This window comes from Chenopodium quinoa, unplaced genomic scaffold (genome assembly GCF_001683475.1).
Source record: "Chenopodium quinoa cultivar QQ74 unplaced genomic scaffold, ASM168347v1, whole genome shotgun sequence".
Lineage (NCBI taxonomy): Eukaryota > Viridiplantae > Streptophyta > Magnoliopsida > Caryophyllales > Amaranthaceae > Chenopodium > Chenopodium quinoa.
This window is the reverse complement of record NW_018745240.1, coordinates 946,139-1,090,317: the sequence shown is the minus strand read 5'-3', so window position 1 is coordinate 1,090,317 and position 144,179 is coordinate 946,139. Positions and strand designations below refer to the sequence as shown.

General features: G+C 38.5%; 11 protein-coding genes across 14 annotated transcripts; 5 read left to right on the top strand and 6 right to left on the bottom strand.

Annotated features, from left to right (window-relative positions):
* The first annotated feature begins 35,597 nt into the window (after window positions 1-35,597).
* On the top strand, window positions 35,598-36,236 carry LOC110711192. Its single transcript, XM_021889571.1, has one exon. It carries the CDS (start codon window positions 35,598-35,600, stop codon window positions 36,234-36,236), a length of 639 nt encoding a protein of 212 aa, XP_021745263.1.
* A 7,054-nt stretch (window positions 36,237-43,290) lies between these two features.
* Window positions 43,291-45,777, bottom strand: LOC110711157 (putative pentatricopeptide repeat-containing protein At5g40405). The gene has a single exon (XM_021889538.1). It carries the CDS (start codon window positions 45,447-45,449, stop codon window positions 43,845-43,847), a length of 1,605 nt encoding a protein of 534 aa, XP_021745230.1. The 5' UTR covers window positions 45,450-45,777; the 3' UTR covers window positions 43,291-43,844.
* A 911-nt stretch (window positions 45,778-46,688) lies between these two features.
* Window positions 46,689-48,579, top strand: LOC110711126 (2-(3-amino-3-carboxypropyl)histidine synthase subunit 1-like). Its single transcript, XM_021889504.1, has one exon. The coding sequence runs from the start codon at window positions 47,001-47,003 to the stop codon at window positions 48,462-48,464; it is 1,464 nt and encodes a 487-aa protein (XP_021745196.1). The 5' UTR covers window positions 46,689-47,000; the 3' UTR covers window positions 48,465-48,579.
* A 17,644-nt stretch (window positions 48,580-66,223) lies between these two features.
* Window positions 66,224-76,803, top strand: LOC110711152 (auxin response factor 8-like). 2 transcript variants are annotated; one of them, XM_021889534.1, is made up of 14 exons: window positions 66,224-66,977; window positions 67,181-67,296; window positions 67,377-67,475; window positions 67,631-67,687; window positions 67,794-67,949; window positions 68,038-68,122; window positions 71,215-71,305; window positions 71,388-71,552; window positions 71,670-71,792; window positions 72,465-72,540; window positions 73,158-73,305; window positions 74,660-75,657; window positions 75,744-75,934; window positions 76,312-76,803. In XM_021889534.1, the coding sequence occupies exons 1-14, from the start codon at window positions 66,935-66,937 to the stop codon at window positions 76,400-76,402; spliced, it is 2,439 nt and encodes an 812-aa protein (XP_021745226.1). In that variant the 5' UTR covers window positions 66,224-66,934; the 3' UTR covers window positions 76,403-76,803. The 2 variants fall into 2 exon arrangements, with proteins under 2 accessions (XP_021745226.1, XP_021745224.1); XM_021889532.1 differs by having other exon boundaries at window positions 73,158-73,308.
* Window positions 76,804-78,007: 1,204 nt separating this feature from the next.
* On the top strand, window positions 78,008-79,380 carry LOC110711173 (psbQ-like protein 3, chloroplastic). Its single transcript, XM_021889555.1, has 3 exons — window positions 78,008-78,122; window positions 78,547-79,067; window positions 79,155-79,380. The coding sequence occupies exons 2-3, from the start codon at window positions 78,612-78,614 to the stop codon at window positions 79,248-79,250; spliced, it is 552 nt and encodes a 183-aa protein (XP_021745247.1). The 5' UTR covers window positions 78,008-78,122; window positions 78,547-78,611; the 3' UTR covers window positions 79,251-79,380.
* A 120-nt stretch (window positions 79,381-79,500) lies between these two features.
* Window positions 79,501-83,861, bottom strand: LOC110711174 (microsomal glutathione S-transferase 3-like). Its single transcript, XM_021889556.1, has 4 exons — window positions 83,438-83,861; window positions 82,881-82,956; window positions 82,603-82,775; window positions 79,501-79,834 (listed from the first exon to the last, which is right to left on the bottom strand). Exons 1-4 carry the CDS (start codon window positions 83,566-83,568, stop codon window positions 79,759-79,761), a joined length of 456 nt encoding a protein of 151 aa, XP_021745248.1. The 5' UTR covers window positions 83,569-83,861; the 3' UTR covers window positions 79,501-79,758.
* Window positions 83,862-84,512: 651 nt separating this feature from the next.
* On the bottom strand, window positions 84,513-95,124 carry LOC110711172 (uncharacterized protein At1g04910-like). Its single transcript, XM_021889554.1, has 10 exons — window positions 94,554-95,124; window positions 94,328-94,412; window positions 93,749-93,816; window positions 93,538-93,626; window positions 93,177-93,420; window positions 92,284-92,396; window positions 91,764-91,854; window positions 91,007-91,135; window positions 85,828-86,381; window positions 84,513-85,415 (listed from the first exon to the last, which is right to left on the bottom strand). The coding sequence occupies exons 1-10, from the start codon at window positions 94,716-94,718 to the stop codon at window positions 85,007-85,009; spliced, it is 1,947 nt and encodes a 648-aa protein (XP_021745246.1). The 5' UTR covers window positions 94,719-95,124; the 3' UTR covers window positions 84,513-85,006.
* A 1,042-nt stretch (window positions 95,125-96,166) lies between these two features.
* On the bottom strand, window positions 96,167-99,501 carry LOC110711129 (zinc finger CCHC domain-containing protein 10-like). 3 transcript variants are annotated; one of them, XM_021889509.1, is made up of 2 exons: window positions 99,331-99,501; window positions 96,167-97,366 (listed from the first exon to the last, which is right to left on the bottom strand). In XM_021889509.1, exon 2 carries the CDS (start codon window positions 97,280-97,282, stop codon window positions 96,491-96,493), a length of 792 nt encoding a protein of 263 aa, XP_021745201.1. In that variant the 5' UTR covers window positions 97,283-97,366; window positions 99,331-99,501; the 3' UTR covers window positions 96,167-96,490. The 3 variants fall into 3 exon arrangements, with proteins under 3 accessions (XP_021745201.1, XP_021745202.1, XP_021745200.1); XM_021889510.1 differs by having other exon boundaries at window positions 96,167-97,297; window positions 99,336-99,501; XM_021889508.1 differs by having other exon boundaries at window positions 99,336-99,500.
* Window positions 99,502-101,304: 1,803 nt separating this feature from the next.
* Window positions 101,305-101,847, bottom strand: LOC110711191. Its single transcript, XM_021889570.1, has one exon. It carries the CDS (start codon window positions 101,845-101,847, stop codon window positions 101,305-101,307), a length of 543 nt encoding a protein of 180 aa, XP_021745262.1.
* Window positions 101,848-103,803: 1,956 nt separating this feature from the next.
* LOC110711190 lies at window positions 103,804-105,087 on the top strand. Its single transcript, XM_021889569.1, has one exon. It carries the CDS (start codon window positions 103,804-103,806, stop codon window positions 105,085-105,087), a length of 1,284 nt encoding a protein of 427 aa, XP_021745261.1.
* Window positions 105,088-112,145: 7,058 nt separating this feature from the next.
* On the bottom strand, window positions 112,146-124,446 carry LOC110711212 (beta-catenin-like protein 1). The gene is made up of 8 exons (XM_021889591.1): window positions 123,160-124,446; window positions 120,959-121,043; window positions 116,981-117,077; window positions 116,809-116,872; window positions 116,676-116,732; window positions 113,277-113,314; window positions 113,102-113,183; window positions 112,146-112,641 (listed from the first exon to the last, which is right to left on the bottom strand). Exons 1-8 carry the CDS (start codon window positions 124,249-124,251, stop codon window positions 112,552-112,554), a joined length of 1,605 nt encoding a protein of 534 aa, XP_021745283.1. The 5' UTR covers window positions 124,252-124,446; the 3' UTR covers window positions 112,146-112,551.
* Window positions 124,447-144,179: the final 19,733 nt, after the last annotated feature.

The window sequence follows — 144,179 nt, the reverse complement described above, 5'->3', positions numbered from 1 at the left end:
GTCCGGCCAAGAGTCCTGGGGGCTAAGAAAGGAAAGTACGAGTATCCCCAGGCCTAAAAAAGGCAAGCGAAACGTGATCAGCTCAAGAGAACAGTAAAAGAAAGACAAAAAAATATATAAAAGTAATGAACACGTACCTCAAGAATACGGTCGTGCCGTGAAATGGAGATTCCGGGCACCTCAGTAGCTGTCGCAAAATCCATCACCTAGCTTGCCTTGCCCATAGCAGTAAGAATACAGGCATACAAAACCTCCGCCCAACTTAGCTTTCCTACTTGCCCAAGATCACTGAGGTAAATAGGTAACCCAATGGTGAAACGTTCTTCCCGATCACTCAGAATAGTGACGGAAAGAACATCAGCAATGTATATCCAAGCCAGCTGCTCGGGAGTACACTACCAGTCAACCTCATCAGCCGATAACTCATCGACAAGAACCGAGTATGGACAAGACTGCACATACACATGGAGGGTCATCGCAAGACGATCCCTTACGAGGTCACGCAATCTCTCGTCTGTCCCCTTTACGTTCTCCAAGACCACAGGCTCGCCTCCAAAAGGAAAACTCGTGATCATGGAGAAGTTGAAAGGGGTAACCGTAATCTCTCCCCACGGGAAGTGAAAAGTGTTGGTGGAAACCCTCCAAAACTCTAGCAACCCGCAAAGGAAAGCCAGTGAAACAGGCTGACTCGATAGATCCCGAAGAGCTGTTAGTTGGGGACTAATCACCGAAATCTCTATCACCTCCATCGCTACCTCGGGCAAGCTCTCAAACCGACCTCTCAAGTCACCCGAGCCATATAAACGCATGCTAGGCTCACTCTAAAGAAGGAAATTCGGTTATGACAAGTTTTGAAAAAAAAAAACAGAAAAAAGAAAATAGAAAAACAAAAACGTGAAGAAACTCACTATGTCGCGCCAACCTCGAACTGAAACATGGTGGTTCGGGTCCCATTTAAGGACCTGCGGATCCTAGTTGGGAGGAACCTCCCAAACCACCTCCTCGTGACGACGTCCCTCAGCACCGACATGCCACTCCCGACCTTCCTCGCGAGGACGTGTCACCCTCTTTCGAGGGCGAACTACCTCGCCCGGAACCGGTCCTCCTAGAACCTCCTCGGCATTAAAAAACGAGGGATTGTCCATACTACAATCGATGGAATTTTGAAAATTCAACGATTAAGTATATTTTCTAAAGTCCTAAAAAAAACGCGAGTACAAATCCTAGGCCCGTTTCAACAGCATAATGGCTACGAAAAAGGGAAAAAGATTAAGTCAAAAGCCACCCAATACTTGGGGGCTACGACACCTACAAGTGAACTCAGTAAATGGGGCCTCAAACACCTACAAAGCCAACCTATACCAGTTTAACTAGCTATTATAGAGATTATTTCTATAAATCTTGGGAATTAACAGTTCGTAGATAAATAACAATCATTCAAATGTAGTTATCATCTACAAAAAAATTATTTTGAAGCTTGAAAATGGCAAAAAATAGAAAAAGCATGCATTTCGCGCCATTTCTTGAAATCAAAAGTTTCAAAACATGATTCATGAGCATAATTGTAGACATAATACTATAATTCATCTCATAAATAACAAGTATAACCAAATGGGCAAGCAAAACAAGCAATTCGAACTCAAAATTGAAGAAAAATGCAAAGAACGAACTTGAATAAAAATATGCTCATACAAGGTTCAATACTTAACCATTTTCATGAAATTTGTTGCAAAACACTCCTTAAACATGACATAACAACATATAACAAACAATTACAAGAACCATGGACCAAATCGAAAACCCCTAAATTCAAAATTTACGGTTCTTCGACTCGATTTTTCCCAATTTTGGCCAAAAAATGAGTCAAAACAACAAATACTTACATTGGGTTTTGGCAAATATAAATAGGGAAAGAGATCTACTTCCTTTGACTTAGAAAAACAATGAAAAGCAAGCTTTGTAGAGAGAGAAAGAAACGAAAATGGCGAAGGAAGGAGAAGAAAGGGCGAAATGAAAATTGCACCGAGCGATTTCTTTTTTGCTAACTTAAATGTCGCGCGCAACTCTGTAAGTTGCGCGTGATAGGCCAGCGCAACTAAGTTACTTGCGCGCGCCTGGCCAGCGCAACCTACTAAGTTGCGCGCGAATACTGGTCGTTTAAAAGACCGGTATCTGAATTTTGATCCGTTTTGAATTTTTTCTCATGGTTTTGTGCGTTGTTAGACGTAATAACACGCGAATCATAAAAATCCTTTTAATTAATTTGCATATTGTAGTTTATTTTCTTCTTTGATAGTTTTTGCATCATCCTGCATGCACACCGTGCTTTGTGCCTGCCCCAAACATACGTTTTGGATGTTTTTCATGAAGCGTCTTAAAATGTCCCGTAGTGGTGCTTTACGCAAAAGCTCCCATAAACAGTTTGGCATTTTCTTATACTACCCTTTTAGAAATGTCATGTTTTTCGTATTTTTGGCGTCCATAATAAAAATACCGCGTTATCATACAACATAAAATTATATGGTGTATTGTACAGCGTAAAATTGTATGGCGTATGTGCTGCGTAAAATTGCACTGGCAACGTGACATGCCTCCCGTTCGAAAACGGTAGAACTTTTGTTTCTGTCATTAGGAATTAGCTTAAACAAGTCGACGAGCGTGCCGAACCATCGGGGTCAGATGCCCCCCCAGTTGGAAGCAAATACGGTTAGCTAGGAAGCACTCTAGCTTTACCGAACAGTTAGGGTGTCCATCCACCCCTTGTATAAAGAGCAGCTCCTACTGAAGCCGCACCTATTTAAACACGTGCCCCTAGAGACGCGTGTTTTCATCTTGTGGACAAAACTGCTGAGAGAGTTGCCAATTTTCTTCTCTCTCACTGGATTTGGATATGTGCCTCCAGCCTTGAGACATGTATTTCTATCTTGTGGACATCAAGTACTTGTTTGGCAGCGTATGTCAATTTTTTATTCAAGTGCTAGGCTACAAATGCCGAAACACTCCCTTTATCATATTTTAATTTGTTAAGATCATGGACTAAAGTTTCAATGACATATCGAGGGACTTTAGACCGCCAATGACATCTTGAGTGGGTGTCATCCTCTTTACTCTTTTTAAACCCGGTACCTTCTCATAACATGACATCACCCAAGACAGCCTTTACTTGTAAAAGCGTTCTACATTAGCAAAGGGTCATTCTAGATTCTTTAGCGCACTAAAACCAGAAGATACCTTTTCTGGTCTTAGCAGCTACTTGTCTTGAACATTTAGTTAATCGAGAATAGTCTCAACATTCTCTACACTATTGAAAGATTCCTTATCCCTAAGGAACTTTGCAAAATGGATCTTGGATTTATTTCCTTGGCTACTTTGGTCATCGTCTATTCTAGACTCGATTAAAGTGGGGGCCAATTGTAGACATCTACTTTTGATCCCCTGTCCCGACCGGAAGTGCTATGACGATAAATAATTCCATCTTTGTGTTGTATTGGAGTGAAGAATGCTTATGGACTACTGATTAAAGCCTAAACATAAGCTTGACCCAAAACGAAATAAACTAAAGCTTGTTAATACTAAGTCTGATCAGCAATTAGGCCTATTCCCGAGATTAAACCTAATTTTGACTGATTTAGAAGCGCTTAGGTTAAAATTTAGGGCTTCCGCAAGAAAAATCGCGCGCAACTCAAGGAGTCGCGCTGGCCTAGCGCGCGCAACTCACAAGGTTACGTATGACACCCAGCGCAACCTCCAATGATGCGCTTGCGGATGATTCAGAATTTTATAAAATCGAATCTTACAATAAATCCACGCGCAAGATCATAGGTTGCGCTGCCTAGTACAGCGCAGCTTAATCACTTGCGCGCAGCCAGTTGAGTTGCGCGCGCAGCCTGCTGCATCAGAATGTTCAAAACCCTAAACTCACCCATTCCCTATAAATAGGGGTTTAATACGAGCTTTGAAACACACAAAAATTAACCAAAAAAGTCAGCAAAAAGTTGTGAACTTATGCACTAATCATCCCCTTGTCCTAACATTCACCCCTTTAATTGTTTGTTCTTACGGTGGAGGTTCCCGAACAAGAAGGAGTCCATAAGTGTTCTAAACGAAGATCTAGCAAGGAAAAGTGGTAAATTCCCGAGCACTTAGATAAATCGCCTTTCGTTTCTTACTAAAACAACTTTTAATCGACTAATTAGTGTTGCTTGATCACCTTAAATAAACTTTAATTAACTAATTTCACATATTATCTTGCGTTAATTAAAGACTAGAATTGGAATAATTAATTGTTATTTTATCACTTAAGTCAAGGCGAATATTGTTTATTTCTTGTTCTTTTCATGAATTTGAATAACAAAGAATAACGACATTTGTTGTAATGTAATCTTTATGTGATTGACGCGTGTAAATAAAATCAACTAACTTAGTTTTAGGTATCACGTTGCATATATTGTTTGGTAATGAAATTGTGAAAAAAGAAGAGCTAGTAGAGGCCGCACTTGGGCTAGAATAGCGATTCCTCCCTAAAAGGAACATTATTTTAGTACCCTCGCTCCCAAACTCATTTCTTGTACAAGTAGACCAATTTGGGCATGGGTAAACTTATGATTCATGCTGTAGGGTTTCGTAGTGACCCGACACTACGCGGAAGGAAACCCACCAAGACCCGCCCCTTAATTAAACCAATTAACAAGCATATTAAAACTTAATCAAACAAGATTAAGAACAAGAATTATACCTTTGACGCGTGCTTCGCTCCCAAAGAGCTCTTACTTCAAAATCCCAAAAAGACGAGATCTCCGACGGATCGTACCCTCGACCCAACCCGAGCGTCCTAAGTCTTGAAGGTTAGTCAAGACCCGGACAAAATAACTATGAGTTTTACAAATCAAAGGTTTACTCTTACTTAGAGTTGTCTTTTTAATTACACTCAAGGTTATTCATTTCCCAATACACAACCATGGTATTTATAGGGAAATGAACCCTTGGACTTTCATCCTCCACCAATGTTGGAGTGTTGAAAATCAATCATTTATTTAATTTGCTAATTAAATAAGTAATCAAGTTAATCATATTGCGACAAGTGGCATGTTCTCATGCAAAGGAGTGGTGGAGAAGGTTAGGTGGGGGACCATATGCCTTGCTCCCCAAGGCCTTGGTTTGGTCCCAACAACCTTGCACAAAACCAGGTTAAGGGAGGGCTAGCTGGCTGCCAGCTAGCATGCCAGCTAGGGCTGCCAGCTAGCAGTGCCTTGCTGCCCAGCACCCTGCCAGTCAGCCAGTGCGTGCTGCTGCTGGGCTGGTGCTGGTGCTGGTGCTTGTGTGCTCGCGTTGGGCGGTGCTGGCACTGGCCCTAGCAGCCAACGCACACCTCCTTTGCGCGTCATTGCTAGCATAGCCATCATGCGTGCTGCTAGCGAGCCACGCATGCTGGCCCTTCCCACGCATCATCCTACGCACCACGCACCATGCACCACGCAACGCTCGCACACGCATCATCCAGTGCCTAGCACTGCTATGCTTGGTGCGAGGCACGCACACACATAGGTGCGTTGTGCTTGGTGCGTGGCCTGCGATGGTGCCCATACACGCAAGGCCAGCGTTGCTTGCTAGCTCGTTGTGCTTGGTGCTGCCATGCAAAGGCACGCACACAAGCTCACAACTGCGTGCTGCTAAGCAATGGTGCACATGCACATGCACACACGCATGTGCCTAGCACTGCGATGGTGATGTGCGTGGTGTTATGCTGCTGCGATAGCCTGCCATATGCACCCAGACACTCAGGCTAGCACGCTGCTAGCTGCGATGGGCTGCCTGGTGCTTGTGGCGCTTGCGATGGCTTGCCATGCGCACCCTGGCACCTAGGCTAGCACGCTGCTAGCTGTGATGGGCTGCCTGGGGCTTGTGGTGCTTTGCAATAGGCTGTCATGCGCATGCCTAGGCTGCGATGGTGCGCCTTAAGCTTGCGATGGTGCGCGTAGCCATGCTAGGTGCATGCTAGCTCAAACTAGCCTAGCATCCACATGGTTAGACCATTGTGGTGCTACGGCTACACTCGTACTTATCGCTTGTGATTTTGCGACGCTCGGTTTTGATGTCATAGGCTCGATTTCCGACGTCTGTATTCGTAAAACTCTGCTGACTCATTAAATCCTTTTGGATTAATTCGTCGTCTCGGATCGGTGGTTCAATTAAGTTCGACCCGAAGGGTTCAGTTAAGATTAAGCTGTAACATCAATTGCATATTGATATTACTGATCGGAAGCGGCCTCCACCTAGGCATTTCAATCACTTGACCTTACTGAAGAATTAGCTCTATAATAATTCTAAACCCTCTACCGGAAGAATACACTTGTTGGAAGGACACCATTCCTTTCAATCTCCCACTTGTCCTTCCGGACAAGTGTGCATATAGTGTATATCCCATTTCCTATGTCACTTAATGTTTCTTCGTGAACTATAAAATAAGATTCTTTGTCATCCTTATTACGTTCAGAAGTGTTTCTCGATCTCCGAGTTCGACTATCAATAAGCAGATGATTTCTAAAATCCATCTGAGCACGGCCATGCATTTTCACAGTCTCGCTCTTCGAGCGGCCTTGTAAACAACAAAACATTTTTCCCTATTGTTAGTAGGGGGACAATCCCAGTCTTATATTGTAAGTTCTTCTTACTAAGAGGACATAGTCTCCTGAGTGTTCCCGTTATGATCCCCAATTATGGCAGACGTTTAGAAACATCAAAGAGCCTAGTACTCAAACAAGAAAACTTCACAGTACTCATGGTCGGAGAAACAAGTTCCGATAGTCATAATGAGAAATGTACTTATGACAAAATTTAAATTTTCTTAAAGTACTCTCATAGGTCTTATCCAGTACAGTTCCAAACTGTGCCTGTGTAAATGATTTATGACCGACACGTCCTAGGAGCACAAGAAACGGTGCTGTAAATCATACTACACACTAATCTATGGCGGTCATCAATCGTCTATCTGTTAGATGACCTCGATTAGGGACGATTTTCGATTTTAATATTCAATGTTCACTTAACAGGTGTTTCTTTATCCAAGACATGGTCTTGATACCCTGTTTTGAATATTTCCGTAAATCAAATGGACTCATTATTTAATTCTAAACCACAATTAAATAGTAATGGAGTGAATGATAATTTTGCACAAAAATTAATTACTCCATTAATGAATGGTTTTAATACAGTGTCTTACATTAAATATCCTATTTAATTAAAACACATGTACAGGGAATTTCAAAGCCAGTCTCCAACATGCTTGATTCCCATCGCCTCAATGTGCTTATTCTGTTTCGCTTGAGGCAGCGGTTTAGTCAAAGGGTCGGCTACATTATCATCTGTGCCGATCTTACAAATTCTGATTTCACCTTCGGATTTCCATTCCCTTTGCACGTGTTTGACCTTCTAGTGCTCTCTCGGCTCCCTATCCTGAGCGATAGCTCCATTGTTATCATAATAGAGGTCTATCGGCCCCTTAATTGAGGGTACAACACCAAGTTCGCTAATGAACTTGCGAATCCAAACAGCTTCCTTGGCAGCTTCTGAAGCGGCCAAGTACTCGGCTTTAGTTGTAGAGTCTGCAGTAGTGCTCTGCTCGGCACTCTTCCAGCTAAACGCTCCTCCATTCAGACAGAATATGTATCCCGACTGCTACTTGAAGTCGTCTCTGTCAGTCTAGCGTCGGTGTAACCTTCAACAACCAGTTCTTTATGGCCTCCATACACCAGGAAATTATCCTTGTTCCTTTTTAGGTACTTAAGGATGTTCTTGGCCGCAGTCCAATGCGCCTCTCCTGGGTTCGATTGGTATCGACTCGTTGCACTCAGGGCATACGATACATCTGGCCTTGTACATATCATGGCATACATGATCGATCCGATTAGCGAAGCATATGGGATCTGATTCATTCTTTCTCACTCAACAGGTGTCTGTGGACACTGTTTCTTGCTGAGAGTTATGCCATGGGACATGGGTAAATGCCCTTTTTTGGCATTCTCCATGTGGAATCGAGCCAGTACCTTATCTATGTAAGTACTCTGGCTTAATCCAATCATCCTCTTAGATCTATCCCTATAGATCTTGATGCCCAATATGTATTGTGCCTCTCCTAAGTCCTTCATTGAAAAGCACTTTCCCAACCAGCCCTTTACGGACTTCAATAATTTTGTGCTGTTTCCAATGAGAAGTATGTCATCGACATACAGGACTAGAAATGCAATATCACTCCCACTGACCTTCTTGTATCCACAAGATTCATCTGGATTCTTGATAAAACCAAACTTGCTGATGGCTTCATCAAATCGCAGATTCCAACTTCTGTTGGCTTGCTTTAGTCCATAAATGGACTTCTTCAGCTTGCAAACCTTTCCAGCGTTGCCTGGATCGACAAAACCTTCTGGTTGTGTCACATACACAGTTTCTTCCAAAATTCCATTAAGGAAGGAGGTTTTGACATCCATTTTCCATATTTCATAATCGTAATATGCAACAATCGCTAGGATGATCCGGACGGATTTTAGCATTGCAACTGATGAAAAAGTTTCATCATAGTCAATCCCGTGGATTTGTCTATAGCCTTTTGCCACTAGTCTAGCTTTATATATCGATACATTTCCATCCTTGTCTGTCTTCACTTTGAAGATCCATTTGCAACCAATGGGTGTATAACCATCGGGCAAATTCACCAAGTCCCAGACTTGATTTTCAGACATGGAGTCCATCTTGGATTTCATGGCCTCTTGCCATTTGCAGAGTCGGGGCTCGTCATAGCTTGCTTGTATGTCGTCGGCTCATCACCATCCATAACTAGGATGTCCTGATCATCGGTTAAGACGATACCGAGGTATCTGTCTGGTTGAGATCTTTGTCGTTGCGACCTACGAAGGGTAATCGGTTGAGCATTTTCATTGTCTGTTTGATTCTGACCAATCTTCTTAGATGCTTCCAAAGTATCTAGATTTTCAGTTTTGTCAGTTTAACATTGTTGCTCGTCCTCTCGAACTTCGTCGAGTTCGATTTTCCTCCCACTTGTCATTGTAGAAAGGTGATCCTTCTCCAAAAAGACACCATCACGAACAACAAAAACTGTGTTCATATTTATTGTAGAATTAATACCCTTTGGTTTCTTTTGGATATCCCACAGAGAAACACTTATCCAATTTCGGGTGAAGTTTGTCCGAAATCAATCGCTTGACATATGTTTCGCATCCCCAAATCTTGAGAAAAGACAACCTAGGAGGTTTCTTAGTTCATAATTCATATGGAGTCTTTTCAACTGCTTTTGACGAAGCTCTATTCAGTGTTTGTGCTGCAGTTTGTAGTGCATGTCCCCAGAAAGAGATAGGGAGTTCACTAAGACCCATCATTGATCGAACCAAGTCTAACAAGGTTCGATTCCTCCGTTCGGACACTCCGTTCCATTGAGGAGTTCCGGGAGGTGTCAACTCTGAAAGAATGCCATTTTCTTTCAAGTGATCGTCGAATTCATGGCTCAAATATTCGCCACCTCGATCCGATCGAAGTGCTTTAATTTTCTTGCCAAGTTGATTTTCAACTTCTTTCTGAAATTCTTTGAATTTCTCAAAGGATTCAGATTTATTCGACATTAAGTAGACATAGCCATATCTACTATAATCGTCGGTGAAAGTGATGAAATATCGGTAACCTTGTCTTGCGGGTGTGCTCATTGGTCCACAAACATCCGTGTGTATTAGACCTAATAAGTCACTTGCCCTTTCTCCCAACTTGGAGAATGGTTGTTTTATCACTTTGCCTAATAAGCATCCTTCGCAATTTTCAAACGACTCTAAGCCGAATGAGTCAAGAACACCTTCTTGAAGAAGTTTCTTGATCCGTTTGATGTTAATATGGCCAAGACGACAATGCCACAAGTAGGTTTGATTCGACTCGATGGTCTTAGCTAGTAATATCAACTTTTGTCTAATCATAAGTAAAAACATGCAATTTAGTTGAACATAAATTTGTAAGACAAACTTGTAACAACTATTGTCAAAGTCTTACATCCAAGATTCATAGGTGTCCAACACCGTGGATCATTGTATGATGAAAAACTAGAATTATTTTAATTACATGTCATAGACAAAATAGTGCATGCAAGCACGACCGAAAAACCATCTTTGTCATCTTCTTGTCCATGCACCAACACTTGATAAGCTTCTCACTTGGTCCCTGAAAAGGCAACATTAAGTGAGTCATACTTGGTATCTAATACCTATGATAACCTTAATTCACAAGTGTTAAGGAAAATACCTGAGGCAGATGCTCCATTCCTCTCCTCCTCTTCCCGAAAGAGCTTACATTCTCTCTTGAAGTGGCCTTGCCCGCCACAATAGAAGCAACGCATCTTAGCCTTAACCTTGAAATCCCTCCTTCTTGACGGTCTTTTGGTTGCCCCAAATGAGTTGGCTCGGCGAAGTAGCTCCACCACATTCTTCAAGGAATGTGTCTCCTTCGATTTAGAAATATATGCCTTTAGTGCATCATATCCTGAGTGGAGTGAAGTGAGCATAATATGACCAGTCATTCCATCTTCTAGTGGAATTCCGAGGAGTTCCATGTGCTTGAAGAGCTTAGTCATTCTTGCCACATGGGGTCGGAGGGGCATACTCGGTCTCAACTTGGTGTTGCAGACTGTAGACCAAAGATGGTACCTCTCTTTCGCAAGACAACCTTGATCCGATGGCTTCACATTCATGTATGTAAGTGACCTAGTCACTTCAAACAGGAGTCCATCATTGTTGTCGTTGAAACTCTTAGAGAATCTCACACCGACAACATCCCTTAGTCCTCCAAGGAACAAGTCCGGGAAAGAGAATGGAAGTTTTTCTTTCCATTCTTCCGGGATGGAGTTAGCCATGAGTTGTGACATTAATTTGCAATCTTTTGACCATGCACAAAAAGTTTCGTCACTCAAGAGTTTCTTGGAACAGAGGGTTGGGAGGGAAGTATCCAGAACATACTCTTTGGAACAACTCCGGAGAGTTCTCCTGAGTTCTTCTTCCCATTCTTCAAGGTTTGTTAAGTTAAGCTTGATAGCTAACGTTTCGGGGAGTTCCAGGCACATTTGGTTTTTGTTTGAGTTACTTGCAGACATTGTTCTACAATTGAAAGAATTTGAAGTGAAAAACCATTCATAAATTAATAAGTTGAAATTTAAAACGTTTATGCATATATTCAATCTTATTGAGCATTTTATCCACGCATTTAAAATTGTCCTTATAGGCGAGAATAAAATGATTCTGAGATCCCTAAGATCAAGAAATGGTTAAGCATGCTTTGGCTTGTCTTAATCATTAAATATCTTAAGGTAAGCAATCCAATTGCTAATAGCTCCAAGCTACTCTCGGTTTGATAAATTGTCGCATCTAATGAATCCTTGACATTTTATCTCTTTTGCAACGACATCTAAGGACTCCTTACTGATATCATTGAGCTTAACCAAGATAACTTGTATACCTAGTATACCTTACGTTCCTAGGGAAGTAGTGATGCCTCGCTTTGGCGTAATCCATCACGTACACGCATTAGTTCGGTAAGTGTTGTTCTTGGAACGGAAAATTTTAGCTCAATATCATTAAGGGAGCTTGCTGCCTCGCTGCCCAGCAGCACGCACAAGCAATTCCAGCAGCCCTGCCATGCACCTAGCACTATGGCAGCACACCACTCCTACTACCACACAGCAGCCCCTCAAGACACACCCCTTGGCGCACCATAGGCAGCCACATGTGGGCTGCTGGGCAGCCCGGCTAGCCTTGGTGACGCTTGGGTGTTTTTGCCTTGATTTACTGCCAATTCTTGGAATTTAATTCTGATTTATGTGTGACAATAATTAATTCTAAATTACATTTTAGAATTAATTTGAGGGAAAATAAAATAAAATAAGTCTAACTTAAATAAAATTTATTTTATTGGTGCACAAGCCTAAATTATCCAAAATTTTAATTTTGAACAAAATTAGGTCTAATTTTATGCTTAAAATAAAATGAGCTATGTCCAAAATTAATCTTGTCAATATGCAAATTAATAATGGATTTGACAAATGGGAGTTGGAAAAATAAATTAACCATCCAATGATAAAAAAAAAAAAAAAAAAATTCCAACTTGCATACTTGTGTAAAATACCAAGATTACATCTTCCAATATGAAGATTAATCAATTTTTACTCACAAGAAATTGAACTTGATGGATTTTAATCAACCAAACATGAAAAATCCAAACTTTGTTCAACATGGAATTTAGGGTAAGGGTTCCAATCATTCAAACCTTTAAAGATAAGAACTTTAACATTATTTGGGAACTTAAAATTACAAAGTCACAACAAGTTTTCACACTTTATTGCAATTTATTTGCAAAATTTGTGAAAAACAAGTTTATGTGAAAAATTGGTATATCAACTTAAGCACTAATAAAAACTCCATTATTGTGTTTAAGGATATTTTAAAACCAGTATATTAGTGATTAAAACGAGTTTTAAAATTAATTAAAACGAGCATCTAATCTAATTAGAAGAACATGAACCAGAAAATTAAATTCTTTTAAAACACCTTAATTAAAAAATAATTGCAAAAATTAAAAGGAGCGTGGCTCCGATACCGCTGTAGGGTTTCGTAGTGACCCGACATTATGCGGATGGAAACCCACCAAGACCCACCCCTTAATTAAAACAATTAACAAGCATATTAAAACTTAATCAAACAAGATTAAGAACAAGAATTATACCTTTGACGCGTGCTTCGCTCCCAAAGAGCTCTTACTTCAAAATCCCGAAAAGACGAGATCTCCGACGGATCGTACCCTCGACCCGACCCGAGCGTCCTAAGTCTTGAAGGTTAGTCAAGACCCGAACAAAATAACTACGAGTTTTACGAATCAAAGGTTTACTCTTACTTAGAGTTGCCTTTTTAATTCCACTCAAGGTTGTTCATTTCCCAATACCCAAGCATGGTATTTATAGGGAAATGAACCCTTGGTTTTTCATCCTCCACCAATGTGGGAGTGTTGAAAATCAATCATTTATTTAATTTGCAAATTAAATAAATAATCAAGTTAATCATATTGGACAAGTGGCATGTTCTCATGCAAAGGAGTGGTGGCGAAGGTTAGGTGGGGGACCATATGCCTTGCTCCCCAAGGCCTTGGTTTGGTCCCCACAACCTTGCACAAAACCGGGTTAAGGGAGGGCTAACTGGCTGCCAGCTAGCGTGCCAGCTAGCAGTGCCTTGCTGCCTAGCACCCTGCCAGCCAGCCAGTGCGTGCTGCTGCTGGGCTGGTGTTGGTGCTTGTGTGCTGGCGCTGGGCGCTGCTAGCACATAGTGCTGGCACTAGCCCTAGCAGCCCACGCACACCTCCTTTGCGCGCCATTGCTAGCACAGCCAGCATGTGTGCTGCTAGCGAGCCACGCATGCTGACCCTTCCCTCGCATCATCCTACGCACCACGCACCATGCACCACGCACCGCTCGCACACGCATCAGCCAGTGCCTAGCACTGCTATGCTTGGTGCGAGGCACGCACACACATAAGTGCGCTGTGCTTGGTGCGTGGCCTGCGATGGTGCCCATGCACGCAAGGCCAGCGTTGCTTGCTAGCTCGCTGTGCTTGGTGCTGCCATGCGAAGGCACGCACACAAGCACACAGCTGTGTGCTGCAAGGCGATGGTGCACACGCACATGAACACACGCATGTGCCTAGCACTGCGATGGTGCTGTGCGTAGTGCTATGATGCTGCGATAGCCTGCCATATGCACCCAAGAACCTAGGCTAGCACGCTGCTAGCTGCGATGGGCTTCCTGGTGCTTGTGGCGCTTGCGATGGCTTGCCATGCGCACCCAGGCACCCAGGCTAGCACGCTGCTAGCTGCGATGGGCTGCCTGGGGCTTGTGATGCTTTGTGATAGGATGCCATGCGCATGCCTAGGCTACGATGGTGCGCCTTGAGTTTGCGATGGTGCGCCTAGCCATGCTAGGTGCATGCTATCTCGAACTAGCCTAGCATCCACATGGTTAGACCATTGTGGTGCTACGGCTACACTCGTACTTGTCGCTTGTGATTTTGCAACGCTCGGTTTCGACGCCATAGGCTCGATTTCCGACGTCTGTATTCGTAAAACTCTGCTGACTCATTAAATCCTTTTGGATTAATTCGTCGTCTCGGATCGGTGGTTCAATTGGGTTCGACCCGAAGGGTTCAGTTAAGATTAAGCTGTAACATTAAATGCACATTGATATTACTGATCGGAAGCGGCCTCCACCTAGGCATTCCGATCACTTGACCTTACTGAAGAATTAGCTCTGTAATAATTCTGAACCCTCTACCGGAAGAATACACTTGTTGGAAGGACACCATTCCTTTCACATGCTAAATATCCCTTGAATCCTACTTGGGAGAAAGGCATGAATGAGGTTTATGAGTTTTGCTAAAACTCATTGGCGACTCCTTATTAGTATCTTACAAAAAAAAGCGTAATGGTAAGATCAACTCTAATTCAAGGTCCCCCAAACAGTCAAGAATTCAAATTCTAACACACCCTAAAAAGTATAAAGTTCTAGGCTTTTAAAGGGCCATGGGCCTAGAGGGGAAGGATCCCCTACGATGGGCACACCCTCCTCACAAAAGGTGTTTTATATTTCAAATGATGAACATTGTTTGCATGTTTATGAAATAAATATTGTGATCTTTAGAAATGATTTCAATGTTCTAAAATGTTATTTACACACATATTTGATTTCTAATTCATTTTAAAGAGTAAATGTTATTGAAATCCCATACATGGGAATTGGAAGGTTTATTTATCAATGATTTTTATTGGATTTTTATGAGTCCCACTATGCGGAGATAAATGATAAGGCTATGAACTGGGTATGATCTAGTCTTCTCCCCAAGTATAGCACTACGTAAGGAGTCACTAGCTTGGGGGTGTGCGCACTTAGGTTGGAAAAATGATTTACAAAAAGGTTAATCTTCCATTCTATTGGAATCTATTTTCTTAAAGTCGTTGGTTTTGGAATGTTGATAATTTTTAGAATGTTCCTATACGTTTCTAAATGTGAAATTTATATTTATGGAAGGTTTGATTAATTATTAGGAAAATTTAACAGGAATAATCCAACCTTTTTTCCGTTCTCCCACATTAATCCCACCTTTTGATTATTCCTCATTAATCCAACCTTTATACCCCATCTTCCCAAAATGAACCCAAATGAGCGGTTACCTAAACAACTGGTCATCTTTTTCCCTCTCCTTCCTCTTACCATTTGCCATCATCTTCCTCCATTACCACCACCCAAAGCTCCACCTCCGTTCACCACCCTTGACCACCTTACACCTTCGGCCACCACTAGCACCAAAACAACCACCACCTTCCACCAAAGCAACCCCCACCTTCCACAAAAACATACAGCCAACACCCCTCCACCCCAAAATAAGCTCTCACCCACAAAATCCTCCTTACCCATTTTAATGGTAGCCACCCACTTAAACCACCCCATCTCCGCCACCAGTACAATACTCCGGCGCACCCTCACCCCATCCCCACCACCAAAACCCTTCCATAGGCTAATTTTATGGCTAATCCATCCTTAAAAACCTAATTACTACCTTACCCACTTCCCAATTAACCCACTCAGCACCAATCCTTTGCCACCAGCCACTCCATCTCAGCAGTCGCACCAACTACAACAACAAACAACACCCTACAAAACATCTCGGTAGCCACAATGACCATCTGCAACAACTCACCCGAAAATTGACCACCACAACTCCCTCGCAACAATCAACCACCAACACCACCTCCTAAAGGTAATCGCAGCAACTAGACCCCGGTGGGTTGGATTAATTTTTAGATTTTAGGGTTGGTTTCCAGGTTGTGGGGGTTGGTAATTGGGTGGGTTTAGATGGTTTTCAAATGGCGAGGGTGGTGTAGTGAGGTCGAGAGGGTGGATGAAGGGTTTCGTGGTGGTTGTGGTACATGGTGATGTTGGTGTTTTTGTTGGTTGGTAAGAAGGAGGGAAGTTGAGATGGTAATTGAGTAAGATGGTGGTAATGGAGGATGGCCATGGAAGGGAAATAAGAGAGAGAGAGAGAAGGATGGTGGTGAATCTGGTGATGGGATAAGAGAGAGAAAAAATAAAGAAGGGTTTTTTTTTTACTTATTAAAATTAAAAAAAAAGTAAATTAAAAAAAAACAAAAAACCAATTAGGAAGTGCCACGTAGCACTAATAACTGGTTGTAACCGGTAGATGACCTCCAAGGGTTGCTGTGAGAAAAAGGGGGGCAAAGGTTGGATTAATGAGGAATAATTAAAAGGTGGGATTAATATGGGAGAACGGACAAAAGGTTGGATTATTCCTGTTAAATTTTCCTAATTATTATTTATAAATGTTAAATCTTACGAAAGCATGTTTACATAAGTAAATGATTTTACATAATTAGCATTGGTATATACTTAGCGTTTTTGCTAACACGTATTTCTCTTTTCTTTTGGCTTGGCACTACTTAACATTATGATAAGTAGATAGGTGATGATGACTAAACGTGATCTAAATGTGGCATTGGGGATGAAGGGCGGTAATCCTGTACCAGTCTAGGTTTTATGGTTGACATTTTGTATGAAATATGGTTCAATTTTGAAAGCTAATATTACCATTATTATTTGATAAATAACAGTTAAGTATGTATTCCTTCCGTTGCAAGTCTGTTTTGAAAAGCCTTACGTAATCACGTTGCGATAATATCCCTAAGTTACTCTCTAAATCACGTTTTATAATTATTATTATTGGAGAGTAATTTGGGAGTATTACACAACAAGTAAAATCATCCTCGTCTCATCCCCACTTTACCAGTCCCACCACCCATAACATTCCATGCTACATCTGCTTTCAAAATATTTTATAAAAGGGTAAAAACAATTATAAAGATCTTCCAAACAATACTTCATATATAAGTAAAAGTTTTAATTATTCAATTACTACCTTTGTTTCTATCTTATTATGTGCAATACAAGAATATTTTATGTCTCACAAATAATACCCCTTTGTTGTACAAATTGAGGTAATATAAAAAAAATAGGCAATAATACATCCTAAACCTAAACAATATGTACAAGTATAAAATTAGTATGTCATAAATAATGTAAATAGGTTTAATAAAAAATGCAAATAAAAGTATTAAAAAAAATATACATCAATTATTACAGGACGGATGCGAGGCAGTCAGGCAAGTATGGAGCTTAGAAGGGCGAGTGCAACTTAAAATTCATCGTGTCACCATCCTTATTCCCATGATGGGTACAAAATTTATTTCCAACCTCGTCTCATTCTTGCCTACAGGATGGAACAAGTCTCTTATTTCACACGCCCTATTAACATCTAGAATATTATTTCAAGTCCACTATAACACTAGTGATCTACACGTATTTGACCATTTGGGTACAGCGAGGAAATACAAGATGATCTATTAGAATTTTGGTTTTGTATTCATTTAACATGGGGAATTTTGGTAAAATCGGCAAAGTAATATTGCAAAAGATCAGGACTCCACCATCTAAACGTCCGTTAGGGGCAAGCCCCAAATCACTTATTCTCTCTCTCAAACATGGTAGGTGCAGTAGCTTCGGAGACGGAAGGTATAGCAGCAACAACACTAAAATCAGTGCTGGACAAAAGCTAGATTTGACTCCAACAACAAGTGGTGGCGGTATCCAGAGTTTAATCAATCTCTCTCATCCACATACTCCTTAGTCCTTACTGTAGGGTTTCGTAGTGACCCGACACTATGCGAAAGGAAACCCCCCAAGACCCGCCCCTTAATTAAAGCAATTAACAAGCATAATAAACTTAATAAAACAAGACTAAGAACAAGAATTATACCTTTGTTGCGTGCTTCGCTCTCGAAGAGCTCTTACTTCAAAATCCCGAAACCACGAGATCTCCGACGGATCGTACCCTCGACCCGACTCGAGCGTCCTAAGTCTTGAAGGTTAGTCAAGACCCGGACAAAACAAAACTATGAGTTTTACAAATCAAAGGTTTACTCTAATTATAAGAGTTGCCTTTTTAATTCCACTCACGGTTGTTCATTTCCCAATACCCAAGCTTGGTATTTATAGGGAAATGAACCCTGGATTTTTCATCCTCCGCCAATGTGGGAGTGTTGAATATCAATGATTTATTTAATTTCCAAATTAAATAAATAATCAAGTAAATCACATTGCGACAAGTGGCATAATCATGTGCAAAGAAGTAGTGCCCAAGGCTAGGTGGGGGGGACCATGTGCCTTGCTCCCCAAGGGGTTGGATTTTGGTCCCCACACCCTTCCTCAATGCCGCCACATAGCTGCTGGGCTGGCATCCAACTAGCATGCCAGCTAGCACATGCCCAGCAGCCCCAGCAGCCTAGCAAGCCAATGCGTGCTGGTGCTGTGTGCTAGCGCCTAGCGCTGCTAGCACATAGTGCTGGCGCTGGCCCCCACCAGCCCACGCACAGGCTAGCACGCACACACCTTGCGCACCAGGCATCATGCTACGCACCACGCACCACGCACCACGCACTAACCTCGCACCATTGCTAGCACAGCCAGCATGCGTGCTGCTAGAGAGCCACGCATGCTGGCCCCCTTTCCTTTCCTGTCACACGCATCAGCCTCGCACCACTCGCATGCTGCTGCTGCTATGCCTTCCTCGCACACGCACACGCACACAAGGCCTACCATGGTGTTGTGCTTGTGCGAGGGGCCTACGATGGTGCCTAGCACCCAGGCACTCATGTTGCGATGCAGTGCCATGCGAAGGCACGCATGTGCGCAGCCATGCTTGCTGTGTTGATGCGATAAGATAAGGCACAAGCACACGCACACGCGCACTAGCCTAGCCATGCGATGGTGTTGTGCTTGTGTTGTGATGATGCGATGGGCTGCCTAGTGCTTGCAATGGTCAGCGATGGAGCCTAGGCATGATGCTAGGGCTTCGATGGTGCGCCTAGCACACCTAGTGTGCTTAGGCTTGCACCTAGCCATGCTAGGTGCATGCTAGCTCGAACTAGCCTAACATCCACATGGTTATACCATTGTGGTGCTACGGCTACACTCGTACTTATCGCTTGTGATTTTGCGACGCTCGGTCTCGACGCCCTAGGCTCGATATCCGACGTTTGTATTCGTAAAACTCTGTCGACTCATTAAATCCTTTCGGATTAATTCGTCGTCTCGGATCGGTGATTCGATTGGGTTTGACCCGAAGGGTTCAGTTAAGATTAAGTTGTAATATGAATTGTACCTCGATATTACTAATCGGAAGCGGCCTCCACCTAGGCATTCCGATCACTTGATCTTACTGAAGAATTAACTCTGTATAGCTCATTTCCTATGTCACTTAATGTTTCTTCGTGAACTATAAGGTAAGATTCTTTGTCATCTTTATCACGTTCAGAAGTGTTTCTCGATCTCCGAGTTCGACTGTCAATAAGCAGATGATTTCTAAATCCATCTGAGCATGGCCATGCATTTTCACAGTTTCGCTCTTCGAGCGGCCTTGTAAACAACAAAAAAAATTCCCTATTGTTAATAGGGGGACAATCCCAGTCTTTCATTGTAAGTTCATCTTACTAAGAGGACTTAGTCTCCCGAGTGTTCCCGTTATGATCCCCAGTTACGACAGACGTTAGGAAACATCAAAGAGTCTAGTACTTAAACAAGAAAACTTCACAATACTCGTGGTCGGAGGAAACAGGTTCCGATAGTCATAATGAGAAATGTACTTATGACAATTTTGAAATTTCTTAAAGTACTCTCATAGGTCTTATCCAGTACAGTTCCAAACTGTACTTGTGCAAATGATTTATGACGGTCACGTCCTCGCAGCACAAGAAACGGTGCTGTAAATCATACTACACATTAATCTATGGCGGTCATCAATCATCCATCTGTTACATGACCTCGATTAGGGACAATTTTCGATTTAAATAATCAATGTTCACTTAACAGGTGTTTCTTTATCCAAGACATGGTCTTGATACCCTGTTTTGAATATTCCCGTAAATCGAATGGACTCATTATTTAATTCTAAACCACAATTAAATAGTAATGGAACGAATGATAATTTTGAACAAAAATTAATTACTCCATAAATGAATGGTTTCAATACAGTGTCTTACATTAAAACTACCAGTTTAACTAAAACACATGTACAGGAAATTTCAAAGCCATTTTCCAACATGCTTGATTCCCATCGCCTCAATGTGCTTGTTGTGTTTCACCTGAGGCAACGGTTTAGTCAAAGGATCGGCCACATTATCATCTGTGCCAATCTTACAAATTCTGATTTCACCTTCGGATTTCCATTCCCTTATCATGTGAAATCTCCTTTGCACATGTTTGAACTTCTGGTGTTCTCTGAGCTCCCTGGCCTGAGCGATAGCTCCATTGTTATCACAATAGAGGTCTATCGGCCCCTTGATTGAGGGTACAATACCAAGTTCGCTGATGAACTTGCGAATCCAAACAGCTTCCTTGGCAGCTTCTGAAGCGGCCAAGTACTCGGCTTCAGTTGTAGATTCTGCAGTGGTGCTCTGCTTGGCACTCTTCCAGAATAAATGTGTACCCCGACTGTGATTTGAAGTCGTCTCTGTCAGTCTGGAAGCTAGCGTCGGTGTAACCTTCAACAACCGGTTCTTTGTGGCCTCCATACACCAGGAACTTATCCTTAATCCTTTTCAGGTACTTTAGGATATTCTTGGCCGCAGTCCAATGCACCTCTCCTGGGTTTGATTGGTATCGTCTCGTTGCACTCAAGGCATAGGATCATCTGCCCTTGTACATATCATGGCATACATGATCGATCCGATCAGCGAAGCATATGGGATCTGATTCATTCTTTCTCGCTCAACAGGTGTCTGTGGACACTGTTTCTTGTTGAGAGTTATGCCATAGGACATGGGTAAATTCCCTCTCTTGGCATTCTCCATGTTGAATCGAGCTAGTACCTTATCAATGTAAGTACTCTGGATTAATCCAATCATCCTTTTAGATCTATCTTTGTAGATCTTGATGCCCAATATGTACTGTGCCTCTCCTAAGTCCTTCATTGAAAAGCACTTTCCCAACCAGCCTTTTACGGACTCCAGTAATTTTGTGCTGTTTCCAATGAGAAGTATGTCATCGAAATACAGGACTAGGAATGCAATATCACTCCCACTAACCTTCTTGTATACACAAGACTCATCTAGATTCTTGATAAAACCAAACTTGCTAATGGCTTCATCAAATCGTAGATTCCAACTTCTGCTGGCTTGCTTTAGTCCATAAATGGACTTCTTCAGCTTGCAAACCTTTCCAACGTTGCCTGGATCGACAAAACCTTCTGGTTGTGTCATATGCACAGTTTCTTCCAAAATTCCATTAAGGAAGGCAGTTTTACATCCATTTTCCATATTTCATTATCGTAATATGCAGCAATCGCAAGGATGATCCGGACGGATTTTAGCATTGCAACTGGTGAAAAAGTTTCATCATAGTCAATCTCGTGGATTTGTCTATAGCCTTTTGCCACTAGTCTAGCTTTATATATCGATACGTTTCCATCCTTGTCTGTCTTCACTTTGAAGATCCATTTGCAACCAATGGGTGTATAACCCTCAGGCAAATTCACCAAGTCTCAGACTTGATTTTCAGACATGGAGTCCATCTCGGATTTCATGGCCTCTTGCTATTTTGCAGAGTCGAAGCTCGTCATAGCTTGCTTGTATGTCGCCGGCTCATCACCATCCATGACTAGGATGTCCTGATCATCGGTTAAGACGATACCGAGGTATCTGTCTGGTTCAGATCTTTGCCGTTGCGACCTACGAAGGGTAATCGGTTGAGCATTTTCATTGTCAGTTTGATTCTGACCAATCTTCTTAGATGCTTCCAAAGCATCTAGATTGTCAGTTTTGTCAGGTTGACATTGTTGCTCGTCCTCTCGAACTTCGTCGAGTTCGATTTTCCTCCCACTTGACATTTTGGAAAGGTGTTCCTTCTCCAAAAAGACACCATCACGAGCAACAAATACTTTGTTCTCAGATTTATTATAGAAGTAATACCCTTTGGTTTCTTTTGGATATCCCACAAAAAAACACTTATCCGATTTTAGGTGAAGTTTATCTGAAATTAATCGCTTAACATATGCTTCGCATCCCCAAATCTTGAGAAAAGACAAACTAGGAGGTTTCTTAGTCCATAATTCATATAGTCTTTTCAACAGCTTTTGACGGAGTTCTGTTTAATGTTAGTGTTGTAGTTTGTAGCGCATGTCCCTAGAAAGAGACAGGGAGTTCACTAAGACCCGTCATTGATCGAACCATGTCTAACAAGGTTCGATTCCTCCGTTCGGACACTCCGTTCCATTGAGGAGTTCCGAGAGGTGTCAACTCTAAAAGAATGCCATTTTCTTTCAAGTGATCGTCGAATTCATGGCTCAAATATTTGCCACCTCGATCCGATCGTAGTGCTTTAATTTTCTTGCCAAGTTGATTTTCAACTTCTTTCTGAAATTCTTTGAATTTCTCAAAGGATTCAAATTTATTCGACATTAAGTAGATATAGCCATATCTACTATAATTGTCGGTGAAAGTGATGAAATATCGGTAACCTTGTCTTCCGGGTGTACTCATTGGTCCACATACATCCATGTGTATTAGACCTAATAAGTCACTTGCCCTTTCTCCCAACTTGGAGAATGGTTGTTTTATCATCTTGCCTAATAAGCATCCTTCGCAATTTTCAAACAATTCTAAGTCGAATGAGTCAAGAACACCTTCTTGAAGAAGTTTCTTGATGCGCTTGATGTTAATATGGCCAAAACGATAATGCCACAAGTAGGTTTGATTCGACTCGATGGTGTTAGTTCATTTGGTATCAATCCTATTTTCTTTGTGTAAAGCATGCAATTTAATTTTAACATATGTTTGAAAGACAATCTTTGAAACAACTACGTTAGAAGTCTTTCATTTCAAACATCTTGGTGTCCAACACCATTGATCAAAATATTGTTCAAAAGCATGACAAAACTAGGATTAGTTTTAATTACATCTCAAAGACAAAATGGTGCATGCAAGCACGACCGAAAAACCATCTTCGTCGTCTTCTTGCTCTTGCACCAACACTTGATAAGCTTCTCACTTGGTCCCTAAAAAGGCAACATAAAGTGAGTCATACTTGGTATCCAATACCTATGATAAGCTTAATTCAAAAGTGTTTAGGAAGATACCTGAGGTAGATGCTCCTTTCCTCTCTTCCTCTTCTCGAAAGAGCTTGCATTCTCTCTTGAAGTGGCCTCGCCCGCCACAATAGAAGCAACGCATATTACCCTTAACCTTGAAGTCCCTCCTTCTTGATGGTCTTTTGGTTGCCCCAAATGAGTTGGCTCGGTGAAGTAGATCCACCACATTCTTCAAGGAATGTGTCTCCTTCGATTCAGAAATATATGCCCTTAGTGCATCATATCCTGAGTGGAGTGAAGTGAGCATAATATGACCAGCCATTCCATCTTCTAGTGGAATTCCGAGGAGTTCCATGTGCTTGAAGAGCTTAGTCATTCTTGCCACATGGGGTCGGAGGGGCATACCCGGTCTCAACTTGGTGTTGCAGACTGTAAACCAAAGATGGTACCTCTCTTTCGCAAGACAACCTTGATCCGATGGCTTCACATTCATGTCTGTAAGTGACCTAGTCACTTCAAACAAGAGTCCATCATTGTTGTCGTTGAAACTCTTAGAGAATCTCACACCGACAACATCCCTTAGTCCTCCAAGGAACAAGTCCGGAAAAGAGAATGGAAGTTTTTCTTTCCATTCTTCCGGGATGGAGTTAGCCATGAGTTGTGACACTAATTTGCAATCTTTTGACCATGTACAATAAGTTTCGTCACTCAAGTGTTTCTCGGTACAGAGGGTTGGGAGGGAAGTATCCAGAACATACTCCTTGGAACAAATCCGGAGAGTTCTCCTGAGTTCTTCTTCCCATTCTTCAAGGTTTGTTAAGTTAAGCTTGATAGCTAACTTTTCGGGGAGTTTCGGGCACACATGGTTGTTGTTTGAGTTACTTGCAAACAATGTTCTACAATTGAAAGAATTTGAAGTGAAAAACCATTCATAAATCAATAAGTTGAAATTTAAAACGTTCATGCATATTCAATCATATTGAGCATTTTATCCACGCATTCATAAAATTGTCCCTTTTAGGCGAGAATAAAATGATTCCGAGATCCCAAAGATCAAGAAATCGTTAAGCATGCTTTGGCTTGTCTTAATCATTAAATATCTTAAGGTAAGCAATCCAATTGCTAATAGCTCCAAGCTACTCTCGGTTTGATAAAATGTGGCATCTAATGCATCCTTTACATTTTATCTCTTTTGCCACGACATCTAAGGACTCCTCACTGATATCGTTGAGCTTAACCAAGACAACGTGTATATCTAGTATACCTTACGTTCCTAGGGAAGTAGTGATGTCTCGCTTTGGCGTAGTCCATCACGTACGCGCATTAGTTCAGTAAGTGTTGTTCTTGGAACGACAAATTTTAGCTCAATATTATTAAGGGACCTAGGGTTTCTATGTTGGTTTATTTAAGTAAACTTAACTAATCGTCGTAACATATAGAAATCCTAGACATGCATCTAGCAATCATATATATATAATAACAAAATTATATATAAGGCATAGAAATAGATGCATTTGTAAACTAGCATGACCCCTTGAAATCTTCAATTTTCATGGGTCTTCATCTTGGCTCGTCTTTGTCGAAACGCCGTCTTGAGACATCTTGGCCAAAATGAAATAAAAGAAGCTAGCTAGAACGACTAAGATTAATCTAATAGTACAAAAATACTTAACGGTTCGCAGACCGTATTTAGATTTACAAAAATACATGACGGAACGCAGTCCGTATGTTCTATCCTAGTCGGGCCCCACTAGTTTCCATTTTCAAAGACCTGTTTTGAAAACAATCTTCCATTCACCCATTCACTATTTGTGAATGGCCCATGCAATTTTACGAAATGCATAATTAAACACGCAAAACTAGTAATTAACTTAGGTGGTTAATCCGATTAACGCGCCTAATTAAAACTAGTCAAAGTTGTTTAATCCATTATTTCTAAACGTAAAATGCTTACGCAATTAATTAAGCTCCCACTATATTCCGCATCCATACTTAATTAATCCGATTAATTAAGTCGGCATAACTCATAATTTGTCAAAATTTTGCAAAACCGAAAATCGAGGTTTTTAGCCTCGTTAAAATAATTACATAAAATATTTTAAAGACGGGATAATGCAAAATTCATAGCCCAAATTTTAAGCAAAATGCCCCAACATAACCCTTTGAGGGTGCGCACCATGGCTGCTAGGCAGCCCATGGCATGGCGCCATGGTGTGTGGGCAAGGCCTGCTATGCCCAGCAAGCATCGCTGCTAGCCCAGCTGCCTGCTAGCATGTTGCGCATGCTTGCTAGCATGATGGTGCTTGTGAGCAACTTGCGTGCTGGGCTGGCGCCTACTGATGCTAGCCAGCATGCATAGGCAGCCCCTGCCCAGCCATTGCCCCACGCAATGCTGCGCCCAGCAAGCTCCCTGCCACATAGCCACACGCATCATCATGGCACACCCCTGTGCGCACCATAGGCAGCCCGGCTAGCCTTGGTGGCGCTTGGGTGTTCTTGCCTTGATTTGCGTGCCAATTCTCGGAATTTAATTCCGATTTGTGTGTGACAATAATTAATTCTAAATTACATTTTAGAATCAATTTGAGGAAAAATAAAATAAAATAAAAATAAGTCCAACTTAAATAAAATTAATTTTATTGGTGCACAAGCCTAAATTATCCAAAAAATATTATTTTGAACAAAATTAGGTCTTACTTTATGCTTAAAATAAAATGAGCTATGTCCATAATTAATCTTGCCTATGTGCAAATTAATAATGGGTTTGACAAATGGGAGTTGGAAAAATAAATTAACCATCCAATGATAAAATTTTCCAACTTTCATACTTGTGTAAAATACCAAGATTACATCTTCCAATATGAAGATTAATCAATTTTTACTCACAAGTAATTGAACTTGATGGATTTTAATCAACCAAACATGAAAAATCCAAACTTTGTTCAACATGGAATTTAGGGTTAGGGTTCCAATCATTTAAACCTTTAAAGATTAGAAATTTAACATTATAGAAACTTAAAATTACAAGATCACAACAAGCTTTCACATTTTATTGCAATTTATTTGCAAAATTTGTGAAAAACAAGTTTATGTGAAAAATGGTATATCAATTTAAGCACTAATAAAAACTCCATTATTATGCTTAAGGATATTTTAAAACCAGTAGATTAGTGATGCAAATGTGCATTTAATCTAACCTTGTAATGCTTGCATTAATCAAGGCTTAAAAAGAATTAAAATTTCCGTTGAAAAACGAAAAACCCCAGAAAAAACGGGTTTCTGGTTCGAATTTGGCTTCTAGACAGACCTCAAAGGTTAGTACCCCCGACCCGACCCGAGCGTCCTAAGTCTTGAAGGTTAGTCAAGACCTGGACAAAACAAAACTATGAGTTTTACGAATCAAAGGTTTACTCTAATTATAAGAGTTGCCTTTTTAATTCCACTCAAGGTTGTTCATTTCCCAATACCCAAGCTTGGTATTTATAGGGAAATGAACCCTTGATTTTTCATCCTCCACCAATGTGGGAGTGTTGAATATCAATGATTTATTTAATTTCCAAATTAAATAAATAATCAAGTAAATCACATTGCCACAAGTGGCATGATCATGTGCAAAGAAGTAGTGCCCAAGTGTTAGAATCCGCCTCTTTCTCTATGTATCCCCCTTCCTTTTTCCTTGTATTTTCCTTATGTAGTGTCTTCTACGTCTTTCTTTTTGCTTTCTAGGCTCTAGGGGAAATTATTGTGTTACTGTAGTTCCAGCATTCACTAGTATTTATCCATGTAATCAATATAAAGCTCTTTATGGGGCGAATGGTTGAATGAATGAAAGCTCCTATACGGGTTGTCTTTGCTTTAAGACTTGTGTGTTGATTTAAGCCTTTATAGATATTGTGCTTGCCTTGTTTTAAAGCCTCCCCACCAAACCAAGAGAACCTCAAAAGACGCCTTCCTTATTGTCGGTCCCGCTTGTGCCCGCTTTGAAATATCGGCCGTCACAAGTCCCGACTCAGCACTCGTTGTTGAAGAGTGCTTCGTTGAGATACCTTTGGTCCATGCTGTTGTGTTCCACGAACCCCCTTCGCTCTAGGCTTGCGTCCTTGTCGTCAATAGACAAGTGCGCGCTGCACGATCCAGTGTCAAAACTCTCGGACCGTGACAGTTGGTATCAGAGCCAAGTTGCTCGAGATATGCCGAACGAAGAGATGCCAGGATATACGTTGGAAGAAAGACTTGCTTGGCTTGAAGGCAAGTCAGAACAGTGGGCTATGCTGGAAGAAAGGATGCCCAAGCTCGAGGATATTGTAATAAAGCAAGTCGAGCAAATGGAGAGGCTCGAGTCGACGGTGGATGGGTTGATGGAGCAGCTTAACTTTGTGCAAGGCTTAGCTGATGAGGCACAAGAAAAATGTGCCACCTTGATGCGTGCCCAAAGTGGGCTCGGGGATAGTGGAGGTACTAAAATAAAACCTCCTAAACCTCAAACTTTTAATGGCACGAGAGACTCGAAGGAGGTTGACAACTTCATCTTCGACATGGAGCAATACTTCCGTATATGTCGGTTGGAGGAGGAACTGAAGGTTGATACTACAACGATGTACTTAGTGGACGATGCTAAGCTTTGGTGGCGCACCAATTACGCCGATATTCAAGCTAAGAGAACGTCGGTAGACACTTGGGAGGATCTAAAGAAAGAGCTGATGGCTCAATTTTACCCCGAGAATACTGAGTTTGTCGCTCGCACCAAACTTGCAACCCTGCAACATAAGACCTTTATTCGGGAGTATGTGAAGGAATATTCGACGTGCATGTTAGAGATTCATGACATGTCAGAGAAGGATTGCCTATTCAACTTTGTGCGAGGTCTGAAAGATTGGGCTCAAAGGGAGATATGGCGCCAGAAAATTGATACCTTATCGGGTGCTATAGCTGCAGCAGAAAGGTTGATGGATTACTTGTCAGACAAAGCACCCATCCAGAAGAAGGGAAATAGTGGGTCAACATCAAGCACCCCAAGGAGCACCAGTGGTAATTCTCAGGTTAGCTCGAACAGTGTGGGGAATAGGTTTAGGAATGGGGGAGAAGACTCGCGGAAGAATGTCTTCACCGCGTCTACAAACAGAGGTGGGTCCTCGGGCTCATCATCATCATGGAACAAACCCCTCACTTGTATACTTTGTCAAGGGCCGCACAAATGGTTTAAGTGCCAGCATAAGTCTGAAATAGACAACCTCAAGAAGAAACTCTCCTCAATGTCCTCTGACCCTCATAAAGGAGATGACAAAGAGGAGGACGTGGGAAGCAAAGAAGAACCCTCTAAGTTGGGGGCAGTGTATTGCATGTACGCTATGGGAAAAGAAACGTCGGAAGATAAGGGTCGGGCTACCAGCCTGATGTACGTAGATGTCTGGATAAACGGGAAGAAGGCTCAGGCGATGGTTGATACAGGGGCCACTCATAATTTCATCACGAAGCGCGAGGCAAACAGGTTAGGGTTGAGAGTCGTGCATAGTGGAGGTCGCATGAAAGCGGTGAACTCTGAAGCACAACCAACTTGTGGCATGGCAAAGAATGTGAATACAAGGATTGGGGAATGGAGTGGGGTCTGGACTTTACGGTGGCAACCATGGACCATTTTGAACTGGTCCTTGGGATGGATTTCCTGCACACCAGCAAGGCTGTTCCGATGCCCCACCTAGGGTCCTTACTTGTGACAAGCCACCAACCGTGCCTCCTACGGACACACGCTCAGCCTGGAAAAGGGAAAGAGTTAAAAGGCCCCCTGCTATCAGCAATACAACTCAAGAAGGGGATGAGGAGAAATGAACCCACGTTCCTCGCCACTCTCTCGATGAAAGATGAGGAAGTCGAAGGTGATATCCCGGAAGTGATAGAAGAGTTACTTGGGGAATATGCAGACATCCTTCCTAAGGAGCTCCCAAAATCTCTTCCTCCTCGAAGGGCCATAGATCACAGCATCGAACTGGTGCCAGGCGCTAGACCACCCGCGCGAAGCCCCTACCGGATGGCCCCTCCGGAACTCGCGGAACTGCGTAAGCAGCTAGACGGGTTGTTGGAAGCTGGCTTTATCCGACCCTCTAGAGCTCCCTATAGGGCACCAGTCCTCTTCCAGAAGAAACAAGATGGGAGTTTGAGATTGTGCATCGACTATAGAGCCCTAAACAAGCTGACAGTGAGAAATCACTATCCAATACCGTTGGTGGCAGACTTGTTCGATCAGCTGGGGGACGTTGTGTACTTCACAAAGCTTGATCTAAGGTCTGGCTACCATCAAGTTCGAATTGCTCAGGGAGATGAATCAAAGACGGCCTGAGTCACCAGATATGGCGCGTTTGAGTGGTTGGTCATGCCGTTTGGGCTAACCAACGCGCCTGCAACATTCTGCACCTTGATGAATCAAGTCTTCCACGACTACCTTGATAAATTTGTGGTCGTTTACTTGGACGACATTGTGATCTTCAGCAACACCCTAAAGGATCACTTAGAACACCTGAGGAAGGTGTTTGAGAAATTAAGACAACATCACCTGTTCGTGAAGTGGGAAAAATGCGCTTTTGCGAAGGAAGAAGTAAGCTTCCTTGGAAATTTTGTAGGAGGAGGCCGCATAAGGATGGATCCTAAGAAAATCCAAGCCATCAGTGATTGGCAAGCTCCGAAGAACGTCTCAGAGTTAAGGTCGTTCTTGGGGTTGGCTAACTACTATCGCCGCTTCATTCAAGGATATTCAGAGATAGCAAGTCCCCTCACGGACTTGTTGAAGAAAGATAACAAGTGCAGCTGGTTGGAGAAACAACAAGGGACTTTCCTCAAACTCAAAGAAGCAGTGATGAAAGAACCGGTTCTAGCCCTCCCTAACATCAATAAGCCATTTGAAGTTGAGACGGATGCGTCCGACTATGCATTGGGCGGGGTCTTACTCCAAGAAGGTCACCCTATTGCTTATGAGAGCCGGAAGTTGAGTGGAGCCGAGAGAAGGTATGCTGCCCAAGAAAAAGAGCTGTTAGCCATTGTTCATTGCTTGAAGGGGTGGAGACACTACTTGTTGGGAGGGAAGTTTATTGTTCGCACCGACAACACTGCGGCCAGCTACTTCCTCACCCAACCTAAGTTAACGGGGAAGCAAGCTCGTTGGCAGGAGATCCTAGCAGACTTTGATGTGGAGTTCACGTATAAGACTGGAGCCAGTAACAGGGTTGCTGATGCCTTGAGTCGTCGTGCCGATTTGGCCCCCCTACAGAGACTATCCCCCATGTCAGCCAGCAATGTCACCACTTCAGTCAAAGAGCAAGTCAAGCAACACCTCTCAGAAGACCCCATGACGAACACTATTAAGGGGCTGATAGAAAAAGGAAAGGCAAGACGCTTCTGGATAGAAGACGGGCTCATTTTCACAAAGGGTAACAAGTTATTCATACCAAAGGTGGGAAGCCTGCGGAAGATGCTCTTGAAGGAATGTCATGATACCCTATGGGTCGGACATCCAGGTTGGCAGAGGACGTTAAGCTTACTATCTTTGGGTTATTATTGGCCGAGAATGAAAGAAGATGTCATGAGTTACACCCGGACCTGCTTGGTTTGTCAACAGGACAAGGTAGACCGTCAGAAACCTGGAGGCCTCCTAGACCCTCTTCCCGTGCCGACGCGTCCGTGGGAAAGCATATCAATGGACTTCATCAGTGGTCTCCCCAAGGTGGACCAGTACTCCGTAGTGATGGTGGTGATTGATAGATTCTCCAAATATGCCACCTTTGTTCCCATGCAGAAGACTTGTGGTGCGGAGGAGACGGCGACTTTGTTCTTTAAACATGTCGTGAAGTATTGGGGGTTGCCCCAAAGCATAGTCAGCGACCGAGATACTAGATTCACGAGCATATTTTGGACAGAGTTATCTTGGGGTCAGACTTAAACATGTCTTCAAGCCACCACCCTCAATCTGATGGCCAAACAAAGAGATTTAACGGTCTTTTAGAGGAATACTTGAGACATTTCGTCAGCGCCAACAAGAAGGATTGGGTGAAGCTCCTTGATGTCGCCCAACTTTGCTTCAATTCCCAAAAGAGTACCGCATCCAACAGAAGTTCGTTTAAACTGGTGATGGGTCAACAACCTCTCCTGCCTCACACCATAGCAACATCAGAAGATGGGAGGAGCCGCGAAGCACGAGAGTTTAAGCGAGAGTGGTAGCAAAACATGGAAGTTGCTCGCGCATACTTGGAGCGGGCATCGAAAAGAATGAAGAAGTGGGCCGACCAGAATAGAAGACCGGTGGAGTTTGATGTAGGGGATATAGTTATGGTGAAGGTCCTCCCAGAACAGCTCAAGTTCCTTAGAGGAAGAGAACGCAGGCTGATCAGAAAATATGAAGGCCCCATCCGCATCACTAAACGGATTGGGAAGAGTGCGTACAAGGTTGAACCGCCTACGTGGATGAAGATACACCCTGTCTTCCACGTTAGCCTCCTCAAGCCTTATCATCCAGATCCAGAAGACAGCAACCGCAACACCAGCAACCGCGCCAACATTAGAACCAGGGCGAGAGCCACACCAACAACAGAAGAGTGAAGCTGTTATTTCTTCTTCTTTACATATATGTTTTGTTTTTTAAGTCGACGAGGTCGTCGACAGCTTAAGTGGGGGAGGATGTTAGAATCCGCCTCTTTCTCTATGTATCCCCCTTCCTTTTTCCTTGTATTTTCCTTATGTAGTGTCTTCTACGTCTTTATTTTTGCTTTCTAGGCTCTAGGGGAACTTATTGTGTTACTGTAGTTCCAGCGTTCACTAGTATTTATCCATGTAATCAATATAAAGCTCTTTATGGGGCGAATGGTTGAATGAATGAAAGCTCCTATCCGGGTTGCCTTTGCTTTAAGACTTGTGTGCTGATTTAAGCCTTTATAGATATTGTGCTTGCCTTGTTTTAAAGCCTCCCCACCAAACCAAGAGAACCTCAAAAGACGCCTTCCTTATTGTCGGACCGTGACACCAAGGCTAGGTGGGGGAACCAAGAGAACCCCCTTCGCTCTAGGCTTGCGTCCTTGTCGTCAATAGACAAGTGCGCGCCGCACGATCCAGTGTCAAAACTCTCGGACCGTGACACCAAGGCTAGGTGGGGGGACCATGTGCCTTGCTCCCCAAGGGTTTGGATTTTGGTCCCCACACCCTTCCTCAATGCCGCCACACAATTGCTGGGCTGGCAGCCAGCTAGCATGCCAGCTAGCGCTGCCAGCTAGCACATGCCCAACAGCCTCAGTAGCCTAGCAAGCCAATGCGTGCTGGCGCTGGGCGATGCTGGTGCTGGTGCTGTGTGCTAGCGCCTAGCGCAGCTAGCACATAGTGCTGGCGCTGGCCCTCACCAGCCCACGCACAGGCTAGCACGCACACACCTTGCGCACCACGCACCAGGCATCACGCTACGCACCACGCACTAACCTCGCACCATTGCTAGCACAGCCAGCATGCGTGCTGCTAGCGAGCCACGCATGCTGGCCCCCTTGCCTTGCCAGTCACACACATCAGCCTCGCACCACTCGCATGCTGCTGCTGCTATGCCTTCCTCGCACATGTACACGCACACAAGGCCTACCATGGTGATGTGCTTGTGCGAGGGGCCTGCGATGGTGCCTAGCACCCAAGCACGCATGCTGCGATGCAGTGCCATGCGAAGGCACGCATGTGGGCAGCCATGCTTGCTGTGTTGATGCGATAGGATAAGGCATAAGCACACGCACACGCGCACTGGCCTAGCCATGCGATGGTGTTGTGCTTGTGCTGTGATGATGTGATGGGCTGCCTAGTGCTTGCGATGGTTAGCGATGGTGCCTAGGCATCATGCTAGGGCTGCGATAGCGCCTAGGCATGATGCTAGGGCTGCGATGGTGCGCCTAGCACACCTAGTGTGCTTAGGCTTGCGCCTAGCCATGCTAGGTGCATGCTAGCTCGAACTAGCCTAGCATCCACATGGTTATACCATTGTGGTGCTACAGCTACACTCGTACTTGTCGCTTGTGATTTTGCGACACTCGGTCTCGACGCCCTAGGCTCGATATCCGACGTTTGTATTCGTAAAACTCTATCGACTCATTAAATCCTTTCGGATTAATTCGTCGTCTCGGATCGGTGATTCGATTGGGTTCGACCCGAAGGGTTCAGTTAAGATTAAGCTGTAATATCAATTGTACCTCGATATTAGTGATCGGAAGAGGCCTCCACCTAGGCATTCCGATCACTTGATCTTACTAAAGAATTAACTCTGTAATAATTCTGAATCCTCTATCGGAAGAATACACTTGTTGGAAGGACATCATTCCTTTCACTTACAAGCTGGCTAACGATACGTCAGCGACAATTATGTGAAAGAAATCCTTGACAAAGCTCCCCAGGTTATTAATTTCAAAGTTAAATGGTCACCCCTACCATTTGAGGCTAACCATGTCCTTAATTTCATCTTTTATTCCCATGGTTTTCATTTAATTTGGCTGAAAAGTTGCCAGGGATGGTGTTGTCGATGGACAGTTTAATGGATGAAGCTTGGATGTAATGAAGATAGTGCTGTCGGTGGAAACTTCTATGGAGGAAGCTTGGACACCATTGTTAGCAATCATTAATAAACGAAGTTAGGATTAGAGCTGTCAAAAGCTGACCCGAACCGAACCGAAAAATTTACCCGAACTTGATCATGACCTAACCTGTTTGAACCCGAGAAATTGGTGACCCGAACCTGATATGACCCGAACTAAAACTAACCCGAGACCCGAGTCAACCTTAGGATTCCTGACCCGAACCCGAACATGACCCGACCTGAGATAGCCTAACCCGGACATAACCCGTCAATTATTAACCTGAACCGAACCCGAGATTGACCCAAACCCCCTTTAACCCGTTGAAACCCGAAATTAACCCGACCTATTACTAACCCGACCCGAATTCAACCCAGCCTGGATTCAACCCGACATGTTACTAAATCGACTTGAATTCAATCCGGATCTGTTTTTAACTCGACCCAAACCTGATGTAACCCGAACCGAATAGTATTGCAATTAACTCAAATTGACCCGATCCAAGCTAACTCGACCCAAACACTCAAATTGATAAATCTACCATTAACATTGCTTACAAATGGATTCCTTAAATCAACTTTCTCACACCACACACATACTTAACTCTTATACTCTTATCTAATATAGCTAGTAATCTAGTTTAGCACATTAATGCTTTAAAATGTTTTCCTTAATAAAGCTAGTTAATTGAGAAGGATTATAATCCGAATCATAAAGCTAATAATAAAGAATGAAATATTAAATTCGCATAACCAAATTAATGTCAACACCTATTTTTGATTTATCAATGTTGTCATATTTCAACTATGTACCACAATTACTAGACTATCCAAACTCATATTTGAACTTATATGAAATTATTTATTCTAAAATAAGTGAGAAAAATGTAGTTTAAACTTATTAGTTGTTTAAACTTATTAGCTCGAATATGAACTTATCTGAAATTATTTATTTTACAATAAATGATGATGTTGATAATGATTAAACGTGAACGTCAATACATGAACTGTTAACAAACCGACCTGAAAAATGTTCTCAAACCCGATATGACCTAACTTGAAATCAACCCAAGACCCAGATTAAGTCAATATTTGAGACCTGAACATGACCCGACCTAGAAATGACCCTACCTGATTATAACCCGCAAATTATTCACTTAAACCGAACCCAAGAATGACTCTAACTCGTTTTAACCCGTTAAAACCCAAATTAAACCCGACCTATTATTCACCCGACCAAAATGTAACCCGACCTGTTATTGACTTGTCCTAAACTCGACCCAAACCCGATAAGATGTATGACCCGACATGACCCGACTCAAGCATGACCTAGCTCAAACCCGACCCGCATAGGTTACGACATTAACCCGAATTGACTCGACCCGAGTTGACCTGACTCACACTAACCCTACCCAAACCCGACCCATTTACCCGAATTGACACCTCTAGTTAGGATGTAGGCTTACGTTCTAAGATGATTAAGCAAGTGACAAAACATGTGACTAATTACTAGATTAACATGCTTTGTTGATCTAATAGATCAACTAGGGCTTGCTCGGGTTCAATTGCGTGAACAACGGGGTAAAAAATTGTGATTAGTGAGAAACCAACTTTGATCACCACCTTTAACATTCTCTCCAAAAAGTCTCAACGCGTAACCAACAAAAACTCAATAACAAACCAAACCAAACCAATACAAAATTCATTCCCAATTTCTTCATCACCTCAGAAATCCCAAATTCCCCCAAATCTTCCATTTTCTCTCTCCTCTCTTCACTTCTCCTTCAATGGCGTCATCGTCGGTGACCTCCATTTTCTCTCTCCTCCTGATCTCCACCATCCTCTCGGCCGTCTCAGCCCGGCCCGGCCTCCCTTTCCACCCCTGCAACACCCTCATCGTTTCCACCTACTCCTTCTCTTTCCTCCCTCAAAACCCTAACTCCGACCTCCCCAACAACCCCCATTTCATCGTCGTCTCCGCCGATCTCCGCCCTCTCCACCACCACCATTTCCGCCACCGTCGTTTCCTCCCTCTCATCGACCAAACCCAGAAACACGAATCCAAACCCGAACCCATCAATGAAAGACCCGAGTTCTTACCTCTTGGGTTCAGTTCTTTGAGGGAAAGAACCAAGGATATTCTAAGTGTTGTTGCGTCGCTTCTCTTTGGTGCTGCTTGTGGGGCTCTTACTGCTGGAACCATGTACTTGATTTGGTCCTTGTTCAATCACGGACATGGGTCTTACCGTTCTTTGGATGGGTTGAACAGCGATAGCGATGACGATAACGATGATGATGATGATATCTTTAATCCTAAGAAACCTGGGTATGTTGCTATTCCTGCTTCCCCTGTTAAGGGTGTTGATTCTGTCCCTGTTGTTGCTGTCGCCGCCCCGGTTCCCGGTCCTGCTAAGGAGTCTGCGTGATGTGGGTAATCAGACATTTCTTTGTTTCGTGTATTTTTTTCGGGCTATTAGTTTTAATGTAATTTGATGAATGGATGAATGTATAAGTTTAACAACCTGGTTGGATTTTTATTCACTTTCAATGATATCTTCACTGATAAGGATGATGATGATGATGGCTACGTTATTATATATATATATATATATATATAGAAGTATATTTGCTGTGAATTTATGGTTTATTAGCTTGCTTAAACGATGATTATAGGTATTTTGGTGGACAAATTGATATTATATTGAATTTTGATGATTGATTGATTGATTGTGAAGCTGTTCAAATTTTGATTTAGATAACGAATGATACTCAATTTGTGGCTTTGTCATGGATGGGGTTAGTGTGTTAGCATCCCAGGAAATAATATGGAGTAGTTGTTGATTTTTCGACCTTGCATAATGGAAGGTTAAGGATTGGTGATTTGGTTGAGCTTGATTTTTGTGAATTTTGAATGACAGGGGGAGTGCGGTGGTAGCTGAATTTATGAGATCGGTTTTTTACTTTGTTGGAGTGTTGAATACTCACAAGATTCTAGTCATTCTACTTTGGTATTTTATGTGCTTTTTAGAGTTGCTAAGTGTCTAAATAAATTGTTGTTTTGACTATCTGAATATATGTTTAAGGGTAGGATTAGTTTGTTGAAAATTTTCTAAGATGTTTGGTTTGTTGGTAGGCTGATGCTTTTAAATCTTGTGATTATCTCACGAATCACTAGTAAAATAGCATTTTATTTTTTTTTGTGTTATTATATCATTTATTTGCATCTTGATTTGTGGTTAAAGAGGACCTGGAAATCCGGGATGGTGGGATTTGTAATGTCTATAAACTGCTACCCTTGTTGCTTCACAAGATAGTTGTTTCTCTAAGTTTCATAAAATGTTTATTCACTGTTTTTTTTACTAGCCTTCTTGGTTTAGGACCTAGTCAAATCAAGACATCAAATTTTGATTGCTAAGATTGAAGTTTGTTGTATGGAGTTTTCATTTAGCCTTCGAACAATCATGTTGATACTTGATACGACTTGAGCACTTGACATGGCATATGAGAATTGATTTATGTCTGACATCTTTAACAGTGAAATGATTTCCCGGCATTGTGCCTTTTGCCCTTTTCCATGTTATAGTGTCAATTAGCACACTTGTTTCTTAATGCCTTTTCCTCACTGTATCAAACACCGTTTTTCTAGCCCCATAATCCTTTTTCCACCTATTCTATTCTTAAATACCTTGATGAACACCCACAGGAATGAATTGGTTCTATCAATGTTTCCACACACTGTGTTACCCTTCCGTCTTAGCCCTGTCCCAGCCAAACTCTTAAGTTATTACATGAGTAGTTTGCTCCATTTCTTCCTCTCATCTCTTTGGCTTCTTTTTCATTTGTGAAAATTGTGTTTTTGGGATTTAATGGGAAGGATTATGCTGGTGAGATTCAGCTAGTCGGAATGTGTGCACTGACACTGTGAGGATCATTAAGTGGCCAGAAGCAAGAGCCGTACAAAGAGTATCTGGAAAGTGGGAAGATGTATTGTGTTGTGCTACTTGTTCAGGTCTTGATTTCCAAATTTGTATGGATATGAGTATTTTAGAATACTAACCAGATCATCAAGTTATTGCTATTCATTCTGTCGGTGTTACCCATGTTGTGGACCAGCTGAGATATGTCATTGTTTCTTTAATGATAATTTTGTGATATTTGAGAATTTGTCAAATCTAGATGCACTAGAACATTGTCTGTGGGGTTCTTGGTCTACCTATGAGCTACTAAGAATTTTTTTTATGGATGCTGTGCCTTGTTAGTTTGTTAACTAGTCTTGAGAACCTCTTGGATAATAGATTTCAACTCATGCTTTTCTGTGCTGATGCTAAATCTGGAACAGTGTTGACTCTGCTGTTAATTCATAACTTTAGGTCTCAACTCTCAACATGTCATTCACAGCATTTGAAAGGTCTTTTTTTTTTAATGATTATCTATATACGGAGTACATTTTTTTGAACTATTGAACTTGATAAAGGAAAAGGTCAAGATGGGTTGCTGGTTTGGTTGGTGACCGTTTAAAGTGTAATTACTTGCACAAATATATGTGAGGACTCAGTTTGAAAATCTCACTACTCTTTGAGTGTTCTGCTACTGCAAGTTTGCCTTGTTTCAGCGTGGTTGCTAATGATATCACACTCCGAATGTCTGAATTAATCTTCAGGGATACTCGTTTGAATTTTCTCAACCTTTGGTTCACGAGATAATGGTAGATATGAGAGTGTTATTTTTGGATGCCAATGGGAATTATGACTTTTGTGGTTGGGGAAGCCTTATATGCAGGTGTATACACACTTTGCCTCTAGAATAAATTGGGGTAGTCAGTGTTTGAGAACTCATCTAAATTAACTACTTGTACTGTTCTACATCGTAACATAAAAAACATTTTGATTTGATGATTTGAGTCGTACAATGTGTTTGTATGGAAGAAAATGGAGGGAAAGGAAGAGAAGGGAAATGGAGGTATGGAGTAACAAATGAGGAGAGGGATGGCAAATGGAGGGGAGAGAAATGGAGGTATTAAGTTAACAAATTGCAAAGAAATTGATCTCTCCAACCATGGAGAGATTTGGAAGGAAAACTCATCATTCTTCCCTATCTTTTCCTTTCTCCCCTTTCCCTCTCTTCCCTTCTTTTTCCTTCCTCTTTTTAACCAAACATACTGTTAAAGTTTTAGCTTGATTTACAAACTCTAGCACATGTACGTTCATGGAAGTGCTATTCGGAAAACTTTCAATCACAACTATTAATAAGATAGGAGGCCTGAGAATTGTGTGAGAAATTTATTTTTTCGGTGAATTGTATTCTGTTATAAGAACAGCCTTATGTTTTTGTGGTTGTGATTAGCCTACCTCATGTATCACGTTGTAACGTTGCTTCTGCTCGACAAAAGTACATTAAGTCAAGACTATTTCCCTGCCTTTCTTGACAAAAGCCTTGACAAGTTAGATTGGAAAAATAAATGTAATTGAACATAATTTTTTCTCCACAGAATAATAGAATATGAAGTCACATAAATTATCTTTGGACGTGAGGGAAAAATTGTTACAGTACAATTTTAAAATTGGAATTGTCTCTGATTGGATTTCTTTAGTACGCTATTGAATTTAAGACTCTTTTCCTGCTACTTTTAAAACAATTATGTGGAATAATTGAAAACCAAAGTCCTACAAACTACATCAATTCACACAATAAAGGGCTAAGGCTACTGCTACTAGATCATTGGTTATACACACTCATTTTACCAAGTTTAACACCATGTAAATTGGAACGAGGACGACGATCAAGGAGTGGAGGGATGGTTAGTCCCTCCATCTTCTCCCGGTGTGAGTGTGTGACCAAGGTTTGATCCTCACCTCCACCCCTCTCCTGTGGTAGGAGGAGCATTCCCTATATCTTACCGTATATATTTTTTAAAAATTGGAATAAGGACAACGAGTTCTCGCTTTGGAGGTTACGAGAGTAAAAGAGGGTCAGGCCGTCAAGGGTTGCCCCTCGTGTCGAGCCAAAGCCTTAGGTTGCTAGGTCTACACCATAGCTCAATCCATTAACTATGTGCTCGTTGAATCTTTCTAAAGATTAATAAAACACGACCCATGTTGTCACTGTATTATTTGTCTACCTAAATCAAGTGTCATTTACTTTAGTATGCTTTGTCGTGTTGAGCCATGTCTATTTTTTCTTGTCAAATATTTTGAATTAAGAAACACGTAGAATAACAAGTGTCATGCCACGGGCCAATTTAAACAAGAGTAGTTGGGCTTGGACATGAAACTATCTTCATCTTTCCATTGGCACATAGCATAGAACTTCGCAATAATAACCCTAAGTATCTACTATTGAGGTCATTGTGAAGATGATCATATATGAACAATCTTCATGGCTAGATTGTCATACCAAGAATTGCAAACTTAATTGCTCTCCTTCTATTTTCAAGATTAGATGGACAAGAAACTTCTGGGGCCCAAGGATTTAAAATTGGAAATACAGCTATATGTCAAAAATCTTATGAAGCAACAAGCTTTCTCGACATCTTTGGTCCTCTTACAAGATACATACACAAGTCATTTGACACGTGTGAATGAGAGTTGGGGATAAGATGATGCAATTGAGAAATAAGAATTTATAAAATTAGGATGGATATTAATAATGTTAGTTCTATCACAAAAAAAAAAAAACGGTGTACGTTAATTTATTGTAAGATGGATTAAAGTTATGTTAAAAATATTTAAAGTTACCATTTATACTACAAAAAGTTATGATTTTTCAAATTATAAATTTTATCTTACAAAAAACTTATAATGTATTAGATTAATCATAGTAGCCTTTATAGTATGTAATCATGAATCTAAAAAATATTAGGAAAAATACACTTTGATAATCCCAACTATTGGCGATTTACTTTTAATAATCTCAATTAAGGTTTATTATCTAATAATCCTAGCTATGCCTTGTGTTTGCCTCCAATGGTCCCAATGACCGATAACTTGTTGAAGGGGTAAAAAAATAATTATTTTATATATAAAAAAAAAGCCACGTGTCAACATACGATTGGTTTAAAATTAAATAAATTTAAGAAAATTAAAAAAAAATTAAAAAAGTAACAAAAAAAATAAAATAAAACCTAACCAAAAACCCAATCCCTAAAACCAGCAGCCACGATCTACCCCCACCAAGCCACCACCTTAGCCAGCCACACAACTTCTCTCCACCACCGCAACCATAAGCTGCGAACTCACCACACCCAGACGCAACCCCTCACTCACCGCACCAACCCACGCAACCCCTCAACATCACCAACCGCAACAACCTCCACTTCCGCCACCAACAACCCAAATTTCAGCAGCAATTGAACACCAATTTGTTGTTCACCAACTATAACCCCTGCTCGCCACCTGACGCTGCAACAACCAAGGAATTCCGGCCAATAGCAGCAATTGCGATCGTCGGCAGACCCCTTAACCTTCCCTCTCACCGCCGGCGATCGCGATTTGCTCTATTCTTGCGGGTTGTTGTTAATTGTTGAGGCTGGCATTGAAGAGAATTAGGGGCTTGTTTAGTTGGTGGGTGCCGTTGCAATTGTGGCGAGAAGGTAGCTGGTGGACCAGGTTGGAATTGGTGGTGAGGGTTAAGGGGATGATGTTGGTGACGGTGTACAAGTGCGGTGTGTGGCTGGCTGGGTGATTTCGGAGGTCGGGGTAGGTTAGATGGGGTGGTCGGCCGGTTTTGGTGGTTAAGGGGGGTGGTCAGCCGCTTGCCGGTGTGTTTATGGGTGAGGGAAGGTGGCTGAATTTTGGGGTTTTTTTTTTTTATGTTTTTATGTTTTTAAATTTGTTTTTTAATTTTAGACCAATCACGTGTTGACACGTGTCATGGTAACCTGTTATAACAGGTTGTTGACTTGGTGTTGACCTGTTGGGACTATTGGAGGCAAACACTTAGCATAGTTAAAATTATTAGATAATAAACCTTACTTGGGATTATTAAAAGTAAATTGCAATAATTGGGTTTATTAAAGTGTATTTTTCCAAGATATTACACATTAAAATAAAATTCAAAGTAACGACAAATTAAAAGTTATCCTTTAAGGAGTTAAAGTTACCATAAAAATAGTTAAAGTTACTCTTAAACTGACTGTCTTACAATAAAATTAATGTACAACCCACCTTACACAAGACTTATCTTGTCCCTTTATTTTTGCCCCATTTGACTTTACGCGGTCTCCAAGACATGTGTTAAAACGTTTATATCTCAATTTTCATAAACGTAAAAATTATAAAAAGTAAATATTAATTAATGAGACGAACCAAACAAAATCTCATATGACTATATTTCCTTTGGTAGAACAGGACAGAGGGATTAGTTTCTTATTTATTCACAATATTATCCCAACATAATTAATATACTCCTTTAACATTCCTTGAGGGTTTTATTTTGGCCTAATTTTACTCCCCTTTCCCTAATATCACCTTCTCACAATTATTAAATCTAGATTTTTTTTTGTGTATTTAGAGAGCCACGAGGGCGGGTGATGAGAATCGATCCCAAGATCTTCTGAAATCGGGAAGGGAGCTCTAACCACTTGAGTTATACCTCACTCTCATACATTTTAAAAGGAATAATTATTCAAATACTATTTATAAGAGTTATCTCAAACCTTTTAAAAGAAAAAGAAAAGATAGGGATTTCTTTTGATTATTGACGTGATTTCTAACATAATACGCAGTAGTACATATGGTAAATGTTTAGTGAAATCGAATATCGCAATTTTGTCATAATTTTTTAAATTTAGTACCACTTTGAAAAAATATTTTACAAGTATCTTATACAAGTACTTATTCTTTATCTTCTTGGAAATAAACATAAATAATAAATATTTCGCACATACTAGTGAAAAAAACATGAAACCAAACTTCTTTACTCGTGGCAACATAGTGTTAAGCGCATAAACCTATGACTAAATTGCAATATTCGATTTCACTAAACATTTACTATATATTCTATAAAATTATGCTAATATTTTGGTACAAAATTGTATCAACGAAGTCCTAATGCATAATCCTATAAAAAAAGCTAAGATTCTCCCAATTTATTGTTAGATTTAGGCTTACAAGAATGACAATTTGACATAGACAAACGATATTTGTGAAATGTTGACAACCACAAATGGACGATCATATAGTTGACGTCCTATCATGGCTTATAGCAAAGAAACCATTAAATTATTAAGTGAAAGACATATTAAATTGTTCAGCCAAAAAAAGAAGAAAGATTAGACTGCTTGAATATGAGAGGAGTCAATTTCAGGATTTCTGCTGCATTATTCTCTTAGTGGCGTAAAGTGTTTGCATAGTATGTACTCCATGTGCTATTAGAGTAGATGATAATGGCGTGTGTATAATAATGGCGTATGTGTAACAAATTTTGGTGTCGAGGCCATGTTTAGGAGAAATGAGGACAGACGAGGGAGGAGGAGGATAGGTATTCTGAGGAAAATGTAACATTCATTCCTTCAACTAAGGAAGTAAACTATGGGAAGTTCTAAATTAAGTTACATGAGTTTAACACAGAAGCTTTTGTTTGTTCCAAGCAAATATAACATGGATTGTAAAGATAAGCTTGTGTCAATATGTAATACGAGTACTTTGGAAATCATATTTGTAATTTGTACCGCACATGTATAGTGCCTATGTTATTTGGAAGTAGAGGTGATCTTTGTTGGTAAGAGTCAACTCTCACAAACCAAACCTAATCTAGTAGATTGATTAGGCAATGGTACATCATCAAACCCACAGCGCATATAGACTAGCAAGCACCCTGCAGCATAACTTTGGAGTCTTAGAGACCAAATCCTAATCTTGCTCCAATTGCTCCTTAATTAGCAAGATAAAAGATGGTTATTTTATGCTTAAATGAATCAGCCAACTGTCATCCGCGGTTGCCTCTGTTAATTTGCTGAGGGTGGTGGAACTGATAGTTTTTTCTTAACACCCAACTTTGATAAATCTGACCACTACTTTCATTAGGAATATGTAATTTCAGGTGCAAGAGCCAAGAGCAATATTATGATCTAGCAAGAAGGATCGCAAGTGCTTGTCCATTTGAAGCAAAGACAACATTACATCCTCCATTTTCTTGTGATACCTGTGCCCAGCACCAAATTCAGAAACAACGCCATCTACTTCAATCAAACTGCATCCTGGCACCTTTCTCACCATCTTCTCTTGCATCTGTTCCCGTACACGCATAACTCCATCCCACTTCTTCGCTAATGCATAAATATTTGAAAGAAGTGTGTGAACCCCACTATAGTCGAGACCTTGCTCCATTAACTGTTTTACAATTTCTTCCCCCAACTCAACATTATCATATTCTCGGCAAGCATTGAGTAGTGCACCCAAAACATAAGAATCGGGTTTCACTGACATCTTTCTCACTAGCTGTGCTGCCTCTTGTAGCATCCCTGATCTTGCTAGGAGGTCAATCAAACAGCCATAGTGCTCAACTCCCGGTTCAATTCCATAACGGTGTTTCATGCTTTCGAAAATCTGCAATCCCTTGTCTACCAAACCCATTCTACTACATGCAGCTAGGACACAAATGAATGTAACCCCATTTGGATTAACCCCTTCGCGCTGCATCCTATTGAACAACTCAATTGCCCTCTCACACTGCCCATGATTTGACAATGCAGAAATCAAAGAAGTGAAAGCAAACACATCCTTAGATGGCATGTCCTCAAACACTCGATTAGCCATTTCAATGCACCCGCATTTCGAGTACATATCAACCAGCGCCGTGCCTAATTTCACATCCAATTCCATCCTATTTCTATCCACATACGCATGTATCCACTTCCCTTGATCAAAGGCTCCAAGAGCCGCACAAGCTGTAAGTGCCCCAACCAAGGAAGAATGATTAGGCCGAAATCCATTCATCTGCATATCATTAAAGACTTCCAGAGCCTCTTCAAAAAACCCCATTTGAGCATACCCAGTGATCATCGCACTCCAAGAAACCACATTTCTCTCAGGCATTTCATCAAACATCTTTCGTGCATCCCCAATTCGGCCAACTTTAACATATCCATTAATCACAGCAGTCCATGTAACAACATCCTTAATTGCACTCACATCAAACAATTTACGAGACGAATCAACAGCATTACACATAGCATACAAATGAATCAACCCATTTTGCACAAAATCATAAAACTCCCACCCCAATTTGATACTCTGAGCATGAAGCATAATTCCTAAAGGCAAATCACAAAGATCATTAGTAGCTTTAATAACAAATGAAAATGTATAATTATTGGGAAAAGAACCAGAAGAAATCATGTTCTTGTATAAAGAAATTGCTTTGATGGGTTCATGATTATCAACGAAAAATTTGATCAAAGAGTTCCACATGTAATTGGAGCGATAACGTGAGGAAATGAGGAGTTTATAAGCATGAGAGAGGTATGTAGGGTGGTTTGCGAAAGCCGACACGAGTTTTCCGACAGCATAAGTGTCGGAAAGCGCGCCGGAAGCGATGAGATGGGATTGTATTTGGTTGAGGTGAGGGATGGTAAGGCATTGGTGGTTGTCTAGGAGGGAAAGGATGAACTTGCTTGATTTTAAATGGTTGGTTAATGTCATTGGCAAAATATTCCTAGAAATGTACAAGTTTTATGAGTATGTCTATTTACATTACTTGTGAGAAGAAAGTTTATTTTGTTGTATTGGAGAAGGGGTAAAAATTGTTAATGAGTTGAAGTGTAGTTTATTCAATTGTGGAGGTGTGTATCATGGTGTGAGAAGGGCATGGAAAATGAAGCTAGTAAAGAAAGTTGATTGTCAACGATGGCATTAGTGTTTAACTAAGGTATTTTTAAATATTCACAAGTTTCAAGTTTGAATTGAACTCAATACATCAAAGTGAGTTTTGAACATGCACATGTTAGCCTCACTCATTATTATCCCTTTATCCATCTCCCCCTTCATTCATACAAAGTTGTCAAAACCGACTCGAACAAGTGAGCACAACCAATCTAATAGCTCCCCCACTGCAAACACACATACAATGATACCAATGAAAGAATGGAGAAGGAGTTGATAACTACTGTATTACCTTACTCACAATCTTAATTAAGTTTCGACATCTTAAAAAAAATGGAAAGTACTTTGAGACAAACGAAGCATATTACAATCCTTGATTACTTGCTGTTTTTGGGTGTAGACAATCCATAAAATGTCGATGATATCAAAGAGTTCTAATCCCAACTTTTGAGTATCAATTAGTGTATAGTATGGGCGATACACTTAGTTTTACTTTGAATATCGAATTAAATTATTTGAACTATAAACTATGTAATAATAAATTTGCACAATAGAATAATTTATGAAAAAAAATAAGCACTTTCAATCCAAGTTTTATTATACTTGATCATGAAACATGTACTATGTATGATTAAAAGATAATTAAGAAGGTAAGAATAACAACTCATTTCTTATTTATTTTGATTTCAAAGTTTTGAAAAAATAATTTTTACAATGAAATGAGGTACAATATTGCTTATTACAAAGTATTTTGCATCACAACAAAAAAAACATCGAATATTTAATATTTCTCTAGTCCTATCAAAGAAAAACAAAGTACATTTGTAAGACTTAATTACATTATATTTTGAAACATAAACTGATGTCATATCACAATGAGGTTAAAATCTTGCTTTTTACTTGAATAGTTAAGGGTTACACGTCCAATTCAATTTACTTAACATCCACAATTCCCAACTCTCATTTCAAATGCTACTCCCACCAGGGTTTCAAAGAATTACACTTCTATTTTTGACAAATCAATACATTTATGTGCCGATTAATCTATAGCACTAAAAATAATGAATTGAGTAGCTGACTAGAGGTGTCAATTCGAGTGTCTGGATCAAATTCGACAAATTCGAGTTGAATCTTTTTTAAATTTGAATCTTACTAAATTATTGAGTTCATAAACTTCACACGAGTAAAAATCTGAGGATTATTATTTTTTTTTTTATGAGTTGGTTTTACATCGGGTCAGTTGGTTTCTTTTTTTACACCTCTATTTATTTCTAAACTTTGTGCCCGCGGAAATGACTGCAAAGTGCACACTTATAAACAGTTCACCACCTCACTGCCAACGCCAAAACTAAACCTCAAATCACCAAAAATATGGAGAAAAACTCCGACAACCCACCACCGGAAAACCACTCTCCGCCGGTAAACCACCAATCAATACCACCTTCCGCCATAACTACAACCCAGAAAACCACCCCAAAACTCCAACCAAAACGCTTCATACGCAACCAAATCCCTTCCTCAATCCTCAACAATCCCTCCTTAAACGCCGCAATCTCTCTCCTCCCATCAAATTACAACTTCGAAATCCACAAATCCGTTCATCGAATCCTCTCTCTCTCCTCGCCTTCACCGCGCATCGCGCTCCAACTCCCCGAAGGGTTGCTCATGTACTCCCTCTCTCTCTCCGACATCTTCCGCACCTTCGCTTCTGCTTCCGACGTCTTCGTTCTTGCTGACGTTACTTACGGCGCTTGTTGCGTCGACGACCTCTCTGCTGCTGCCCTTGGCGCTGATCTTCTCATTCATTACGGACATAGTTGTCTTGTTCCGGTGGATAATACGGTCATACCTTGTTTGTATGTTTTTGTTGAAATTGGGATTGATGTTTCGAAACTTGTTAAGACTATTGAAGTGAATGAATTGGGTAGTAGGAATTTGGCTGTTGCTGGGACTATTCAGTTTGCTGGGGCAATTAGGGGGGTTAAGGTTGAGCTTGAGAGATTAGGGTTTAGGGTTTTGGTTCCCCAATCGAAACCGTTGTCTGCTGGGGAGGTTTTGGGGTGTACTGCACCTAAGGTTTCAATGAAGGATTTTGGGGGTGTTGGGGTTGGTGGGGATGATGGGGATTTGGTGATTGTGTTTGTTGCTGATGGGAGGTTTCATTTAGAGGCGTTTATGATTTCGAATCCCGGGGTTAAGGCGTTTCGATATGATCCATATTTGGGGAGGTTATTTTTGGAGGAGTATGATCATAAAGGGATGAAGGATTCGAGAATGAGGGCGGTTATGAAGGCGAAAGAGGCTAAGAACTGGGGAGTTGTGTTGGGGACGCTAGGGAGGCAGGGGAACCCGAAGAGTCTTGAGAGGTTGGAGAGGAAGATGGAGGAGAAAGGGATGTCGTGGACAGTTGTTTTAATGTCGGAGATATCACCTTCTAGGATTGAGTTGTTTGAGGATTCGATTGATGCTTGGATTCAAATTGCTTGTCCCCGATTATCGATTGATTGGGGGGAGGCTTTCCATAGGCCTTTGTTGAATCCATTTGAGGCTGAGATTGCGCTTGGCTTGATTCGTGGTTGGTGGGAGAGAGATGATAGCGTTGTTGGTGTTGATTGTGGGAGAAATGGGGGGAGTTGTGGTTGTGATAATGAAACTAACAAAGGTGGGGTTGATCATGGAGGTGATTATCCTATGGATTACTATGCTCAGGATGGAGGAGATTGGAATTCCAGTTACATGAAGGGAAAAAATCGCCCTACTAGAAGAAATCTTTCCTCTTGGAATTCAAGCAGAAGGCTAGGCAATTTTGCAGTCCAAGTGGAAGAGCCGACATGACTTGTAATACTCTTTCATCTTGTCTATGTTTGTTTATGTGGATTTTCTTGTTCTTAACTGATTGAATGTACGATATTCGTTTACAAGAAATGAAAGGGATGTCCATTTTTTCTTATTTCTTTCCTTTCTTTATTATTATTATTATTATTTTTTTTTTTTTCCTGAACGATTATATGATATTCACAGACAAAGATACTTATTAATGCTATGATTGATATGCAAAACACAACAATACTGTGAACTTCTAGGCTTTATTGTGGACAAATGGAATTACCAGTATGGATGTAGATGGACTTGGTTGTAAATGAATCTGGTAACCTAAATTATAAAAGTCAAAAAGAATTGAGGATTAGGGATGGAGGTAGGGGAAGGAAGGTAAATAGTGAAATGGAGATAGAGGATGGATGATAGAATTTGGTGAAACAAAGAGCAGGAAAAAAGATAGAGCAAAAGGAGAGAGAGAGTATGCAAAAGAAGAACAACCTATACAGAAACAACTGACTAGAACTTTTGGGTTTGTATACCATAAATTGGTCTCTATCCTTGGAAAGTTTTGATTTTCATATGAAGTCAAGGGAAGGATTGATTTGCTTGGGTAGCTTGATATGCTTTCTGATAAACTGATACCTACTGTAAAAAAGTTGTAATAGGAAGAACAGTAATGAAGGATTTATCCTAAGTAAATGGAACCGATGATTTTTGGGCTCACATGTACCATTAATAGACTAAGGAAAGATCATATGAAGAAGGCTTGCTAGAAGCATTTTGGATTTTTGGAGGTAGCATTAAATGTCTATTGAATATACCAGACAACTAAGCGTGTAATGGCACTATCTTTATAGCTGGCAAAGTGGCAAGAAATACTTTGTGTTATATTTGTGCTGCCTTGCATACATAGTAACAAGTATGCATAGTATCTTTCTTTTGTCGTGTCCTATATGAGGCAATTTTTCAAATTGAATATTTTAAAGGAATCAGTTAGCAACATTGGTTTGAGGTGATGAATTGTAGGTGTTGGGTATAAAAAGGAAGTCTTGTTAAAGGAAATTATATATTATTAAGAAGAGTAGCAAAAGCAAGGAAATAAATTGAATGATTAGAACAAAATTGAAACTTTTGTCACACTTGATAAGTTAAATAGCGTATGGAAGAGTAGCATGGATAATGGACTGGAAGAGATTGTATGAGCAATAACATGTTATAAGTAGGAATAGGTGTAACCAACTTACTAATGGCTTTAATAGGCGAAAATGTGTAATTGAATTTTGGAAAGCAGCGTAGAGCTTTTCCTCTGTTTGTATGTGGTCATGTGGCCAATGGAAATAGAGTTCATTATTGAAGACGCCTGCTGCTAGAGTAAATTGGTCGTCTAGAAATTGTTGTGGTCCATTAAGATGAATCGGCTATGGAGTTCTTTGGAATTAGAATACGTACAAAGCTGGTTTGTCAGAGGTGAAAATCATGAGACTGAAGTTGGATAAGTTGGAAAAAGCTTGGTTAGAGCTTGAAATTTTGTCATCTTGTCTATGTTACTTAAGCTCTAAAAAGCTGAACAATAGGCTTCAGGTCTTATGAGTTTGGATCAGCTTCGAAAAGTTCAAATGAGGGATACTTAGCTCACATAAGTTTAGATAAGGTTGTATGATTTTGAATAAATTCATACAGTACGAAGTAAAGGTCTTTTAAAGTAAAGTACAAATAAGGTCTGCTTTGTTAGCATTTGGGTTGGTATGTTTAGATAAGTTCAAATAAGGTCTATCAAGTTCAGCTTAAGACGTGTATGGGGTTTTCTGGGAAAGAGCATATAGCCGAGCGATGAAGTTCGTGTTCTAGTTTCAGACTCTGGTTTTTTTTATGGAAGTAATGGGGCGAAATTACTCCAAATTGAAGTGTTTGTGTCCATAATTATGTCATAATGTCAAATATCGGACACAAATTGAAGAGTTTGGTTGTTCGAGCAGCATAGTCTCAGCAGCTGCATGAGTGGATGATAGGCAATCTTGTGCTGCAGTTAGATACTGATTGGTTTGAAGTATCATGGTAAAAATCCTGTTCCATATTCTGGCTGAGGCTTGTCAAACTTTTATCTGATATTGAGCGTATGATGGCAACTTATATTCTGGCTTAGACACTTAGATGGAAACAGCTAGGGGAATATACCCTGAACAGAAGATTGCTATTGGTCAAATTTTTGTGTTGTCAAAATAGTAAAATTGATCTGTTCTTTACTACTTGTGTAGCTGTCTCTAGGCAGATACAGAATCGGGTGGATTGAATCTGAATTAGGTGGGCCATGGGCAGTCAGTTGAGCTGTCAACGAGGTGGGGCCCCATTGAAAGGCCCTGACCCGGCCGGGTATACTAAGACAGGTCCTACTCGGGCTTACCATTTATGTGAAATATAGGTCGGTTTACTCGTGAAAGTTATTATACCTTCTGTTCTGATATCTATAATGTATCAGCAGGGTTTCCGGCGAACCCTTTCTACTAGATGTCTTGCTTGGTTGTATAGACGATTAGTCATTTTCTGGATTGATTTACAAGCAAATGTATAGGTTGAGTGGCCTGTTGCTGTCATGAAGCAGAAGATTTGCTCAAAACTACTATGGAAAAAATAGTTGGATCATAAACTTGCATGTGCTTATCCACATCTTTTTCTATTTTAGGCTGAAACATAACATGATCTACTGTAGTTTCACTTTTTTCTTCCCTCGAATTTGTTGGATATAAGATCTATTGGTTTTTGTGATAGACTTACATGGGGTATGGCTGGTAAAATGGACTATACCATGAACTTTTTACTTTTTTCATCAATGAATGGTGTTCGTTTGGTCATTTGGTTCACTCATTGTGATGGTTTGCAATTCAGTACAGTTTTACACTCTGATTCATTAGGTTGTTCTTGCGTTAGGATGGTCTCCTAAAAATAAAATTTAAGTGGTACAGGCTCTACAGAGTATTCCTTAGGTACCTCTGAGTCTGACAAATCAAACGATTATAATCTATGGTTCTCTTCAGAATTCAGAAATTATGACTTTCAAAGGACAATAACTGTACTTGCCAATTTGCTAAGCACTGTGGAGGTGGCAAATGAGTGGCGTAGGTCAGGTTGAGTAAGTACGGGTCAACTTCTTGGGTCTACAGTGAAGTGGAAGTAGCTTATTATGATAAATCAATCATTATCGCTATCTTAGGTTTTAAATCAGGCCAGTTATGTTCGAGTCAAAACCATGTACTGTCAAATGGGTTAAGTTTGGGTGATGAAAATCTTGCCAGATCTAACTAGTGAAGTAGTTACAGAGTGGCTGATGAGATTGTCATGTACCAGAGTACCTAATATCCCAAATTAAAGACACCAACAAGATTTGGAGATGGCCAATTACTTATTTCTTGCTATGGAGAAAAAAGCAGATCCTCAAGATAAGCCATGAAGACATCAACTGTGGACGTGTGGTGTTCCGTACCTTATAAAATCACTGCTATTTTTATGTCCTACTGATGTCCATAATGTCAATCAACCTCCTCCTGACAGAGATGGACCTTGATCAAGGGTATTCTCGTCAATTTTATGTATGGATTGGAATTTGAAAACCTACGTCTAGTCTTGTAACAAAAGAAATACAGAGTACTAGAAATACTCATCTTATTAAAACTTACTGTGATTGTAATTATATTCCCTCCGTCCCCTAATATAGTTCCTATTTTCCTATTTTGGAGACCCAAAATGTTGTTCTTGTTTTTATTTTTGGATAGTATGTAAAGACTATTATACCCTCATGTTTTTAACTTTATTCATTGTACTTCCTATATTACCCTTGAATTTTGCACATGTTGTGTACTTTTTTCAACTTTCTCTCTAATTTTTGTGTATAATTATACTTTCCACTTTTATTAATGTACTTTTTCCACTTTTTTCTCCTATTTCTTAAATACCGTGAAAAAATATAAACAGAAACTATATTATGGAACGGAGGGGGTAATTTTTATGTTACAATTATTTTAGATGATTAGCATGTTAAACCAATGAGTCGGTTTATATTTTTATTTTATAAGGGTCATTTTGAAGGGTCAATATATAACATGGCCCCAAAATCTCTCAAAAATGGGATCAATAAGCAGTTACGTGAAGAACACAATACAATCAAGGAAATCTAGAAAATGCAAAAACTTTATATCTTGAGAAATCAGAAAGACGAAAATGGGTGCCCCTAGGACTGAGTAGGGGAAAATAATGGTGGTGTAATTGGTAGCAGTAGTTTGTCAGAGCATGTAACACATCTTTGTCATGGAATCTCCTTTTACTTGAATGAAAACGACTGTTTAGAGAGCAATTATAACTCATGCCTATTTTTCTTTTCTTTTTTTTCTTTCCTTTTTTTTTTCAATATTATTCATGACGATTGACGACCCCCCCCCCCTCTAATAATATACTCCGTACCTCTTCTGGTTTAAAACTTTAAATTAAATGCATTATTTTTTTTTTTTTTTGAAAGCAATTAAATGCATTACTTTGATTAACAAATTTACTAATATACATTTTTTTTACCTATAATATTTATAATTATTAAAATACTATCTCCATTTTTTATTATTTACAACAAATAAAAATTTAATATCTCACAAATAATATCTCTTTGATCAAATTAGACAATTAATGACTTTGATGCCTTTTTTTTTTTAACCAGTGCGTTAATATTTGAAATAGAAGAAGTATAATAATTTCAGACTGATACGAATAATTGAAAAAAAAAAGGGAGGAAAAAAGTGAAGCCGTGTGGTACTGTATTGGCAGGTACAGGTTATTCGAGTGGGCACTTGAAGAAAAGAAAGGAAAGAAACCCCAAAAGCCAATAAATATAGGGCCATGTAGGTCATTTAGTCATTAATAGTAGATATTATCAACCTTTGAGGGTCCTTCTTTCAGCACTCTTTCTTTCTCATCTCATAAATATTTTGATGGTTACAAACCCCAAAAGCCAACTAATGCAATCTCTCTCTCTCTTCTTCTTTTTATTTATTTTTTTTATGGCCTTTTTTGAATATATTTAAATATTATTATTACAACAGACTTGACTCGAAACAATCTGACACCATCTTGAATTACATGAAATTAGTTGGTTTTAAGTTCGTTGTTGAAATTGATTTGCTTGAATTGATTAAATTAAACGACCTATACAACCTGAGTTTGGCACAACTTGATTTTAGCAACCTGAAAATGACTAAAACTTGATTCAAATTACACGCTTGTCACCTCAAGGCAAAAACGAGTCATAATTGATTACAGTTAGTACCAGGCGGTATATCTTTTCAACCTGAATTAGCCGAACTAAAAAATTATTATTATTATTATTATGGAGTACAACCATGTACTAATTGACAATTCGAACTCGAAATAAACCCAAAACCAGCGCAAATCAATTTTTACATATTACTCATTAGATCATCTTAATATGACTCAAGACCGAACTTAATTCCGATTCATTGTAAATAATACTATAAACTATGTCCTTAATTGTAGAGCAAGAGTAATCTCTTTATCTTGTTATCCAATGGCTCTTTCATCATCTTTTTAATTTCTCTCTCTATCTTTCTATTTATGTGTCTTTTAAGGTATAATTTTCTTTTGCACCAGGGCAGTAACAGTGGTCCTAAATCATGTATAGAAAGGCAACCTTTGAACTTTGAGACATTCTCTGTCGGAGGAAGCATCATACATCAGTCCATCCAACTGTATGTTTCAGCATGCTTCCTTGGGGACACAAAAGCTTCCCAATAACTTACATAATTTTATTTTATTTTTTGGCACTACTTATCTCTATTCATTAATCCTATATATATATATATATATATATATATATATATATATATATATATATATATATATATATATATATACACACACTTAATTTGTAACATATTATATTACATAGTTTTATACCATATATTATAACCTTTAATTATGACATGACTTCATTTGACATAACATAACCTAGTCTTTTTTTCTTCTTCTGTCTAATAATATTATCATGCTAAAACCTTTTTTCATATATTATGATTTCTCTTCATCTTTTAGCTTGTAAATCATTTGTTCGTTGACATTTCTTCATTATTTTTTTTTTACTAAATTTGGACAGTATGATTGGTTTAAAATGATGGGGTTTCAACTTCATTGTCATTGTTTTAAACCAGGAGATTTTCTGGTACTAACTGTAGGGCATCAAGTATGTAAAAGATTAATCATTTCGGCGGTTCCATCTCGAGTTTGTTTGATTTTAGAATTTTAGGGTTTGAGGATGATCTCAGAAGAAAAAAAAAATGAGATAGTATATATGATGAATACTATATAAATGCAGGTGTAATAATAATTCATAATATATCATGTTTCCTAATACCTGGTTTTTGAAGTGGAAGGTGTAATAATTTTGTGGTTCATTAATTATCTGATCTTTAACTTTAGTAATCAATCATTAATATAGTCCTTGTGTTGTTTAACATTGTTAAGCATAATTTATTAAGGAGTGACTAAACATCATTATCAATTTGGATCTTAATGAAGCATGGTTGTTTGGGTACTAAAATGGTCATACCCATTTTAGTCTTGGGTAACTCTACCCATATAAGCCCAAAGGGCATAAAAAGGTATAAAAGGCCCCAAATAAGTCAAATACATCAATATGGCCTTCAACGGCCCACATATGTAATTTTAGGGCTCATAAACCCACTTATGTACTCATATAAATACCCCTCAAAGGGCATAAGGTAAAAGGAGGTCACTCTTATCATCTAAGATGACCATACTCCTCCACTCTCTCCCCTAAACTCCTCTCAAAATATGCATTGTTTGGCAACTAACTTGGGCGTCGGAGGCTCCGCCCCGGGTTCAACCCCCGGGGCTCGGGGTTCATTTTGCAGGTCCATTCAAGGCCCAAATTCGAGGTTCTCAGACACCCCTCCAAGGCCCGGTTAGCTCATTTTTTGCCGAAACAATTTGGCGCCGTCTGTGGGGAGACGAGTACTACTACCCATGAAAATCCACTAATTCATGGCTACTGTGGATTCTATCACGAAAAAGGGTCAAAATTTCTAGCAAATTTAACCCAAAATTATTACTCCTGTCAAAAGGGGTAATCATTCTTGCAAATGGTGGAGATGATAGATAAACATTTTGATTTGTCGCCAATCTAACCACTACTAACAAGGTACTTCGTGCCTTTACAAAAAAATTGGGAAATATTCCATGAATATGGTCAAACCTTAATTATTCTTGAAGAAGAATAAAAGCTAGATCTACGTGGCTCTAATGGAAAGCTCACAAAAGCAAGCCTTTCATTCACACCACCAAGTTGAAGAGGCAGCAGGTGGCATGAAACATACATAAAAAATCAATCAAGTTTATGTAAATTCAATGCTTGCCGAAGGAAATTGCCATTGTCTTCATCACAAGCTTCAAGGCTCACAACTCCACCACTAGAACGACTCACCATTTCATCCTAGGCAACACATGCCGAGGTCAATGGGGGTCAAGGCTAGTATTGTGAAGTGAGCCAAATCTCTTCACATCACATCTAAAGTAGCAGCCGAAGAAGATCTGAGGTTGTCTACCATTGTTGAAGCTTAAAAAAGCTCAAACTATCACCAATCTAAAAATCCGAAGCAAATAGCTCGGATAAGCAAAAGGAATCCGAAGCTCATCGAGCCGAGGCTATCCGAAGGTGTTTCAGCCCAAGCCGAAGGTGTTCTGGGCAAGCCAGCCGAGCCGAGACCGGTGTTTCAGCCAAGCCTAAGGCTTTTCAGCCGAGACCGAAGGAGTTTCAGCCCAAGCCGAAGGCGTTCTGGGCGAGTCGAAAGTGATTCAGCAGAAACCAAGGGTGGTACAGTTTACCGCTCCCAAGTTAAGGTCGGTAACCATTGCCGAGCCGAAGCTCACCTCTTATCTCCTGGTCGAGGCTAGCCATAGCCGAAGCCGAAGCCGAGCCCAGCCGAGGTTTACCTTCGCCGAGATTCGAGCTCCTAGCCGAAGCTCACAACCATATGAGCCGAGGGTGCTGCCGAAGATGGTTTGTCTGAACTGAAGAAGGTTCATCCAAGCCGAAGCTCATACGAGCTAATGCTAGAGCAACCAAAGCAATTAGCTTCGGCAGTCAAGTGCAATTGGCTCAAATTGTACCCGACCTCAACCTACATCAAATCTGATGATAACAAGTCAGAAGAAAAATTTACCTTTTGACCATTTTCAAAGAGCTATAAGCCATAAAAAAAACTACCTTTGTCAGGGTAGATGGCCAGAAGCTTTCTTACTTGCGGCTACTACTTTTATCAAGTAAATGGCTTCGGGCCCACTTTCATCAAAGCACATCTATCAAATTGCTTCAGCAAAGAAAAATGGCTCTTAATTTTTCGAGTCAATATTTTCCTCAAAAAAAAAAATATCATCAACTATCCTCACGATGACAATGATAAAATTAATCATCAATCTTCCTCACGATGATGATGATTAAACAAAAAAAAAAAAAAATATACTCTTTCTATCCTCGGATTAAGAGCAATAAACTCTTTCTATCCTCGGATAAAGAGTAAACTCTTTCTATCCCCGGATCAAGAGTAATAAACTCTTTCTATCCTCGGATCAAGGGTAAACTCTTTCTATCCTCGGATCAAGAGTAAAACTCTTTCTATCCCCGGATCAAGAGTAATAAACTCTTTCTATCCTCGGATCAAGGGTAAACTCTTTCTATCCTCGGATCAAGAGTAAAACTCTTTCTATCCCCGGATCAAGAGTAATAAACTCTTTTTATCCTCGGATTAAGAGTAAAACTCTTTCTATCTTCGGATCAAGAGTAATAAACTCTTTCTATCCCCGGATCAAGAGTAATAAACTCTTTTTATCCTCGGATTAAGAGTAAAACTCTTTCTATCCTCGGATCAAGGGTAAACTCTTTCTATCCTCGGATCAAGAGTAAAACTCTTTCTATCCCCGGATCAAGAGTAATAAACTCTTTCTATCCTCGGATCAAGGGTAAACTCTTTCTATCCTCGGATCAAGAGTAAAACTCTTTCTATCCCCGGATCAAGAGTAATAAACTCTTTCTATCCCCGGATCAAGAGTAATAAACTCTTTCTATCCTCGGATTAAGAGTAATAAACTCTTTCTATCCTCGGATCAAGAGTAAACTCTTTCTATCCCCGGATCAAGAGTAATAAACTCTTTCTATCCTCGGATCAAGGGTAAACTCTTTCTATCCTCGGATCAAGAGTAAAACTCTTTCTATCCCCGGATCAAGAGTAATAAACTCTTTCTATCCCCGGATCAAGAGTAATAAACACTTTTTATCCTCGGATTAAGAGTAAAACTCTTTCTATCCTCGGATTAAGAGTAATAAACTCTTTCTATCCTCGGATCAAGAGTAAAACTCTTTCTATCCCCGGATCAAGAGTAATAAACTCTTTTTATCCTCGGATTAAGAGTTAAACTCTTTCTATCTTCGGATCATGAGTAAACTCTTTCTATCCTCGGATCAAGAGTAAACTCTTTCTATCCCCGGATCAAGAGTAATAAACTCTTTCTATCCTCGGATCAAGGGTAAACTCTTTCTATCCTCGGATCAAGAGTAAAACTCTTTCTATCCCCGGATCAAGAGTAATAAACTTTTTCTATCCCCGGATCAAGAGTAATAAACTCTTTTTATCCTCGGATTAAGAGTAAAACTCTTTCTATCCTCGGATTAAGAGTAATAAACTCTTTCTATCCTCGGATCAAGAGTAAAACTCTTTCTATCCCCGGATCAAGAGTAAAACTATTTTTATCCTCGGATTAAGAGTAAAACTCTTTCTATCTTCGGATCAAGAGTAAACTCTTTCTATCCCCGGATCAAGAGTAATAAACTCTTTCTATCCTCGGATTAAGAGTAATAAACTCTTTCTATCCTCGGATCAAGAGTAAACTCTTTCTATCCCCGGATCAAGAGTAATAAACTCTTTCTATCCTCGGATCAAGGGTAAACTCTTTCTATCCTCGGATCAAGGGTAAACTCTTTCTATCCTCGGATCAAGAGTAAAACTCTTTCTATCCCCGGATCAAGAGTAATAAACTCTTTCTATCCCCGGATCAAGAGTAAAAAACTCTTTCTATCCTCGGATTAAGAGTAATAAACTCTTTCTATCCTCGGATCAAGAGTAAACTCTTTCTATCCCCGGATCAAGAGTAATAAACTCTTTCTATCCTCGGATCAAGGGTAAACTCTTTCTATCCTCGGATCAAGAGTAAAACTCTTTCTATCCCCGGATCAAGAGTAATAAACTCTTTCTATCCTCGGATCAAGGGTAAACTCTTTCTATCCTCGGATCAAGAGTAAAACTCTTTCTATCCCCGGATCAAGAGTAATAAACTCTTTCTATCCCCGGATCAAGAGTAATAAACTCTTTCTATCCTCGGATTAAGAGTAATAAACTCTTTCTATCCTCGGATCAAGGGTAAACTCTTTCTATCCTCGGATCAAGAGTAAAACTCTTTCTATCCCCGGATCAAGAGTAATAAACTCTTTCTATCCTCGGATCAAGGGTAAACTCTTTCTATCCTCGGATCAAGAGTAAAACTCTTTCTATCCCCGGATCAAGAGTAATAAACTCTTTTTATCCTCGGATTAAGAGTAAAACTCTTTCTATCTTCGGATCAAGAGTAATAAACTCTATCTATCCCCGGATCAAGAGTAATAAACTCTTTTTATCCTCGGATTAAGGGTAAACTCTTTCTATCCTCGGATCAAGAGTAAAACTCTTTCTATCCTCGGATCAAGAGTAAAACTCTTTTTATCCCCGGATCAAGAGTAATAAACTCTTTCTATCCTCGGATCAAGAGTAAACTCTTTCTATCCTCGGATGATGGATAAACTCTTTCTATCCTCGGATCAAGAGTAATAAACTCTTTTTATCCTAGGATCAAGAGTAAACTCTTTCTATCCCCGGATCAAGAGTAATAAACTCTTTCTATCCTCGGATTAAGGGTAAACTCTTTCTATCCTCGGATCAAGAGTAATAAACTCTTTCTATCCTCGGATCAAGAGTAACCTCTTTCTATCCTCGGATCAAGGGTAAACTCTTTCTATCCTCGGATCAAGAGTAAAACTCTTTCTATCCCCGGATCAAGAGTAATAAACTCTTTTTATCCTCGGATTAAGGGTAAACTCTTTCTATCCTCGGATCAAGAGTAAAATTCTTTCTATCCCCGGATCAAGAGTAATAAACTCTTTTTATCCTCGGATTAAGGGTAAACTCTTTCTATCCCCGGATCAAGAGTAATAAACTCTTTTTATCCTCGGATTAAGGGTAAACTCTTTCTATCCTCGGATCAAGAGTAAAACTCTTTCTATCCCCGGATCAAGAGTAAAACTCTTTTTATCCTCGGATTAAGAGTAAAACTCTTTCTATCTTCGGATCAAGAGTAAACTCTTACAATCCTCGGATCAAGAGTGTTGCCTCGTATGAACTCTTTCATTCCTCGGATCAAGGGTAATTAGCTCTTTCAATCCTTGGATCAAGAGTGTTGCCTCAGATAAACTCTTTCAGTCCTCGGATCAAGAGTAATTAACTCTTTCAATCCTTGGATCAAGAGTGTTGCCTCGGATGAACTCTTTCAGTCCTCGGATCAAGAGTAATTAACTCTTTCAATCCTTGGATCAAGAGTGTTGCCTCAGATGAACTCTTTCAGTCCTCGGATCAAGAGTAATTAACTCTTTCAATCCTTGGATCAAGAGTGTTGCCTCGGATGAACTCTTTCAGTCCTCGGATCAAACCTTGGATCAAGAGTGTTGCCTCGGATGAACTCTTTCAGTCCTCGGATCAAGAGTAATTAACTCTTTCAATCCTTGGATCAAGAGTGTTGCCTCAGATGAACTCTTTCAGTCCTCGGATCAAGAGTAATTAACTCTTTCAATCCTCGGATCAAGAGTGTTGCCTCAGATAAACTCTTTCTATCCTTGGATCAAGAGTAATTAACTCTTACAATCCTCGGATCAAGAGTGTTGCCTCAGAATAAACTCTTACAATCCTCGGATCAAGAGTGTTGCCTCGTATGAACTCTTTCATTCCTCGGATCAAGAGTAATTAGCTCTTTCAATCCTTGGATCAAGAGTGTTGCCTCAGATAAACTCTTTCAGTCCTCGGATCAAGAGTAATTAGCTCTTTCAATCCTTGGATCAAGAATGTTGCCTCAGATAAACTCTTTCAGTCCTCGGATCAAGAGTAATTAACTCTTTCAATCCTTGGATCAAGAGTGTTGCCTCGGATGAACTCTTTCAGTCCTCGGATCAAGAGTAATTAACTCTTTCAATCCTTGGATCAAGAGTGTTGCCTCAGATGAACTCTTTCAGTCCTCGGATCAAGAGTAATTAACTCTTTCAATCCTTTGATCAAGAGTGTGTTGCCTCGGATGAACTCTTTCAGTCCTCGGATCAAGAGTAATAACTCTTACAATCCTCGGATCAAGAGTGTTGCCTTGCATAAACCTGAACAAATAAAGTCCTTCGACTCAATTTCTATGAACGAATTATTTGGGAAATTGAAACAAAACCCAACTCATTTTTTCAAATAGAATTGGGTCTCGGGGGCTAATTGTTTGGGTACTAAAATGGTCATACCCATTTTAGTTTTGGGTAACTCTACCCATATAAGCCCAAAGGGCATAAAAAAGGTATAAAAGGCCCCAAATAAGTCAAATACATCAATATGGCCTTCAACGGCCCACATATGTAATTTTAGGGCTCATAAACCCACTTATGTACTCATATAAATACCCCTCAAAGGGCATAAGGTAAAAGGAGGTCACTCTTATCATCTAAGATGACCATACTCCTCCACTCTCTCCCCTAAACTCCTCTCAAAATATGCATTGTTTGGCAACTAACTTGGGCGCGGAGGCTCCGCCCCGGGTTCAACCCCCGGGGCTCGGGGTTCATTTTGCAGGTCCATTCAAGGCCCAAATTCGAGGTTCTCAGACACCCCTCCAAGGCCCAGTTAGCTCAATTTTTTGCCGAAACAATGGTGATTGGCGCTTTCATTCTCTTATTCTTTTTTGTTTCTTGTGGCTTTGTTTAGCTTTTTTTTTCTTAGTAGCTTTCGTGGGTCCTATACTTAACCTGGAGAAATGGAATTTTACTGATCATGATCCGTCTGTTGTTTTCCAACAGCCACCCTATACCCTTTACGACACATCAAATATTGCAATTCTCGGATATTGGATATATGATTAAAAATTCATTTTAGATAAATCTGTGTTCAGATTTTAGACACCTAACAATTTAATTGAAATCTAACTAGTATTGTGAAAAGTACAGTATTTATCTGTTCTTTTAAATTTGTTCTATTTTCTTTTTATGTCGCCCTTTTAAGTTTGTCTAACAACCACCCCTTACCCTCTACGACACATCAAATATTGCAATTCACAGATATCGGATATATGATTAATAATTCCTTTTAGGTTAATCCGTGTTCAATCTTTTAGGCACCTAACAGTTTAATTGAAATCTAGCATAGTGAATTGAAAACTGCAATATTTATCTATCCTTTAAGTTTGCCCAATTTTTCTTTTTATGTTGCCCTTTAAATTTGTCTTATAATACTATAAAGATTTATCAACACTTTACTCTCACGTTCACTATATTGGCACACAGGAGTATCTTACATGCTTGATCAATGTTTATCCATTCCCTACAATATAGGGGGTGGTGATGATGGTTGTTAAGAGGCTAGAATATAGTACCTAACTTCCACTCGATGAGTTAATGTTGACTTAGATGGAACTGTGAAAAGAAGTCATGTGGTTAGGAGCTCATCATCTCTTGATCCCACCATACTAGCTAGGGATCGCATACGCATGAGGGGTAAGCTCTGAGGTTAGGCTGAGTGGATAGACCAATTTCTTGATTAAAAAAAACTAGTCTTAAGATCCTATTTCAAGGATGATTACGTACTAGAATTAGAATTAGAAATGTTTTTTTTTTTCCCTTTAATATTAGTGAAAGTGAACATGTAGAAAGTCTCTCTGTTACAATAACCCCTGTTTGGGCCATAAATACAAAAACATCATATAAATTTTTCATGTGTCTGCCACGTTTTTAGGCATCTATGTGTTAGACATGAATATGAGTTCTAAACTATGATCGAACATAAAATTGTTTACAGAAGTACCAAAAAATTGGTTTGCCAAGTGTAAGAAATTGCTACCTATCTTCAAGTCTCTGACACATCTGTTAATTCAAAATAAAACATGTAACTAATAATCTTTGAATGTAGATTGATGATGTGAAATGAAAAATAATGAATGATTGTGAGCGCCACGTATGACACCTACACTTTTTGAGAATTTTTTTTAATATCGTATAGATATGGATATAGATATAGATATAGATAATTATAAACTAGAAAAAAAGACCTAAAAAGAAAGAAATTCTTTTTTATGGTGCATTCATAAGAAATATGGATTTTGTCATCCCTAAATACACCCTCTGTTTGGGTCAATAAATGCAAAAACAGAGTAGGAGCATATTTTTTCATGTGTCAGCCATTTGTCCATGTTCTTCTATGCATGTATATGTCAAACAAGAATATAGGTTCCAAATTATGACCAAAAATTTTACTACAGATATAACTGTTTATAGAAATACCAATAGATTGTTTGCTGAATGTAAAAATTTGTTGCATATCTCAAAGTCTACAACACATTTGTTGAAATGCCTGATTAAATCCATGCTACAAACACTCACCACACATTTCTAAGAGTACAAAACAGTTATATATAGGATCAAGTTACAATGAGAACCAATTATAAAATGAGAACTGCAAGCCAAATTCATAGGTTAAAAGTAAAGCAAAATATTATTTAAGTAAACTATTTTACTTTAAAAGTAAATACCAAATCATCCAAATCCTGTGCACAGCTTATTTTCACATTTAATGAAGAAAAACATATTAATTATTATCAAGAAGCAGCTTTAATAATAAAATTTTCAATCTCAAAGAATAAAGAATTGTTTTGGAAAAGTTTTCATTAATTTATTGTTAAAAGTAAATGAAAAGTTAGTAAAAGTAAATAAAATCAGTTAAAAAGTAAATGAAATTGCTTTGAAAGTGAATAAACTGGAAAAAAGTTTGAAAAGCTGCGTAATTACGAAAACGCATAAATGCATTAATGAGATGGGTGAATTACAGACAATTCGATGAAACATGATGGACGATCCAGATCAGATCCTAGTTTTCATTATATATTCACTTTGTTCTCACATGATCTCAATTCCTTTAATATTGCAACGAGGGAGGATCGAAATAGAAGACAAGGAATTTAAAATGAGGAGAGAGATAAAGCGAAATAAAGATAGATACTATGCGATGGGGAGAGAGATAGAGATAAAGCATGTGCATATATGGTAATTGTTGCAATATTAGGGGAACAGAGTAAGTATGGATTATGACATTCCTAACCAGAATGGTAATTTTTTTATTTTTATTTTTTTTGGGGGTTTGGTCTGTTTATAGGGAATATGGATTATGGCATTCCTAAATACATCCTTGGGTCCACAGATGCAAAATCATTACTCCCTTTGTTTTTTTTAAAGTGTTTTGCATGCACTATGCACTTAACCTATTTTAACTTATGTTTGTGAATAATTATACATAAGATATAATTTTGTGTTGTTGGTATATGTTGAAATCATCTTAATAAATACATTATTAACTTTCAATTGTTATAGTTTATACGTAATACTTATAAATAATTAAATATATATCATTGATCAACAATTTGTATTAGAATATTTTCCTAACCAGGAGAAATAGAGCACTTAAAAAACGGAAGGAGTGAGTATATGATTTTTTTACATGTACGTGTCTGTCACTATTCAGTGCATGTATGTGTCAAACATGAATATGAGTTCTAAAGTATGACTGGACATTGACTTAAAGTATAACTATAAATTGATTTGCCATGTGTAAAAGTAGCTGCCTATTTCAAATTTTCCGACACGTCAGTTTCAGTGTCTGATTAAATTCACGTTGTGTACATAATCATCGCACATTTTTAATAGCACAAAGCATACAACTAACCATACATTAGACCACTAAATTGAATCTTTCCCATCATCATTAACATAATCTTTCTTTAGATTTATAGAATCTGGTGAAGGAAGAATATAAATTTAGAAATAATTTACGATGGAAAGACAAAAAAGGTAGTACTAGTTACTAGGAAATAAAGGGGAGAAATGCTTAAAAACAAAGGAAGGTTTGGGATAGCTTTCAAATTGAAAATGACAACAGTAAAAGGGATTGATAAAAGGAAAATATAAAAAAAGTAAAGAAAAGAATGCAATATGGAGGGGAGAGGGGAAAGGTTTAGACTAATGAAGACCATCTTTTCTTTCTTTCCCTTTCATACACTCATTCAATTCAACCAATTATTACTTTATTTTTTGTCATTCTAATTTCAATTTTTTTAATAATACTATACACAATACAAGTAGGAAGGACTTTAAAGAGAATTGTCATCACTCATCAGCCTATGGAGCCCCATACGAGTCAAGCTGAATTCGAATCCAATCCATGTCTTAATTACCGGTGTCGGAACTAGCCTATAATAATAACCCTGACTTAATCCAATTCAAAATTTAATATGTATGGACATAATAATATAGCACGTCCTACATCTAAAGTAATCCGATCTAATTCGGACAAATAACTATAACTGACACTCATAACTCTTAAGATACAAACCCTGACCACAACTGATACAAAAATACAAAACATGTCCCACATCCAAAGTAATTCGATCAAATCCGGACAAATAACCATAACTGACACTCGTAACTCTTAAGATACAAACATTGACCACAACTGACTTAATTACATAGCATGTCCCACCTCCCATGTAAACTGACACTCGTAGCTCTAAAGAAACATTGACCACAACTAACAGATGTCCCACATCTAAAATAATCCGGCGTGAACATGATAATATCATAACTGACACTCATAACTCTTAAGAAACTCTGACCATAACTGATAGATGTCCCACATCCAAAATAATTTGGCGAGAACATGACAATACCACAATTGACACTCGTAAAACTTAAGAAATTGAGCACAACTGATGATGACAGATGTCCCACATCCAAAATAATCCAACGAGAACCTGACAATACCATAACTGACACTCGTAAAACTTAAGAAACCTTGAGCATAACTGATGACAAATGTCTCACATCCAAATAATCCGGCGAGAACATGACAATACCATAACAGACACTGAAAACTCTTAATTCTTAAGATACAAAATCTTGAACACCAGATTGAAGAGGTGAATACATTTATACTCATATAAATACTCCATAGAGTTTATTTAATTAATCAAACAATCCTTGTTTATGAGTGTATTTCTCTTTATTATATGAATCTAAACACGATCTATCTTTAAGAAGAAGAGGGTTCAATAATTTGATAATATTTTGATGGGCAAAAATCCGTACCCTCATTCTGACAACGACCACTGAAGGATGGGGGCACATGCCTGCTGTCATATCAGTGCGGAAGCATCAGCAACCCAACGCACGGTCACGATTTACTACGTACGGCTTTTCCTACGGTTCTGATTTCCCCTTTTTCAATAAACATGCACCCTCTCTTCTTTCTTTCTCTCTCCTCTCCATTTTTTCAAATGAAATTGTGAAATCTATTTACTTGTATTTTTTTTTATATAAATTTATAATTATTACATAAAATTAAAATTAAATACTACCAAAAATATCCTCCTCTTCTCTCTTTCTTTTCCTCCTTCTTCATACCCAATTTTCTCTCTCCTCTGCTCATACTACTGCCTGCTCAGGTCGACTTCTGGTCGGGTGGTTGCTCCATAATCTTGTTCTTGGTTCATTAATTACAAAAAAAAAAAACCCAAAAAATCTAGGAAAAACCCAGAAAAATAAAAAAAAGAGGGAGTTTTTTGGTTTCTGTTTGATGGGGTTTTAGTTTCATCATGCCTTGAAACTCGAGCTTTCATTGTATTAAGCTATTTAACAAGGAAAAAATAAATAGAATAAAATACCCTGTTTATTTAATAAGAAAAAGAGAAGAAAAAGTGTTTAGTTTTGGTGATTCTTACTAGTTTGATGAAGTGGGATTTTGGTAAAAAAAGGTTTAATTAGTGATTTTGAAGTGGGTTTTGTAAAATTTGATGTGGGTTTGGTTTAGTTTGGTGAAATGTGGGGTTTTCGACCCAAATTTGGGGGATTTATGTAGTTTTAGGGTAGTGAAATTTGAAGTGTACTAATGAAGGAATGGAATGTGGTTGTAATTAGAAGAAAAAGGGTTTTTATGGGAAGCAAGGGTTTTGAATTATTGGATATGTTGAAGTGGGAGATTATTAAGTTATTGCATATTAGTACAGATTGTTTGAGTTAGCTTTTTACCCAGATTAGTATTAAGTGGGATATGAAGCTTTCAACTTCAGGTTTGGGTCAGCAAGGTCATGAAGGTATTATCATAATCTATTCTCAATTTAATATTTGTGTTTGTAGTTTAATCTGAAATTTATGCATGTTCTTATGTAATTTTATTAGATTTTAGTGATTGTTAGATGTATTTATGCTTGCATAGAGATCTTTTTAGGGTATATAGAAAGTGTTATTATTGTTACTGTATTTGTATTGATCATGTGTTTGAATGGGACTGTGATAGGGGGTGAGAAGAAGTGTTTGAATTCAGAACTATGGCATGCTTGTGCGGGCCCTCTTGTGTGCTTACCGACTGCCGGAAGCCGTGTCGTGTACTTCCCACAGGGTCATAGTGAGCAGGTTTGGCTGCAACAAATTATGTGGGTTTTGTGTTTGAGATAATTTGTTTGCTGCTTGTAACTTCGGTTATTGAAATTTAGGTTGCTGCTACTACCAACAGAGATATTGATGGGCAGATACCGAATTACCCCAGTTTGCCTGCACAGTTGGTCTGCCAACTTCACAATGTCACAATGCATGTTTGTCCTTTACTCCTGTACTTGAATTTTATGTTTTACTCTGGTAGTGTGATTTACTAATGTCAAAGAAGAATGTATTGCCTTTGCGACGGAGCAAGAAGCTCTGAGTTGGAAAACAAGAGCTAGACTGAAGTTTTAAACGTTTGGGATTTCAGGCTGATGTCGAGACAGATGAAGTCTATGCTCAAATGACTTTACAGCCATTGAGTCCGGTAATTCTTGTATTATGATTGTTAAATTTGATTGAGTGCAATGTTGCACGATCCTTGATCATCTGTTTAGTAAAACCATTAATCACTTTATGGTTCATGTGTGCAGCAAGAGCAAAAGGACATTTATCTTCCTGCAGATTTTGGGATCCCTAGCCGGCAGCCCACCAATTACTTTTGCAAAACATTGACAGCTAGTGACACAAGTACACATGGAGGATTTTCTGTTCCTCGTCGTGCGGCTGAGAAAGTTTTTCCCCCACTGGTAACGTCTTTGGTTCCTATTATGTGCTAATTAAAAATTTTGTCCCCTTCTTTTATCTTATAAATTTTCCTTTTAAAAATTCCTGCAGGACTATTCTCAGCAGCCACCTGCTCAAGAGCTGATTGCTAGGGATCTGCATGATGTTGAGTGGAAGTTTAGGCATATTTTTCGAGGTATATGCTTCCTGCTTGTAGTTAGTCTATAACTTGTAAGTTTGATATTTTAATAATAATTATTATCATTCAATATGTAGTGATGTACAGTGGGCTTCTTGTATTATACTTTTGAACCACCCTGTTCTAAAATCAGCAGAGAACTGTTAGCCCATTTCAACTCTTTCTTTCCTAAGAAAAGGAAATTTGAGGATTTCAATCAGTACTTCCTATAACTGAACTCATTAACTATCTGTAACTGATATCTTGATAAAATTGTTGCTGTTGATCAATCAAAGGAGAGTGATGGAGGAAAGTGCTCATAGAGTCTTTCTTGTCCCTGTACTTCATCAAATAAATATTGGAAGTATAGAAACCTTTCATCATGCTTTAGTATACATGTATCTGTAAAATCAAAAAATTTTGACGCAGTTTTGTCATGCTGTCTGAAACATTAGTCATTGCTATGTTGGGCCAGACATTGTGCTCAGTTATGAATGGCGGGAAGGAAGAGTGGTGTATGAATGGTAGAACGAGTAATCATGAATTGCTATGTTGTGCCAGACATTGTGCTCAGCATATGAATGGTGGGAAGGAAGAGTGGTGTATGGGTACAAGGTTGTAGACTGATAGTAGAACCGAGTAATCATGATCTATGATGGAGCTCTAGCATAAGATCTTCGTTTGTGGAAGTTGACCTGGGGATTTCTTCCATTCCTAGGGCTACAATTATATATTGACCTGCAGAAGTTGGAAAAAGAATACTATGTATATTCTTTCCAAGAGTAGCGCTATACTTGTGGGATAAAAACTGTCAAACTTGTACCAGGGATGAAGCCAGAAAATTATTCTGGGGCCAACTTTACGAAAAGAATATGGCCATGTTTGGTAAATGACTTTTTGGTTAGCTTTTGATTTTTTTATGTGGTCAAAGAGCCAAAAAAAGTGTTTAGTAATTGGCTTTTCATTCAGCGAAAAAGATGCTTTGAGTAGCTTTTTCTGTTGGCTTTGTTGGCCCACAAATCATCTAATAAATAGCCAACAACTAACAACTAAATTTACCAAACACTTTTATAAACAACCTGCTTAAATAACTAATTTCAAAAGCCATTATAAACGGCCAAGCATTCCTGGTCAAACAAGCCAAGTGAACCCGCCAACCGCTAACAGCCATTTGCCAAACAAGGCCTACAGAAGAAACATGTTGTTCTAGGGAAAAAAAAAAGCAAATGCTGCCTAGTGAAAAATAATAAAGGTAGCTAAAAATAAATGTTGGTGTTGGTAATAACTAATAACTAATAAGATTTGATCACTAGACTCTAGACCCCTTACATTCATAAGAGGTTCCAAAAATACACTTAACACTGAAGTAAAACCCAAATTGTTATGGTAGTATTGAAAATAATCTTATACAAATAGTGACAGGGCCTCCTTAGGCCCTAAGGCAGCCCCACCCCTTCTTGTAACTGTGATATCTGTAAAGTAGATGACATTTTCCTGTAATTTTTGGTTGCTTCTGGCATAAGAAGGTTCTCTGATATACGAATAGAAAATTTATAATTATACATGTGAGTGCTTCATGTGTTAGCTATTACCAGTATGGAGTGTCTCGTACATATCCACAAATGATATTGATGCTTATCTAGCCATGTGTCACTGACTTCTGCTGAACTAAATTTGATCGTGATACATGCCTTCTAAGGACTCTTAGTTTTCAATGGAGTCTTTTTGGCTAAAGTTTTCGGATCTTAGTAAAGTATGAATTTCTTCCACAAGTTTCAACTTGTGTTTTTTATTTTATTTTATTTTATTCCTCCAACTTGTTGCGTCTGTGAAAATGAGTTCAAAGTTGGGGTCCATTTTTTAATGCAAGGGGTAATATATGCAGAATCAGTATTACGATTGGTCTAGAGCCATAATTTATTAGTTGAATTGATATAGGGTGAAATCATGTTAACAAGTATGTGTTAGGTAATTGGGTGCTGAATATCCTCCATTTTTTTAGTCGTACCATCTTAATTTTCACTTTTGTTAAAGGACAATTTTGACCATTAGTATCTTTTAAGTATATTAGTAAAATTTGTATAAAGTTGATAATTTGGAAATATATATAGAGATAAATGCAATGACCTTTTACTTTAAAGCTTTTGTTTTTATATACAAGTAAAAAGAATATGTTCAAAGTGTGGTTTGCGAATAGTGCAGAAGTCGTGGTAAATACATTGTGTATTTAGGTCCGGTCTCAAAATTATATGATCGTGTTATTTCTCAGTCAAAAATCAGGTTCTTTCTTGTGTCATTACTTAGTTTTTAGGGAGGTGATTATGCAACTCTCTCCTAATACTTAGGGTACATTGCTAAGTCTTGTTCTCCTATACAACTATTTACTTAGAAAAGTGAAATATTGTCTTGTTCTCCTATACAGCTTCAGATTCTAATTGTACATGTAAACAGTTACCTTTTTCCCCCCTCAGATTCTGCTTTTTGTTTCATTGTTACCATGCTTATCTCATGGGATCTTATGCCTTGTCCAGTATATAATGAACTCTCTATGTAGGATTTTTTATGACTATGTCATCCCATAAACATGATTATGTTAGCTTCCTTTAGTTCGCTAGTCTTGGCAATTTGTTCAACTACCATTGCAAAGCAACACAAAGCTTTGCCAGGTCTTGGAAGATCGTGATAATATTTGCTTCTACCTAGTTTGAGAAAATAGTTGAGAGACTGTTTCTGAAAGAACTTTCAATAATTTTACCTAGGCTGAGAAAATAGTTGAGAGAATGTTTCTGATAGAACATTCTGTAATTTGTTAACTTATGTTTTCCAAGATTTGAGGACAGGTCCCGTCAAAAAAAAATAAAAAAAATAAAATAAAAGATTGGAGGACAGGAATGCACATTTAGTAGGTGCTTGAATTGTATCTATGGTATCTGTTTCCATTTGGGCTTATTATAGTTATATTTCTGATGCTTAATTCATCTCATGACATACCAAAAATAAAAAGTGTGTGTTTGTGTGTGAATTTCCAGTATTCTGATACCCTGTATATCTGATTTGTATTACCTACTAGCTATATCTTTATTTAACAATTCAATCTTTATCTTATGCAGGACAGCCCAAAAGGCACCTTCTTACTACAGGGTGGAGTGTCTTTGTCAGTGCTAAAAGGCTTGTTGCTGGAGATTCTGTTCTGTTTATATGGTAATCTATTTTTTTTCTTGGAGAATTCATGGTTGAATGCCTTAGTTTTATCTGGAATTCATGAATGTACATCTGAACTTAGGAATGAGAAGAACCAACTGCTTCTGGGAATTCGCCGGGCCACTCGACCTCAAACTGTGATGCCTTCATCTGTTTTATCAAGTGACAGTATGCATATAGGACTTCTAGCAGCTGCAGCTCATGCTGCTAATACTAATAGTTGTTTTACCGTCTTCTTTAACCCAAGGTCAGTACCTTATTGAAAGTGTCTTGTTTTCCGTGTTCTTGGTTTTCCATGGTTGATTTCTTTGACTATTTGGTTTTCTTTTCCCTTCTAACTCATCGTGTTTATTGTTGTGTTCAGGGCAAGCCCATCTGAGTTCATCATACCTTTGTCGAAATATGTTAAAGCTGTGTATCACACACGTGTTTCTGTGGGGATGCGATTTCGTATGCTGTTTGAGACTGAAGAATCAAGTGTTCGGAGGTACAATACCCATAAAAATCACTGATAGCTTTTGTTCTTTCCCATGAATATAGGTGGATTGATCTATGGCTAGAATGAATACCTAGCTTATATCATCCGTGACACACCTTCCCCTGTTCTTATATAATTGACCCGTTTCATATATCTTTTCTTGTGTTTAAATCTCAACAACGGTCAAAAGAGAGTGTGTGAATAGTGGCAAAGTCAAATTGGATCATGTAAAATAGATTGGAGGAAGTATTAAGTTCCTTGAATGGTATCTTAGAATACCTCTGAATTACTGTCACCTGGGTCATGCTGACAACAATTCAACATGTTTTTTTGAAATGAATAGTCTCATTCCCTGCACTTCGTCCTTTGTATGCCTTGCACATGCTACGGCTTATCCTTTTTTTTTTTTTGGCTTATCTTTTTTTTTTTTTCCTGTTGTGATCACTTTCAGTCTCCATTCTAAAGTTCTTTGTTCCTCGTACAATACAGTAATTATGAATTGCAAACATGTCATGATGTCTTTATGGGGAAGTATTTTCCACTTCTATTCTAAAGTATTCGTGAATCTAAATTCTGTCATCTAATCCCATATGGCTACTTCGCTGACAAATTGACTCCTATCATTTCATTATATGTTTGTGTTGCTCATTATACTAATTGCTTCATCCTCATAATTTGCAGATACATGGGTACCATCACTGGTATTAGTGACTTAGATTCTGTTCGATGGCCAAATTCTCACTGGAGATCTGTGAAGGTATCATTGATATGCAGTTTTATTCATTAGTTAATTTTCTGCATCTTAACCTCCTGTTAGATTTTTACTTCCCATCCATTCATGCCCACTTCAGATACTTTTGACTGAGAAATGAGAAGAAATATAATTCTGCAAATTTTTAAAATTGCTTGTCTTGTGGAATTGATATCCTGAGTAGTTTTCTACTGATTGTTGCATTCTAATGCAGAAAAGTCTCGACATAGTAACATTTTGTTGGATAGTTAAAATGGGTTATACCTTGTTTGTTTATATTTCAGCATCACTGTAAATTTTTTTTAAATGAATTGGGTGCATATGGGTCTGGCAGACGACTAAACCTACTTATCTAGAGTTCATGCAAATCCTGAATTACAGTTGTGTTTGTCAACCTTTATCATAGCTCTAGCTGTCATAATTTTATTTGATGATTTTTTCTTTGTGCTATCACGGTGTCACCCTTTCTGTTACAGTTCTCAAAATCTACTGCCACTTTACCATACTTACTCTCAAAATTGACTTAGTTCTAAGTCAAAAGCTCAATAAAACATGGTATTACCTTTCACATACAACTTGTATTAGATTATCTTATTGTGTTTCAATTCGATGTATTTGTGCAGGTTGGTTGGGATGAATCAACTGCTGGTGAGAGACAACCACGAGTGTCATTATGGGAGATTGAGCCGTTGACAACCTTCCCCATGTATCCATCTCTTTTTCCATTAAGGCTCAAAAGACCTTGGCATGCTGGCACTTCATCATTGTCAGGTAGCAGTATTGATTTCCCTTTAACTCTTTCTTTCTAGTGTTATTTTCTCTTTTTCATTATTTGTGTGGCAACAAGAAACCTATACAAATGTAAAGCATACTACTATACTAGTAGAAGTTAGCAATGTCTGGCAGGCTGGTGGTTACAATTGAAGGGAGAAAGGAAAATGGACAGACACAATTTACGAATTCTATTGGTTTTGTTTGGTGTAAGGTAATAGTTTAAGGACATAGTAATGAATTTTGTGTATAATTCAGAAGAAAATTCCACTTGAATCTTCATGTTAATGTATCTCCATTTACAAGTATGCATATATCTTCTTTAGTTTTCATTATCATTCATGCCTACATATCTTTGAAGTATGAATGGTATTGACAATTGTAAAAGAAAAACACATGTTTTACCGGTGGAGATGCATTACCTTGGACGTTCATGTAGGACTTGGGACCTATTAAATCTTACAAAATTAGCATTCCTTAATTTATTACCCCCTCTCACACTTCCTTGATATGGAATATGGATACACCAAATTGCTTTTTAAAAACACCTATATCATTCCCCACAATACCTTTTTGGGCACAAATTGCAGATGATGCTTTCTTCATTCTTCTCTTACAACTTTATGCTTATGTCTGACCTAAATTCTAGATTTCTAGCCTTAATTTTTTGTTACCTTAGTGTCAAAAATAACAAAGGATGGAAGGACTAGGTGTATGGTATACCCACCCAACTTGACCATACCTTTTTATAAACTTCAGAGATCTGCTGGGGAAAGAAACTAAATGCAAATAATTTTTTTAAAGTGATCATTGGTTAATTAATAGGTCAAGTATTGTGTGTGTTCTTTATTGTATACTTGAAGCTAATTCTCAAGCTCATATAATGTCAAATGTAGCCTCATTGATGCAATAGCATCAAAGTTTTACTGTTCAATGTTTTCTTATCTGGCAATGTAACTGTTCAATGTTTTCTTATCTGGCAATGTAAGGTTTTGGATACAGATATCTTGATACTTTGTACTTGATATGGGCAATTGAACATTTTAAAATGAGGCATGTGGGATTGAATTAACCATTCTGAAAAGTTTATGCTACTGATCTTTCTCACACCTTTAATGGCATATAACCTACAGATATTCAGAATTCCAAACAATTTGCCTTTTGCTTCCCTTTGAATTATCTTTGGGCTCTTATCTGTTCCTCTTTAAGGGGGAATTATTTTTGCTATGGTTATGATATCAATTCCTGTTTAACGTGGGTTGTTGTCTTCATAACTATCATAGGATCTACTGACAAATGAAAAGCCTTTGGTATATATATTTACCAAAATTATCCGTTTAATTTCATCTTGCAGATAATATAGATGATGCTGCGAACAGCTTAATGTGGTTGAGAGGACAAGGTGGAGAACAAGGTCTTAATTCCATGAATTTCCAATCCCTTGGAATGTTTCCTTGGATGCAGACAAGAGTTGACAATATGCTTCCACTTGGCAATCAGAACCAGCAATATCAAGCCTTGTTGTCATCCAATTTTCAAAATTTAAGAGGTGGCGGTGATGTTCTAAATCCCCAGATGATGCAATTTCAACAGCCTATGCAATACCTTCCACAATCAACCAGTCAACTTCCCATGTTGCAACAGCAGCAACAAATGATTCATCCGTCAATTGCCCAACAGTTCATGCAAGGGCAGTCCCAAGTTTCCAAGGATAACCTTCCTCAGCGTGTTCTCCCACAGGAGTACTTCAAACATAATGAGGGACTAGCGAATCAGCAGTTATGTGGCCCTGAAGCATTTTCACTTTCGAATAATGGAATGCAAAGCAGGCAGCAACATACTATGTCATCATCGCTTGGAAAAGCAGACACTAGCACTGCAAATGCTGAGCTATCCACTCATACTCCTGTACAAAACATTATGTCTTCCACATGTACTGAAGGGATTAGTAATTTGTCTGACATGTCGAATGTAAATCATACGATGTTAAATGAACAGACTCCCCAACATCCCTTAGTATCATTGAATTCGTATACACCCGCTAATGCCTTTGGGGATGCTGTCTCACTACCACCATACCCTGGAAAAGAGGCTTCCTTGGAGACGGGAAATTGTAGCTTAGATGTGCAGAATCACAACGTATTTGGTGCTAATCTTGATTCTTCTGGGCTGGTGTTGCCGATGACAATGCCGACCACTTATCGTACTTCTTCAAATGATACAGATCTGTGTTCAATACCATCTGGTGCTTCAGGGTTTCAACTCTCAATGTACGGTTGTAATAGCAACTCCCCTGAGTTGCACAGTGAAGGGCAGGGTGACCTGTCAACCCCAACAAGAACATTTGTCAAGGTACATGCTCTGGAAATTACAAAGAATAACTGTTTTGCCATTTGTCCATGGTATCATAGAGTAATAATGGTATTTCTTGGTTTCAGGTGTATAAATCTGGATCAGTTGGGCGTTCGTTAGACATCTCCCGGTTCAGCAGTTATCATGAGCTGCGCGAGGAGCTGGGTCAGATGTTTGGAATTGAGGGAAAGCTCGATGACCCTCTGAGATCAGGCTGGCAGCTTGTATTTGTCGACAGGGAGAACGATGTGCTTCTCCTTGGAGACGATCCATGGGAGTAAGTAATCATTGTTTCCACTTCTAGATTATTAATGAACACACAAATTTTCTGTTTTCATTTATTCTAGTATTGTTGAGTCTGTTATATGTTGCATGATTTATATTAATTTTTTTTCGAGTTGTTCATTGGTCTCTGTTTACCTCTATCCACCCTCATATTTAATGATTGCTTGCCGCCCTTGTTCTGTTTTCATTTCTGTGTATTCTATTGGAAATTTTGCCCCTCAAGATATCTTTATTTTCATACTTGATCTGTTGAAGTGTTGAATTACTTTTCTTTTTTTTTTTATTTTCCATGTTCCTCCTTGTTATAGATATTTGCTTCTTTCCCTTCCTGGATTTCTGTAACAAGCTACTTATCATTTTGTCTTACAGGGCATTCGTGTACAATGTCTCTTATATTAAAATACTTTCACCCGAGGATGTTCAGAAGTTGGGGAAGCACGGGACTGAGACGTACTCATAGATTTGCCGTTAGAAAGATGCAGATTGAAGTTACAGTATAGTCCTCGCTCCATGTCTACCCTCTCCATGTCGTACTCATAGATCAAGCAAGTGAAGATAAAATCTTTTTATTAATTTACTACAGCATGTCCTGAGTATTACTAACTCAGCTTCTGGGAGGCATCATGCCGTAAAATTCTAAAAACATCAAATTAGTAGCTTTTGTTCAGATACACACTTTGTAGCTCACCTGAAGTTTATATTCTGAGCTCTCGCAGGATCTATGTAGAAACTGTTATAATTCGTAGCCATTTTGGGTGAGTAAGATTTCCTTGGCCAGGTTTGCAAACAATCGGTCATGAAATTGTTGTTATGATAGTAGAATTTGAGAATCTATTGCTATAATGTCGTTGCCTTTTTCTATGTTTCTTCCCTTAATTTCCTTTCCATGCCTCAAAATTGTTGCAAAATACAAGTTTCATTATTGCCTGCAAATTCTTTCAAGCTAAAAAGATGAATATATTCATGATAAAAACTGATACTCCAGATGACATAGAACAAGATTTTGGACATAATCCAGTAATTTAGGATTTTGAACAGGAACTTTTCGGTTTGATATCTAAAATCCTGTCCAGAATATCCAGGAAACAAGCAAATGATTACAACTAACCTGATCCAAATCTGTAATTAACTTGTGCAAAGGTTGACCAATCCATTTGATTAGTCTAATTAATAGAATTATCTCAGTCAATGTTATGAGTCAATTATGGTTTGACTTTTTTGGTTGGACCAGTGTTGAACTGTTTTCTGGTGCTGGTCTGCGTTCAACCTTTTTGAAACTATTGAATAAGATCAAAAAATCTTCGTGTTTAGAGTTATGAAGATTCCTTACTATCAATTTATTTTTATCGAACTAAATTTATTACTACTAAATTGTATACTTCCTCTGTTCTTTTTTACTTGATCTGTTTTATTTATCACGTTTGTCAATGCAAAACTTCAACGATTAATAACTTTAATTCCACATAAGTAAAAATTATCGAAATTATATATTATGATAGTATTTATTGAGAAGAATCTAACAAGGTCCCATATGAATATATTTTTACCTACATATAATTTACAAAAGACGGTCAAAGGAGTGGTGAATATTGTAAAAATCAAAGCGGGTCAAGTAAAAAAGAACGGAGGAAGTATATGATGGGCTTTCTAAAGATTTATTTTTTATAGTAGGACTTTCAAATTGTGATGGGTGTCAAAATAATTTCTTTGCCCAATGGTTACTCTTGATGACAGATCTTAAAATTCAATTGTGCTTAAAGATTGAGAAAGTATTGTTACACATAAATTTATCAAAATTATTAAACAACTAATACTCTTATCCTGTTCTAATACTGGTGTTTAAATTCTTTTGAAAACGTTGTCCATTTACTTTTCTCAAAATGTGTTTCATGATGCGATATTGCGTGTAAATTTAGTGGCTTATTTTTTATTTTTTTTTATAATTGTAATAAATTAGAAAATTTCGAAAAAAGAGAAAATAATTAGTCATGATCAAAATCTACACACATAGTAATTGAACATAGTAATAGCAGTAGATAATTTGGTTGTAAAAAGACAAGCTGACAATTTGGATTTGGGCCCCTATTATCTCACCACATATTATCCCTTTCTCTGTTCTTCTTCACCAAAATTTGAGGAGCTCCAGCTCTCAACTCCCACTTTTCTTCCAATTTTCTAAGGTAATACTCACTTTATCTCTGCCTCAATACGCCACTGCTCGGTGACAACTGGTTTAGTTGGTTGTTTCACCGATTTGGATTCTTAATAATGCTCCATAACCCCATTAGTTTCCACTTTCTTGTACTTGCTATTATTGAAGAAACTATGAAATGGGGTTATGCAACAGTGCAATGAATTTACACTGATATCCCATCCCATTTGTGCTCGGACCGTGTCATTATTTATATTCTTGTCATATGTTTTTATATGTGCTACTGCATCCATTATTATACTTCAGTTATGATTTCATGTTATCAAATGTTAATGAAGTTAAGTTACCTTTGATGATAAAAAAATGTTCTGTGGTATTTTCAGAGGGTGTAATCAAATGTTAATGAAGTTAAGTTACCTTTGATGATAACAAATGTTCTGTGGTTTTTTCAGAGGGAAGGAAGCATGAATGAACTGGTAGTTTAGAGTAGTCTGATCATCAGCCATCTTTCTATTCAATGGCGCTTACTTCATTGGTCGTAGGAGCGCATATACAATATGCTATTCCTGTATACACCTGCTGCACAATGTCCTCTCCGATTGTCAAGGTGAATCCTCCTAAACTAGTGCTCTGTATCAGCAGAAGAGTCGGAGCCATAACAGCAATGACTTCGTTATTCTTAACAACAGAAGCAATTATGAATGATAAAACTGCAAAGAGTCTTGACTTCAGGATAACAGTCCCTGACCAAACAGTTGAGGAGGCTCAGAGTGTAGTCAGAGATCATGCGCAGGCGTTATTAGATGTCAAGTTGCTTATAGACTCGGAATCTTGGAGGGACGCACAACAAGAATTACGAAAGAATTCATCATACCTTAAACAAGACTTCTACACAATTATCCAGAGCAAAGAGGGCAGCGCCAGGCCTCTTCTGAGGAGGCTCTATGCTAATTTATTCAATAATGTTACCAAGGTACAGTGTTAGCTGACTATTTGAACTATCTAAACTTATTGGGCCTGATTTTAATCTGTCCGAACTTATCATGTATGCATAATGCAGTTGGATTATGCTGCAAGAGACAAGGATGTTGCACGAGTCCAGGAATGTTACAACAACGTTGCAGCTGCTCTGAAAGACTTTTTATCTAGAATATGAAAATTATTGCTGTAATTCTACAACCCCTTTTCTTGATATGAGTAATGGCATTTTAATCCTGTAGCTATTCTCAATCTACTTGTGAAAGAGAGCAGAAGCATATAAACTAATGTCGGAGATTATGGTGGCCAAAAAAATGTTGTTCAAGTTTAACATTCCCAGCAAATTAATGCTTGTTAATCCGACAATTATTAACAAGTACTGAATTAGTAAAGGAGGTTTGCAATGGTTTGACAGCACAAATTCCATCTGCTGCTCAAAGAGATACGAGTATTGAATTAGTTCCCTCGTATGTTTTTTCACTTCAAAAAACTGCTCATAATACAGAAAAGCTATAATAAGTGCGACTAATATTACAGGGGATTTATTAAGCCTTAGTCTGTAAAATTTTAAAGTTAACTGATAATACATAAAAAAGGAAGTTGTACAACAGAAATACATAAAAAATGAAGATGTAAAGAAAAAGCATTGGATTAAGTGTGCGAAGCTTGCAGGAAAGACCAACTTCTCAAGCAGTAAGAAGCTTGACTCCAAAAGAAATTGTGCAGATCATCAGACCCATCAAGGCCAAGAAACCATATTTCCTGTAAGCAAAATATAGAACAGTTGGTTTCTGGCAGTACAATAGACTTGGAAGCAAGTCAAGCAACAGTCTCTTTTCGAGAGGAGGGGAAAATAACAAATATCACAACATAAATATAAGATCTGACAGTTTCTGGAGAAATTTGAACTCAGGACCTAAAGGAACTAAGGAAGGCCAAGCTAAATTTTTACATGTATTCATCAGTTAAATACTAGGAAGTAGGAACATAACAATATTGTCCTATACTACTCAGACTATGATATTTGTATCGGACAAATGCCAGCTTAAACAACCTAACAACAAAATCAACACCAATAAGGCAACAATCAATGCTTAGTATTTTTCAGGATGATCTATCAAATGCAATTCAGTGCGGTCAGCAAATTCATGAAAATTTCTATGTTGGCTCAAAATAAAGGATTAGATATCCAAATCCTCATCTGTATGAGAATGTGGAAGACATAGAATGAGTATTTGAGATGACATAGATATTCTCTTCAATGCAGTCCTCTCACGGTGAAATAGTTCACACCAATTTTTTGTGACACTGAAAGTTATCCCTAGATACAGTGAAAATCAACCCTTAAAGTAACAACAGGCACCCCAGTCTCATAATCAGTTATTGTGCGACTGTCTCACATACATGGTGTACCCCAAAATAAACCATTGTACTTGCAGCCTTGCAGGAAGATTATGTCTGTTATGCAGTTGAATATTTGAATGTAGAAACTTTAACTACCCTGTCGATTCTTCACAAATATGGAGTTTAATACATTTCAATAATTTCTTTAGCAAATCAGGTTGAAGAATCCCTCTTCCATTCATATTTGGTTCTTAGCCTACTATGCTGTCTCCAACAGAACGGTCACATAAGCCAGGCATTAAATGACTGGTCCAAAATTTTCAAGCCTAATTCTCATCTCCACAAAATTCCTTATGTCTACTTCATGCAATCTTAAATTTGTAAGGTGAAATTTATGGAAAGAAACAGGATCACACAAAATTAGACTATATACTTCGTATCATTTTTTGATGAAACTGTTCAATAATCAAATAATGCCTTTTTTTTTTTTTTTTTTTTTTTTTTTTTGGGTATTTCATAAGGTGACACAAAGTTAATGTAAAAAAAATAAAAATAAAAACTGAACTCATGTTATGAGTAACACCACAGAGACCAGCTAGGCTAGCTAAAATCTGCCAATTGGCTAAACAATGAGTGGAAAGCTCCTTCCTTAAGATTGAGTCACTATTAGACTTTAAACAAATCTAAAGCTTCATAAAAAACAATAATACAATTGCCACACAAGCTAAATTGGTTGAAAAATCAACACAAGGATCAAGACTAAAGATGAGGAAGGACTATAAACAAAAATCTTTTGTCTAATTGCAAATGAACCAGCCAAAAAATGAGTCTTCACCAATATTATATTCATCAGCTAGCAGTGTCACATGGTAAAAGCCCTCAAATACTACCCAAACAATTCCGGCTTTTCAATTCCAAAAGCGAATTAAAAAAGTAGGTTGTGAAAGGTTTGAAGATCCTGCCCTTTTATTTCTTAAATTATCCACATATATCTGGAAGTGCAATCACTACACTTTTAGTCTCTCAAAAGCCAAAAACAACAAATATAATATATTAAAACAAATCTCACAATACCTCCAAACAATAAATTAATTAAATAACCTAAGGAGATATACTGTAACCTTGTACCAAATAAAACACTTAATATAAACAAAATGGTGATAAAGACGGCAACATATGCTCATAAGAGTTTGTGTATAGTCACATGCCCTACTAGTATCCCAGATAAGCTTGGAAAAAGGTTATAAAATTATTAAGCAGCGCAAATAGTTGTGGCAAAACTCAGTTGATGGTTCAAAAATCCAAGTTCATGACCCAAAAGGAGTGAAACTCTTTGGGAAGAATTGAGGAGGAAAGAAGAACATTTTAAGGAAAGCACTAAACGTAAACAAAACAAATAAATGTAGTGGAGAAAACTACTAGTTGACTTAAAAAGCTACTGCTACTGCAAGGGCTAGTGTGAAGGCTAAGGTCAAGGCTAGTGCTGTTTGGTTTGTTCTATATCATCATTGATAAAAAACAGAGCATCTTCATCTTTGAGGGGGTATATATAATCAAAAGAGCTAACTTCAGTCTCACATATCTCAACTATGAAAGGTTGAAGCTCCCCTATGAAAGACTATATGAGATCAATTTGTCAAGATGTACCAACAATTCAACATACAAATCAGAAAAATGAGTACAAGCCAGTGGCAATATAGGTATTAGGAAAACTAGCAAAACTAAGCGTTCCTTTGTCAAATTAATGGATTATCCTATACTTCTTCCTTGAATGGTTACCATATTACCATCAATTATGTGCTTCCAAATTCACTTAGTAAGTTCTTTACAAAAACATATACAAAGGGTCAACTTTTATAAAAGACACATATAACATGACTTAATACAATTTTCTAAAATGCATTAAAATAAAAACAAAGTAATATGATATGTGTGGAACATGACATATGCGTTTTTTTTTTTTCTTTTTTTTTTCCCGGGCAATTATCGTGTGATCCTGAACCAAAAATCTCCCCATTCACATGATCACCAATATTAATTTATAATGGGTTACTTCATAATTGTTAATTTGTTACAAATAATTGTCTGGCCCGAGATCATACAATAATACTTTAATCCGCTAAACCAAGACTTTTCCCTCAATCTCAAAATGAGACAAATGAAATGGCAAAAGAAAAGAGACTTACCCGACAGTTAGACGTTTCTGAGGATCACCAGATGAGTAGCCAGTGAAGTAGAAATAGCGAGAAACAATGTAAACAACACCAAGCCCAGCACAAATACAAGGATGCCTCATTCCACCCAAAATCGTTAATATGAAAAACATTGGCATCATTTCCAATGAATTCTGGTGCCCTCTCTGCAATAATCATCATTTAATTACACAAATTATGATTAATTTCTTTCTACATAGTTGATCAACATTAACACAAAAGGAAAAAAATCAATATTTTGTAAAAAATACCTGGACACAGTTGAAGAGTTTGGCATCCTTGTTCTCAGATTCCAATGCATAAAGAGTTGGATAATAAACCTTATACCTGGAAAAAAAAATCATAATTTTAAAAAACAGCAAAATCCCACAATAATTGATGTCAAAATAATCAAAATTAAAGAGCATATACTGTTAAAAAACATAATCATAAATATAAAAATTACCACAACAATTAAGAATTTCTTTTATCAAAATGCTGATAAGTATGAAATAAAAAGTATCCATTAGAAGATACAAACAATATCATAGAATTAAAAACAGCAAAAACCCATAACAATTGAAGTAAAAAAACATCACAAATTTAATAACTACAAAAACCCACAACAATTAAGGCCAGAATAATCAAAATGTTAATTAGTAACAACAAAACCTCACATGCAATTAAAGTCGAAATATATAAAATGTTAATGAGCATATACTAATAATAAAATAAAATCACAAATAGAACCCAAATCATAAAATTAAAAACAAAAAAAATCCCCAAAAAAAACTAAGCTAAAATATATTAAAAATAAAAATGGGTGTACTTTTTTCTTGCTTTGCCGACTTGAAAAGCCATCCAAAAATTGAAGAAGCAATAGAAAACCAAAACTAAAACCACATATCCATATTCTTTAGCAAGAAATCCTTCTCCTGTTGCACCCATTTTCTCACTCATTTGACCAACAAATATTACAATTGACTCTTTTTCTTGAAGTTTTTTTGGGTGCTGAAGATTTTCAGAGTTTGTATTTTATATGCACAATGAATTAAATGACCGATTGAAAGTTTGATGGGTGATGTAAGGGATGACGTATGGATTAGCTTTGTTTGAGATTGTAATTGTGGCTTCAATTTCTGCCTTACTCTAAAAACTGATCAACAGATACTCAGACAGAGCGGGTCTTCGTACAGGGGTCTAGAACTTTCCTATAAACTTGGTCTATTTTTTTTAATGTTGGAGTACTTTTGTGGAGAAAATCAAAGTTTATGTACTTGATTTATGAAAAGAAAAAAAAAAACAATTTCGTAAATAAATAACTCGTAACAATTTCTCATTATATGTATTTTTTTAAAGCCATTTCTCATTAAATGTGGGCCTTACCGTGATTGATTTTATTACAAATTTGTCATGTTGATTGAAATTAATTTTGTTGATGAATGTATGAAATTATTACATGATCATGATAAACCATTAACGAAATAACCTTGGCCTGTGTGATTAAGTAGAATAGTTTGTGCATGTAATTTCTTTAATTATGTTATCTAATTAAAAACATTAAAATAAATTATTATAGGTGAATGATCAACTAGCTTAGGTGGTTAAAAGTTTTGAGGGATAATACTTAGTTGCAAGATGGGAAGCTGATATGAACTCGGCTCGTATTTGTACTGGCAATTTCCCCCAAAGTCTCCAAACTTTGGTGGATCTCGATTTAATTAATTGATGCTCGTTTTTCCGGCGTTCAAAAAAAAAAAAAAAAAAACTCAAGACTCGTGATCAAATTCCGTCTATAATAATGTATTACGGGGTTACAAATGATAGAATACACGCAGCTACAAAAGAAATGCAGGAAAACTTTAAGCTGGAATTTTTCTCTAAGAAATAATGACTAATAGGAATAACTCAACAAATCATACATTCTTTTATTAATAGCCGTGAGTAAAAAATAGAATACATTTTGATATACAGAACGAACAATAATCTAAGCCCTTCCTACAGGTATAAAAATTCCTACCAAAAAACGTAGAACTATAAAAAGAAAAGAAAATAAAAATGTAACTTATAGTATGGAAAAAAAATTTAATAAATAAAAAAAATTGATCAGCTTCCAAATCTTGCAGCTTTCCTGAAGAAAATTTCCGTCCAACTAATGCATGTGCTTAAATGACAAGGAGGCAACCACTTGCTGAAGATATCTGGCCTATAGTACCTCAAAGTGCAGCCTCAATACAATGGGGGCAGTTAGAAAAACATCATAACCTTGGTCAGCCTTTGGTGCATCAGTATTCTCCAAACTAGCACCCGAGGGAGATCGACTTTGTCGAAAGCAGATTGCTTAGTTTTTCCAATGGAAATGATGCAAAAGAATGTGGACATATTTGCAAAACTACCTCTAGTCATCAGGATCCATTTCCTCATCCTGTTCCAATGATGGTTTTGTCGCTGTTGAATTGTCTTCATCAGGTTCCATCTGCTTATCCAATTCAGCATCATCATCTTGTGAGTCACTCCCGCTTAAAAGTGTCTCTTGGCTGACTTTGAGACCTTTCTCCATCCATTTAGGGCACTCGTCGACATCTTTGTATATTGAACCAAGAATCTCAGCAGAGTTTGATGTCCGACATGAGCACTCTGGGATGGGGTAAGAAAGGAATGAAGAAGGTTTTGACAATTGTAATTCTCTTAGAAGGCCCTCCACAACAATACTCTTATTCAAATGCTCTCTCACCGAAGAAATCCATTTGCGTTTGGGATGGTATAGATTCTCACTGCTACTATTGAATAGTTCTGCCAGTATTTTCCTGATGAACACAATTTAGGCCTCCTGTCAGAACTTTAATATAATAAAGTTAAACAATTTTAACTACAGGGGGTTCATTTCTCCTAGATCTATTTTTTACAGATATGCATTGGTCTTCATCTGACAAGAAGAGCCCCGCCTTTTTATATTAACAAAGTTACTATCATAACTCAGATGTCTGAGTTCTGATATGAACACACAAATATATATTCACATGAAAATGTGGTACCTTGGAAAAAACGCATTTACAGCAGAAGAAGATTCCATTATTCATAAATGAGGTGAGGAATCAGGTATGAAGTAGTACCTACTTGGCATGATAATAAGTCCTCCCCAAACAGAAAAGGAAAAGGCAAGACAGAAAAATACTAGAAACATGAAGTGCAATGGTAGAGTACTCAGTTATACAGTACCTATCTGGTCTGTATGTTCTAAATGCTGCAACTTCATAAAGCCGGTGCCCCATAACCAAATTTGAGAAATCTGGCCATCCACTGCCGTCATTATGAAAACCGGGAAAAAAAACATCTGCTTCAACTGACACTATATAATCAATAGCAGCCCACAAGAGTCTATGTGCCTGATTCCTCAATTCTGTTGGTGAGGGGTCTGGCTCTACATCCTTCTCAGCAACCCAACCATACCATCCTTCCTTCTCATGACGGTAAATAGGTCTGTCAGGAGGAGGAGGAAGGGGCCTAGGTCGGGGACCAGCCTTGTCCCAATCTTCTTTGGACTTCTGTGGGCTTTTAGATGGAAGTGTTTCAAGAAAACTATCCTCAAGAGGCTTTTCAGGGCCAAACAAGTTCAACAACTCCTGCTTATTGCACAATGAGGTGCGGTCTACCAAGTTGGTGTACATGGCCCGGAGAGGGATCAGTATCCTTTGACCACCAAAGATTTCCGAGCCAGCCACATATATTCTGGTGAGCGGAGGATATCCCATGGCTCGAAGCAGCAAACCTACCTGAAGTACAACAAAACTGAAGTGCATTACAAACAAAGAACTTAAGGAACCATAACTCCTAAGTCCCAACCAAATTTCAGATGGATAACTGGACTCCAGATAATGGCAAGGATAACATCTTCAAAAACTACCACTAACACAAAGTGGAAAGATGAAAGTCTGAGCCTAGGGGAGCACAAATGTATAGATGTGGCAAATAGTAATTAAATGTCTACAAAAACAATCAAGCATGCAAAATAAAAATTATCAAAATTTTAAAAAGTATCTAAGTTCAGCCATGATAAGCAGAAAGAACTTCCCTATTATCTAAAAATACAAAGTCTCAAACAAAGTTTTAGTAATACACTATCATTTCATGGTTATTGTAAAGAAGATTATCGAAAAGGATGAAGGACATGCATATACTATTCAAATAGTCAATCATAGCCAATTTGCGACAGCGTGTTATTCTTTTCTATATGGGAATAATTTTGTTGCTTTCAGGTAGTGAGAGATGCAATATGCAATGCATTGGAATCGACTCCGCAAATACTGACACAGTATTATCACCAAGAGCAACTCGATTAAGAAGGATAAGGTTGACTGCAATAAGGAGTATTATGTCACAGTTGGGCATAGTGATCAAACAAAAGGGGAGTCCCCAGCTTTAAATAAGCTAATCAAGACTAATTTTCAACACTTAATTTCAGTAGGGCACTAATTCAGCCCAATAATAGGATCCCCAAGTTCAACAGTGCAACTGATCATTATTAAGGGTACAGAGCCATATATGTAATTACAGTGTTCCACGGAAATTATCACAGAGAAGGCAACTATGATGCATATTCAAGTAATTACAATTAAATTTTGGAGCTTAGCTACATTCAATCAAGTACATTTAAGAGTTTGAGCAGAAGTCCTAAGATAATTGATTTTGTGGGCTTATTTCTAGTATTGTGTAATCTGTAATCTCAGCGGAGGGTTGGAGGCACATACTTTAGATGAAGAAGCTTTTTAAGTTAAAAGAAGTCCAATCATAGCAATTTCAGTTTCCAGCATGTTTCTTACTTCTATTAAAGTAGTTTAGGGATCAAAATCAATTCATACATTACTTAGTTATGGACTGAAATGATGATATTACCATAAATTTGTAAAATAAAAATATGTACAAGGTGCTTTACTATTATTTAGGGAAGTCCACAACAATAAGATGGAAATTCTGGTCTGAAGTAAAACCTTGGTATACACTAGGACGAGCAGAGGTATCAAAGACTCCAAGAGCAATTTGGTTTCAAGTTAGGTAATGTGACTGAACAAGAGAAATATGAATTCTTTGAACTTTTAATTCAATGTATCCAAAACAATCTCCAAAATACACATCTTTGTCCACTTTCTTAGTTTTCCCTCTAAATTTTTTAACTCCCTTCACCATGCAAGAAGCCAAGAATAAGAATGAACAGTTCAGGATTCTAAAAATTTGATGTTAGGGTTGGTGAATGTAAAACGGAAGCAAATTAAAGATGTAGAGATTGATAAAATAATTAAAGGCAAGACAAGTAGGAAAGAAATGGGCACACAATATTTAACGTGGGAAAAATTATCAAAAAAACCCACGAACGACGAGTACCAAAATAATCCATTATGTGAAAATAAGGGTACAAGAACCCTTGAAAGTGTGAGTAGTACAAGAGAACCCTCGCTACGAGAACTCTCAACAATATAAGGATAGTGGATTAGGGAGATTGTGTGTATGTAGAAACTCTGATCATGATATGTATAAAGGGACACTCATAGAGTTTATAGTATCGAAATATTGGAGGATGATATAGGTGGATCCATACTCCCCAAATGATGCCCAACACCACTATATATAGGTAATGTATGAAGGTGGAAGAAGTGTGGAAAATTCTATACACATGCTCTTTAAATTGCCACATAAATCTAGAATCTTCATGACCATTCACCAATTCTAGATTCTTCCCAAATTTTCCATCAATTTCTCAATATAGTAGAGTTTTCTAGAAAACTTGAGAAACCTTGAGATTTAATGAGATGGGCTATGGAATTTGGGCCACACTAACCCAACAGTCTCCACCTTGGAGCAAATTCCATATGCATGTACTTGTCATATGAACTCAAAGGGTATGTAATATGTCACTTGAAAACCCAATCAACATCTGGGGTGAAGAGAAATGTGACATACTTGAACTAGTTTGACGAGGACGCAATGCCAACCGAGGTAGAATGATGAATCCACTATGTATGACTTTCGTACGCCATCTAGCGTCCAATCCGCTCCAATCAAGAACGACCTTCATAAGAATCCTCCTAAATGTTGAAACTAATCTTGCCATCGAACTTATCAATCTCGAACTTCGTTAGCGAAGACATCATCAATGTGTAAACACTCTAATCAACCTTTGGCTCGGATGCCACTTGTTAGGGTAAGAGCGCTAGCGAAAACGTGATTAGTCGAGAGATTGACAAAGTATAAACGACAAGAAAAGCTATTAAGAAAATAACACACAACGAGCACTTGAAAAATAAACCCACTATATTAAAATGAGAGTACAAAGACCCTAATTTATTAGGGTGAGAAATATTACAATATAACTCTCAGAAATAAGGAACTCACTAAGGAGTATTAAAAAGGAATAGTGGAATTATTCAAGGAGGAAATATGAAAAGGAAGTGGTTTAGTAGGAAGGCCTTTATGTATTTTGACGTATGGAAATATATGTAGGAAGGACCAAATTTTTGTGGATGGATGAAAAATAAGCTAAGTTCCAAGTATTTACAGGAGTTGAGGTCGGTGGAATGTGATGATATGGGATGTATGAAGATTTTTCTAGATTTACTTGCATAAGAGTATTGCTTCATTTTCTAGAATGATCAAGATAGTTGTGGAACTCGATCATCATGAATGCACCGACATACTAGAAGTATGAAGAATGGTTTTGGTCTTCAAAAGGTTTGGGCCAAAAGATTTAGGCCATATGATACCCAACAATTGGCTTGTGGCAATGAATGAGGAGATGGATAGTCTCCATAAGAATGGCACATGGGACCTGGTTGAGTTACCTAAAGGTCGAAAAGCAATTACTTGCAAATGGATCTACAAGCAAAAGGAAGGCATTCCAGGAGTTGAACCTGCAAGATGGAAGGCACGCCTTGTAGTCAAAGGATGCCATAAAAAGAAGGTATTGACTTTAATGAGATTCTCTCTTGTTATTCGTCATACCTTTATTCGAGTCCTTGCAATGGTAGCTATGTTTGACATGGAGTTAGAACAACTCGATGTCAAAACTGCTTTTCTACATGGAGATCTAGAAGAAGAAAGGAAAATCATGTATGTAGCTTAAAGAAATCCTTATACGGACTCATTTATGAGTAAACAAGGCTACATATGTAGTCACTACGATCATTGTGTCTACTTCCAACAGCATGGAGGAGTCTATATCTATTTGCTGCTGTAGGTGGATGATATGCTCATAGCATCTCGAGATAAGAGATTAATCGATAAATTGAAGTCTCAACTTCGCAGGGAGTTCGAGATGAAAGATCTTGGTGCAGCAAAGAAAATCCTCGGCATGGAGATACATTGAGATCGAAAGGCTGGTTAGTTATTTCTATCTCAGAAAAATTATATCAAAAAAAATTCTTGATCGTTTAAATATGAGTGATTGTAAGCCTGTCTCTACCCCACTTGCTGTAAGCTGTCATCTGCATATGGAGGCAGAAAAGGAGAAAATGGCTAGCATTCCTTATGCTAGTGCAGTTGGTAGTCTTGTGTATGCCATGGTCTGTACTAGACGTGATCTATCATATGTTGTAACCCTGGCAAGGGGCATTGGTATGCTGTAAAATGGATATGTCGGTACCTAAAAGGTACTATAGATATGGGGTTGGTATTTTATAAGAACTTAACAACTTCTACTAATGTTGTTGGGTTCGTTGACTCTGACTATGGTGGTGATCTTGACCGTCGAAGGTCTCTCTCCGATTATATCTTCCCTCTTTGTTCGGGAGCAATAAGTTGGAATGCTCAATTGCAACCAATAGCAGCTCTTTCCACTACTAAAGCAGAGTATGTTGCATCAACTGAAGGAATTAAGGAGGCTACATGGTTGCGAGGTCTTGTTATGGAACTTGGTATATCACAAGGTGTCACTGTGGTATACTCTGATAGCAAAGTGCTATCTTTCTCACCAAGAATGATGCTTACCATTTCAAGACCAAGCACATCTCCGTAGATACTATTGATCAAGGTGAAATTGTGCTTAATAAGGTTCATACTTCAGAAAATCTTGCGGATATGCTCACAAAGCCACTTCCTACTGCTAAGTTTGATCATTGCTTGGACTTAGTCAGAGTTTATCCTTGTTAGATTCAAACTCGCATGACAAGTACTAAAGATTTGGTCCAAGGTGGAGATTTTTTGGTATCATATGGCCCAAATCTTTTAGCCCCCCACCCCCCCCCCCCAAAACACACACACACACACACACAATTCTGTGCAGGAGTTGAGCCCTTTTGTTTCAAGAGTGGACTAAATAATAAAAATTTGCCTTTTGCCATATTCATTAAGGAAAGGTGATAATTCCTATGACTCAGGTTATAAATACAGATATTAAACTGATAAGTACCTCTTCAGGCATAAGGGGGCAAGAGCCATTTATCTTACGAGCATGTGAATCAACACTTAGCTCTTCTCTGATAATGCGTTGCTTGATCATCTGTCCTCTCCTATACTGTATGAGTTCAGTATGAATATCCTGACATGCAGAGTACTAGTCAGCACATAATAACAATTAACCTTGAAATGGAATAAAAAATTGTTCCACAACCAAACGAGGTGGCCTAAATGCTTTTCTTACTGAGGAACAAGTTATGTTGCTACTTAGTCCAATGCATATGCAGAATCCAACTAGAGGGAAAAGCTAGTAGAATTTCAATCTGCAACAATTTGATTTGTCATCTAAAACCTTTGACAAACAAGAATTTCAAATTCTATATGGACCAATCCATCACCCTTTTCATGAGGACTTGAATAATGTGGAGGTACATAACCTGATAGCCATTAGCCCATTATATAACAGAAAAGGTAAAGTTAATGCATAGACATGCACCGACTTACTCGTCCTCTATATTAAAGCCCTTCATAGATTCTTTCTATACACAAATCCAAACATCAGGAGGTACATAACCTGATAGCCATCAGGTGCATTAATACATAATCAATAATATACAATCTTGCTGATGGCCTGATGCACGCCATTACTATACAGCAATTCCTACCCCATCTCACAGGAGTTGAATACATCAATGAACACCTTTTATCACAAGTTATTCTCTTTACAAATTAGAATTTAAAACTCAAAAAGTGAGTCTGTAAAAGTAAACCTGAAAAAGCTCTGCACAACCATGATAAGCTAATGCATCTCTCACAAGCCCCGGGTGATAAGCAATGTACGGTTGGCCAGAAGCCCTTAACCTGAATAGAAAAAGTACTCTTCAGATAATATGTTTTGTAACTATTGATGCAATAGAGTAACAATTTGCAATCATGGAATTTTTATCATTCTCTAAAAACAGAAAATACTTTAAACATGAACCAATTCATCAGAAAGCATTCAAGAAGAGTTCTCTTTTTAGCTGAACATCTAAAGGAATCAGAGGTGAAGTCAAAATCTTTGATACATGTTACTCTCTCTTCCATTATCAACAGCATAAGATCCAAAATCAATCCAATCAGGCATTGCACTGAGCTAGGATAAATTTATTTTCTCAATTACTCAGTTCAGATACTAAATTAACCATCAACAAATGCCAGAAAAACATAATTATAACTTTTTTCCAATTACCTAACTTACGATGTAGCTAGGAAATGTTGGCTATCTATACATGCAATTATATTATTTACCTCTTCACAATTTCATGCCCAAGTGCCAGAATTTCCGCTCTAAAGTGCAGTGCATGATAAGCAACCCTACACCTAAGCCTTTGATACTCCGCCAAGCTAGGAATAAGGTCATCCTGAAGGAAGAACCATGAGCAAAAAGTTCATAAAACAAGTTTTCAAACCAATCTGATATACTGCATTGAATTAGATAGACTGACACCTTGTTTTTGTTGATCAGCAATTAGTTCTATATACAATTCATAATTGCTTTACAACTATACACACAGGACTTCCTTAGTCTTCTTCGAATTAATGCATTATCATTACTGCTTAATCATCTGAATAAAACACCAAAAACAGGAGTAGGCATATAACAGAACGCAAAAGTAATAAGGATAAGAGAACAAACAAGACAAATATTTTTACATTTGAAAGTGTAAACAAACAATAGATATAATAACGCAATTAAGATTATTGAAGTTCGCAATAGAATTTCCATTCTATATAGGCCCAAGTGAATCTATTGACTTGAGTGTTAGACAAATCTCTCCGACTTTTTAAAAGAAAAATCAAATTGAGATCTCCAACAATCCATGAATCAAAACTTGTTAAAGAGAAATGGGAAAGGGGAATATAGCAACAATTTAATTCAAAAAATGATCTACATTGTAATGTTCATTGTAAGAGGCTAAAAGTTCTTCTATCTAGAATAGGTGGTCATACATTGCATTCAAAGAACAAAGTCATTTAAAGATCAAATACACAGTACACAATGTATTATGCGCTCAATTAATTACATGCTACCTCTGAAATTCATATTTTCCATCCAGTAGAATCAATACCAATCGTAGTGAGCAAGACGCTACTAGCAAGTAATAAGAATACAAGATACCAAAGTAAGGAGACAACAATACCTGTAAACATCCGCCATCATACAACACTAAGCCAATAACCTTTGTTTTTTTCAACACTGGTAAAACTTCCCTAGTATAGTAACTTGGCAAGGCAGACCGTGTAGGCTTAAAAGTTGGAAACTGTTTCTTCTTTCTAGCTTCTTTCAACTTAGAAGGCAAGGTTTTTACAATTTTAATTTCATTTTGCAAAGCTGCTAGGAACTGCTCCTCATTGTATATGTACGAAAAGCTACTGTACTTTGAGCTGGAACAACATGAGACAAAGAAATGTATTCATCATTTGGATTAATTGATGAAACTATAGGCATCACAATATTTAGCAAGGAAACTAACGAAAATTAATGACAAAACAAGCGAGAACCTGATGCTTTTAGACTGGAGACTTTCTTGAATCTCTGGGATGACCAAAGTCGCATTCAAAAGTCTAGCTACAGCAACAAGATCAGCAATCTTGCAAACAAAAAACATATTAACCTTATGGGAAAAGGTAGAGAAAATTTACTAAACACCATAATATCTAAAAGGAAAAAAATACAGCCCAGGGATACATAGAAAACTTCAACAATATATACCGAATTTCTTATCTTCTCAAATCCACCAAATATTTTCGCATATATAAAACCACTGCTCCGTACAGGCTCTACAACAAGAAATTAAAGATATTTCAAGATCAATATAAAATTAAAAAATTGAATGCAGTAAGTTTCACAATGGAGGGAAGGGGCAAATGTAGTAACCAAACCCTTCCAAAAAAAATTTAAAATGGGAAAGAAATGTTCATCATCATCAATAACAATAAGTAGTGCATAGATAAGAACAATGATTAGCGTATATCAAACTATGAATTCCTTTACATAATATACAAATATCAACATTTGCCCACGAAAATAGGCAACTAATTAGTGCACAGATAAAAACAATAATTAGTGCATAGATAAAAACAATAATAAGTGCATATCAAACTATGAATTCCTTTACATAATATACAAAATTCGACATTTGCCCATGAAAATAGACCATTAATTAGTGCATGAATAACTCCAAAAATACCAAATGCTACCAAAATCTGAAGAACCAATTGAGCTACAAATTTAAAACTTCCTCATCAACTCAAACAAATACAATATAAAATGCCCATCAAAATATTATACCAGGAAATGAAGTTCTAGGATTAGAATATGGCTGTAATGACTGAAGAAATCTCACATTTGCCCACAATTTCTTGTACCCCAAAACCTGCATCAATCAATAACTCATCAAAATTAATTTTTTTAACGATATCCATCAATTATAATCTAATTCTAATGCAAGAACAATAAAAATTAACCAAAATTAAAAACCCATAATTTAGTTTCAAAGCAAGAAAAACGATCTTACCGGGCCAACACCAGCAGATAAATCATCAGGAAAAACAGTGAAAGTAGCAGAATGAACAACATCAACAGTAGAATATTTGGCAAGAAATAAATGAACAACTAATGAAACAATGGATAAGATCAATCCTCCTAAAGCTGCCCATTTGATTTTGGATCTGAATATCATAATTATTTTCTCAAATTTGAGATCTGTAAAAACATTTGAGTGAAGAGATAGAGTGTTTGTGAGAGTGTGTCGATGTTTTTCTTGCCGACTCTCTCTCTTTCAGAGTGTGGAAGGAAGCAAAGAAGAAAGCAATATTCTTGAATTGTTTAATGTTAATTTTTCTGGAAGATTTGATTAATTAATCCCTGTTTTAGATGACTGGGTTTGTAAGCAACAGATTAAGATTTAAGAGAAAAAGGGTATACACGATCACACGAATACACAATACACTCGTGAATTGTGATGCGAGCTGTGGGCATTCAAATTTCAGCAATAAATGAAACTATGGATGGATGAAAAGAGCTGCTTTTCGAGTTCGTATGTTTTCTTTTCGGGCGTAAAGAGTCATAAGAGCGAAGGATATAAACCGGATTTGATTCTATGTAGTTTGCATTTATAGTAGGGTTCTCTAAATAACTACTTGTATTTTGTCATATTTTGTTGTGTTTGGTGATATTTTACCACCATCTTTTTTTTATATTAATATTAATTAACATACTACTTCGTATGTAAGATTATAAAGCTAGAACAGTGTTTTATTCAACACTTGATCAACTTATGATATAGGTGATCAAATTAACTTCACTCAAAAACTGTAAACATAAGAGTTAAACAATAATGATTTAGGCGAGGACAATCAATTTTAAATATAAATTGTGCAAAGCCCAATGCAAATCTAGTTTTAAAGATGTAGCATTTGGTGCATTTGACCGCCACTTTTGGACTAAATATAGTTAAGAATTTGGCGTTAGAGTTAGAGTGTTAGACCAATGTTTCTTTTAACACTCGATTAACTTGTGGGTAGAGATGATCAAATTACCATCACTCAATAGCTATAAACATAAGAGTTACACAATTAATGATTTAGGCAAAGGCCGATTTTAAACTTTATTTGAGTGAAGCCCAAAGCAAATCTAGTATTGAAGATATTACCAACTTATAGTTTGATAAATCATAGCTCTGCCTTTTGCATGTCACCAAAAATTCACTCATACAAGTATTCTCCTTGTAGTCTTGAGTTAGTTGGAAGCTAACCTCCTTTTTAGACCGTTGTCGAAAAAAAAAAAATACTCATACAAGCATACAACTGTTGTGCTAACCAATAACTACAAGTGCATGTACAACCCTTCGACAACCTCCTGAAAAGTGAAAACTAGGCGGTCTCAGTTTCGTTTCTTGAATAAAGTCACATCTCAGAAGCTGCCCCCTCCCACCTTCACTGTATGTAAAAAAATCTTTGGAGTCTAAGCAGTTTAAGAGAAAATCTTCAGCCGAGGTCATCATCTTAGCCTCATTGGCGTCTAAGCAGTTTAAGAGAAATCTTCAAGCAAAATCTGAATTCTCCAATCATATCAAAACAATTGAAGAAACCTGTTCCAAAAAAGATATGCAAAGGAGCAAGCAGCATATGGACAAAGAGTTCCTGGAACTTATCTGCGATCTTAAAAAAACAGCTACAATTCAAAGGCATCACATCCAAGTATAGCAAAATCAAAGAGAGTTTACTAATACAACTCATCAGTACGAAGCATAGCTCAAAATCCATAGTAGATTCAACATGAGGAAGAATTTAAAGATACAAATTCCAACACACGGAGTATATGTATTCTGTAATCGCTCTCCAGGAAACTGGTAAGGAAAAGTAGATTCATGATAGCAAAACTCTCAAAGTGCTTGAAGAAAATATGAGACAGAGTCCAGCACTATCCACAAACAGCTACCTATCATCATCTTTAGCGTCTGCGGCTGTGCTTCTTCTTACTCTTTCGGTTCTTACCTGAATCAGAATCTGAGCTAGAGTCAGGATCTGATGATTCAGATGAAGAACTGTACTTCTTACGTCGTCCCTTCTGCTTTTTATTTCTCCTCTTCCTACTCCTCTCATCTTCTGAATCTGATGAGGAGCTGTAGTCCGAAGCACTCTCTGATGAGTAATCCGACACAGAAGCTGAAGACCTGCTATCGGAATCAGACTCTGAAGCATCAGTACTAGATTCTGTATCTGACTTATGTTTCCGTTTACTCTTCTTCTTTCGCTTGTCTTTCTTCTCTACCTTCTCCTCTTCCTCCTGAATCTCTTCCCGTTTAATATCAGGATTATCCTCATTATAAGAATCCATCAATTTCTGTCTTAGTTTGGGGTTCTTGAGGATCTGGCTCCTGGAAGGGCGTGAGATATACACCCTCTCATTTTTGCATTCATAAGTCCAATGCCCTGGTTGGAAACATTTTTGACATTGAGAAGCAGCCCCTCCTACAGCGGAGACATTGGCCTTCAGATCTTTCCTCTCACCCAATCTCACTGCCTTCTCAGTACTCATCAAGTACATCTGTCTTTTAGCTTCTTTCCTCTCTTGCCATCTGCTAGGCCCCTCTTCCTTCTGTCCATAAGCATTTACATTTCTGGCCGCAGCAGTCGCTGCTCTCTCAGCTTGGGCTCGGCTGAGACCTTTTGCAGCAGACAAGGCTGCAGCTTTTATTCTGTCAGCGGCAGCTTGTGCTTTCTCTTCCTTTTTACTCGACATAGTAAACTCTTTCTCCTATGTATCACAAGTAGCAATAAGTTTCTTATACCATATAGCAGCAAACACAAAGTACAGTCCTTGAACCTGTAATTCACACTAGATGTAAATAAATAATCCGACAACAGAAGAAAAAAAAGTAAAGGAAAGAAAAATTCTAGCAGTAATTACAAAAATCAAAATATCAATGTTCCAGGCGCAAAAATAAATATCTTCACATAAAATGAGAAGCATTGAGAAAAATTAAGGAATCATGTTAACAAAATAATATATCCAGGAGGAAATTAGTGGAACATCCCATTAGTTCTCTAATAGTAAGAAAAAGTTCATAAAAAATGACACACCACATGACTTTTAGAAGGTTGCGTGTAAGATGATTATGCTACCTTTTCCTGGCCGGGAGAGGCGTCAATAAGGACTATAAAATGAAAAATAAGCATTCTTTTTCAGCTAGAGGTGAACGAACTAGAAGAAAAATCTATACTCTGCACTAATGAAGAATCTGAAATTTTAGCTACTCTGGCCATTTCCATTAATCTAAGTATCTAACTTAAAAGGTAATCAGCTATATACTCCGTGACTAAGGACACACAGCAATTAAGAGTCCTAATGAAACTTCAAATAGTTCTTTCATTTCTATTAGTTATTTAAAAAAAAAAAAAAAAATCGTCTATGTAAAGCCAGTATTCTGTATGGATCATAAATGTTTTCTACACCATACCCTAAAGGCCTAAACTATGGAACCTTTCGGCATATGTCCTTTAATTAATCTGCAGCAAAGACTTTTCAAGAAATAACAAATAAGCAACACATTAAGGATTCCATTTAAGGACAAAATTTGTTGCTGTACCATTTGAGCTTTAGTGGGAAAAATTCCTACCAAAGAATTAAGCCACTTTTGTATCCATCTCATGGTTTCCATTATCTTGCAGCTGTTTGATTTATTCTACTTTCAACTACGAAGCTACCCCAAAATTGAAGAGCTAATGTGTCATCAATATTGAATAGCATCTAGCTAGATTCAAGCTCTAGGCAGAGTAATTCTAAATATTTTGTCAACATTTAATGCAAGGAGCCACTTTTGATTTTCTTCTAATGATTTTCATTATCTTGCAACAGTTGAGTTTTTCTACTTTCAAGTTTCAACTATGAAGTATGAACTTGCCCCAAAAATCGAAATGCTTGTGCGTCATCAAGATTGAATTGCTTCAAGCTCACTCCAAGCTCTAGAGCAGTATACTATTACAAACTTTGGCAACATTTTATGCAAGGAGGTTAATGCCTTATAAAAACTAGACATTTACAGTTACTAGCTTTTCATTTCTGCCAAAAAGATAACAGACATCGATTGGTACTTAGTTCATATTCACTGGCAGAAACTTAATACGAGTAGTTGTAAGGTAATAAAAATCTATTGAAGTGTAAATGAACAGGAGCTCACGCCTCCCGGTATTTGAGAGACATCCCCCTCGTAACTTAATATGACCAGCAGGTGAGTTCCGATTACAAGAACTCAATCCCAGTAAACCAATCCAGGAATCAAAAACAAAAGTATTCCCAATTCCCAGCCATAATTCATCCTCTAATAATCAAATCCGTGCAAACACGCAGCCGTTAAACGGGAATTATTTTTGAATTGAAAATTAAGTGAACCAAACAAATTTATCAAATCAGTGAAATGGGGTAAATAAAAAACAGAGGGGCAGCCGCCCGAGAAAATGTCAATTTTCATTGCTCTATCCTAACATTAAAGGGTTATAAACAAAAGTCTGCAACACATTAGAGCCAAATTTGATTCAATTATCAAAATTAGGCTCGAAAAAATTGCAGAAAATTCTCCAATATCAAAGTGAATTGCACATAAAATCAATCTAGCTACAAAATCAATCGTTATAATCTTTCATAACTTCAGTAATTACATCCAAAAGTTCAATAGTCCATCCTAGATAAACCCTAAATTGACTATACTAAAATTGACGAGTGTGAAAATAAACCCTAGAATGTGAAAATTGATATTCAATGATTAAAATAAAAGAAAGAAAGATAAAAACCTTACCTCAGAAGATGTATCAATGGAGGAGAGAAAGCCCAGAAGCCGCTTCAATGGAGAATTTAGAGTACGCTTACAATGGGGGAGAGAGAAAAAGGGTGCAGCGTAAAAGTAAAAAGCTCAACGGAAGAAAAACAAAAAAAAAATTGGAAACAAACGAGGAAGATTAAATCCCGGTTTTACAAAAATTTATAAAAAAGGAAAATTTGTAAAAAAAAGGAAAAAAAAAAAAAAAAAACCGAACTTTTTAAAAGCACCATTTTACAAAAAAAAAAAAAACCTTTTAAAATCTTTATAGTAAAAGAAAACCCGAAGTTAATTTTTTTTTTTTTTTGTAGACAACATAGTGCTTCTAATTCAGTTAATTAACCTCTAATTTCTTCTAATTACCCTCTAACTCTCACTTAATCATTTAATAATTAAATTAATTTATGAAATAAAAAAAAAAAAAAAATATTTTTTCACCATATACCATTGAGTTTTAACTTAATTCACCGTATACCACCAAAAACTTTCTAATTCACCATGTACCACTGAGTTTAACATAAATGTCACAACATGCCACTTTCTGTAGTTCTGTTAGTTATTAATGTTAACTGTGACATGTGGCATCATTGGAGTGGTTCTTATTTAAATTAATTAATTAATTAAAAAAATATTTAAATAACTAAAAAAAATTCCCACCATCCCAAGCCCAGCCAATCAGCCATCCTCCCCGCCCCCCACACCGCCCCTAGCTTGCCTTCCACCCTGCCGTCGGCACCCAAACTCCCCTTCCACTGCGCCGGCGCCGCCCCTCACCGTAGCCATGACCCTTGAAAACCACTACCACTCTCGAAAATCCATCCACAACCCCCCCCACAACAATTGAAAACCACCCACAACCTCTAAAACCAACCACCACTCCCGAAAATCTACCTACAACCCCCGAAACCCTTTCAACCACACCAAAACCCACCCACGAGAAGAATCGACCAGGTTGGAGGAGTGAAAAGTACAAAAATTTGGTTTTTTTGGTTGGAGCTAAGGAGTGATTTCGTGGATTAGGGTTTGACTAGTGGCACGTTGGGGGAAGGGAGAGGGTCAAGGTAAGGATTGAAGGTAGGGGGTGGGTCGGTCGGCGATGGAGGGCCGGTATGGCTGGTCGCAGGGGTGGGGAAGGCGCTGCTGGTAGGTGAGAGGGTGGTTGGGAGGTAAACTGGTGGTGGGGTTGTGGATATTGGGGAAAGGATCGGGGGGAAAGGAGAAGGTTAGGGGCGGGGGTTGTCGCCGGTGGGGGAAGGGTGATGGACGCCGACCACCTAGGCGCCGGCCGGGGCTGGGCTGGGGGGCAGCGGTGGCTAGGTTGGTGGTGGTTTTTTTTATTTATTTAATTTTTTTAAAGTTTTTTTAATTCTTTATTTAAGTAATTAATTAAATAATATTAATAAGAGCTAATAAGTGACGGCCACGTGACATAATTAACCTTAATTACTAACGGAGTTAGTCATTAAGAGCATGTTGTGACATTTTATGTTAAACTCAGTGGTACATGGTGTATTAGAAAGTTTTTAGTGGTATATGGTGAATTAAGTTAAAACTCAGTGGTATATGGTGAAAAATCCGGAAAAAAAAAAAAAAAAATCATCACCCCACCACCATCTAGCCACCCCTTCCCTTTTCCCCTCCCCCAAACCAAGCCGCAGCCTTGAACCCCCGCACCCCCGACAACCCACCTCCATCGGCGTCCGACCCCCCTCCCTTTCCCCCTCGGTTCCCATTTTCCCTTTCAAAATTACCCCTGTTGTCCTTTTCCCATTAAAATTCCCACTAGGATTCCCATCAACCTTGGGTTTCTTCTCACTCCCATTGAAAGTCCCACTAGTCTTCCTCTTTTCCCCACAGAATTTTCCCTCTCATAAACTTCATCTAAAGTTTCAAAGGTCACTTCTCCTAGTTTCCCTTGAAGGGTTAAAGTCAAACCTTGCTCAAACCTCTAGGCCTTAAGTGCTTCAGTTGGTACTACCTCAGGTGCAAATCTCATTAACTCAATGAACGTGCTATAATACTCATTTATTGTCATGCTCCCCATCCTAAGGTTGGTAACCTCCATACATTTTTGTTTCCTCAAATAGGCAGGGTAAAACTTCTCTCTTAAAGTCTCCTTAAATTCAGCCCACCCAAAGTTAGGACTACTCATCAAGTCATCTCTCCTTTGACTCCACCACAAATCGACTTCCTCTCTAAGGTAATAAACAACATTATTGACTCTTAATTCCGCAGGGTAATTGATAGCATCAAAAAGTTTATCAAACTCTCTCACCCAATTTTCTAAGCTTGCTGGATCCACTTTGCCAAGGTAAGTGGGTAGTTTGGCCACAGCTGCTCTCTTAAAAATTTCCCCAAAAGCATCAAGGTCATTATGGGCTTTTCCTTGATTTGAAACGATACCAGCTATGTTTTCGGTTATTTTTGGCCTTTTGATGACATAGTTGAATTTGGAACTACTCCCTCTCCTAATTTGTTGCCTTAGAGACATGGTCCTAAATAATGTGGTAATTAAGCACAACGCATTTACAAACAAATTACTCATCCATCTAACAAAGACTCAGAGATGTGATAACTTTACTGTTCACAAAATATCTTGAGTACTAAACGTTCTTCAAATTAACTAATAAGCCTAAAATTGCCATTTAAAAGCAACTATAGGTAACATCTTGAAATAAATTGTCACCAGATTTCATCACAATTTGCATACAATTATAACACACAAATCAACAAACACTTCACCATATAATTCGCATAAGAGTGTAATTCACCTTTCAATACATTTTCAATTTAGAGATAATTATCGTGTAATTCATGAGCATTCGATATACCTTGGAATATAAAAATTTCCAAAAGACCATCAATCTTGCTGTAATTCGAAATTTTATTCGAACCTTATGCTCTAAAAATATAGTTTGGACGTTTGCTTAGTCTATATGCACATAATTCACGTAAAGTTTGTAATCATTTTGGAATACATTTTATTTCGAAAATATTATATAGTTATAAGTTGAATACTTGATTCATAATGTGGATTAGTTGGACCAATGAGATCCCAGGTCCTGAGCCCTGAGCCCAAGTCCTGCCTAGCCAGAGCTGACTGCCAATCCAACAATCCTCATTATTAATCTTTCTTCAAAATAGAAAGTAGTTTTTACTTAAATACTGAATATATACTTGAGGAAAACAAATGCGAAACTCTATCCTATATGCCCTTCTTAGGTCTACCCATCAGTTTTATTTTCCCATTTTAATCTTTTTGAGACCCGAAAACTGATACCACTTTGTAACACCCCCAAATTACTCTCCCATAATGATGATCATAATGCAACCTTATGGAGTAACTTGGGGATATTACCGCCACGTGATTACGTAAGACTTAACAGAGACTTGCAGCGGAAGAAAAGTACTTATCATTTATTAATAATAATAATAATAGTTCAAAACATTTCCGAAGTAACTAAAACACATATACTAGGTTTCAACACTAAATTGAACTAGGTGATGACTGCTCATTGCCCCCAATGCAACATTTAGTTCACGTTGCTTGTTCGTCATCACCTATCTACTTATCATTAATGATAAGTAGGGCCAAACCAAAACAAAAGAGAAATACATATTACCTAAAATGCTAAGTATGTACAAATACTAGTCATGTAAAATCAATTTAGTTAATTATACTACCTCCGTTTTTTTTTATGTGCAACTTTGGGCCTTTTCACGGTTCACGAAGCAAAAGATTGAAGGGTAAAGTTAGGAAAAGTAAGTGGGTTTAATTAAAGGGGGAGGAGAGAGAAAGTGTGGCCACCCACAATTAATTTTGGTGGGAAATTATTGGAGAAAATGCAAGTGGGGTATTTCCCCCCAAAAAAACCACCGAAAATTTGAAGGATGGTTTTTTGGGTTGAAATTTTTGTTTCCCCCCAAGTTTTTAAAAAAACCTGCCAAACCCAATTGTTTTCAAAAAATTTAGGGGGCTATATAAGCAGCCCACCCACCATTAAATTTCATAATTCAGCATTTAAGGAGGGAATTTTAGCATCCTCCATTGTCACACATTAAATACAGCCATTGATGTTTGAGGCTGGGTTACACACACCAGCAAAAACAGAGTTCATTCCCTAAAAAAATACAGCATCCTACCTTAACCGTTACGGTTAGTTTAATTACAAACTACCTAATCTGTTAACAACTTTACAAAAAAAAGGGTTACACTGCTGTCAATACATCTCCCAGTTCTGGACATTGATTTTGAACACACACAAATGCAACAGTGCTGGACATTGATTTTGAACACACACAAATGCAACAGCAGCAACAACACACAGACATTGATTTTGAACACACACAAATGCAACAACAAGCTGATGAAGGGACTCATAGTGTATGCAGAAAGCAACTAACTTTGTAGCAAAGAAGGAAAATTGTTGATGCACTTTTGGTGAAAATGAACAATGGGACTTTGCCAAGGGGTCACATGAAGCAATTATCATCTGAATTCAATGTTCACAAATCAACAATCACAATAATCTTCACAGACATAAAAAGGCAGCTGTCAATAGGGGACTTGATTGATGTCAGGACTAAAAAATATGGCAAAACAAGGAGAAAGCCATTGCAAATTTCTAATGAAACCCTCCAGTCAGTCCCATTACATTTAAGGCAGACAGAAAGGAGCTATGCAGGAACATTGAAGATCAGTCTTAGTACAGTTCACAATTTGAAGAAGAGAGGAAGGCTAAGAACACACACATGCTGCAACAAACCATTGCTGACAACAGACCATAAGGTTGCCAGACTAAGATGGATTTTGTCACATATAAATCCAATTAGAGGGAATGAAAACCCCACATTTGTTGACATGAGGAATGTCATACACTGTGATGAGAAGTGGTTCTACTTGAACCTTGATAAAAGGAGGTTTTATCTACTGTCAAGTGAGGAGGATCCTTACATGGCAGTTCAGTCAAGAAGATTCAAGCTCAAGGCAATGTTCATGGCAATTATAGGGAAGCCATTATATGGCACAAATGGAGATATGTTACATGATGGGAAGTATGGCATCTTCCCATTCACTGTCCAGCAAGTAGCACAAAAATCAAGCAAGAAAAGAGCAAGAGGGACTATGGAAACAAAGGCACTCCAGAACATAAACAGAGAAGTTATCAGAGAGATGATGCTAACAAAGGTCATTCCAGCAATCATGTCAAAATGGCCTGAAGGTCTGCCCAAGGATGTGGTCATCCAATGGGACAATGCAAGGCCTCACCAAGTTCCTACAAATGCTGAGTTTCTAGCAGCAACAACAGCTAATGACTTTAACATTCAATTTGTTTTTCAGCCAGCACAGTCACCTGATTTGAATGTCCTTGACTTAGGGCTTTTTAGGTCTATACAATCTTTGCAATATCAATCTTTTCCTAGGGAATTAGAGGAGCTGGTTGAAAAGGTCAAACAGTCTTATGACACATTCAACCCCCATGTTAACAAGTACATCTGGGTTACATTGCAAAAATGTATGATTAAGATACTCAAGGCAGAAGGTGGTAACAAGTACAAAATACCACATATGAACAAAAAAAGGCTGGAAAACCTTGGCAATCTTCCAGATTTGGTAGAGGTCCAGAAAGAGGTAGTGTTGGAGGCTGTGGAGTACCTAAACACTATGTTTAGGCCAGCAAATCAGGGCACTGAAGAAGTCACAGAAGATTTGGAGGTGGATGCAGATTAGGGGACTCATTACAAGAACAAGACAACACATGGACTCCCACACATAACCACTTCTCCTAGTAAGTTTCTTGTTTTGTTTTTTCAAAAAATTGTTGAAGAATCAAGTGGTTAGGTGTATTTTGTTCATTACAATTATCCAAACAAGTAAGGCAGTCTGTTGTAAAGTCTTTAGATTATGATGTGGTCTTTTGTAATGTTTTATGTTCATTAGTCAAAGGTATTGTCTTTTGTACCCACATTTTTAATGGAATATGAATGACAAAGATAGACAATTTATGTGGGCACTCAATCCATCAGAGGGTTATAGTGTCATTGTTGAATACTACACATATGCACAAGGGTACCTCAACAACAACAGCATTATGCATGTTGATGGAGCAATTCACTTGTGCATAGTGAAATTCAATGGAGTCCCTTCATCATGTGGATATAGGTAAGCTAAATAGCATATCAAACTATGGGACTCAATACAAACTAGGAAACACAAGCTAATCACAAGGGACTCCTTTTAAGGGACTGACTAGGCAACGATGAACATGCACAAGAGACCAGCCTCATCATTCATCAATCAAGTCCACACAGCCAGCATAGTCTATCCCAAGGAACAACCACACAATGAACTCCACACAGGCAACATCAACCAGAAGCCAACATCAAACATCCAACATTATTCCAACAAAACAACAGAACATGCAACAGATACAACATTAATTAAAACACTCAACAAACCCTAGTATCCAGGGTGACAGAAATTTCCTCAACAAACCCTAGTATCCAGCATAGATCAACAGAACAAACAATTAAACCCCCAGATTAAACATGACCAACAACCCAACATGCAACCACATCCAGTCAAACATTCCCACAACAACAAACCCTAGTATCCAGAGTAGATCAACAGAACAAACAATTAAACCCCCAGATTTAACATGACCAACAACCCAACATGCAACCAGTTCCAGTCAAACATTCCCACAACAGCAAACCCTAGTATCCAGAATAGATCAACACAACAAACAATTAAACCCCCAGATTTAACATAACCAACAACCCAACATGCAACCAGATCCAGTCAAACATTTCCACAACAGCAAACAAAGTATCCAACATAGATCAACCCAACAAAAATTAGGACTATTTATTTAAAAAAAAATTAAGAATATTAGGGTTAGAAATCGTTACGCAAGGTCAGCGCTCAGCCTCCTCATCAGAGGACAGCACCACGAAGTCGGTGACCGGCAAACCCCGCATACGGCTCAGCGCCACCAACGCCTCCTTCCTACGTTGCCTTTTCTTCGGCGGAGGCCTGGAAGCCTTAGATCGGGGCTTGGGGGTGGGCGCAGCACTGACCTCCCCACTTTGGGACTCCAGATCTACAGAAACGACATCAAAATCAAGCTTTTTTTTCCATGGGACTCGCCTTCACCCTCATCCTTGTTCTTCTTCTCCGCCTCATCAATGTTTTTCAAAACTTCCCCCAAAGCCTTGAATGTGGTCGGAGAACAGTAGCTTGGCCCATCTGCATGCGTGTACAAGCGACGAGGAAAATCATCACCTCTGTTTAAATCGTTAATCAGGGACTTGATAAACTTAGCCTCACTGTTGTTGTCGGTGCCAATATAGGCGTCAACGAGTGGATCTAGGTCAGCCATGGAAATTTGGGACTCTGGATGTCATTGGAAAGGGGAGGGAAAGGGAGATGTCATGAGGTGGAATGGAGAGGAAGGAGGCAAACGACAGAGGAAGACAAAGGACACAAAGAAGACGAAGAACACAAAGAACACGAACAACCAGATCTAGGGTTCTAAAGAACTCTCTAGATCAGTTTATTAAGGTGGTTGGGAAGATGGAGAGTTGTGTCGGTTGGGAGGAGTAAATGGAGGGAGTAATTAGGTTAGGGTAATTTAGGTGATTTGAGTTAAGTGGGGGTTTATGGGTAATAAGGGGTAAATGTAAAAAAGTTTTAATTTTTAATGAAGGGCAATATAGTAATTTAAAGGGTTTTTGTTTACCCAAAATAGAATGAAAAAATAAAGTTGCACATAATAGTGAACGGACTAAAATGGCAACAGTTGCACATAAAAAAAACGGAGGTAGTACATGCTTTCGAATGATCCGACTTTAATAAATCATAATTTATTCAAACCACTCATGAATAGAAATTCTCATATTAAAACGTATCAATTTCCGCAATCGACATCTTCCAAAGATAGTTCCGAATAAAATGGGTTCAATCCTCATTTTCGTAAATCATTTTTCCACCTAAGTGTGCAAACCCCCCAAATTAGTAACTCCTTTACATAGAAGTGCTATCAAGAGGAAATATTAGGTCATACATAGCCCATAGTCTTCAATTTTATCTCCGCATAGTGGTAGTCAAAATCCAAAGATCCAGTAAATAAATCCGATAGATAAACTTTCCAATATCTCATACTCGGGATAATTTAAACCATAAAACTTCCTTTTTTAAACATCTTGAATATCAATACAAGTTTATAGTCAACCATATAAAATATTTAAACATTTAAGATCAAACAATTAAAACATGCTTCACCGAAATATATTTCATAATCATTCAAACATGGTTCGAAATCACTTAACTTGTAAATCACGTTGCATATAAAAGTTACTTTATAAGAGATCTAGCCACGTGTACGTACCTTGATTTTTGCATACAAGTACGGAACTCCTACTTACGAACTCCAAATTCCTCCTACAATAATCAATAACTCTTATTCAAGAACTCTCCAACATTAAACTCAAGGACGTAAAATACCGACTTTAACTGGTTGTGCTTGAACAATTTATTATTTTAATCCTTTTATAAATTTAATATTTGCTTTTATAAACTAATCTTTAATAATTCAATAATAATAATAATAATAATAATAATAATAATAATAATAATAAGAAGAAGAAGAAGAAGAAGAAGAAGAGTATGTAGTACGTAATAGTAGTAGTAGTAGTAGCAGCAACATGACAAAGTTTTATGGTTGTAGTAATGGTGATTGTAATAATAACAATAGTAGTAGGAGTTGGAGTGGCGTAATAGTAATAGTAGTAGTAGTAGTCTAGTAGTATATATATGGTAGTAGCAACAAATAAAAAACGGAAAGCTTAAGAAGGGTTTTTATTTATTTATTTATTTATTTTTATTTTTTTGTAGGGACTTATGGCAGCAACAAGGGAGGAGGGACCACCTTAGGTGGTCGATAGCTGATGGCAGTTGCCAGTTGGTGGCGGTAGCTGGGTGGCGGTGTCATGGTGGCTCACGGCCAAAGGTAAAAAGAAAGAAAGGAGAAGATGAAGAGGAAAGAAAAAAGGGGAAGATAGTTTGGAGGAAGGAAGATGGAGTAAGAATGTCTTACTTCCATGGATATTTATAGCCTCCTAATGACACTATTTTGACCATCCTTATTAATGTAGGAAGTATACTTTTGACTATGGAAGAAGAAGATTGGTGGTGGTTGGGTAGTAGTATTGAACCTTGACTTTGACTTTGAATTTGAATATGGAGGAAGAAGATGGGTGGTAGTTGATTAATTTGACTCGAAAATAAGTATTTGACTCGGAATTTCGAGCATAGTATTAAAGGTTAAAAATCCGATTTTTGGTTACGACAAATTTAACTTGACTCATATCATAATTAAAACCCTTATAAAGCATAATTATAAAATTATCTTTGTAAAATCATATTTTGACTATAATAAATATTTTTGTATAATAATAAAATAATTCGAAAAAATCCATAGTTAATAATTAGTAAGCGGCTTAAAAATACGCGGTATTAAATTTATTTTGTTGGCTTATATGTTTCATTTTTTTGGCTGATATGTTTATTTTGTTAGCTTACATTTTGCTTGTGTTTGTTGATTTCATCTTTTTGTTGGCTGATATGCTTCATTTGTTGGCTGATATGTATCTTTTTTTGGATGATATGTTCCTTTTGTTGGTTGATATGATTTTATTAATGTTTGATATGTTCCTAATGTAGGCTGATATCAGACAACAGTTAGCTAATATATTCCTTTTATTGGCTGATAATTGTTTTGTTGGCTGATCCACATAATTAACCATTTCATCCAACAAATTAATTATATTATACAAGAACATAAAAAAAAAAAAATTGTCATTGATCTTTCCTCTTTACAGTCTACTAAATGCTTTCCCTTCCACCACTCTCCACTACTACTTTCTCCACCACCATCTTTCCAAGCTTAACCACTTTCTCTCTCCTCACCCTCATCTTTCCAAGCATACCACTTTGATCATCTTTACTGTGAATAATAGAGGACATATTTAGTAATTAATCCTCTCCATTAATTACATATCTCATTTCCATTTTCTCTCTCTTCTTTCACTAGTCAATAATGCTTTCATTCTACGGTTTTACTCCAGAGATGCTCACCATTTGCACCACATCACGTCATCGTCTTCATCGTCATCGGAGTCGTTGTTCGTCACAATACCTTCTCCGCCACACGAAACATTGAGTGCGGATTTCCGCATCCAATAGTTTGTGTTTCGTATTTTCTTATTTTTTATAAGTATTTGCAAAAATGTTTTATTGATTTTCACATGGAAAGATTACGTTATATTAAATCTATGAAATATTTGGAATAGTATTTAACTTAAATGTATACATATTAGTAATGTAGGAAAGAAAATATTATAGTGAATTAAAATCTCCTAAGTTAATTTGGCGGGAAAAATTTTAACCAGAAATTGACACGTGACATTTTTTATTCGCCTATAGTATATAATTATTGATACGGGCACACCCTGGTTTATTTTAATGATAAAAGAATTTTGTTTCTCTGATCTATAATGGAATGTTTGTAAATAAGTAGTGTTGAGAATCGTGTCTGAGATTAAAATATGAGATTTTTTTTCTTTTTTTTGTTTAATGGGATCAAATAAACATTGGTGAATTAACGTCATTGACAGAGCTAATTTGACTGTATTAACTTGGAGCTCAAGCTTACATCTTCTTCAACCCCACCCACCTTCCACCAACGCCATTATTTCGGTGTTAACTCCGTTGAATGAGCTCGAACTTTCATCTTCTTCATCCCCACCCAACTTCCACCAACACCACCATTTCCGACACCATCTTCTTCGTCTCCACCGACAACACCACCATTTTTAGCGAGTTCGCCGCCAACTTAAACAAAAAACTGTATGAAAAATGATGAAATTGAGGGCATGGTTAACCCCAAAGGATAGAGGTGAGTTAACTAGAAGGTAAAAAACATATTGTATTACTCTTCCATCTCAATTCACTTACCTCAAAGAATATACAAGTTTGGCAAAATATGTGAATAAATCAACTACTTTTTGTCATATATAGATCCCACAGTTTTTGATTTATTTACCGAAGTGCCATGCTGACTAGACAAAATGGCAAAAGTGTAAATTAATCAACAACTTTTCATCATATATGGGTCCCACAGTTTTTGAATTATTTACCAAAATGTCATGTTGACTAGACAAAATTATTGATTTATTTACGATTTTGCCACTTGATAAACAAGGAGATAAATTGAGGCTTCCTCTTTACCTCATAGCCCATTTGGATATCTTCGTATGCAAGTAAAAAGTAAACAACAAATTGCCAAATTGGTAGATGTATAGTATTTTGGAAATTTTGTATTTTACCACCCACACATAACCCACTTTTTGAAATTAACACAAAAAAAAAGTAATTAAATCTAACTTTAAAAAAAAATTCTTCGATTTTGGTGCCAAAAACATTCTATTTAGAGGTTTTTGGGGTCATTTTTCTTCAAAGGGACCGATTTGGGGTCAAAATTGACAAATAATAAACGAAAATGCCTCATATTGTGTTTGTCACGCATCGAGGTATCTTTTAGTACGCAAAACGAAGCTTTTCCAATCATTTTTTGAAAATTTTGACTTCATATCAGTTCCAAAGGCCTAAAATGACCCCCAAAACATCTAAAAATCGAGCATGTTTTTGGCTCGAAAATCAAATAATTTTTTTTAAAACGTTAAACTTAAGGAAATTTTGTATTTTACCACCCATTAAATACACACATTTTGAAATTACCACCCAAACAAAATTTTATTTTAAATTACCACCCATTAAATTAAAAAACTAATTAAATCACCACCTTCCGATTGTGGGCCCCACATTTTATTTTATTTTATTTATTTCCCTCCTTTTTTTCTTCTATTCTCTCGATTTCCCTCTCTTACTATTCTACTCTACTCTACTCTACTCTTCCTCCATTAAATTTCTTCCTCTTTAATCATAAATTCACCGTCAAATCATCAACTTCCCCACCATTAATGAAAGTAAACCCTAATTTTATTGCACTTTTGCAACATCATAAATACAGTGAACTTGCAATTTCTGGAAAAGGGGAAAGAGGAAGGAACCCTAATTTCATAACAACCCCCAATTTAATTGAAGCAGGGACCCTAATTTCATAAAAAAAACACCCAATTTAATTGAAGTAGGAACCCTAATTTCAGAAAACCCCCAATTCAATTGAAGCAAGAACCTTAATTTCAGAAAATCCCCAATTTAATCATGCGAAAAAGCCTAATTTCACAAAGAACTGAGCTTACCTGAATGTGAAAGGAGCGTTTGCACTTGTATGGGAGAATTCTTCAAATAAACCCTTGTAAAATTTGTGAGAATTTAAATGAAATTGATGTTGAAATTGGGGAGGAGAGTTTGCAGAGTAGTTTTATACAACAAGTCGAGAAAAAATTGAAATAATGTCAAACTAGCCGTTTTGTGGGCCCCACTGCCGAAAAAATGTCCGGAAGGAGGAAAAAGGTGGTGATTTAAATATTTTTTTTAATTAAACGAGTGGTAATTTCAAAATACGTGTATTTAATGGGTGGTAAAATACAAATTTTTTTTAAACTTAAATTGTTTTTTTAATGGAAAGTGGTAAAATCTAATTATTTTTTATCTTTTTATGGATGGTAATTTAAAATTAACTTTTTTTGGGTGATAATTTCAAAAAGTGGGTTATTTGTGGGTGACAAAATACCAATTTTCCTAGTATTTTATTCATGAGAAAATGTAAAAATAAATAACTTTTTATTAACAAAATGAGACAAATAAATTGAAACAGATGTAGTAATAATAAAGTTTAGGAAAAGAGCCCCCAAGGCCCCAACCCCCATTTGTCCATTTTTGTTAAAATCCAGACAGAAAAGAAGAGAAAGAGGCCCAAGGAAGCTCAGTACTCAGTAAATGGAGTAACAATGTTGTGCTTACATTGAACAATTTAGCAAGTGCCAAAATTTTACATGGAAAATGAACAGTGAATGAACCGATGATGAAAATTCACAGGACAACAGTATGCTAGTATTGCTATGCATATTGCCTGTTTACATTAAAGGCCGCCATATGACTCCTTTCTATGGGTGTTTAGCAGACTCGCCCATTATACTATTTTAGTTCCTTCAGCCAGGGAGAGAATGCTCAAAAGGCAGATATAAACTTCTGAATTTTTGATTGCGCCCGTTCTTTCTCCTCTGGTCCGTCAAGGTCTCCAATGTTGTCATGATATTCCTGATGTCAAGGCAGATGAAATGATAATTTTAATGATAAAAAGGATCTTTTACAAAGCTAAAAGCAAAGAGGAATATTAACAAAACAAATGTTAACCAAAAGGACAGGTAAATCAATGACAGTATTGCCAGTGTAGGTAACGTGGCAGTTCACTTAAGTGGAAGAAAGAGAGGCAGAGGAAGAGGGGGGGGGGGGGGGAGCAAAGTTTTCTGATCATTCTTGGAAATTTTAAGAAAGAAAGAGAGTTTAGTCCCCTCTCAGTCTCTCTATCTTTGGTTGTACTTTTATAAAGTACGAAGTAACAAATACGGAGTACAAAGTATGTTGCAGTGGTTTATTAGAGAACAGTTTTGGAGATACAACCTTATTAAACTGAACTGTTTAACTAGCCTGTTTGAACAAATTAAATAAAAATTGTAATTAGACAAATCCAGAAAGCTAAAAAGATAAAAGTATTTACCTGAAGTATATCCTTCACATCATTTTTCGTGAGCTTATGCTGCTTAAGTAAAAGTTCAATTCTTCCTCTTATCCGTGAGTTCCTGTATAGAGTAAACAGTCAACAAAAGAGGTCCCAAACTTGGGATATACTCTACTAAAGTAACAAAGGCTACTACAAGGAGTCGAGGACTTACTCAGAGGTCCACAGATGACCCAATATAACAGCAATCAGCTGCAAGCAAGGCGTAGAGAAGAGCATCAGTAACAAAAAAGAAAGTATGTTAAAAATAATATCCACAAGGACCACAACTGATGCCATGTAACAATAAACCCAACCCAGTAAGAAACATTAGTTGATAAAGCAGATCAACCTCCTGACAAGATCGAACTTTACAGGTAATGACACCAATCAAATCTAAAGTGAATGCATAAGGGAAAATTTTCTAATATCATACTATAGGACATGCTGATGCTGACCCAATTACCCACCCAACTACTTTTTGCTACCTACGTTTACACTCTCCTTCCTGCAAAAACTAAATAATATCACATGCAGAAAGGTCACCCTGTAGCCTGCATTAGGATCATCAACAAAGCTTTATCCTCAAATAAAACCCTTATTCTACCTATGAGGAAAAATTAACTGGGTTTTGTTATTGTTGCGGTGTAGAGGTCTCAAGTGGTTGGCAAAAATTATAATAAGAAAACATTATCATTCCATTTCAAAGATGCCCTATACAAAATCTTCATGCTAATAATGGTGGACCCAATAGATCAAATACTAATTGGGCAAGAAATAGATGATTAACTATAAAAATAATTCCAGCATTACAAGCAGAACTATCTTCTCACCAAAAGTATTTTTGGTGTATTCCACTTAGTAATATTAGGAGGAAAGGGAAGTGATTGTGTCCAATTTACCAGTACTCAAGAAAAACCTCTCTTATTTCTAGTATTAAAAAATTCTCTCTTCCTTGAAAATGGAGAAAAAAAGGAAAGTCAAATAGTCAATTGCATGCATAGTCTGGCAAAAAATAGGTTCAAACATTGAAGGTGGCCGATCAACCAACTTGGTAATAACTTTAGGATCCTTTGCCATATTGGTACAAAAGTTGTCCATTGTGACAAATGAATATAAAACCTAGCTTCTTGTGACAAATAAATATAAAACCTAGCTTTGTGTGACAAATAACTATAAAACCTTGCATTGTGTGATAAATGAGTATAAATTTAACTTCGTACGACATTTAATCCTTATTTCTCCATTTTAGGTTGCTTGGTATATTTATTGCCATTTTACACTATTTTCCTTTATTCCCATAATCAACAATGGAAATATAATGTCATACCCCTCCTTCTGCAGCTTAACTTTGACTTACGGATTTAAAAAAATGTTTATATTTTAAGGGTAATTCTGGCAATTATAGTTAATACATCAATAATCCGGCAGGGAAGTTAAATGAAGATCATGTTGTTTTGTTAGAGAGAGGAATCACAATTCACGAAAGAGGAAGAAGAGAAATAAAACAAAGGATTAGAAGAACTCCGTAATTAATTGTAGGAGAATTTTTCTAAAATTTACAAGCTTAACTACCATTGTAAGGGGTACTAAACCTCACCCGCATTTTACCGGGTAACGCCCACATGTTGACTTGAATGGACGAAGCTACCCTTCACATATACTCCCATCCATTTCACCTCTCTAACTTTCTCTCTTCTCGTAATCTATTCACCACCGATCACCAAAGGGCGAGGGAAAAGGCAAATCACTGCATGATGTTGAGAAACAACAAGGGTAAGGGCGTCACTGCCAAAAAGGTAAATCGATTTATTTTTTTTTTTTAAAAAAAAATTTTGGTTGACGACTAGTACACTCCACTTATGGGATTAAGGCTTTGATTGATTGCTAGTACATGCTCTTCCTCTCCACCCGATGGTCGTCTCATGGTCCACGCGGATCTTGACTACTGCTCACCTGACCACGTGACCACGTGACCCTGAAGCCCAATCATCCTGTGACTCCAACTCACAATCACCTGATCCAACTCCCCCGCCTACAACCCTAACCCATTACTCATCTCCTCGACCTGGTACATCCTTAAGACGTGAAGCGCCTCTCTCCCTCCTTCGCAGCGCGTTAATGCCTTGCAATACAGTGTGGCGTGTATACTCAATATTTACTCGTTTTATCTTTTCTGGTTGTTATTTATATACATAAACACTTTAGTTTAATGCATAGAGTTTTTTGTTTTACAAACATCTGATCCATTAACTATGTATAAATTAGTTACAAACATACATCTAAACATATTACTGCAAAAATTAATAAAAATAATATAAAAAACATTTTTTTCTTTTCTTTATAGATGACACGTTTCTTTTATCATGGTTGCCAACGCACAAGTTTCATGATTAAAATCACTTATTATCAAGTAAAAATTATAAAAAGTTACTCCATTCCTAAAAGATGGTTATGTTTGCCAACGCATAAGGTAGGTTTGCGTTCAAGTCAAATTGTGGGCGTTACTCAGTAAAGTAAAATGCAGGGGAGGATTAGTACCTAAATGTTGCTTGAACCTAACTTCAGTACGCATTGTCACACAGCTAAGTTTTATACTACCTTGACACAATTGAAAACTTGTATACCGGTGTAGCAAAGGGGCTTTGCGGTTTATATCAATTTGGTTAATTGGCCCATTGAAGGTAGTAATTTTTTAACCCAAAAGTAGCCAATGAAAACTTTTATATAAATGTGGCAAGGGGTTGCTATCTTTTATACCAATCTGTCTAACTAGGCTCCATGTGCCCCTTAAATCTATCAGACCCCTTGCAAGAAAAGAGCGGGTGCACCAAAACAGAAACTAAGTTGACGCTCAACACTTACAACCTCAAAGCTTACACCAAATAATCTAACAAGCTCACAATTTCAAAATAAGTGACACTTTCTTTACAATCTACATCTAGCAGCACACATAAAAGGAAAAAAGGTTCTACCTACTCTCCAAATTTAATTCCCCACCACGACTCTATGATCTTGAGAATCCAACAAAGATCAAGATCCTTTCTGGACAAAGTTATGAGCCTCCCACTCCTTGATCATAGGATTCCTAATTTTCCAGGAGATGGAATCACTGTCTATTCATAAATGTGCATGCGCACAAGTGTGTGTGCATGCGCACAAGTGTGTGTGCATGCGCACGTGTGTGCGGGGAATGAAGCCAGGGAGGATTAATAGGGTACACCACACAATAGAAAACAAGAAAATCAAAAATAATATATTCCAGAAAATGAAACGGCTAACTTTCAATGTGCCTCCTCCCAAATGAAGATGTGACTTATAAGGATTAAACCTAGCGTATCATGATGTATGGAGCCAACATGACATTGAAGCAGACCACCTTTCCATTAGCATTGACTATTGCATTGATCTCAATTGAGAATGCTGCAACCCCCCCCCCCCCTCCCTCTCTCTTTTCCCGGTCAAATAATTTTAACAAGTCCTTTCATATGACTATTGGTATCAAAGTAACACAGCTGTCATATCTCACGAGATTTGCCAAACCAGCGCTGTTAAAAATAATAATCTTTCTTACCTGGAGTGTGTAGAGACCAGAGTCCAACTTTCTATTGTACTTCTCCTCCTCGTTCATCTGCAAGATTTCATGTGGTTGCAATGTCAATATTTGATAACCAGTTATGTCTACAGAAATAAGTCAGTACACTGACCTCAAAATCATCAAGTTCCATATGGTCCAAGCGTTCAGCCTCAGCCTTTACTCTATCAGTATACCTATTGAAATCAATTTTTTTTTTACATGAATACATAAAACCACTTCTAGTCAAGTTGACAGCACCACATATAGGCATATAGCAATCAATTGCTAAGCAAGAAAATTACCTCACATAAAGTTCCATTAGCCTGTCTATCTTCTCACACTCACTTTCCACAAATTTGCTTAACAATCGTTCTCTTCTAGATCCTCTCAAGATCCCAGCTAGAAAAGTCACAAGAAAAGAATCATTATGTTGTCCATGTAAGAGGGGAGAAAGGTACTTGTGTATTACAAATTACTTTATTAAATTAATTTCAGCAATATTCCTTGGCCCGATGCATTATTTAGGCCTTTGTATTCACCATAAAAAGTAGTTCCGGGAAAGATAGGTGCAAATATGTTCAATTAATGGCCAATGAGTTCAGATAAGGACAACCAGATAATTTTAATAATTAGTAGAGTAAGTTCAGATCATAGAAAACTGAAAAGGACAAAGCCTTAATCGTTTTGGAAAACAAATTTCTTGATAGAAAGCTACAGTACTCCCTCCGTATTTTATTACTTGTTCTACTTTCCTTTTGCCACCGTATTTTATTACTAGCACCACTTTCTTTTTTGGAAACTTTTAGCAATATTTTACTATTTTCCTCCCCACTAGTAATCCCCTCATCATATTTTAATATTTTTCATATTCTCTCTCCTCCCCACCTATACTTTGTTTTTTCAGATTTTTTTGTTCTTCAACCAACCCCACTTCCATCTTAAAACAATACTTTCTACTGTTCCTCCCAAAACTCCGTATCCACAGAAATGGAGCAAGTAATAAATACAGAGGGAGTATTATCAAAATCTATAATTTATAGTTAAAGTTTTTCTTCTCACCACTTTCTTCTTCAAACTGGGAATGGGAATGTGAATGGGAATGGGGATGGGCCCACCCTTGGCATAATTTAAATAAATTATGTAGCAGTTGCAAAATGCAATGGAAGTTTATGACAACCAAGGGGAATGCTTATTTTAAACGTACAATTGTAGGATAGATAGGAATTATCAGCACTTTCCAACTTTCATTGTTACCTATGCACAATAAACATCTGTGCATTTCAGATTCCCATAAGCCCAATCTTCAATAACTACAGGGTGCAATGTTCAAAGAACGATACAAGCGATCTCCACCTCCCATGCCCCCAACACACAAGCACAAATGAAAGATTTACAAGTTGCGACCAGCAAATTATTATTTTCAGCCGTCACTCAAATTCACTCCAAAGCAGATTTCTCAACTCCATAGTGATAACGGGGCCATCAAAAACTGTGATACACTTACAAGGATAACCTGTATAAAGATGGATAAATTCTTAATGGAATGGTGACTTTTAGTAGTATGCTGTGAAGCCTTAAAATACCAAGGATTTACTACCGGACCAAGGCTAAGAAGATTAAAATTCGAAAAGACAAGTGCTTGTTCAGGTTTCTTCTTCTCCTCTTCTTGAAAAAGCAAAACCCATTTTTGACTCACGATGACACAAATCACCTTCCACAAGCAAACTGTGCTTTTCCTCCACAATTTTGGACTTCTGATATGGTTCGAGTTCATGGGGATGGTACACAAACAGTGGCCAGGGAAAGGCCAGATCTCTTCTGATCCAATCTCCTATAACATATTATGTTTTTCTTCTCGCAACAAGCCAGCAACTGATATGTGCAAGAAAGGGTAAAGACAAGTAGAACATTTAAGAAGAGAAAATAGAGGTATGGAGAAGTAGAATACAAATTAGCACCCACTACTAAGGGATTAAATGAGACTAATTGAGAAGAGAGGTCAAAATTGTATAACAGATTAATGCAGCAACAAGTCCTGAATAGGTTTGGAGGAAAGCCAGCAACGTATATTCAATTACCTAAATAAAGTATACCTCCACCATTGTCAGATAGTTCCAATTTTATTTTATAATTTTTGAGAGGGGGAGTGGGTTGGTGCCCATGAGGTAAAGAGAGAAACAAGCCAAAAATAAAAAATAAAAATAATAAAAAATAAAAATAATAAAAAATAAAAAAATCAACTAATTCAAAACATCCTAAAGCAGGAAAGTGTAGCAACTTTTAGATAACAGAAAAGGTACTAGGCATAATTCCACATTGATATATCCCATATATTTTAAAGTAAAGTCTAGTTCTCTGGAAACCATAATTCATGCGTCTCAGCAAATATCTCTAAATTGGTGCAGAACTGCAGATGACCACTCCTTAGATATACCCAATAGGCCAACACCCACAACTTAGTAAGGCATCTTCACAGCTTCCTTAAAATACTTATCCACTACTACAAAATGTGAGGGACAAGAGCTTTCTCAATTAAATCAAAGATGATTTTTATGTAAAATTCAGGAATCCACATCATTAAAAATATTTGCAGGATTCACTACACCAAAATATCACCATTTGGATTGCAGTACCAAACTGGATCGATATCACAAAGAATTACAGAAAACTTTGTGAATGTAAAAATGTATCCCATATTATCAGATAATAAGAAGCTAAAGCTCTCTAGGCTCTACCCTCCTTTGATTAGTTCAATATTAGGAATCCACATAAACAGCTGGTAACTACAAACTTCCCATCTCCCCCATAGCAGCTAAACTCCAGCACCAGCTAGAAAATCCTACAGAAGACAATATTCATGATTGCTTGCAAAGTTAGCACATCAGGAATTTTATTATTTAACAGTTTGTTTGGATAGATGAAAAGGGAGGGAAAAGAAGAGAAGGGAAAGGGAAGGGGGCAATTCCCACTGTTTGGATACCAATTTGTGGAGGTGAGGGAAATGGAGGGGAGGGGAATGGAAGGAAATTTTTTGTTTCAGTGTTTAAGAATCAAATCTCTCCAAAATTGGAGATATTTGAAAGGAAAATGAATCAAAAAACCTGAATAACATGAAAAGACCAATTTACCCTTACTTTAGCCCACTGATTTTCTCTCCTCTCTACCCTCTTATCGTGATTTTTTCCCACTCCTCTGTTTCTCTCTCTTCAATGGAAACCCCCAACTTTCCCCCAATTTGGAACTAAGGTTTATAGAATGTAATTTCTACTTCAAATTTGTTAGATTTTCTAATTCAAAATGTATTTGTTGGGATTTCTAGTTTGATTTTGATGGAATTTCGCTTTTTGATCTATCATTTTCCCCTTCTTTTCTTCTTGTTGTTCAAATTGATGTTTCAATCGGTATTTTTGCTGTTAAATTTGAGCTGTTGATCAATTTTTGCTGGGTTTTGCATATTATCAAATATTTGCTCATACTTCGAACTGCAAATCTGTAAACGAACCTGCAATTTACAACACAGATATGCCTCATGTTACCTTCCCTTTCTTTCCTCTTCTCCCTCATCCAAACAAGGGGAACTGATATTTTTTCTCCCTTCCTTCCCCTCCCTTCCCCTTCCCTTCTTTCCTCCACCCTCCCCTTCCTAAATTATTATCCAACACTCTGTAAGAAAAAAAATATACATAACAAAGGCAGGCAATAGATTGACCAGCTACTAGCCAATTAGCAGAGGAAGGGCAGGAGCTGATTGCTTACTCTACCATTACTAGAGTTGCATTGAAGAGAAAGACTAGTGATTGAAGATGCCCGTAAATTCGGGTCAGTGCTGATAATGACCTGAGAATCCCATAAAACATTGAATCACAGACTCAAACTAGTCAAACAGAGTTAGTTTCACCTCAACACAGTGCAACAAAGATACACCTCAATCCTAAAGTATAAGCCATGGTGGCACAATGCAACCACACACTTTTCTGTTGCATGTGAGCACACAAACACATACAAAGAGAGGGAAGAGAGGGTCTTTGGAAAGAGTGTTAAAAATCCATTACCACAAAAGATATCATCTTTCACAAAGTCAGAGATATAATTTTAAACGACAAGACAGAAATAGCTGATCTACAGTGTTCAGTAATTGAATCCAACATGAAAAGGTCATGCCAGAACTTAATCAGTTCCTTGAAAAAAATTTAACTCACCATTTACAAAAGAAATTTATTAAGGCATTAAGCGGAGAGTTTAACATGTAACTAATGTAAGCAATCAACTTGCCATCTTACCAAATAATGATGAAATCAGCGATATTACTCGCTCCTCTAACTCCTCCCGAAATCGCTCTTTCTTATGCTTCTTGCTGATTGGTATCTAGAGAATTAAAGAAAAAACACGATAAGATCATGACAATGCTTCTTGTAAATTGGTATCTGGAGAATTAGAAGAAAAAACACAATAAGATCATGACACACATCACCCAAGGGAAGCAGAATTCAACTTCACCACTTAAGCAACTAATAATATTCGATTCTTCAGTTTATTTGTAATCTTTGTTTTCTTTTTTTGAAGACAAATTGTCCACTTATTGTTGAGCTACAGTTTTAGATATTGATTTAGGTAGTCTACGACTTTCTCTATAAAAAAAAAACAGCAAACTACATAGCAATTATAGCATAAAGCAATACACTCCGTAGTCCTTACAGTGAGGAAATAGAAAATTAATCTCAAATAGCTACCATGTAACTGCTATGAATAGATAATAGGGGATGGGAAATTTAGGTAGCTGCTTTAAAATTAAGTGGCTTTAATAATAAGCTAGCTAGTTAGAATGAGACCTCTTATAATCGGAGCTTATTTGAGAGTGTGTCACGTTGAATATTTAGGAGTGTTTTGTTTAGCAATTTAGGTTGCTAGTTGGGGAAGGAATCAAGACACTTGAATGATTGATTTTTTTTTTTTTTTAATCAGCCAAACCCCATCTTATTTGTTCATTTACCCTAAGGGAGCATGTCCAAATGGCAAATGAGACTTTTTCTTGGACGAAGAGAGTAATGATAGATTTGGGTATGTATACTTTTGCAACCTCTCCTTTTTCTCCACATATCAACTTTGATGAAATACAAAGTCAAAGCCATGGGAACCACCAAAGACCTAGGATCAAATCCCGTAAACATCAATGCCCTATTGCCCTATATGGCTCCCCATACACCAAAAACTATCTATTTGAGTCCATTTATTATATCTATTCTAATAAGCGGCTTCAAGTAAAATCCGCAACATTTAATTGCTCTTTATTATACAAAAAGACAATTAAAAAATAATTACTTCCTTTGTTTTCTTACAATCACATTTCCCCTTGGCATGCATTTTAAAGAAGAGATTAGAGAAGATGAATAGATCACATATTAAGATGTATAAATTTCAATCAATATTCCTCCTTCCCACTCCCTTTCACTCCCCCCCCCCTCCCTTTCCCCCCTACATTGACACTCCTTTCTTCTTTTTGGACATTCTACCCAGTTATCTATCTCCTTTCTTCCTTTCTTTGAATTTGTCTTCTTCTTTGTTCTATTACCCTCTTCTTCTCCATTTCTATTAAGGTCCTCCATCCCGTATCTCCCTCTCTCTATCTGGCACTCTCTAAATATAAGCAACCACCTCTATTAAGTATTAACTCAATTTATGTTTCAATAACAAAGGACCCAAAGACATCTAATTAAAGACACTGAACAAACCCTCAATCCCAACCAAACATCGGCATCAACATAACCTTCAATACTCTAATGAAGACCATGCCTTGAGTGGGGTAATGGGTCAAATGTCCTCAACCTTCCATCGAAAAAAAAACACACTTTTAGAAGACAAAAGTATTTCATAAAAGATGCAAATAAGTTCTCAATCTACAACTGGGAGTCGGGACTTGATAGCTCACTCCTCATCTCTATGCTTTAGTTTAAAGATATTCATAATATAAATAGTACTAGAGATTATGGCATTATGGTTCTCTAGAAGTATCATTCAAAGGGATGCCAAGCATCACCATCCATGCAAAGACAAAAAGACACAAAAAGGTTCATGTTCAAGTTCAAGACTTGCATCTGGAAATCGCTCCTCAACACCAAACATAAGTATTAAGGATATTCAAAATAACAATATCTGCAGATACTAGAAATTTACAAATCTTTGGTCTTTCATAGCAGACCATATTGCACCTCACAGCACTACCAAAAAAAAATAAAAAACTCCAACACTAGTCAAACTAAAAACATATAGAAGTTGCTCAATAACAACCATCATCGCAGGCTATGTAAAGCAATTGCTTGAAAAACAACAGAGTGCGATCATGACACTTTACCAATAATTTTGAACACATACATATACATATCATCTGAACAATCATGCATGCTACAAAAACTATGGTAGTTTTTTTTGTGAAAGAAAGCAAATTTAACAATATAACAACAGCATAAGGGAGAATGAAACTTGCCTTACCCATAAAAGCAGCAAAAGCAGTTTTTAACCCCAAAACGTCCACAAACCGTTCGCAAGCCGGAGGATATTTGGTCATTGCAAAATCAAGAGCCCTTATAGCAGACCCATATGCCAACTTCTTTTGCTTCATAATAATAATCATCAATTCCACCCCTTCAGCCTTTACAAACCTCTCCTTATTCTCCAATGGCATCAACAAACAACACAAACAATCAAACAAATTCTCAAGCATCTCCTCTTCCTCGGAACTCTTCGGGTCCTTAGACTTATACATAGCTACCGCCTGCAACATCACATCCACACCATTCATCTGCCCCAACCTCTTCTGATTCGCCGTACTATTCTGCAGCAAAATCGCCAATATCTCCGACGCATACTCCTTATTCCCATCAAATTCCTTCACCTTAATCTTCCCTAACAACCACCTTAGCAACTTAGTCTTCTCACAAACAATTTCCGACACCTGGGGCTTAACTTCAATCAGATTTTCGAGCGTATCCAATGTCGTATAAATTGCAGCCGCCTCGTCGGGATCACTCTCATTCATCCGCAACAAATTCTGCACAAGCAATTCTAAAACATTGTTCTCAACCAAATTATCAACTAAAACCCTAGCTTGTTCATCATTATCCTCCAAAACATCCTCCTCAGTTAAATCCTGAAGAAGCGAAACTACATCAACTGCAATATCAGTATTATCATGGTTCAATAATCCCAGAATTGATGGAATTGTATTGAGATTAACTAACTCAGGGTAAAGCTCAGGTGCGGCAGCAAGAACTTTGAGCTTTTGAAGTTCCTCGTGAAGTTCGATCTCGGAATCGGCGAACTTCTCAGGTTGGTCGGCGTATTTGAGACGAGCTTCGATGTTGTCGCGAAGACGACGCTCGAAGGAGAGGACGAGTTTTTTTAGGGTTTTGAGGTCGAGAGTTTCGACGGTTGAATGGGATTTTTCAATGGCGTCGAGGAGAGAGAGATCGATGCCATTGTCGACGGCGGTGGTGGGGTGGTTGTCGTCGGCGGTGGAGTCTTCTCGCCGGCGTTTGAGGGAAGAAGATTTGGTTTTCCGAGGATTTGTTGGCTCCATTTTTGCAGGGTTTTTGAGTCTTTTGAGTGGCACTGTTTTAGTATGTAAAAATCAAATCTTGGTTTATGCTACCCCCGTTCATCATTTTTAGCGTTTCTTTTTATTCTTATTAACAATAAAAGGGGTTTGTGCGGAATTTTAGGCAAAACTTCTTAAAAATGATTATTGAAAGTTATGGACATGTATTTAACTATAACTCAAATTTTTTTTTTTAAAAAGCAATTACAATTAAATCAGAACCGCCCAAAACCATCACCAAACGCCACCCAAAACCACCACCCATGCCACCCAGCCCCACGAACCACCACCCACGCCACCCGCAAATCACAGAAACCAACCACAAACCATCGAAATCCGCCTAAGAACCACGAAAAAACCCAAAAACCAAACCCACCCACGATATAGCCACCCGCAAACCACCAACACCCACGAAATAGCCACCCACGAAGCACAAACACCTACGAAATAACCACCCACGAAATATCCACCAACACCCACGAACCACCAACACCCACACACGAACCACCAACACCCACGAAATAACCACCCACCAGATCAATCGAACCCACCCACAAACCACCAACAACCACCCACGAACCAAATGAGAGATGAGAAAGATAATCTAAAGTAGAAATGAGGGATGAGGAATGAAGAAGGAGATGAGAGATGAAGAAGGAAGAAGATGATGAAGTCAGAGATGAAGATGGAGGAGAGAGATGGTGAGGAGATGGATGAATCAGATTTTTTTGGGGGAAAAGTTTAGATAATTAAGTTAGATTAGAGTTATAATTATTTGTAATTATGTGTAGTATTATGTATTAATAATTTTTAAATGAGGGTATTTTGGTCATTTTACCATAAAAAAGTTACTATATTAGAAAAGACATAGTTTTGTTGCAAATAATAGTTAGCATCCTTTTTTGGTAAATGTTGCAAATAACTGTTAACGGAGGTAGTATTTAGGATTATACTCCCTCCGTTCCCATTTGTTTTTTACATTTGGAATGTTGTGCGGTTATTAAGAAATTGGGTGGCAATGTATACTGTTCCGGGTATAGTTCCGGAGCCTGGTTGGTGGTCAGATCTGGACGTTGGTTGGGATCGCCGTGGTGAGGAGCTTTGATTACTCCCGCTGAAGTTACTCAAAGCGACGAGCTGAGGCCAAGCGAGGAGCTTTGGTTACTCCCGCTGAAGTTACTCAAAGCGACGGGCTGAGGCCAAGCGAGGATCTTTGGTTACTCCCGTTGAAGTTACTCAAAGCGACGGGCTGAGGCCAAGCGAGGAGCTTTGGTTACTCCCGCTGAAGTTACTCAAAGCGACGGGATGAGGCCGAGCGAGGAGCTTTGATTACTCCCGCTGAAGTTACTCAAAGCGACGAGCTGAGGCTAAGCGAGGAGCTTTAATTAATCCCGCTGAAGTTACTCAAAGCGATGAGCTGAGGCTAAGCGAGGAGCTTTGATTACTCCCGCTGAAGTTACTCAAAGCGACGAGCTGAGGCTGAGCGAGGAGTTTTCGTTACTCAAAGCAACGAGTTGAGGTTGAGTGAGGAGCTTTGATTACTTTTGGCTGGAATTTTTTTTTTCCTTTTTTTTTTTTTTTGTTTTACGTCGTGGCTATGTTTAGTGGGTGGTTATTTCCCTTTGTTGGGTAGGTAACTACCATTTATTGCCGGTATTCAAATCCCCCTCTTTTCTTTTCGTATTCTGCGTCTTCATTGTTCTGAATTTTGTTTTAATTTCAAAATTCCTTCTTTTCTCTTCTTTCCCATTCACTCATTTGTCATTTGCAATTGCTTTCTTTTCTCTTCATCTTCTCACTCCCCGCTCTCTCCACTATACTTGTTCTAAGTTTTGCGACTTGTTTGGGTGTCGCTCGCTGCACGTTCGCCGCGAATTACTCCTTGCTCACTCCGTATTTGTTGCTCGTTATTCAAAAGGTACCATCTTTTAACCCTCCTTTACCATTTTTGCACTTTAATTTGTAGAATTAAGTATGCTTTTTTTTCCAGAAATTGCCCTTTTTTGTTTCGTTGTGCCGTTAAATAATCGTTGTACACTTCTTTCCTTGCTCAAAGACCAATTCTTGCCTTGTCGTTGTTGTAATTTTTGTCGCCATTGCGTTTTTACTGTTCATTCTTTGGTTGATTTTCCCTTCTCACTATCTCTCTCTCTCTTTTTTTTTATTTTTTTATTTTTATTTTTTTTATTTCGCTTCCTTATTAGAGATTTGTGTTCTCTTTCATTTTTCCAAGTCTCAATCTTTCAGCCATGTCGGACGCTTTTGATGGTCAAAACGCTTCCTCACGCTCTTACGGCGGTGGTGGTGAGTTTGAGTCCATTTCTTCTTCCGAGTCGACTCGTTCAGATGAGCCTCCTAGGCCATCTGTCCCTTTTTCTTCTCCCGCTTCATGTACCCCCCTTTAAGTTGTGTTTCCTCCTAGTGGTGATGTCTCTACGGGGAGTGCGTCTGTCGTTGGTGCTCCTGTTCGTGATGAGGAGCCTAGTGATAGTCGTTCTAACCCTAGCGCTTTTCATCCCTATCTTCGTGGTAGGGTTCGTAGCGACACTTTCGACCCATATTGTGAAAGGGTCTTAATGACTAGGGGGTTGCGTTGCCTCATTTACTTTGTCTGCGGATTCGTGCTGCCCATTATGCGCGATTGGCAGCTGAGGTCAGGGCCTACCCTCCTCTCGATGCTCCCAAGAGTCCTTTTCCTGATGTACTTCCCTTGCATAAATTTGCTTGGTTGGATGATATATCTGACGTGCACCGTTTTGATCATTATGTAGTGCGCAGCTCAACTTCGCTGATAGTTCGATGGTTGCCCCTCAATCTCAGTCTCCGAGAGACGCTGCTCTAAATGCCTGCTAGCCTTGGTATGTAAACGAGGTAGTCCCTCCAGGTGATGACGCCTTCTATCTGGATGACAAAGCTGAAGGTCCTCGTCTCTTCACCTTGAGCTCTGACTGCGGTTGTTAGCTGACCGTCTAAAGTTAGCAGAATGTGGTAACTCGTTCTATGGGATGGGACCTGGTTATGAGCTGGTGCTGCCCAAGGCTGGGTCCAGCCTATCTAACCCTCCTGCTGGTTTTATTGTTGTCTCTGCCTCCCAATTGGACGTGGGTTTGAGGTTTCCTCTAAATCCGACTTTAGACATGTTCCTGCGTGCCATCAATATTCCTCTTTTACTGATTCTGCCAGCATCCCTACATACTTTGATCTGCTTGCTCTAGACGATGCGCTTCAAACGCTTTCCAGAGTCCTTGTCCCTGTTCCACTCTCTGTTTAGTTCAAGCGGAGTGTTTCTAGTGCTGATTCTGGTTGGTTCAACCTTGCGCCCAAACCTAATTAGGTCTTCTCTTACCCCAAGTTGGGTTGTTTCAGGGATTGGAAAGGAAAATTCTTCTAGTTGCACGTCTCCGCTGATTTTGGGTGCCCTCGTTCCTTTTGCCGCGTGAGGTCAAATATGGGGGGTATCACCTTGTAGACAGTTGATGTTGCCAAAGAAGCTCAGGCTTATGGCCATTTTGAGGGCGAGGCGTACGCTCCCAAGACATGGCTTCCCAATGGGTTGTATATTATAAGGAACGCTTAGCTTTCTGCCATGCGTTTGTGTTCGACCCATGTGTCTGATAAGGTTCTTTCTGCCTTTGTGTCGTGTTTGCTATTTTTGCTTTTTATTTGTTTTTGTTTTTTTTTTTTTGTTTTTTTTTGTTTTTTTTGTTTTTTTTGTTTTTTTTTTGTTTTTTGTTTTTTTTTTGTTTTTTTATTTATTTTTGTGGCACTATGACTAACTTATTTCCTTCTTTTCAGGCTATGATAAGTTGGACAAGGCACTGCTAGGTGTGGATGATACCTGGAAGCCTGTTATCAAAACCTCGGGATATCATTCCTACCCTCTTGAAGTGATGGAGGTTTACGCTGCTGCTCGCTTGGGTGAGACACGTCCATTCCCTGCCGAGTTCAAGCATGGTTCAGCTACCGCTTGCACTTTTGCTTGTTCTATTCCCACCATTCCATTCGAGCAGAGGATGAACCTGAAGCCTCTACTGCTGGTAGTGATCAAGTTAGGGGAAATGCTGACTCCCCTCAAAAATGTGGGTCGTTGATGGCGCCAAATTCTTTGGCTGCGGTCTCCGTTCGGTGGAAAGCTCATAATGTTGAAGTAAGTAAGGATGAGGTTTATAACCGAGAGGTCCCTGATGCTGCGAATACTTCAGACCGCACAAGTCACAGCAACAACGACTTTGCAGATTCTTTTCTAAACTCTGCGTCTTTTGACACTCCGACTGTTGTTGGTGTTGGTGGAGTATTTGAGTCTATGCAAGTTGATGTATCCTCTGGGTAGAACCGCAGGATTCTATTTCTATTAGGCATGTTCTGCCTTCCATTAAGGAGACTTCGCTTCCTGTTTCGGAGAGTCAACCTCTCTCTTCTTCCACTTCTGCCAAGCATGTTGTGCTCGAAACTCCTAATTCTACAGGTCTCACTGTTGAACTCCCGGCGTCTACTTCTGTTTTTATTGGTGCTGCAGTAACTCACAACCCCCTTCCTCAGCTAAGGTCTTATCGTGACCATCTGCGCAGCCGCCGTCATGGTGGGCACACGCCTAGCACCTATGGCAGAGAAGGTTACACTGTTGTTATTGATTTGGAGACTATCTCTCCTCCACGTGAGCCTTCTTAAAAAAGGGCTCGGATTCTTATTATGAAGGAGTTACTTGCTTTAGCCTTTGGTCATTCTGAGTCGGCTACGACGCTGAATTCTCAGGGTGGGCTGCTCCTACTTCCAGCGACCTTAATCCTTTTGTGAATCAATACTTCGAGGAAGCTTACGCTCATCCTTTTTCTGTCTCCTCCAAGTCTGCGGGTGGAGTTTTCAAGGGAGCTGGTCCTCTCGAGTTTCTGAAGTACATATTGACTCCTCTTTGAGGCCTGCACTGTGTCCTTCTAGGGTTGCTGATGAGCCCTTATGCCTTTCCCTAAACGTCAAGGCTGACGAGTCTATTTTCCTTAACGATCCTCTTCAGGGAGGTACTCTTGGATATAGGTTGACTCAGGACGTTAGGCTTCCTGCTGACCTTGGGAATGAGTATGTCAGCGTTCCTGTTGCCGTTGCCTACCACGACTTGCAAAAGGTACTATTTCACTTGTTACCTGCTTTTTTGCTTTATGATTTTTTGATTGCTTCTTCATCTAAAGTCTTATTGCTTTTTTTTTCCTTTTTCTTTTCTTTGGCGGTTGTCTAGCTTACTCGCTCTGTTGATGATTTGGCCAATGCTCTGTTGTCCGTTGAGAGAGGGTACCAATCCCAAAGCTCGAGTTTAAATGAGAAGGTTGTTGACTTGGAGCGGGTCTAGAATGAGAAGGCATAGCTTGAGCGTGACTTGAAGGTGAAGGAAGATGAGCTAAGAGCTGCCCAACTTCAATTGGCTGAATACCTCCCTGTAGCTAGGAAACTGGCTGATCGTGAAGATGAGCTGAAGAGAGCTCAGGCCCAGGTACAGGATTTGGAGGTGTTTGTGGCTCGTTTGGAGGGAGACCATGTTGCGGAGCTAGATGCAGCTCGTAGGAATGCTTTGGTGGAGTTTGTTTCCTCTCCTACCTTTGCGAATCTGCTCATGATGGAGGCTAGGAAGCTGCGCGCAGGAGCGCTAATCATGTTTTCGGTATAGGCGAGGAGCAGTAGAAGAAGTTTGAGCAATTCTGGGGCAGGGTTGATCAGGCTGGGAACCAAGATGCCTGTGTACCCAGCTGACCATCCTCGCGTGGTTGCTTGCAGTATTCCAAATCATGCTGTTCTAAACAAAGTCCTCGCTAAGTCTCTTGACCTTGTCGCTACTGTTGGAGTGGAGGCCCTTCCTGTCAACCAATAAAGGTTTTGGCGGCCATCTCCCTCTTCTTCCAGTGGCTCATTTGAGTATCCTTCTCCCCTCTCTGTAGTAAGCTAGTATTGTTAGCTTTTGCTTTCTTCTTCCATTAGGGTGTATGGCCGCCAATTGGTATGTAGTTTTTTAAGGCCTTTGGGCTGCGTATGCCCTGGCCATCTTCTAAGACTGTTTTTTTTTTTTTTTTTTTTTTTTTTTTTTTTGTGTTTTTGGGATTCATACTGGCACAAACTTGCTGTATTTGCTTTTATTTTCAGATTTTTTCTCTTTCTTTCTTATTTGCGCCTTCCCTATTACGTGCTTTTGTTCAATGTTGGCTGGGTCTAGTAGTTTGTTGTCAGAAGAAAAGGGTGCTTCATTTCATACCATCTTTGCTTACTGGCGTTTTCAGCCTTGGTTTGCTTAGACGAACTGTTACTTCAGGCATCCCCGTCGCAACACTTCCTTTCCAAGGTTGAGAACACATTTAGCGCAGAATCGTGGCCCTCTTATTTGTGCTTGTTTGTCTGTCCTCTGCCTCCTGGGCAGGGCTTTAGGTTTTTATGCCATCACTTTATTTTAGTGAGGTTCAATTGTTATGCTAGTGCTTTTACAAACAGGGTTTCTACCATCGCTTTACTTTAGCGAGGCTTTAATGAGGCGTATATGTTGTTCTTTATTTTACTTAGCTCATGTTGGGCTTGCAGTATTCTAGCATCCCTTCTTTCCCTGCTTATTCTGGCAGAAATACATAATTCTTTGCAAATAAATGAATAAGTAATTCAACAAAATGTCATGTTTAGGGAAAAGCCTTACGCAGAGGTTAATATTCTATTAATAATGTGAAACGCCTCACGCAGAGGTTAATGTTTCACTTTTAAAATTACAACTTAGCTGAAATGGGGCTTAAATCTTCTTCATTTAGAACTAAATAAAATGCTAAAGCAAAGTATTAAATTACATGAAGACCCTTTTTAAGACGTCAGCATTAAAGATGTTCCTCAGAATGCAACCTTCCTAGTCAAAGAGTAGGTAGGCTCCTGGCCTCACCTGCTTCTGAGTTATGAAGGGTCCTTCCAAATTAGCGCTCAGCTTTCTATGCACCTGTTCTTCTCAATACCAAGTCTCCCTCACTGAGTTCTCTGTGCCTCACCCTTCTATCGAGGACCTTTGCCATTCTGCTCTTCTGTGCTGCTAACTTCAGGGCAGCCTTCAACCTGACCTCTAGCAGGAGAACTAATTCCTCTCTCATTCTGCTTCTGTTTCTTTGGTTGTCATAGTGTTTCACTCTCAAGCTTGGGAGTTGTACTTCGATGGGAACCACTGCCTCAACCCCATATGCTAAGGAAAAAGGGCTTTTGTCCGTTTCTTCTTTTTCTGTTATTTCGTTAGCCCACAACACCTCTAGGACTAGGTTAGCCCATAGGCGTATGTGCTCCTCCAATTTCTTTTGAAGGGCATAGAGTATCTGTTAGTTGCCAGCCTCTGCCTGCCCGTTGCTCTATGGGTGACAAACAGAGGTGCTGGCATACTTCGTTCCCATTGATCTCTGATGGTGTCATAGTCAAACTGGCATCCGTGGTCAAACACTATGCATTATGGGATTCCAAACCTAGTGATGAGAGTTTTCCATATGAATGTTCTGACCTGAGAGACTTTGATGTACTTAGTGGCCTCTGCCTCTATCTACTTTGTGAAATAATCTACGACTACGATTAAGAATTTCTTGCCACCTGAGCCAGTGGTGAATGGTCCTAAGATGTCCATTCCCCACTAAGAAAATGGGATAGGGCTGAGAATCAGTGTGAGGTCGTTAGCGGACTGATTTATCACTGGAGAGTATTTTTAGCATTGCTCACACTTTTTGACATAGTTAAGGGCATCATGGGTTAGAGTTGGCCAGTATGCTCCTCGTCGAATGATTTCAACTGCCAAGGCCTTTCCTCTATATGTTTCGTGCAGATCCCTTCATAAGCTTCTTTTATGATTGCCTGCTGCTGCCACTTTAGGACACACCTGTGGGCAGGCTTTGAGTAGCCTTTTCTGCATAGCTCTCCATACAAAACTACATATCTGTATGATTCCTTCTTTACTACCTTTCCTTGTTCTTCATCCTTAGACAATATTTCATGAAGCTTATATGCCAATATATCTAAGTACCATGATCTTCACTAGCTGGTGCAGTTCATCTGCCTCTGCCTTTCAACACTCTTTTCCTTTAAGACCTCCACCAATACTATTCTACTCAGGCTTTGTAGCGTCGAGCTTGCTAGCTTGGAAAGTGCGTCCGCCTAAGCGCTCTCTGCCCTGGGTACCAACTTGATGAAAAGAATGGTTTTCTTCCAACAAGTGTATTATTCTGATAGAGGGTTCAGAATTATTAGAAAGCTAATTATTCAGTAAGGTCAAGTGATCGGAATTCCTAGCTGGAGGCCGCTTCCGATCAGTAACATTAATGTATAATTAATATTACAGCTAAATCTTGACTGAACCCTTTGGGTCACACCCCTATCGAGTGAACGAACCGAAACGACGAATTAATCCAAATGATTAGATGATTCATTAGAGTATTACGAACGAAGACGTCGGATATCGAGCTTAGAGCGTCGAAACTGAGCGTCGTAAGTCGAGTCGAATTTAGAATTCGACGAGACGAGAAATCAAGCAAACGACAAGTTCAAGCCAAGCCGTAGCTTCGAATTGGCCTAGTCATGCGAAGGCTAGGCTAGCATAGGGCACCAACCGCATCGCATGGCTGTGCCGCAAGCCAAGCATGCTTGCGGGGCTGGTGCACCTGGTCACACGCATGCTAGCAACTGGCGTGCCATGCGTGTTAGCGTGCTAGTGTGTTGGGCCTCGCACCCAACCGCAAGCATAGTAGCAGCTAGGCTGTGCCCAACACGAGCATCGCATCAGCAGCATCAGCACGCTATGCATGCTTGTGCTATGGGCTATGCGTGCTTGCATTCTGGGAAGCGCCTAGCACAAGCATAAGCAACGCAGCAGCAGCAGCAACCCGCATGGCATGCGTGGCCTGCTGGCTGTGCGTAGGCATATGCGGGCTGGCTAGCAGGCCCGGCCATGGTGCTAGGCGCCAGCGTGGCAGCCTTGGAAGCCAAGGCATGCTGCCAGCTAGCATGTGCGTGTGCTAGCTCATGCGTGGGGAGCCCGGTTTCTAGTGGGTTGCTTGGGGAGCAAGGGGAGGTTGGTCCCCCCTTGTGGTCCTCACCTAACCCCATGCTCACCTCTTGACACTTGGCGTTTGTTGATTCACTTGTATTTCAATTTTATTTTTGAATTAAAATAAATTGAATAAAGTGCATTTTACGAACTTTCCCACATTGATGGGAGATTGGGATTCAAGAGCTCCCTTCCCTATAAATACCAATCATTTGGGATTGGGAAGGGACACTTGAGTTGGGAATTTTAAGGGATCTCTTAGAAGAGAATAACTTAATTTTAATACTCTAAGTTTTCTTGGTTTAGCCCCGACTAAGCTTTGGGGTAAGGACCGTTCGGGTTCGGTCTCGGGGTGAGAGTCTTCGGAGGCTTGCGCATTTGCGGAGCTTAACGCTTGCAAGTACGAGCTCTTAGAAAGACCGAAGCACACGTCAAGGGTAAGATCGTCTTTTCTTCTTTCTCTCTCCTTGTTAATTATTATGTGATTGTTAATTTATGCATGTTTAGTTACTTTAATTTGTGTGCGGATTTTGGGAGGGTTTCATTCCGCGTAGTGTCGGACACTACGAAACCCAACAACGGTATCGAAGCCGCGCTCATTTAATTATTGTAACTAATAATTAATTAAGGTGATTTAAATGGATTTAATTAAATTATGGTTTTGCTTTCTAATTAGATTAGAAGCTCGTTTTAATTAGTTTTAATCTCGTATTTATACTAATTTGGCTCAAGAACCCAGATTTTGACCCAAAAATAGTGAATTTTGGATAGAATCGATGTTCTAAATCGTTTTTGACCCATTTCAAGGGTTGTCCAGAAGCCAAAATCCACCCAGAAACATGTTTTTCGACGGGTTTTTCATTTTTGACGAAAATTTTTAAATCTTTAAACCTTGATTAATTATGGCATGTTAATGTTAGATTATGTGTATGGTTACATCATTAATCTATTGCAATAATAACCCTTATTAAGCATGTTTATGAAGTCATATTTGGTGCTTAATTTGGTGAGTTCATTTTTCACATAAACTTGCAATTTCACATTTTTCAAATTAATTGCTTTAAGTGTGAATGTTTATGGTGAATTTGTAATTTTGAAGTCCCTAAAAGTGTTAAAGATCCAATCTTTAATTGTTTAGTTGGTTGGAACTTAACTTTCTAAATTCCATGTTGAACTAATTTTAGATTTAATCATTTTTGAGTTGATTAAAGTCTCAAGAGTTCAAAACTTGTGATTGAAATTTAATTAATCTTCATATTGGAAGATGTAATTTTTCAAGTTTACACAAGTTAGTGTTGGAAATTTATCATTGGATGATTGTGTTGATTTTTCCAACCTCTTTAATTTTGTCAAATCTCATTATTAATTTATGTAAGGTTAAATTAATTGTGAGAATAGCCCTTCAATTTTGTAGCATCAAAATGAACCAAAAATAATTTAAAGAATGGTTCTTGAATTAATTTTAGTTTGTGCACTAAAATTGAATTTATTTAAGTTGGACTTGTTATTTTCATTTTGCTCTAAAATAAATTTAGAATTAATTTTTATATCACACATAAATCGGGATTAAATCCCGAAGTAAGAGCACGTAAATCGAGGCACAAGATGCCTAAACACCCTCGGCGAGCTGGGCTGCTCACTCAGCCCACATGTGGCTGCCAAGGTGTGTGTGGGCTGCTTATGCTTTGATGGTGCGCTAGTGTGTGGTGTGTGCGAGCTTGGTGCACGCTTTGTGCTGCGATGTGGGTGCGTGGAGTGCTGCGATGTGCGACAGTGGGCAGCACAACCCCACACACTTTAGGGCCTTTGAGGCCATGTATTGCTTTCACTCAAGCACGCTGATGAGGCTAGCATAACGCGCGAGCGATGTTGTCAGCCACTCTCACGTGCTTGGCGCAACAAGGGGTAGCTACGCATGGCAATCGCGCCATGGTGCTTAGCACACCGAGCCTCGGGCTTGGTGCTAGGCACTTGGGCATCGATGGGCTATATGTTTTGCGATTTTGCCATTTTAATTAATTATTTATTTATTTGATTATTCTATTTTAACGAGGCTAGGCCTCGGTTCCTCCGACACTTGCAAAATAATTTGCCAAAATTTGGGTTAATCGGCTTAATTAATTGGATTAATTAAGTTGGATGCGGAATTAAGTAGGAGCTTTGTTAATTACTTGAGCTAATTTTATTGCGTTTTAATCACATAATCGGTTAACAACTTTGACTAGTTTTAATTAGGCGCGTTAATCGGATTAATCACCTAAATTAGTTACTAGTTTGTGCGTGTTATGCATTGTTACCTTTTTCGTTGTGAAAAGCATGTGCCATTCACATATAGTGAATGGAATGTATATTCTATCGCAAGTTTTGTGAAAATGGCAGCTAGTGGGGCTCGATTAGGATAGTAAATACGGACTGCGATCCGTCATGTATTTTTGTAAATCTAAATACGGCCGTTCTGTTGTGAAATCTTGTACCTTAATATTTAGATTAATCCTAGTCATAATAATTAGTAGTTGCACAATGGTGGAGATGTCTTGAAGACGACGTTTCTAAGAAGACAAGCCAAGAGGATGCAACGAAGACCCTTGAAGACTAAAGAGTCATGTTAGTTGCCAAATACATCTTTTACTTATTATTTCTATATATAATTATGTTTATATATGAATGAATGGTATGTTAGATGCATGTTTAGGATTTTGAATGTTGCGATGATTAATTAAGTTCACTTAAATCAACAAACATAGAAACCTTAGGTCCCTATAAAAAAAATTGAGCCAAATTTGCCATTCCAAGAACAACACTTACCAAACTAATGCGCATAGTGATGGGCTATGCCATAGCAAGGCATCATTATTTCCCTAGGAACGTAAGGTGTACTAGGTATACAAGTTGATCTTGGTTAAGCTCAACGATATCAGTAAGGAGTCCTTAGATGTCGTGGCAGTGGAGATAAAACGTCAAGGAAGCATTAGATGCGAAGTTTTATCGAACCAAGAGTAGCTTAGAGCTATTAGCAATTGGATTGCGTACCTTAAAATATTAAGTGTTAAGACAAGCCAAAGCATGCTTAATCACTTTTTAATTTTTGGGATCTTGGAATCGTTTTATTCTCGCCTAAAAGGATAAATATTAATGCGTGGATAAAACGCTCAATAAGATTGAAAATTTGCATGTATGCTTTAAATTTCAAACTTATTGGTTTTATGAATGGTTTTTCATTTCAAATTCTTTCAATTGTAGAATCATGTCTGCAAATAACTCAAACAACCAATTTTCGTTATGCTCGATTCTCGACAAGGAGAAGTTGAGTGGGCCAAATTTTCTTGATTGGCAAAGAAACTTGCGTATAGTTCTCATGCAAGAGCAAAAGGAATACGTCCTTAATGAGGAAATGCCCGACGCTCCCAATGAGGAGGTCTCTCAGGCTGCCCTAAACCGATGGCAAACTGCCAATCGGGATGTCAAATGCATCATGTTGGCCTCGATGTCTCCGGACCTCCAAAAGACTTTCTTTGAAAGGGAGAAGGTTTTTGAGATCATTTCTGAACTTCAAAACATGTTCCAAGAGCAGGCCTGAACTGAGAGGTTCGAAACCCATAGGCAGATCCTTGAGAGCAAGCTCAAGAAAGGAGAGCAAGTCAGCCCACATGTACTTAAAATGATCGGATTATTTGAGAACATGGAAAAGCTTGACGCTGGGTATTCGACTGAGATGGCAATTGAAATTATTCTCCATTCGCTCCACAAAGGCTATGATCAGTTCAAGATGAACTATAATATGCACAACATGGAGGAAACCCTCACCGAGCTTCATGGGATGTTGAAGCAAGCCGAGCAAACGCTCAAGGATGAGGGGAAGCATGACATGCTTATGATAAAAAGGGCAAGCCATTCAAGCGTTCGGGCAAGAAGAGATGCTTTAAGGGGAAGAGTGAGAAGATTTTTTCGCCTAAGTCAAGCGCTACCAAGGGCGACAAGGCCAGGAAGGTAGCCTCTTCTAAATTCAATTTTGAATGTTTCTATTGCAAGAAGAAAGGACATTGGAAGCGGGATTGCCTTAAATTCAAAGAAGATAAGAAGAACGACACCGTTGCTTCTGTATCAGGTATTTTTATTATGAGTTAAACTTTGCTAGCGAAACATCATGGGTATTAGATACTGGATGTGGCTCACACCTTTGTTCCAATGCTCAGGGACTTAAGATAAATAGAAGGCTAGAGAAGGGAGAGGTCGAACTTCAGTTCGGCAATGGAGCCAAGATGTCAGCCGTATCCGTTAGAACTCTCAGTTTGTCTTTGCCCTCTGGGCTTATTCTAGAACTTGAAAATTGTTATCATGTTCCAAGAGTTACCAAAAACATTATTTTAATTTTTCGCGTTGGACGCCAAATGATTTGAATTTCGGGTAAAAGGCTATAGTGGTTCGTTTTATTTCGATAATGTTTTATATGGTAAGGCATATTCAGAAAATGGTCTTTATGTGCTTTCTCTAGACAAACAAGTTTATAATGTTGATGATACCGCCAAAAGAGCTATTACCATTGAGTCAAATCAAACCTACTTGTGGCATTGTTGTCTTGGCCACATTAACATCAAACGCATCAAGAAACTTCTTCATGAATGTATTCTTGACTTATTCGACTTAGAGTCGTTTAAAAATTGCGAAGGATGTTTATTAGGCAAGATGATAAAGTAACCATTCTCCAAGTTAGGAGAAAGGGCTAGTGACTTATTGGGCCTTATACATATGGATGTATGTGGACCAATGAGTACATCCGCAAGGCATGGTTTTCCATATTTCATCACCTTCACGGACGACTATAGTAGATATGGATATGTCTACCTTATGTCGAACAAATCTAAATCTTTTGAGAAATTCAAAGAGTTTCAAAGTGAAGTGGAAAATCATCTTGGAAAGAAAATCAAAGCACTTCGATTTGATCGAGGTGACGAATATTTGAGCCACGAATTCGACGATCATCTGAAAGAAAATGGTATTCTCTCAGAGTTGACACCTCTTGGAACTACGCAATGGAACGGAGTGTTCGAGAAAAGGTATCGAACCTTGTTAGACATGGTGCAATTAATGATGGGTCTTAGTGATCTTCCTATCTCTTTCTGGGGACACGCACTTCTTACCGCGACACTTACCCTGAACCGAGCTCCGTCAAAAGCTGTCGAAAAGACTCCATATGAATTATGGACGAAGAAACCTCCACGGTTGTCTTTTTTTAAGATTTGGGGTTGCGAAGCATATGTCAAGAGATTAATTTCTCACAAACTTCACCCAAAATCAGACAAATGTTTCTTTGTGGGATACCCAAAAGAAACTAAGGGGTATTACTTCTACAATAAATTTGAGAACAAATTGTTTGTTATTCGTGATGGTGTCTTTTTGGAGAAGGAACACCTTTCCAAAATAACAAGTGGGAGGAAAATCGAACTCGATGAAGTTCGAGAGGACGAGCAACAAAGTCAACCTGACAAAACTGACAATCAAAGTGCTTTAGAAGCAGCTGTTGAAATTGGTCAGAGTCAAACCGACAATGCAAATGCTCAACCTATTACCCTACGTAGGTTGCAACGACCAAGATCTCAACCAGACATATACCTCTTGTCTTAACTGAAGATCAAGACATGCTAATTATGGATGGAGATGAGCCAGCAACGTACAAACAAGCTATGACGAGCCCTGACTCTGCAAAATGGCAAGAGGCCATGAAATCTGAGATGGACTCCATGTTTGGAAATCAAGTCTGGGACTTGGTTGATTTGCCCAAAGGTTACACACCTATCAGTTGCAAGTGGATTTTTAGGTTGAAATCCGACAAAGATGGAAATGTATCTATATACAAAGGTAGATTGGTGGCAAAAGGTTACAAGGAAATTCACGACGTTGATTATGATGAAACCTTTTCACCAGTTGCCATGCTTAAGTCCGTCCGGATTATCCTAGCAATTGCCGCATATTATGATTATGAAATATGGCAAATGGATGTCAAAATCGCCTTCCTTAATTGGATTTTGGAAGAAATTGTGTACATGACATAGCCGGAAGGTTTTGTTGATTCAAGCAATGCTCGGAAGGTATGCAAGCTTAACAAGTCCATTAATGGATTAAAGCAGGCAAGCAGAAGTTGGAATCTCCGATTTGATGGAGCCATTAGCAAGTTTGGTTTTATCAAGAATCCAGATGAGTCTTGTGTTTACAAGAAGTTTAGTGGGAGTAACATCGCATTCCTCGTTTTATATGTGATGACATATTGCTCATTGGAAACAACATTCCAATGTTAGAGTCCGTAAAGGCCTGACTTGGAAAGTGCTTTTCAATGAAGGACTTGGGAGAGGCACAATACATATTGGGCATCAAGATCTATCGGGATAGATTTAAAAGGATGATTAGATTGAGCCAAAGTACTTATATTGATAAGGTACTAGCACGATTTAACATGGAAAGGGCCAAGAGAGGGCATCTACCCATGTCACCTGGTATAACTCTCAGTAAGAAGTAGTGTCCACAGACACCTGATGAGCGAGAGAGGATGAATCAGATTCCATATGCTTCGCTTATTGGATCGATCATGTATGCCATGATATGTACTAGGCTGGATGTATCGTATGCCTTGAGTGCTACGAGCCGATACCAATTAGACTCAGGAGAGGCGCATTGGACTGCGGCCAAAAATATCCCAAAGTACCTGAAAAGGAACAAAAATAAATTCTTGGTCTATGGCGGAAGTAATGATTTGGTTGTTGAAGGTTATACCGACGCAAGCTTCTAGACTGACAGTGATGACTCCAAGTCGTAGTCAGGGTACATATTCTTTCTAAATGGAGGAGTGTTTAGTTGGGAGAGTGCTAAGCAAAGCACTACTGCAGTTTCTACAACTGAAGCCGAATACTTGACAGCTTCAGAAGCCGTTAAGGAGGCAGTTTGGATTCGTAAGTTCATTAGTGAACTTGATGTTATACCCTCCATCATGGGTCCGATAGACCTCTATTGTGATAACAATGGAGCTATTGCTCAAGCCAGGGAGCCAAGGGAACATTAGAAGGTCAAACATGTCAAGAGGCGATTTCACATGATAAGGGAATGGATGTCCGAGGGTGAAATCAGAATTTGTAAGATTGGAACGGACGACAATGTAGCTGATCCACTCACTAAACCTTTGCCTCAAGTGAAGCACAACAAGAACGTTGAGGCAATGGGAATCAGGCACGTTGGAGTTTGGCTATGATTTCCCTATTCATGTCTTTTAATAAAATTTGAAGGTTTTAATGTAAAACACTATGTTGAACCATTTGTTTTTGGAGTAATTTAATTTTCTGCAAAATTATTATCACTCCATTTCTATTTAATTGTGGTTTAGAATTAAATAGTGAGTCCATTCGATTTCTCAAAATATTCAAAACAGGGTATCAAGACAAGGTCTTGGATAAAGAAACACATGTTAAGTGAACATTGAATATTTCAATCGAAAATTATTGCTAATCAAGGTCATTTGAATGGTGGACGATTAATGACCACTTGAGATTAGTGTGTAGTATGATTTATAGCACCGTTTCTTGTGCTACAAGGACATGATTGTCATAAATCATTTGCACATGTATTAGTTTGGAACTATACCGGATCGACCTATGAGAATACTTTAAGAGATTTAAAATTATCATAAGTATATTTCTCATTATAGCTATCGGAAACTTTTTCCTTGACCTTGAGTATTGTAAGTTCTCTTGTTCCAGCCAGCCAGCGTGGCAGCCTTGGCAGCCAAGGCATGTTGCCAGCCAAGGCGTGTGCCAGCTCATGCGTGGGGAGCCAGGTTTCTAGTGGGTTGCTTGGGGAGCAAGAGGAGGTTGGACCCCCCCCTTGTGGTCCTCACCTAACCCCATGCTCACCTCTTGACACTTGGCGTTTGTTGATTCACTTGCATTTCAATTTGATTTTTGAATTAAAATAAATTGAATAAAGTGTATTTTACCAACTCTCCCACATTGATGGGAGATTGAGATTCAAGAGCTCCCATCCCTATAAATACCAATCATTTGGGATTGGGAAGGGACACTTGAGTTGTGAATTTTAAGGGATCTCCAAGAAGAGAATACCTTAATTTTAATACTCTAAGTTTTCTTGGTCTAGCCCTGACTAAGCTTCGGGGTAAGGACCGTTTGGGTTGGGTGTCGAGGGTGAGAGCCGTCGGAGGCTTGCGCATTTGTGGAGCTTAACACTTTCAAGTATGAGCTCTTAGAAAGAGTGAAGCACGCTTCAAGGGTAAGATCGTCTTTTCTTCTTTTTCTCTCCTTGTTAATTATTATGTGATTGTTAATTAATATGCATGTTTAGTTACTTTCATTTGTGTGTGGATTTTGGGAGGGTTTAATTCCGCGTAGTGTCGGACACTACGAAACTTAACACTTGATATCAAAACTAACTAGCTGGGCTGTCAACTCCTTCACCGCGGCTACATACTTTTGCATCAACGGCTCTCTGGCCTCATACTCCCCCTTGAGCTAGCTTGCTTCTAGTTGCGAGTCAGTATGGAGTTTAACCTTTCTAGAGCCTGCTGCCAAACTCATCCTCAAGTCTGCCAACGTGGCTTCGTATTAAGCTTCATTATTAGAGGCTTGGAACTTAAACTTGATTGCATATTCAAAGACATTGCCTTCTGGTGACGTCATAATTGTTCCAACTCCGCTGCCTGTATGGGTAGCTGAGCCGTCCACATCCACTTTCTAGGTTCCTACCTCTTCCTCTACTTCTTCGTAGCTTGCCTCCACTATGAAATTTGCCAAGGCCTGGGCTTTTATCACTCTTTGGGGCTTAATTTCCAGCTCGTATTCAGTCAACTCTATCGCCCATTTTAGTAACCTCCTTGAGGTGTCCATTCTCTGCAGTGCTTTTTCCAGCGGATAATTTGTTAGTATCTGTATAACATGAGCATCAAAGTATGGTTTTAGTTTTCTAGCTGTGATGACGACAGCCAGGGCCATATTCTCTACCAACGAGTATCTTTGCTCAGCCTAGGTCAGGACATGGCTAACAAAATAAACTGGGTGCTGAGCTTTTCTCTTCTCCACTAACAGTGCTGACCCTATCGTCTATTGTGATGCCGAGATGTACAATTGTAGTTTTTCTCCTACTTTTAGGATAGTCATCGTCGGCAGGCTGACTAGGTGCTCCTCTACCTTGGCAAATGCCACCTTTTCAGCTTGCTCGCATTTAAAAGTGCGATTCCCTTTTAAGAGCTGAAAGAATGGCAGGGCTTTGTCTGTTAACTAGCTGATGAACCTGGTGAGGGCAACCATTCCGCCTCACAACCTCATGATATCTTTGACGCTCTTGGGCTTAGGAAGACTTAGTGCAGCTTGTATCTTCTTTGGGTTCGCGTCAATCCCTCTTTCACTCACCAAGAAACCCAAAAACTTTCCTGCTCTCACTCCAATAACACATTTCTTTAGGTGCAGCTTAATGTGGTACTTATTTAGTGTGTTGAATGTTTCTTCCAAGTCAGAAATATGGCTTTGTGTTGTTAAGCTCTTCACTATGGAATCATCGACGTATACTTCCACATTCCTTCCCCTCTGCTGGGAGAAAACTTTGTCCATAGTCACTCTTCAAGCCAAAAGGCATTGCTACGTAATTAAACACTCCCCCATCAGTGATAGAGGCTGCTTTCTTTCTGTCTGGCTTGTACAGGTTGATCTGGTGGTAACCTGGGAAGGCATCCATGAAACTCAGGAGTGCGTGCCCACTCGTTGAGTCCACCATCTAATTTATTATGGGGAGAGGATAGCAATCCTTTTGGCAGGTGCGATTCAAGTCCGTGAAGTCTACACACATCCTCCATTGCCCATTGGCTTTTTTGACCATTACTACGTTTGCCAGCTATTTAGGGTAGTCACACGGTTCAATGAATTTTGCAACTAAAAGCTTGTCCACCTCTTCCTGGATGGCTTTATTCTTTTTAGCTGAAAAATTTCTCAGCTTCTGATTTACTGGCCTCGAGTCTTCTCTGACATTTAAATAATGTTTCATGACCTTTGGGTCAATGCCTGGCATTTCATCTGCAGAAAATGCGAAAACGCCTGCGTTCTTTCTAAGCAAAGCTATCAAGTTTACTCTAACATTAGGCTCGATATCCTTCCCAATTTTCACTATCCGAGACTCATCTCCCTCAACAAATGCAACTACCTCACGCTCTCTCTCTAGAGTTAGATGGGCCACGTCTTCCTTCTCAAGCTAAAAGTTTTCCATGGCCTGCTTCCACCTTTCTTTTTCTTTCTTGTACTCCTGCCTTTTCCTCTTTCTAGAGACTTTTTCTTCTCTGGCTGCTTCTTCTGGAACCTTGGGCAGAGAACCATATTTCACTGAATTTCGCAGAGTTGTGATGTAGCATTGTCTTGCTGTTTTCTGGTAGCCTCTCAACTTGGCTAAGCAGCCTTTGTTTTTAGCATACGCTATTGTTAGGTGCAGTGTGGACACCACTCCACTTATCTTGTGTATAAGGGGCCTGCCCATTATTACGTTGTAAGGGGATGGAGAGTTGATGACAAGAAACTCTGCCCTCACGTTCCTGGCCTGAGCTCCCTCTCCCACTTGGACTAACAATGCTATGATTCCTTATGGCATCATCCCTGAGCCATCGAACCCCGTAACCTCATAGTTTATTCTTTTGAGATCTTAGTTATCTAAATCCATTTTGTGGAAAGCTTCTATGAACATGATGTTGGCTGAACTTTTTCCATCCACCAAGTCTCTCCTGACTTTCCAGTTTGCAATTGTTATGGAGACTACCAAGAGATCATTGTGAGGATAGATGACACCGTGCTGGTCCTGTTCATCAAACACCACTCTTGGCTGAGGAGGTGGTGGTGGCCATTTCCTA

Coding starts and splice junctions, on each gene's coding strand:
- LOC110711172 (XM_021889554.1), bottom strand. CDS start 94,718: ATGATATTCAGATCCAAAATCAAATGGGCAGCTTTAGGAGGATTGATC. Junction 93,817..94,327: donor TCCTAGAACTTCATTTCCTG/GTATAATATTTT, acceptor TTCTTGTTGTAG/AGCCTGTACGGAGCAGTGGT. Junction 85,416..85,827: donor AGAACATACAGACCAGATAG/GTACTGTATAAC, acceptor TGTGTTCATCAG/GAAAATACTGGCAGAACTAT.
- LOC110711152 (XM_021889532.1), top strand. CDS start 66,935: ATGAAGCTTTCAACTTCAGGTTTGGGTCAGCAAGGTCATGAAG. Junction 66,978..67,180: donor GGGTCAGCAAGGTCATGAAG/GTATTATCATAA, acceptor GGACTGTGATAG/GGGGTGAGAAGAAGTGTTTG. Junction 68,123..71,214: donor GTTTAGGCATATTTTTCGAG/GTATATGCTTCC, acceptor TATCTTATGCAG/GACAGCCCAAAAGGCACCTT.
- LOC110711212 (XM_021889591.1), bottom strand. CDS start 124,251: ATGGAGCCAACAAATCCTCGGAAAACCAAATCTTCTTCCCTCAAACGC. Junction 116,733..116,808: donor TGGAACTTGATGATTTTGAG/GTCAGTGTACTG, acceptor GAAATCTTGCAG/ATGAACGAGGAGGAGAAGTA. Junction 113,315..116,675: donor CTGGTCTCTACACACTCCAG/GTAAGAAAGATT, acceptor CCTTGCTTGCAG/CTGATTGCTGTTATATTGGG.
- LOC110711192 (XM_021889571.1), top strand. CDS start 35,598: ATGGCGTCATCGTCGGTGACCTCCATTTTCTCTCTCCTCCTGATCTCC.
- LOC110711157 (XM_021889538.1), bottom strand. CDS start 45,449: ATGACATTAACCAACCATTTAAAATCAAGCAAGTTCATCCTTTCCCTC.
- LOC110711191 (XM_021889570.1), bottom strand. CDS start 101,847: ATGTCTCTAAGGCAACAAATTAGGAGAGGGAGTAGTTCCAAATTCAAC.
- LOC110711190 (XM_021889569.1), top strand. CDS start 103,804: ATGAACAATGGGACTTTGCCAAGGGGTCACATGAAGCAATTATCATCT.
- LOC110711173 (XM_021889555.1), top strand. CDS start 78,612: ATGGCGCTTACTTCATTGGTCGTAGGAGCGCATATACAATATGCTATT. Junction 79,068..79,154: donor TATTCAATAATGTTACCAAG/GTACAGTGTTAG, acceptor TGCATAATGCAG/TTGGATTATGCTGCAAGAGA.
- LOC110711129 (XM_021889509.1), bottom strand. CDS start 97,282: ATGTCGAGTAAAAAGGAAGAGAAAGCACAAGCTGCCGCTGACAGAATA.
- LOC110711174 (XM_021889556.1), bottom strand. CDS start 83,568: ATGAGTGAGAAAATGGGTGCAACAGGAGAAGGATTTCTTGCTAAAGAA. Junction 82,957..83,437: donor GTCGGCAAAGCAAGAAAAAA/GTACACCCATTT, acceptor TTTTTTTTCCAG/GTATAAGGTTTATTATCCAA. Junction 79,835..82,602: donor CAGAAACGTCTAACTGTCGG/GTAAGTCTCTTT, acceptor TTTTGCTTACAG/GAAATATGGTTTCTTGGCCT.
- LOC110711126 (XM_021889504.1), top strand. CDS start 47,001: ATGGAGAAAAACTCCGACAACCCACCACCGGAAAACCACTCTCCGCCG.